At 40.1% G+C, this 115,777-nt stretch overlaps 3 protein-coding genes and 2 long non-coding RNA genes across 9 annotated transcripts; 2 read left to right on the top strand and 3 right to left on the bottom strand.

Annotated features, from left to right (window-relative positions):
- Positions 1 to 7,881: 7,881 nt before the first annotated feature.
- micall1b.2 (MICAL like 1b, duplicate 2) lies at positions 7,882 to 40,417 on the bottom strand. Its single transcript, XM_056448972.1, has 15 exons — positions 40,388 to 40,417; positions 39,902 to 40,212; positions 35,362 to 35,410; positions 35,023 to 35,161; positions 34,868 to 34,923; positions 33,391 to 33,512; positions 32,443 to 33,296; positions 29,599 to 29,750; positions 27,750 to 27,863; positions 19,113 to 19,239; positions 14,824 to 14,902; positions 14,474 to 14,547; positions 10,307 to 10,421; positions 10,182 to 10,228; positions 7,882 to 10,095 (listed from the first exon to the last, which is right to left on the bottom strand). The coding sequence occupies exons 1-15, from the start codon at positions 40,415 to 40,417 to the stop codon at positions 9,995 to 9,997; spliced, it is 2,370 nt and encodes a 789-aa protein (XP_056304947.1). The 3' UTR covers positions 7,882 to 9,994.
- Positions 20,249 to 21,632, bottom strand: LOC130220821 (uncharacterized). Its single transcript, XR_008836230.1, has 2 exons — positions 20,818 to 21,632; positions 20,249 to 20,586 (listed from the first exon to the last, which is right to left on the bottom strand). It is a non-coding gene; the product is annotated as an uncharacterized LOC130220821 (long non-coding RNA).
- LOC130220822 (uncharacterized) lies at positions 26,261 to 27,224 on the bottom strand. The gene is made up of 2 exons (XR_008836231.1): positions 26,830 to 27,224; positions 26,261 to 26,598 (listed from the first exon to the last, which is right to left on the bottom strand). It is a non-coding gene; the product is annotated as an uncharacterized LOC130220822 (long non-coding RNA).
- A 6,273-nt stretch (positions 40,418 to 46,690) lies between the features above and the next one.
- On the top strand, positions 46,691 to 54,850 carry LOC130220766 (GTPase IMAP family member 8-like). The gene is made up of 3 exons (XM_056453002.1): positions 46,691 to 46,768; positions 49,777 to 50,373; positions 51,082 to 54,850. The coding sequence occupies exons 2-3, from the start codon at positions 49,809 to 49,811 to the stop codon at positions 52,251 to 52,253; spliced, it is 1,737 nt and encodes a 578-aa protein (XP_056308977.1). The 5' UTR covers positions 46,691 to 46,768; positions 49,777 to 49,808; the 3' UTR covers positions 52,254 to 54,850.
- A 9,500-nt stretch (positions 54,851 to 64,350) lies between these two features.
- On the top strand, positions 64,351 to 81,677 carry LOC130220754 (GTPase IMAP family member 8). Of its 5 annotated transcripts, XR_008836225.1 has the most exons (9): positions 64,351 to 64,424; positions 64,860 to 65,012; positions 65,308 to 65,369; positions 65,803 to 66,378; positions 66,445 to 67,059; positions 70,241 to 72,202; positions 75,576 to 75,631; positions 76,826 to 76,863; positions 76,954 to 76,996. XR_008836225.1 is itself a non-coding variant. In XM_056452989.1 (8 exons), the coding sequence occupies exons 2-8, from the start codon at positions 64,864 to 64,866 to the stop codon at positions 77,908 to 77,910; spliced, it is 4,356 nt and encodes a 1,451-aa protein (XP_056308964.1). In that variant the 5' UTR covers positions 64,351 to 64,424; positions 64,860 to 64,863; the 3' UTR covers positions 77,911 to 81,677. The 5 variants fall into 5 exon arrangements, 4 of the variants coding, with proteins under 4 accessions (XP_056308964.1, XP_056308963.1, XP_056308966.1 ...); XM_056452989.1 differs by lacking the exon at positions 75,576 to 75,631 and having other exon boundaries at positions 76,829 to 76,863; positions 76,954 to 81,677; XM_056452988.1 differs by lacking the exon at positions 75,576 to 75,631 and having other exon boundaries at positions 76,954 to 81,677.
- The last annotated feature ends 34,100 nt before the right edge of the window (positions 81,678 to 115,777 follow it).

The following is a 115,777-nucleotide window of genomic DNA, read 5'->3' as shown; positions in this document are numbered from 1 at the left end:
TGACAATGTGAAAAAAAGAGTTTTTAAAGTTGCTGAAAATATATTAAAAATAAAAAGCTGATAAATCAGATGTACATCAGTATTGACAGCCTTTGCTCAATACTCTGTTGATGCACCTTTGGCAGAGATTACAGCCTCAAGTCTTTCTGACTATGATGCCACAAGCTTGGCACACCTGCCTTTGGGGATTTTTGCCCATTCCTCTTTGCAGTACCTCTCAAGCTCTATCAGGTTGGATGGGAAGCGGCGGTGTACAGCCATTTTCAGATCTACCCAGAGATGTTCAATAGGATTTAGATCTGGGCTTTGGCTGGGTCACTCAAAGACATTCATCGAGTTGTTGAAGCCACTCCATTGATATTTTGGGGGTGTGCGGGTCATTGTCCTGCTGGAAGATGAACCGTCGCCCCAGTCTGAGGTCATGAGCACTCTGAAGCAGGTTTTCATTCAGGATGTCTCTGTACATTGCTGCGTCCCTCTATCTTGACTAGTCTTCAAGTTCCTGCTGCTGAAAAACATCCCCACAGCATGATGCTGCCACCACAATGCTTCACTGTAGAGATGATATTCAGAATCAGAATCAGAAAAAGCTTTATTGCTTTATCGTTTGAGGCAGGAGGGCACTTCACACAGCTCCAGTGATCTGTTGAAGATCAGGGTGAAGATGGGGGCCAGTTGGTCAGCACAGGACTTTAAACAGGCTGGTGTTATAAAATCTGGGCCTGGTGCTTTTTTCCTCTTCTGTTTCCGGAAGACCTGGCACACCTCGTCTTCGTTAAACTGTAGGGCAGGTATGAGGGAGGCGGGGGGTGGTGGAGGTGTTAATGGTGGCGTGAAGAGCAGTTTAGAGTGGGTGTGGGGGGTTTTCTCAAACCGGCAGTAAAACTCATTCAGGTCGTTTGCAAGTCGTTCATTGTCTACAGTGCTGGGGGATGGTGTCTTGTAGTTTGTGATGTTTTTCAGACTTTTCCACACAGATGCTGAGTCGCTGGAGGAGAACTGACTCCTTAGTTTCTCAGAATAGTTCCTTTTTGCCACTCTGATCTCCTTTTCCAGTGTGTATTTGGCCTGCTTATACAAGGCCCTATCCCCATTCCTGTAAGCAACCTCCTTGGCCTGGCGTAGCTGTCTGAGTTTTACAGGGAACCATGGTTTGTCATTGTTGTATGTGAGTTGAGTCCTGGTAGGAATGCACACGTCTTCACAGAAACTGATATAAGATGTTACAGTCTCTGTGAGCTCATCCAGATCGTTTGCAGCAGCTTCAAAAACAGTCCAGTCAGTGAGGTGGAAACAGGCTTGTAGATCCCGCTCTGTTTCGTTAGTCCATCTTTTCACAGATCTTAATACAGGTTTGGCTGTTTTCAGTTTCTGCCTGTAGGTTGGAATGAGATGAATCAAACAATGGTCAGAGTGTCCCAAAGCTGCTCGTTGGACGGAGCGGTATGCATCCTTTATTGTAGTATAACAGTGATCCAGTATATTTCTGTCTCTTGTGGGACATGTAACATGCTGTCTATATTTTGGCAGTTCACGGGACAGTTTTGCTTTGTTAAAATCCCCGAGAATGATTAAAACAGAGTCCGGGTGTAGTTGCTCTAACACCGTGATCTGATCAGCTAGTTTCTGTATCGCCAGACTCGCGTGCGCGAGCGGAGGAATGTAAACACTGACGAGGATAAACGAGCAGAACTCGCGCGGGGAGTAAAAAGGCTTACAGTTAATAAACAGTGCTTCGAGATCTGGACAGCACATCTTCTTCAAAACTGTTACATCTGTACACCACCTTTCATTGATGTAAAAGCACGTCCCGCCACCGCGTGATTTCCGCGTTGATTCTTCATCGCGATCCGCTCTGAACAGCTGATAGCCCGGTAGGTGAAGCGCGTTGTCCGGTATGGTGTCGTTCAGCCAGGTTTCCGTGAAACACAGAGCAGCTGAATGCAGAAAATCCCTGTTTGTCTGAGAGAGCAGAATGAGTTCGTCTATTTTGTTGGGTAGAGAGCGGAGATTTGCTAGATGGATGCTAGGCAACGCGGTCCGAAATCCGCGCTGTCTGAGTTTCACCAGCGCGCCTGCACGCTTTCCTCGTCTGCGCGCTTGAAAGCGTTTGAGTAGCACCGCGGCTCCTCCGACTACAATGTCCAACATCAGATAAATCCAAGTATGGAAAAATATTTGGTGGTGTATGTGCCCGAATGTCCAACAATTCGTCTCTGGTGAAACTAATTGTAGGAATGTGACTCAAGACAGGACAAACTAACATAAACACAAACACTACTGCAGAGTACGACACGGAGGCGGCCATCGTCATTGGCGCCATCTTAGCCTGGGGATGAGCGCTGCCTGGTTTTCTCCAAACGTAACGCCTGGCGTTCACTCCAAAGAGTTCAGTTTGAGTCTCATCAGAGCAGAGAGTTTCTGATGGTCTGAGAGTCCTTCAGATGCCTTTTGGCAAACTCCAGGTGGGGAGTGTCTTCCGTCTGGCCACTCTACCATACAGGCCTGATTGGTGGATTGCTGCACAGATGGTTGTCCTTCTGTAAAGTTCTCCTCTCTCCACAGAAGACCGCTGGAGCTCAGACAGAGTGACCATCGGGTTATTGATCACCTCCCTGACTAAGGCCCTTCTCCCCCGATCACTCAGCTTAGATGGCCGGCCAGCTCTAGGAAAAGTCCTGGTGGTTCCAAACATCTTCCACTTACAGATGATGGAGGCCACCGTGCTCATTGGAGCTTTCTGAGCAGCAGAAATCTATCTGTAACCTTCCCCAGCCCTGTGCCTCCAGACAATCCTGTCTCGGAGGTCTACAGACAATTCCTTTGTCCTCGTGCTTGGTTTGTGCTTTGACATGCATTGTCAAACCTGGGACCTTCTATAGACAGGTGTATGCCTTTTCAGATCATGTCCAATCAGCTGAATTGACCACAGGTGAACTCCAGTGAAGCTGCTGAAACATCTCAAGAATGATCAGTGGAAACAGAACATACCTGAGCTCAATTAAAAATACGGATGTAGATCTGATTTTACAGCTTTTTTATTTGTAATAAATTTGCTACAATTTCAAAAACTCTTTTTTTCACATTGTCATTATGGGGGATTGTGTGGAGAATGTTGAGGAAATAAATCAATTTAATCCATTTTGGAATAAGCCTGTAACAAACAAATGTGTATAAAGTAAAGCGTTGAAGCGCTATGAATACTTTCTGGATGCACTATATATATATATTTCATTAGTATGGTCCTCTTTTTGCGGCTAACACACCATCAATTTATCTTGGGAATGACAGATACAAGTCCTGCACAGTGGCCAGAGGGATTCTGAGCTATTCCTCTAGCAGAATAGTGGCCAGATCACAATGTGATACTGCTAGAGGAAAAAAGGTCTCAATTATATTTAGATCTGGTGACTGTGCAGGCGATCTAGCACCAGCATTGGGCATAGGGACTGCCATGCAGCTCATCAGAGAACAATACATGATTCACATTGTCCTCAGCACAAGATTTTTTTTGCTGGCACCATTGAAATCAACATTTAGCATTGGCACTAGTGGGCAAACGTTTGGCTATAGCAGCCGGCCATATACATTGACCCTGTGGAGCTCCAGATGAACAGTTTTGGTGGAAACAGGAGAGTTGAGCTGCACATTTAATTCTGCAGTGAGTTGGGCAGCTGTGGTTTTGTTTTTTGGATCAATCTGGGTTAGCACCGGACATCCCTTTCAGGCAGCTTCCTCTTGCTCAGTTCCTCTTGTTAGATGTTGTTCAGCTTCTTGGTGGTTTGCTGACATTACTTTTGATACCGCAGCTCTTGATAATCACAAAAACTATTTGTCTTGGTCACAGATGTACCAGCGAGACAATCTCCAACAACTTATCCTCTTTTCAACATATGACACAATGTTGTGTGCATTGCAATATTTTAAGCAAAACTGTGCTGTTACTCTGCTAATGAAACCTTCACACTCTGCTCTTACTGCTGGAATGAAGATCAATGAAGAGTGGCCACCAGGCTGCCCATATTTAGCCATGAAACCTCCAACACTAAATTGGCCAGTGTTACAGTTTCATTGTCCAAACCCTGTAAATATATATAACACTAATGACAAATTTAACTTAACTATTTTATGTCCTAATATATCTGATCTTTTGCTCTCCACATGCACCAGACACTTTCTTATAATCACTCAGTGGGCTTGACAAACCACCTGTAGAAGACGCACTCGTTCCACTATGTGTATATATATAAATATATTTGTGTATTCAACCCCCCCCCCCCAACCCCCTCTACAACAAAACTAACTTTAGGGTATTTATATATCACTGCTGTCTGGTGATTTGAAGTGCTTTTTCATTTGTAAGTCTGCCTAATGTTTACATTTAAAAATGTAAAAATGTATTTTTCTCACTGAACTTCTAACTTCTCTGTATTATAATAATGGCATTTTAACTCAAATAAAAATTTTATGCATTTTCTTTTTTTTTGAGTAATCAGATTAAAATAAATGCATCATCATATTGTGCAAGTTTATTCTGTTGTTTATTATTGTTTATTCTATTGTTAATTTGTTATTCATCTCAGTGGTTTCTGAGAGCGTTTCTCACTGTTGTCTCTCAGATTTCAGATCTTGTTTAACTGGGCTTTGTTTTTATTTTTTCTTACAACACTCCACTTTTTATTTTTTATTTATTTATTTAATTTTGAAAATAAGCTAATTTTTGCAAGTCTTCTATACAGTTGACTTGCACCATTTTTGAGTCCATTCAAACAATTTTTATTCTGGCGGGGTCACTTCTAGCGTAGCTTGACAGAATTAATTGAACTAAACAAACTTTAGTTTGTTCAGGTGAAGATTGGCAGTCACACAGAAAAAAGATGGTGTTATATTCAAATGCCTCACAGCTCAAGCAGAGCATTTGGACTTGCTTACTCAACTGATTAAGATGTTTTCCTAATGGCTATGTTAATGAGTAGATACATGAGGCCCCAGGTCTGGATGGAGCACGTTTAGCTTAGCATAAATTCAATTCAATTCAATTGAATTTAAAATATTGCTTCTTACCTACAAAGCTTTAAATAATCTAGCTCCTGTTTATCTAACCAATCTTCTGTCTCGCCATCTAACGAGGACTAATCAAAATACTTTAGAATGAGCAAGCATAGGAGCGGCCATCTAAAGTATTAGTCAATTACCTCTGTTTAATAATCAAGACTGACGAGAGTGTGACTTTGAGGAACGCCATCGGCCGAGGCGTCTTGTCTGTCACTGTACTGTTTATCTACATGAGTGTAAGGTGTTTCTTGTTCTGTACTTTATTTTGTTCTGTTTTCCTGCCATGTGATCCCTAGTGTTTGTGTGTCATGTTCCTATTGGTCAATTCTGTCATGTGTTTAGTCAAATGCTTCCTAGTGTGTGTGTATGTGTCATGCTCTTGATGAAGGCTACATCCATCATAGAGATCCTTATGGCTCTGACAGGCACGTGGGAATGGTGGGCGGAGAGATCAGCTTATTTGCATTAAAGGCACAGGCAACAAAAACATCTACAATGTCCTAACAGCTCAAATATCCCAGATTCAGTTTGGTATAATAAATAATCAATAAATAATCTGAAACGTCACAGACACATTCTGGAGAAATAAAAGACTGATCTTAAATCTTGAAAAGGGTGTTAAATAGGGGCCATTTTCAAACTTGTTTTCAAACTTTTCTTTCTTAGTTTATCTAGATACTAATAGATTACAAATGTGCTCCTGATATAAACGTCTGCCCAGCTCAAGCTTCATCAGTCTGATGCTGTTGTGAATGGTTTTATATGACCTTTATCATGTTGTCTACATTCTACAGTTTTAATAAATAGATCAAATATTGTTGCATGAATTTTCTTGTGTTTTCTACCATCTGCATATAAAAGTAACTACTAACATTTAACTTTCTCCCATACTTTAGTATTTTAGTTTTGTTTATTGTGAAACGTAATCATCCACAGGTCTGTATGTAAGATGAATGAAATTTGTGGACCAGATACAGAACACTTTTGTGGCCCAGCACTTTCACTTTCAGCACTTCCCTTTCCATGAGGTGCTGGACTGTTCAATAGTATCTGGATGCAGCCGTTATGATGGAAGCTGAGATTGCATCACTCAGCGATGCAATGTCAAACACAATGCACTCAATGGAGCGAGTGACGTCACTGTGACGGGTAGGGTTAGGTGAGTGCATTAAAAAGCATTGGATGTAGCTCAGCAAGTTTGCTAGCAAGGCAAACATTGACAGCTCCATCCAGTGTTAGCTCCGTTTCTCTGAGCAGCCTTTCTCTCACTTTCTTATCAAAGATTTCAAACACAATTTGGTCCCTGATCATTGATTCAGTCAAAGTTCTGCAGTTAATTTCAAATCAGTCAAATGGGAGTCAAAACGTTCCCCCTGTGATTGAGTGCGTGAGCGAAACACATGCCTCTTATATGTTTTATTTTTCTTCAGTGAGCAGTGCTCATCAAATTTCCTTATTACCTCATCATATTTTGCTTGATCCGCAACATTCACATATGTGAAGGTATTGTATACTTCAATTGTTTGAGGACAAGCTACTTTTAGGAGCAATGCAATTTTCTGTGAATCCAATTCACTATCCAGGCCAACAGCTTGCATATACAGCATGAATTGTTGCTTAAATTCAATTCAATTCAATTCAATTCACCTTTATTTGTATAGCACTTATACAATGTAGATTGTGTCAAAGCAGCTTCACATAAAAGGTCACAGTAAATAGGAACAGTGTAGTTCAGTTTGTAGTGTTTAAGTTCAGTTCAGTTTAGCTCAGATCAGTGTGGTTTAATAATCACTACTGAGAGTCCAAATACTGAAGAGCAAATCCAACGATGCGCAGCTCTACAGATCCTGAACCATGCAAGCTAGAGGTGACAGTGGAGAGGGAAAAAAAACTTCACTAATGGCGGAAGTGAAGAAAAAAAACCTTGAGAGAAACCAGGCTCAGTTGGGCACGACCATCTACAATCCAACTCGCTCTTTAAGATCTCAAAACTCAGGGCTTCTGGTAGTACCTAGAATAGCAAAGTCAAGTAAAGGAGGTCGAGCCTTCTCATTTATAGCTCCTAAACTCTGGAATAGCCTTCCTGATAACGTCCGAGGCTCAGACACACTCTCCCAATTCAAAACTAGATTAAAGACCTATCTGTTCAGTAAAGCATACACTTAGTGCACAACTTAGGGGGCTTCCACACAGGTTATACATCTTGTTTATATACACTATGAACAGCAGCTACGCTAATTATTCTCTTTAATCTCCATTTCCACCTGGGGATACTCTTCCCGAGGCTCTCAGACTATGCAGAGTCACGGATTCGATCCAAGACCAACGACGAGATGATCCCAAGGTTTTTTATATCCTGGACCTGGCCGAATCCTGAACAACTACTGCGATGGTCATGGAAGAGTGGAGAACATGAGACTGTTTCCTATGACGCTCCAGAGACAGACGAGTCTTCGCTGAGGCCAGCTTCCAGCCTCCGCCACTGAGACTGCAGCTCTGCACAAGACGTTTGGCCAGCGGAGAATTTAAAATGGTCGTGCCCAACTGAGCCTGGTTTCTCTCAAGGTTTTTTTTCTTCACTTCCACCTTTAGTGAAGTTTTTTTTCCCTCTCCGCTGTCGCCACTGGCTTGCATGGTTCAGGATCTGTAGAGCTGCGCATCGTTGGATTTGCTCTTCAGTGTTTGGACTCTCAGTAGTGATTATTAAACCACACTGAACTGAGCTCAACTGAACTTCAACTCTGAAAACTGAACTGACACTGTTCCAATTTACTATAATATTCTATGTGAAGCTGCTTTGACACAATCTACATTGTATAAGCGCTATACAAATAAAGGTGAATTGAATTGAATGTTCCTGGAAGAACATCTATGTTGATCCTGGAACAACATTCCAATCAGCCAGTCAGAATTAAGGGATACATTTACCATTTATGTGAAGTTTAGGCTTACGGTTAGGTATATGCACTCCTTTGATTGTTATCCAGCGATTATTCTCCTCTGATTGGGAATAGTTTACAGTTCTGGTTGTGTTTAAAGGTAGGGAATAGGTATGGATTACATTTTCCAACAAAAATGACGTGCAGGACCAACACAGATGTTAATCCAGGATCACATCGTACTTGGCAAAATCAAATCAAATCCCTTTTATTGTCACATCAGCAGCAGCAGCAGCATGTGAACTGTGATGAGTGAAAAGCTCAGGTGCTGCTCCACACACTGCAAAACACAACAGCATACTCCAATCATGATGTGTGTGAGGCCAGCTAGTAAGTGCTGTGCAGGTAAACCTCACTCCTCTGATGTCTAAAGGTGCTCTAGTGACAGATGCTAGAGGCCATGGTCTTTAGCCTCCTTGGTAGAGCAACCGACTCCCATGCGGAAGGTCGCCGGTTCGATCTTAGCTCGGAGCGGGTTGGGTGGCGTAGGACTGGCGGGGTTACATGTACATTAAGCTATCATCAGCCTCAAGTGATCATCAAACACCAAAGGAGGCAAAGTTAAGGAGTTCATAGGGATAACCACTAATATTAAACTAAAGAGATAGTATTTCTATACAGTGTAGAACAGGACTGAACCTGAGAGAGGGATTGGTCTGCATAGAGATGGAAACATTCGCATTAAAGGCACAGTTCACACCAACATGAACATGTATTCAGTGTTTCAAACCTTCTGTTGATCACAAAAGAAGATAATTTGAAGAAAGCTGGAAATCAGTTTGACTTCTAGAGTAGGAAAAACACATGCTATAGGAGTTAATGGTTACAGGTATCCAGCATTTCTCAAAGTATCTTCTCTTGTATTCAACATAAAAAAGAAACTCTAACAGGTTAGTGAAGCACAACAAACAGTAAAGGAAGAGTAAATGATGACAGAGTTTTCAGTTTTAGGTGAACTAAGGGTGCACTCACACTAGGCTATCTGAACCATGCCTGGGCGCATTTCCCACTGGCTTTGACAGGAGTGAGTGATCTGAATTGGGCTCAGGCGTGGTTCAGTTGGCCGGCCCTGGCCTGGTTGGACAGCCTGATCTCACGAGAAAACATAAGTATTTTACGTTTTGTCAGTTTAGTGGCTAATTCGAGTTCAGTCGTACGAAATTGTACGATTTTAAAAAGGAGGCGTGGCACCTAACCCCACCCCTAAACCCAACCGTCATTGGGGGATGAGCAAATCGTACTAAATCGTACGAATTCATACGAATCAGCCACTAAATGAAAAAGTTCCGAATTGCCGTGAGATTGTGTTGGGTTGGAAGAGGTGTGCCAGAGAGCGGTTCACTTAGGCTTTAGTGCGGTACGCATGCAGCGTGAGCGCAGAGCCTGAAACTAAAGACCAGACGTTACCTTTAAGGGACTGTTTGATATGGATTTATTCATCATTCTTACTGTTCAATGAACTCAAACTGTCATATAAAGACGCAAACCCCTCACTGCACCACAGCAAACCTGCCAATTCCTGCAGCACCAGGACTTTATGATTGTTTATGAGCGTCAAAAGTTGCTGATCTGCTCGGCAGAAGATCTGACTGTGTGTCACTGCATCCCAAATTACTAAAATAATCCAAAACAACAATAGTAAAGCGAGGTACACTGTGCTGAGCGAGAGCGCTTCTCTACTGTTAAACTGAACAGAGCATCATTGATGACGGAAGAGTGCTCCAGCTCTGGAGAAATACAGTGTGAGTGCAGGCTGGAGAGGATGGAGGAGGGAGGACAAGCGTGTCTAGTGTGATCATCACAGTGCAGAAGTTCTACACACATTTATAAACAGTGATGGAGCTGATTAGTAGAATGAGAAAGCCCAGCAATGAAGACGTGTTGTGTCTCTGCTTTAATCTTCATCCACAGATAATAACAGTGAGATGTCAGTGATATTTTGAGCCTCATGTGAACCACCGTTTCCTCTGCTGCTGTCCTTCATCTGTGTCTGTCCTTCATCATCTGCTGCTCTTCTTTCTGCTGGACGTCTGGAAGATCTGCAGCTGTTTAAACCTCCGCCTGCTCTTATGCAGTTGTCTGTGTGTGTCTATCAGCAGCTCTAGATAGATACACATGCAGACAGACAGACAGTATTATAGGGAATGATCTGGGAACAGTGAGGATCTGTGTGTGTGTGTTTCTCACCGCTCCTCTGGATGACAGAACTCAGCATCTCGTCCTCCTCCTGCTCCCTGATGAAGAAAACACACACACACACCAGTCAGAATCACATCACACCATCATGTGACCTCCCTCCAGTGACCTCTGACCTCTGCCTGTCCAGCTCCAGGCTGCTGATGATGTCACTCCTCTGCTGGATGATTGACAGCAGGCGTGACATCAGCTGCTGCTCCTGACCTCTGTCCTCTTCACTCCACTCTAGCTCTGCACACATAAGAACGCTATGAACACAATGGACAGAGGCTCAAGACAGTTCTGGAGGGAATAACACTAGAGGAATAATACTACTGAAGCACTGTGATGACGGACTGACAGAGCGCTGAGGCCTTTTACAATCAGCACAACAACATTTCACATCTGACACAATGGAGAGCTGGAAACCAACATTACTGCATCCCATCACATTCAGGCCGGTCCCAATATTCAGTATCTGGACTGATCACACAACACATGGACATGAGCTCAATCATTTGTGGTGATGCAGTATATATCAGCCATATATAAACAATTACTCTAGCAGCATTTGAGCTGATTGTGCAACATCTCGATCTCTATTAGAGCTGTCAGTGTCAGTATGGTTAAAAATAATATAATATATAAACAAAAATACTATAGTATTTATGTAATGTATATTTATATAGCGCATTTATCGTGTATGGTCATCAGAGCTTTACATTAAGTCTTTACTTTCATCCGCGACGTCCCCCAGCCCATCAGTGTAGCCTGAGAGCTGACTGATTCCAGCCCAAAAACTATCCAAAACCCGCAGAAATGCACAAACAACCGGCCAGGGGGGGGAGGGGGGATGTGAGGGGGGTTAATTTGGTTGTGTAGAGGTGATCATAACCAGGTAAGTGTGGGTTGGGGTGGATAAATCTGGGTCTTGGGGGCGCATCGTCATTTTTTTTAACCCGCACAAATCCAAAACCGCCCAATCTGGCAACTCTACAGCCCAGCCATCCATCCCCTTTCACTATTGGGTTGAGGGTGGTGTGATTATCGTACACAAAAAGCACTTAAGGGGGGGGGGGGTGGTCCACCACCATCAGTGTGCAGCTCCACTTGGATGATGCAATGCTAGCCACAGGTCAACGGCACCAGTGCTTCACCACACACCAGCTATTGTGGGAGGGGAGAGACGGTGATAGAGTCAATTCAGTGGATGGGGATGATGGAGGGAATTTGGCCAGGACACCAGGGTTACACCCCTGATCTTCACTAAAAATACCATGGGATTATTAATGAGCACAGAGATTCAGGACCTCAGTTTAACGTCTTATTTGAAAGACGGCGCCCACTGACAGCGTAGTTATCCCTTCACTATACTGGGGCATTAGGACTCACGTAGATCACAGGTTGAGCCCCCCTTGCTGGCCTCACTAACACCACTTCCAACAGCAACCTAGCTTTCCCATGTGGTCTCCCATCCATGTACTGACCAGGCTCAGCCCTGGTTGGCTTCAGTGAGTAACCAGTCTTGAGCTGCAGGGTGATATGGCTGATTTACTATAATTGACTATAGTATATTCTCATGTGTGTGTCTGACAGCTGAAATAGATCTGGTAGCAGATACCACAGCCTCTGTTACGTTATACCTTGCACTTTTGCGTGAACATGTATTACACTGAAAAAAAATACTCAAAGATGATTCCTTGGATTTACTCAATTTTTTTATGTTAAGTGGTTGTAAACAATTGATTTGGGCTTAATTTAAACAAACAAATTAAGTTGAACATTATTAAGTTTAATTTGTTTGTTTAAATTCAACACAAATAAATAGTTTGCAACAGTTTTTCAGTGTATTATTTATTTAGGATCTGTGTCTTCACATTCTGACTCTAATGCCTGATTATTAAACTGTTCAAATGACTAATTCAATCTAATATTCTGAAGAACTCAATGTGTTTGTGCACTTGCATTGTGATGATAAAAATGCCTTATAATCACAATAATATCATTAATCGCAGTATATCATACAACAGGAAATAAACACTGAGAGCTTTTGTCTTGTTTTCAGTCTAAATACTAAAAAGAAAATTCTAGACAAGCAAAAATACCGTCTTGTTTTCAGAAATGAGTCCAAATGAAGTGAGTTTTTCATTAATTATCTTTCTAATTTGCTAACATTTGATATAAATAACTTTAAAGTGAAACTTTATGTGCTGCCTGCCATCTTGACCAGGACTCAGTGGAAGAAGAGACGGTACTGTCTATATGTGATCTCCTGGCTAAATAAAGATAATAACAATAACAACAACAACAATATTAATAATAATAATAATAATAATAATAAAATAATAATAACAAAAATAATAATAAAACAAGCAGAATAATCTGACAATGGGGTCAGAATAATAATCTTGTGATTATTTCACTTCCGGTTTTGAGGAAATACTTCATTTTGACTCATTTCTGAAAACAAGACAATATATTCAAGACTCTTTAGATATTTAGAAACAAAACAAAAAGAATCTAAGCAAGTAAAGCTATAGAGGATTATTTTGTCTCCTAATATAAATACAGAATCATTCATATAACAAGATGTGTTTACTCAGAAACCAGAGTGACATCATTAAACAAGTCTTGATGAATGAGGAACAGATCAGACTGAAGTGAGACTGGAGGTAAACTTCAAAATAAAGGCCTGATTTTGGCCTGTATATTGGATTGTTGTGCACATGTGTGTCCAGTAGAGGACGCTCTTGGTTAAATATTCACAGAATACAAGGTTACTTGAGCTTTCCTCAGGTTACAGATATGAAGGAGGGGTTTGGGAACAAATGAAGCGCTGAACGATTCATATGCGAGTAGCTGGGTTAATTAAATAAAAATAAATGCATATTATAAGACAATGATAGTGTGTTTTGACCATGCACAAATATCAGTCAGTTGTTGGAGACCCTTAAAACCAAAATATGACCGTTTAATGCAAAATAGGGGCTCTTTAAAAAGTCAGCATTGCGATATAAACTCAGGATTCAGAGATGTAAAGTACAGAGATTTGTGACTGTACACTATTAAAGTCACTGTAAAGGTGGACTGATGCGTTTATTAACTGTTTGTTTGGATTCTTGCCTTATTTATTCATCATATTAAGGTTTAACAGGAGAAGCAAGAGAATCAACAGTAGTATTAATCATTCAATCAGCAGATAAAAACAAGACCAGAAGGTCATTTAGATTATTAATATTAACAATGCACTGTAGTCTCACAGCAAGAAGGTCGCTTGTTCGAGTCCCGGCTGGGTCAGCTGGCGTTTCTGTGGGGAGTTTGCATGTTCTCCCCGTGTTGGTGTGCTCCGGTCTCCCCCACAGTCCAAACACATGCGCTATAGAGGAATTGAATAAGCTAAATTGTCCGTAGTGTATGAGAGTGTGAGAATGGCTGTGTATGGGTGTTTTCCGGTACTGGGTTGCAGCTGGAAGGGCATCCGCTGCAAAAAACATATGTTGGGATAGTTGTCGGTTCATTCCGCTGTGGCGATCCCAGATTAATAACGGACTATCCAATGGAAAATGAATAAATAAAGACAATATGTTTTGCGTGTCTAGAAAATGCTTCTTGATGTAAGAGTTTTTAGATATTTGGACTACAAACAAGACAAAAAAAATCTAATTAAGCCTTTATTTACAGTGTGAAAAGATGTGGCTATAGGGAAATTGTTTGTTTCCTAATATAAATACAGAATCATTCATATAATAAGATGTGTTTACTCAGAAACCAGAATGGCATCATTAAACAAGTCTAATTAAATGAGGAACAGATCAGACTGAAGTGAGACTGGAGGTATTGGATTGTTGTGCACATGTGTGTCCAGTAGAGGACGCTCTTGATTAGGTGTTCACAGAATGTAGCGTTACTTCAGTTTTCATCAGGTCACAGATATGAAACTGTATTTACACCACTGAATAAAACATTAATTATTGCATTTTATGTCAGAAGTCTAACTTTTCACTAGTAGTTACAACTTTTAATGTCAGAATTCTGACTGTATTTATTGTTTATAAGCCTTTCACTCATCATAGCACACGTGCTGCTGCTGATATGACAATACAAGTGATTTGATTTGATTAGAATTGTGTTTTTATTTCTTTAAAATGTCTGCATTGTGATATTAAGTTGGACAGATGCAGACTTGGACGCAGAAACATTTCATCATTTGAGAATGTCAAACTGTAAGGAGCATTTCTATATGGGTAACATTGCATCCCCTGTAATTATACGAGATTACTGAAACACACACACAGAATACACACCTGGTTTGTTGAAGAGGCGTCTGATCTCCAGCTCCACATCAGCCTGATCATCCTCCAGACGCTGCTGCTTCAACCTCAACAAACACACACACAAATAGACATATTACTCCCAGTACACACACACAGACGCACGCACAATCAATCAATATAAACAATATACAAGTTCTGAATCTTGCGATCCATTGTTCTGTGTGACGCTCTTCGTTTGTTAGTTGCTTTGGGGGGAAAAGCATAAGCTAAAGACTAAATGTGAATGAACGCGCACAAACACCATGAACTTTTTGGTGCTTTCATGCCTGTAAATGTACAAAAATAAAGTATAAAGGTATTGATCAGTGTGTGTTACTCACATGTACATCAGCTCAGCGTCTCTGCGCACCAACATGCTCTTCTGATGAACCAGAAAGAACCAGTCCACTAGAAGACTCTCTGAAACACACACACACACACACACACACACACACACACACACACACACACATACACACACACGCACACACACACACACACACTCTTTGCAGCACACTATTAAGACTGAATGTCCATCAGTAATGACTGGGTCGTGTGTGTGTGTGATATAATAGCTCATAGTAATGCATAGCTACCTCGTCTCATCTATTTCTGAGTGTATTTGCAAGTAGGTTGATCCCCCATACACTTATTTCACATGGGCGCCATTTTAAAGAACCAAAGCGAGGCTGCAGTGAAACCCGGAAGTATAGGACCAGCACTGTAAACATTGCAATGACATGCTGTGAACTACAAACCCACAGCTGTTGCTGCGATATCAAAGTGCAGATATGGTGTAAACATCACTTTAATATCATTCAGTTCAGTTTAATTTAAAATATTAACAGCAAATTAGGCATCAAACAACATCACAATCTCTTTCAGAGTAATACGCTTCAGTGTCCTCCTAGTCCTCAGCTCATGGCAGCATGTAAACACCATGGGGACGCTTCTCTGCTTCAGCCTATGTAACCCGGTGAGAGATAAAACACTGCAGTCCTCTGTAGCACACCCTCGTGTTGTCTGTAATAGTGTTGTCCCGCTACTGGAGTTTTAAAACTGTCCATTTCCTGCTAATATTGAAGCGCCGCTGAGCGCGTTCACAAACACCTCTGATTTGCTATTGGATTCATCAGTGCTCAACAGAAATGACTGTGATTGGCTGTGAAGCTCATCAGTTCACCACTCTTCATTGAGTGCAAACACAGATACACTGAAGCATTTTAAAGCCGTGAAGATCAGTCGATTCATTAGCGGATCGCTCGTCAACATCTATATTTACACTTGGTCAACATCTTGAAGTGCGGTGGGTGAAATGATGACCTTCACGGCCAATCACAGTCATTTCTGTTGAGCACTGTTGAACACTATGGCAAATCAGCGGTGTTTAAAAACGCACTCAACAGCGCTTAAATGTTAGCGGGAAATAGACGCTTTTTAAAGTTTCAATACTGAAATTTAATATGGTGATGGGTCTAATATAGTGAAGAATCAGTTCATTAACTTGAGTTTGATAAATGGCATCTAAATTGTGTGTTTAGGAAAGAAAACAGTGCCATTTCCCTTAACTTAGCTGAAAATGAGCTCTGATATCCCTTTATATTTTCACTAGTGATGTGACGTTGTGCACAGAGGAAAGAAAAACGATACATCTCGCAGTGAAGCGGAGCTTGAGTCGTTTTGCCATCATCACATGATCAGTGACGTCCGAAGCTTCACTTTCGCCTATACCCACGGGACGGCTTCACATCTTGATTTAAAGGTTTAAACACCCTCGCGGATTAGTAAAGTTTATAGCGAGAGATTTAGCGCCGATTACACACATTTCTACTGTTTCAGAGCACTGCACCGGTCCCACACACCAGTAATTCAACTAAAATACAATAGTAATTTATAGTAAAAAGGTTTTGAACCATACACAAGTGTATTAGCGCATTATTTATAACTATTTTTAACGAAGGCCACTGCATATTGTAGTATAGTGTGTAATGGAGGACAGCTGGCGCGTGCAGCCCTGAAAGCCACACTCCCATAGCCTCCTCCTTAGAGCATTCGCCTCACATGCAGGAATCTCTGGTTCGATCCCCGCTTGGAACGAGGCGGTGGGTGAAATACCAGTAGGAATACGATAATTGTATAGACTTTAGAATATCTTGGATTTCACTAGTCATCAGTTGTGTAATGTAACATACTTCACGTGTAATAAACTACAGTAATTGAGTAATTTGTTGTATTACTACATGAATGAGTTGGTCAGTTGTCAACATTTGACATCACAGCACAGTGCTTTCCCACACTTTAACCAGCAGGGGTCCTCATCGAGCTCTGATTTAGAAAGCTTCGAGTAACGAACCTTTTTCCAATACAATTGAGTCGAGCGCTTCACTGGTTCAGAAAGCTTCATTTCACCATCACCAATTTTCACCATTCATTCATAACGGACCTTCAGGTCACTCGGAGGGTGGTGAAATTATAAATGTGTGTCACTTTCTCTTCCCTGATGAGATATACAGCCAGGTACACAACAATACGCCATCATGGACACCGTTTCTGTGTGACTCCAAGCGATACTTCCGGGTTTCTTCCCACCGCAGCCTTGATTTCACTTTTGAAATGGCGGCCGTGTGATATCAGTCTATTGCTTCTCTTTGAAACAGACTGGACAAAAGCGGTGCTCATGCACTCACAGTCCTGCTACTTATAAGAGCTCCAGAGTTTTTGTAAGCAGCAGCGTTTGCCGCTTTCACTTTAACCATTATTTAAACAGATTATGGTACCACTTTATTTTGATGGTCCATTTGAGTATTAGTAGACTGTCTGCTTAATATCTGCTGATACTGCTGCTTTAACTGACTATAAGAAGCTTTGCAGGTACATGTCAACTTACACTAACCCTAACCCCAACAGTCTACTTATAATCTAATGAGATCTAGTTGGCATGTAGATGCAATGTAACTTAAATTCAACAAACAGACCATCAAAATAAAGTGTGACCCAGATTATTAATGAGCTTAATGTTAAAAGCGTGCACGTGATCATTATTTCAGTATCAAACAGGGTATGTTTCCCACCTGCTTTTGCTTACAGTTTGTTAATGTGGTTTACTCATCATCCTTTACAATAACTTTGCTTTAATAGGAGATTAACTGCCCATTTCTGTGTATTTACCTGAAGATCTGGGACCTTCAGCCTGGACAGATTACTGTGTATGGTTTTAGATGCAGATGCATATTTAGCCTGTTTTTACATTTAAAATTCTTTAAAATTTGTGTCAAGGAAATAATTAATTATTTATATAAGTGTTGAGCCCAAACAGGGATGTGAAATAAAACAAACTGCAGTGCGACACTATGAAACCACAACACACTTGCTCATGATCATTGTTCAAGGTCACAACACACACAAAGTGCAATGAACGAGGCGTGTGGACGTACACACAATGCCAAAGCCAAATTTATGCATATAAAAGATTTTTCCAACAACAAAAGTGTGGCTAGTGAACATGGCGAGAGGCTAGTAACGCTGGCAATCTACTAGCCACAGTGGCTGGTGATCAAACTAGTTAAGATCATGCGCTGGTTACTGCTAATGTTTGAGTGTGGCGCATTTATGAGGATCTGTGATCATTACTGACTGGAACTGACGATTTTATAGCAAAACTTCCAGCCAATCAGAATCAAGAACTTCAGCAGCCCATGAATAAATCACATTTCTAAACTTCACATACTTTTATTCACTAATATTGCTTTGTTGAGGTTCAGAAGCTCCTTCAGAGTAGTTGCTATTGAGCATTTGTCTGTTAATGTGTTTGTTAGCGTTAGCATCTTTGCTGTAGTTAGTGTGTTTGTTAACAGTAGTGTTACGGTTAAGGTGGAGTAGCTGTAATTGTATGTTTGTCAGTTGATGTGTTAGCATTAGCGTGTGTGTTGAGGATGAGGTGGAGTTCTGTTATTGTGTGTTTGTCTAAGTGTGTTAGCATTAGCGTGTGTGTTGAGGTTTAGGTGCAGTTCTGTTATTGTGTGTTTATCTGTTCGTTTGCTTGTTAGCCTTTGGCGCCATTCACACAGAACCTGTTTCTCCATTCATATGCACTGCTCTTACATTGTTTTCTATATTCACACACACTTGAGGACATGTGTGGCTGTTATGTTTGCATCTTCTGCAGCCGTTCACATTTTTAAAACATCATGTCAGGTTTGAAGACTTCTTAAATCCCTGAAGCGGGGCAAGAGCTGCATTGTAAGCTTCAGTTTACAGTATCCAGTTAGTATGACGACTGTTTTATTTGACCCAAACATTGTCAAAAGCATTCCTCAGAGCTGTGAGTCTCACTTTTAGACACAAAGAAGAGCTGCGTGATTGAGCCCTGAGGACTTTACCTCCAACTAGCTTCGACACACCTGCCTGGATGCTTCTAGTACACTAGTAAGAGCTTGATTAGCTGGTTCAGGTGTGTCTAGCTGGGGTTGGAGCTGAACTCTGAAGGAAACCGGCCCTCCAGGACAGAGTTTGGACACTTCTTCCTTAGTGTATTTGTTAAGCTTCAGGTGTTTTTCTAGAGTAGCTGGTACTGTGGTTATTGCTTAGGTGAGTGTGTGTGTGTGTGTGTGTGTGTGTGCCTGATATTTACGGTCTGAGCGTGTCCTCATGTCTCTCTCCAGCTGAACTCCTCTCCTCTCCAGATCCTGCAGACGCTCCTCCAGCTTCTGCTGCTCCACACACACCTGCTGCTCTGATACACGGGTGTCTAAATTAATCTTCACACACACACACACACACATGCGCACGCACACACACACGCACACACACACACACACATTAGATCCTAATGCAGGGTTTTTACAGGTTTCTTTAAGTCAAAATAAGTCATTTTAAGAGCATTATGAATGAGATTATACACAGCTTAACGCTGATGAGCTTTTCTAATGGCTGGGCTGGGACAAGGAAAAATATTTTACCTGCCCCGTAAAAAAAGTTTTAGTACTATAAATAATGTATAAATAATGTATAATGTATAAATAATAATAAACTATGAGCAATATATTATAGTATATACACTTTTGTGCAGCATAGCATTTCATAACAGTAAGAGTAGCAAAGCACAACAGCAACACAACAGTAAAATAATTCAATATACACCATTATTGGTGAAGAGAGTTCATAAATAAAGCTTTCGCTAACGGTTTTATTGAGATGTGTTGTTGGTGATTGGTGGGCTTTGGTCAGATTGAGCAGCTTTACATGGACAAAGAGAAATGAAGACCTGTTTAAAGTCATTCAAGACTTACAACACAATATTTCAGTGCATTTCAGACTTTTTAAGGACTAAAATGTACAATTTTGACACAAAAAAAACACTAGAACCCATTAAACACGAATAAAATCCAATGCAAACCATCATATTTTACTCATTAAACTACTACTAATAATAATTCCTTACATTTATACAGTGCTTTTCTGAACACTCAAAGCTCTTTACACTATGGGGGAATCTCCTCATCCACCACCAGTGTGCAGCATATTGCCATATTGTGCCAGACCGCACACCAGTGAGTGATGAAGCCAATTATGATATGGGGATGGTTAGGAGGTCATGATGGACAGAGGCCAGTGGGCAGATTTGGCCAGGACACCGGGGTTAAACCCCTACTCCTTTTGTTATGCAGAACGGGGTTGCGCTGGTAACTGTTACGGTGCCAATCGTCTCAGTATGTATATTAACACTATTAATGTCCAATAACCATGAAAGAAAAAACACAGACGTACTAAATTGTAGGTGTTTACTCAAATAGAATATATTAATCCTCAAATAACAATATTATTTAAATGAAACAAAAACATACATCAAAAAAGCGTAGGCCTGCGCAACTAATAATGAAATAAAGGTTCACAATAGGATGTACAGAATAATGCTGATTGCTTACTAATCAATAGTAAAGAAAACTATTATAAAAGGTCGAATGAAGCTAGTCTTTTAGCTACAGTCTCAGGGCCGTTGGTGCACAATGAATCCTCCCGCGATGAGAAGGGCAGGAATTTCAGCCAGTACTGGATGTTGCTGAATAGTTATGATGCTGCTTCATACAACTCTTGCACATGTGGTTCTATAATGAACAAATTAACGTGATCAGTAATAATTTGAGTCATCGTATGATGGACACCAGCAGCACTACTAATGTGCTGAGTCATAGCCATACAATATGCATGTAGATAATAGTAATGTGGACAATTAAATACTCAAACATTACATCAACAATGCAGCAGTTGTATATCAATTAAACACAAGTAACTGACAATCATATTAATAATATAATGTACTGTCGAGTGAAACTCACTTTCTTCATTGACGCACTTGCAAGGATCGTCACGAGCGAGACTTCGGCACCGTCTATAAGCGTTATTAAAACCCATCCGCTGTCAATCCAGATGATCATACACCCTTCTGCAGTTCACAAAGTGAAGGTGCTACAGAACGAGTAGATAATTTACTGTTTTACGCCGTTAAAGATGAGATTGTAGGACCTCTGCTTTTCACATCGCCTTTCTGAACGGATTCACTTTCGTTTTTATCATTCGGTTGATTTGAACTGAACTGAACTGATTCGCGAACGCTTGCTTGATTTGGTTGATTCCTAACTGAACTGATTCGCGGTGGCGCGACTCACTAAATATGCCACACCTTTCCTTCTAAATGAGAGATGAAATAATCGTCATACAAAACCTATTTTAAATGTACATAAACTGAGCAATGGCTTTTTTACAGCCGCCCCCAAATTTGGTAGTCAAATTTGCTAACAGCATATTTACTGTATGACATCTGTATCTTGTGGTAAAGCGGGTAGTCTGATTAATTTGGCAACTGGTCGAGTGTAGGTGTGTTCCTTCACCTTAATGACAGCTGTTCTAACTCTACCATCAGGACTAGGAATGATTGATGAAACAGTACCAACACGCCAAAGTGCTCTGGGTAATTGCTCGTCAGCTATGAGGACTACAGTTCCAACTGTGATGTTATCTCTTTCTTGTTTCCACTTTTGACGCGGTTGTAATGTAGGCAGGAAGTCATGCACAAAATGTTTCCAAAAGTGGTCACTGAGAATTTGGCTGTGCCTCCATCTCTTTCGACTGAGCAGATCCGACTCAGGATAGACTACCTGAGGTAGGGAGGAGTCAGGCCGCCCCATGAAGGGATTTCACTGTGTTGTCTAGTAACTCTTGATAATTACTGAATTGCTGAACATCTGGAATAACTGGTGTTTCATTAAGTGTCCCACAGAAGGTGAGTTTCCTAAGCTCAGAGTCTTCATCAGGGTTTTGACGTTCAGGAACTTTTGGCCAGTTACATTTTGGTTGTGTCAAAAAGGCTGGACCTTGCCTCCAGCGATTGTCTTGGGTCAATTGTGTCAACGTCAGACCACGAGTAATATCATCAGCAGGATTAGTCGATGAATCGACATAGTGCCAGGATCCTGGGTCAGACAACTCTTGTATTTCGCTAACTCTGACTCCCACAAACACCTTGTACCTGCAAGAATCAGACTGCAGCCAAGCTAGAACTGTGGTAGAGTCAGTCCAATATACAAAGTGGTGGATTTCTAGCGTCAGTTCTCTCTTCAAGACTGCACCTAGCTGTGCTCCTGTCAGGGCCCCACATAGCTCTAAGCGTGCAATGGAGATTTGTCTCTTCGGAGCCACTCTGGATCTTGCTGCTAGGAAAGCTATCTGTGTGTTGTGCTGATCATCTTCAGTACTCAAGTATGCTACTGAGCCATAGGCTCTCTCTGAAGCATCGCAGAAAATGTGAACACTGCGATGTTTGATTGGCTGCTGAACAATACCACTGTAGCACCGTGGTAAGGTGATCTGAGCTAAATGGGGAAGCTCATTTTCCCATTCTTCCCATGCAGCTAGCAGATCAGCTGGCAGGCAGGGGTCATCCCAGCCTCTTTTCTTGTTCCAGAGCAATTGTACAATGATCTTTGCCCTTGTTGTGAAGGGAATCAGATACCCTAAGGGGTCGTACTGCTTTGCAAGTGTGCGGTAAATCTTGCGCATGGTGATTTCTCCTTTATCCTCCTGGAATGGTTTGTATGCTAAGGTATCAGATCGGCAGTTCCATATCAGTCCAAGGGTTCGTTCCAGAGGGTTAGTTGTACCTTGGCTGAGCCAAATCTCGCTGCCCTTTGACTTCAGCTCAGATGGAAAATGGTCAATGACCGTAGGATCATTACTGGCCCATTGTCGCAACTCGAAACCACCCTCCGATAGGTGATTTTGTAATCTGTTTACTAGCTGCCTGGCCTGTTCCACATCTGAGATGCTTTTAAGACAGTTGTCTACGTAGAAATTACGTTCAACAGTTTGCCGCACATCATCTGTGGACTCAAGGATTCCTACATGTGTCTGAAGGGCGAAAACAGCACAGCAGGGACTGCAGGTGGTTCCGAAAGGTAAGACTGCCCATTGATAGATGGTTGGAGGTTCAGACGTATTGCCATAACGCCATAGGAATTTGAGAAAGGGTTTGTCTTCATCAAGGAGGCGAACTTGATGAAACATGCCTCTTACATCACTACAAACAGCAATTGGATGCTCCCGGAAGCGAAGTAGTACTCCCAACAAACTTGCCCCAAGAGTAGGCCCAGGTAGCAGGTTCTCATTCAGTGATTGACCTTGGTATTCAAAGGAGCAGTTAAATACTATGCGGTTCTTTCCATTGTGATGGACGATATGATGAGGTATATACCATGAAGGAGAGCTCGAACCACACTCCTTTGTTGTTGGTAAAGTGATGTATCCTGCTTGCTGTAACTTTTGGATTTCAGCATTATAGATATCAGTCAATTTGGGCTCTTTAGACAGTCGTTTTTCTGCACTACGTAGCAGAGGTAGAACAGCTTCTTTGGGTGCATTCAATGGTGGGAGTGACTCTTTCCAGAGTAGTGGGGTTGCGTATCTTTTGACTCCCTCCACATCAATTCTGACTGTTTTTTCTTCCAGAATCCGAATAGCCTCAGCATCTTGACGTGAGCGTGTCACAACCTTATCAGAGCGATATGGCAGAATATCCAGTTTCCACAAGTTCTCCACTTGGTTGAATAGTTCTGAGTCTGGTTTTGCACAAGAAACAAAGAAACATTCCTGTGGTTGGAGCTGAGAACAAAGGATCCTTGATGGACCTTGCAATGTCCATCCAAGTCTCGTATGTACTGCTGCCGGTCCTCCTTTAGACCCCAATATCACAGGTTCCACAGGTGTTATCAGATGTGGGTAGTCAGAACCAATAAGCACTAATGGCTGTGCCTGATTGATAGCATGTAGAGGCAGATCTCTGAGATAGCCATGTTTCTGCTGCAATTCAGTGATGGGATAAGTATGTTTGACTAACCCCAACCCTTTCGCAGTAAAGGCTCCAAAAACTTGAAATGATCTGTCAGGTTGTGAAGCAGGAGCGATTGTGAAGGACACTGAATTTGCACGAATGGTGTGTACCTCCTGTCTCACTGTACGAAGCGCTAAGTCCTCAATTGTTCCTTGAAGGCCTAAACGTTGAGCAGCCTCATGCAATAGAATCGTTCGCTCTGATCCATCATCCAGCACCGCATAGGTCTCTAGTGACCTGTCCCCATTACAAATCACAACCCGACTCAATTTAAGTAGCACTTGCTTTCCGCTTGTGGGTCGGTCCAGATACAAGGTCTGAGAAGTAGAACTTACTGGATCTGTGCTACTATCTGACTCTCTGCATGTCCTGCTTGGATCAGAGTTGGTATTAACATCATGCAGCACTTCAAGATGTCTCCTTTCGCATTGTTTACATTTCGCCTTTAGAGTACACTTTGAGGTTGGATGACTTCGGCCACATCTCCAGCATCGGTGACCCATTTTAATCCAATTCTCGACCTGTTGTTTAGTCAGGAGCTTAAAGTTTGAGCACTGATTCATATAATGATTTATGGTATCACAAAAGGGACAATACTTCTTGGGATTCTCCTGTGTTTTTCTTGAAGGTACTGACCCTGTACCTAAGTTTCCTGTTAAAACTTCCTTCTGGTCTCTCCCATGTAGGATAGTAGTTGGCTTTCGAGCAGGAAATCCTGGCCTCTTATCCTTGTGTAGACCAAACTTCTCTCGATCAAGGAAGGTAGTGTATCGTGTTCCCTCTACCTGCACACGTACCTCATATTCAAGCCAGTCAGCTAAATCTAGCAGTGTAGGGATGGGAGTCTGCAGTGGGTTGATAAATCTCTTAAAGTTGGCTCTCAGATCATAAGGCAACTTTGTTAAGAGGCGTGATACATGAGAACCGCATTTCAGCTCGGTCCATCCTGGACTACCCAACTGATTCAACATCCCTACTAAAGCACGAACACGAAGAGCAAATCCTTTGAAGGCTCTGACATCTCCACTTCTGATATTGGGCCCATCCATCAAACTAGATATTCGCTGCAGTGCCAGCTGGTGTGGTTGCCCATACATGTCTATAAGTGCTCGCATAGTGTCACTAAAGGGAGAAGGACCATGACTGTAAGAATCTGCAATGAGCAAGGCATCTTCTAATTTCAAATGATCCATGAGTATTTGAAACTTGAAGGATTCAGATGCGTCTTCAGGCAAAACGTTATCTAAAGCAAGTTTAAGTCGATTAAACTCTCGCGGATCATCATGTATAAAATCTGGGATGGTGGGTGTAGGCCCACGATACTGGACTGACATAGGCTGGTAAGGATGATTAGGCTCTTGGTGCAAGGTTGGATATGACATATCAGTTGAATAGAATCGTTCATTATCAGGATAGCGATCATTTCTCCGTTCTCGTTGAAAATAAGGACCAGAATGTTCAAGCATGACTGGTTTGTGGGAAGTTTGAGTTAAATGCCCATAACGTGGATCACAAAAATTTCTGGCAGGCTGGTACTCTGAATGCGAGTTATATTTATATGGGTCAGCAGGAGGATGACATGGATCTCGAGGGGGTTGACGAAAGTGATTGGGTAATGGGTTAGATTCATCATATAGCCGTTTAGATGGAGTAGACTGATTATGACGATCGATTGCATGTGACATAAGTTTCCTCTCTACCATGGGGGGCTCCGCGTATTGAGGGGTTTCCTGACCTGAATGTATTGGAGCAGCACTCAATCGTCCTGTTTCCTTTAGATGATGTATGAGATCTTCAATGAGGTCTTGTCGGCTATCGTTATACACATGCAGAGACTCCTCTCTTGGAGGCACTGGTGGGGGCAGTTCGGGTTGATCAGAACTTTGCTCATAATGAGGGGGAGACATCCTCCTAGCAGCTATTGGAATAGCAGATCTGTCAAACTCCGCATCAGGAGATCGCTGTAAGGATGGCGAAACCTGTGGTGTATCTAACACAGGTAAATTAGTGATTATTTCTGAAATTCGTTGCACATCTTGCCTCAGCTGCTTGCTCTCTTCTCTCATTTCGTGGATGAAAGAGATAACATCAGTATTTCTTACTGCACTAACATGCTCGTTTGCGAATGTATGCTGTGTCTGAGCTAAATCAAACTCATAATCTTGAAGATATGAAGGCGGTCTAGTAATTCTACGTGGGCGAACTACGTCACTATCTAACATTTTCTCTCCTGGTTTGGACATCGTTACTGAGACGGTTGTGCCTCCGGCTCGAAGGACCATAAATGTTATGCAGAACGGGGTTGCGCTGGTAACTGTTACGGTGCCAATCGTCTCAGTATGTATATTAACACTATTAATGTCCAATAACCATGAAAGAAAAAAACACAGACGTACTAAATTGTAGGTGTTTACTCAAATAGAATATATTAATCCTCAAATAACAATATTATTTAAATGAAACAAAAACATACATCAAAAAAGCGTAGGCCTGCGCAACTAATAATGAAATAAAGGTTCACAATAGGATGTACAGAATAATGCTGATTGCTTACTAATCAATAGTAAAGAAAACTATTATAAAAGGTCGAATGAAGCTAGTCTTTTAGCTACAGTCTCAGGGCCGTTGGTGCACAATGAATCCTCCCGCGATGAGAAGGGCAGGAATTTCAGCCAGTACTGGATGTTGCTGAATAGTTATGATGCTGCTTCATACAACTCTTGCACATGTGGTTCTATAATGAACAAATTAACGTGATCAGTAATAATTTGAGTCATCGTATGATGGACACCAGCAGCACTACTAATGTGCTGAGTCATAGCCATACAATATGCATGTAGATAATAGTAATGTGGACAATTAAATACTCAAACATTACATCAACAATGCAGCAGTTGTATATCAATTAAACACAAGTAACTGACAATCATATTAATAATATAATGTACTGTCGAGTGAAACTCACTTTCTTCATTGACGCACTTGCAAGGATCGTCACGAGCGAGACTTCGGCACCGTCTATAAGCGTTATTAAAACCCATCCGCTGTCAATCCAGATGATCATACACCCTTCTGCAGTTCACAAAGTGAAGGTGCTACAGAACGAGTAGATAATTTACTGTTTTACGCCGTTAAAGATGAGATTGTAGGACCTCTGCTTTTCACATCGCCTTTCTGAACGGATTCACTTTCGTTTTTATCATTCGGTTGATTTGAACTGAACTGAACTGATTCGCGAACGCTTGCTTGATTTGGTTGATTCCTAACTGAACTGATTCGCGGTGGCGCGACTCACTAAATATGCCACACCTTTCCTTCTAAATGAGAGATGAAATAATCGTCATACAAAACCTATTTTAAATGTACATAAACTGAGCAATGGCTTTTTTACACCTTTACAAAGGACATCCTGGGATATTGACAACCACAGAGAGTCAGGACCTCAGATTAACATCTCATCTGAAAGACGGCGCTCACTGAGCAGTATAGAGTCGTAATCACTATACTGGGGCATCAGGACCCACACAGACCGCAGGTTGAGCGCCCCCCGCTGGCCTCATTAACACCACTTCAGGCAGCAACCTAGCTTTCCCATGTGGTCTCCCATCCAGTTACTCTCCAGGCGCAGCCCTGCTTAGCTTCAGTGGGTGACCATGTGAGAGTTGCAGAGAACTAGCTGCCAGCTAGCTAGTTAAACTAGTACATATTTTAGTGGAAACCAATAAACCTGTAATGGTTACTATTTGTGTGTGTGTGTGTGTGTTTGTGTGTGTACAATAATTCAATGTTTGTATCTTTCAATATAATTCTGCAAACTGAAGAGAGACATCAGCATCATCAGTATCATAATCAGCAGCAGCAGAATGAAGCCAGTTTGTGTCTCACCTTCCTCTTGATGAGCGGGAAACCGTAAGCGGCAGCAGCCTGATGCATGCTGGGAGCTGAAGATGAGGTTTGGGGTTTGTGTGAGACTGAGGTTTCACCACTGACAGAGTTTCGCTTGACAAAGACAGAAAACAGGATATAGTTAGTGTGTGTGTTCATTTCACACCGCTTGTGTGAAACTGCAAACACAAAAACAACATTCAGTATTACTGGAGGACTGACTGATACAGGAGCAGCTGATAATAATGCTGACTCTCATCTTATTTCACTGACAGTAAACAGATAAACAACAGATGCTCTCAGATAGTCATGGTGTTCCTCAAGGGTCAGTGTTGGGTCCTCTGTTATTCATCATTTATGTTTGACCTCTAGGTTGTATATTTGGTTCTTATGCCATTCATTTCCATTTTTATGCAGGAGATACACAAACTTATCCATCTACAAAACCTACATCACCTCACCTCCCTTCTGACCTTACTAAACATCTACAGCAGGGGCTCCCAAACCTTTCACTTCGTGACCCCTAAAATGACAATTCCAGTGACTCGCGACCCCCACTACACTTGGAGGTGGTTATAAACATACAAACACTGCACACAACAGTGCACACACACCAATAGGAACTATATAAATGAGCTTACTGACAACACAAACAGTGCACCAGTCTAACAACTATACAGATTTTATGATCGTTATTCATTTGTTTAATTTAATATTAACCTGACTTAATGAGAATGGTGGGCACAGTGTTTACACCACAAGACTATTCTTGGTTTAATTATGGAGATGGTCCTCTATGTTCAGTCGTGGCCTTTATTTTAAATGTAATCGAGTGCTATAAAGGTGTCAAAGTGTAACATTGCACCGTAACATCAATCTGCTGCAACTAACACTACTGGTGTGTCATTAATCTAGCTTAATAACTCCAGGGGCTGCAATCCAATGAGAAATGAATTTAAGGGCTGATGGCTTTTTGCATGTTGTTTTTCATGTAACTATTAAATACTATTAATATCCTCTGTAGGATATGGATAAAACACGGTTATTCTAATAGTTTAATATCACCTCCCTTATTGTCTCTCGACCCCCCCAGGGCAGGGGTCACCAATCTCGGTCCTGGAGGTATGGTGGCCCTGCAGGGTTTAGCTCTGGCTTACCTCAACACACTGGCCTGGATGTTTCAAGTATGCCTAGTAAGACCTTGATTAGCTTGTTCAGGTGTGTTTGATTAGGGTCAGAGCTAAAATCTGCAGGACACCGGCCCTCCGGCAACAAGTTTGGTGACCCCTGCTCCAGGGGGTCCCGACCCCCATTTTGAGAACCACCGGTCTACAGGACATTAATATATGGACGATTAATAATCTCTTAAAGTTAAATGCCAGTAAATCTGAAGGCCTTCTGGTTGGCTCTAGGTCAGTTTTATCCAAAGCTCAATCTTTTACCCTGTTCATTGATAACTCCCCAGTCAATTTCTCAACCCATGTCCAAAGTCTTGGTGTTACACTGGATGGTATGCTCTCGTTTGGTTCTCATATTAGTAATATCTCACGTTCTGCCTTTTTCCATTTGCGTAACATTGCAAGATTTCACTCTTCGCGTTTCCCAGTACTGGGTTGCAGCTGGAAGGGCATCCGCTGCGTAAAACATATGCTGGAATAGTTCATTCCACTGTGGCTACCTCTGAAATAAAGACTAAGCTGAAGGCAAATGAATTTCCAGCAGCTGTGTGAACTTGAATACGTGCAGTATTGTCTTTTACAGAACTGAGTCTCCAGGTTAAAGAGGATCTGAAATGTCTCATCAAGATTGTTCCTGATTTCACCGTGTTATGAAGAGCTGCTCTCAGTACCTGTTTATCCTCCTTTTCCTCCTCCTGGAAGGGGTTAAAGGTCGTGGGTCGGTGGCGGGAATAAACTGGAACTGGAGGAAGACGATACCAGGGTCCCGGATTAACCAGCTTTAACCAGGGATGATCTTTCGGCACGGCTCTCGGAGGTGGAACTGACACCAGAAACACACAGCAGAAATAAAACATGCATTATAAGCGGAGTCAGAGGGAATATGGGGACAGTTTCTGCTATTTCTGTGCAGAATTTAGTTGATCTATAGAAGATAGTAACTTAAAACGCTTAATAAATTATATATATTTATATACAGTGGGCACGGAAAGTATTCAGACTCCCTTACATTTTTTACTCTTGTTTTATTGCAGCCATTTGCTAAAATCACTTAAGATCATATTTTTTCCTCATGAATGTACACACAACACTCTATATTGACAGAAAAGTCCATTTCTTATGATCATCCTTCAGATGGTTCTACACTTTCATTTGAGTCCAGATGTGTTTGATTATACTGAATGGACTTGATTAAGAAAGCCACGCACATGTCTATATTAGGGTTGGGCGATGTTGACCAATTGGGCATTGTACGATGTCTAATGTGAAACACTGCGATGGACAATGGCATCATCGTTGTAGGTGGTGGTGAATTACTTAATAATAAATTATTAATGAGATCATAGCGAATTAATTATTTGTAGTCTACCGTTTTCCCTAGCTGACCCGCATGGTCTTTGTTTTACCCATGACCAAATCATAAATAAATAAAGATAAGTTACACACAAATAACCACCAGTCATTCACTTTTCAGCAGGACTCTGGCATGAATAGGCAGAGTGATCTGTGTCATTATAATGGCGTCCAAAAACTTGGTTGGTAAAAAGGTAAAAACAACCAACAAGAATCAACCAACAGTGTCTGAGGTTTACACTAAAATTACCAAGTACTAGTGTGAAAGTAAAGGTTAAAGCAGTGTACTGACACTGTGACTCGTTACTTGATAGATTCAAATAACAGAAGAGACAAGATTAATTAAATATCACGTTTAACAACTATAGTGAGACGCCATCCAGCGCTTCATCCTTAATAAACTGTCTGATGTGCACTGCGCTCTGGGGTTTTGTGCTCAAAGCACCCGCTGACTGCCTGGAGCTTAGACGTGTGCATACGTTGCAGCGGATGACTGTGTGTGTGTGTGTGTGTGTGGTCACGTGATGTGCGTTTTCAGCTTTATAGTGTAGATGGAGGGCTGTTCAGAAATGCTATGTGAAACGCCAGTGTGAATGTGGATCGTTTTCGTTCTAAAATGTCATTTTAAAACTAAGACGTATTAGTGTAAACGGGGCCTGCGTGTCTATTTTTTTGCAAGCAGGTTTGAGACGAGGGCGGGGCAGAGGATCATGATGCTAGTTCAGCATTGTATAGAATCATGAATAGAATCAAGAGGTCAGTGGAACTGCCTGAAGAGCTCTGATATAGAATTGTGGCAAGGCACAGGTCTGGCCAAGGTTACAAATCATTTCTGCTGCACTTAAAACTCCTAAGAGTACAGTAGCCTCCTGGAAGACCTTTGGGATGACCCAAACTCTTCCTAGAGCTGGCCGTCTGGCCAAACTGAGCTATTGAGGAGAGAGCCTTTGTGAGAGAGGTAAAAAAAGAGCTCAAAGATCACTGTGGCTGAGCTCCAGAGATGCAGTCGGGAGAAAGTTGTAGAAAGCCAATCATCAGTGCAGCCCTCCACCAGACGGACTTATGGCAGAGTGGCCCGATGGAAGACACTTCTCAGTGCCTGAAGTTTACTAAAAAACACCTGAAGGACTCCAAGATGGTGAGAAATAAGATTCTCTGGTCTGATGAGACCAAGACAGAACTTAAAATGGTCGTGCCCAACTGAGTCTGGTTTCTCTCAAGGTTTTTTTTCTTCACTTCCGCCTTTAGTGAAGTTTTTTTTCCCTCTCCGCTGTCGCCACTGGCTTGCATGGTTCAGGATCTGTAGAGCTGCGCATCGATGGATTTGCTCTTCAGTATTTGGACTCTCAGTAGTGATTATTAAACCACACTGAACTGAGCTAAACTGAACTGAACTTAAACACTACAAACTGAACTACTCTGTTCCTATTTACTGTGACCTTTTATGTGAAGCTGCTTTGACACAATCTACATTGTATAAGCGCTATACAAATAAAGGGGAATTGAATTGAATTGAACTTGTTGGCCTTGATTCTAAACGGTATGTGTGGAGAAAAGCAGGCACAGCATGGTGGTGGCAACATCTTTTAGCTTTTTAGTTTTTTAGCTGCAGTGACAGGACGACAATTAAGTGAAAGGTGAACGTGGCCAAGTACAGGGATATCCTGGATGAAAACCTTCTCCAGAGTGCTCAGGACCTCAGACTAGGCTCAAGGTTTACCTTCCAACAAAAGAATAACCCTAAGCACACTTCTGAAACTTGAATGGCCCACTGTTATTTAATGGCCCAGCCAGAGCCCTGATTCAAAGCCAATTGAGCATCTCTGGAGAGACCTAAAATGGCTGTCCACCAACATTTATCATCCAACCTGACAGAACTGGAGAGGATCTGCGAGGAGGAATGGAAGTGGATCCCCAAATCCAGGAGTGAAAAACTTGTAGCATCTTCCCCAAAAAGACTCATGGCTGGATACGACCAAAAGGCTGCTTCTGCTAAATACTGAGCAAAGGCTCTGACTACTGAGATGAAGTTAAACATGAGCCTTAATGTTTTTAGCAAATGGCTGCAACATAACAAAGAGTGACAGAATTAAGTGGGTCTCAAGACTTTCCGTACCCACTGCATGCGCCGCATGAAGTCAAACAAGTCTGAAGTTACTAACCGTTTTCAGGGCAGTGGTCATGTGATCTGGGGGCAAGGCAGAGACGTTCCTGAGGCTCCACCCTTTTTCTAGGAGCAGGTCTGGGAGGTGTTTGTACATCAGACTCTGATGAGGAGGAGGAGAGACTGCCATCATTCACATCTTCATCTGTCTCCTCTCTGTTTCTGTCTGTCTCTCCTCTGTCTCCTTCGGTCTCTCCACCGATTCTGTCTGTCTCCTCTCTGTTTCTGTTTGTCTCTCCACCAATTCTGTCTGTCTCCTCTCTGTTTCTGTCTGTCTCTCCACCAATTCTGTCTGTCTCCTCTTGGTTTCTGTCTGTCTCTCCTCTGTCTCCTTCGGTCTCTCCACCGATTCTGTCTGTCTCCTCTCTGTTTCTGTCTGTCTCTCCACCAATTCTGTCTGTCTCCTCTCTGTTTCTGTCTGTCTCTCCACCAATTCTGTCTGTCTCCTCTTGGTTTCTGTCTGTCTCTCCACTGTTTCTGTCTGTCTCTCCTCTGTCTCCTTCTGTCTCTCCACCGCTTCTGTCTGTCTCTCCACCGTTTCTGTCTGTCTCTCCACCGCTTCTGTCTGTCTCTCCACCGTTTCTGTCTGTCTGATGTTGTGATTGTCGATCGTGGAGTAAAACAGCTTGTTGGTCAGTTCCGGGTGAATCTGAGAGACACACTTCACTCATCTTTTCCACAATCTCTCCATCCGCCTCTCCTCTTTCTCTCTCCATCTCACAGGTGTGTGTGTGTGAGTGTTGATCTGTGTGTTCACGAGCAGGTTTACACTGGTAACTACACCTTAGTGAACCCGTCTCACTGTGTTCTGTGAAAGACATCGGCAGCAGAGAGCGACGGCAGACACTGCATCTGAAACACACATCAGGACAGTCAGGAGCATGTGTGTGAGAGAAAGAGAGAGTGTGTGCAGGCAGATTTAGCTGTGTGTGTGTGTGTGTTTTACCTGAAGCAGGAGCGGTGATACAGGCGCCCCTTCACCAAAACCCTCTGAATGAGATGAACGTGTGAGTGACAAACTCTACACACACTTCTGTCTGAAGACCTGATCACATCTGAAGAGAACAACTGACAGACAGAAGAGAGGGAAGTATTAGACAGAGAGATGGAGGGAGGGACACATGAAAAGACACAGAGTTGGACAGACAGACAGACATACAAAAGAGAGATGAATGGACAGACAAAGCAGCAGATGGAAAGACAGAAAGAAAGATGGACGGACGGACAACTTGACAGATGGACAGATGGACAGATAGACAGACAGAGACATATAGGCAAACAAATGGATAGAAAGAAATGAACAACAAACAGTCGGCAAACTACCAGAAAGACAGACAGACAGACAGACAGATGGACAGACAACTGACAGAAAGAGGAGGGACAGACGAACAGCAGACAGACAGACAGACAGGCAAACAGATGGACAGAAAGACAGTTGACAAATGGACAAACATACTGACAGGTAGATGGAGACAGACGGACAAACTAATGGTCAAAAAGGCAAATGGACAGCAAACAGACAGACGGATAGACAGCAGACAGGCAAATGGACAGACAGACAGACACAAAGCAAATGAAGAGACAGAAAGACAGATGAACAGGCAGACAGACAGTAGAAAGACAGGTAGATGGACAGACAGACAGGCAGGCAGGCAGGCAGACAGATGGACAGACAGACAGACAGCATATGAACAGAGACAGGCAGTCAGGCAGACAGACAGACAGACAGACAGACTGGCAAATATACAGACAGATGAACAGACAAGCAGGCAGACAGACAGACAGATGGATGGACAGACGGACCGCAGACAGGCAGACGGACAGCAGACAAACATATAGACAGGCAGACATACAGATTAACAGCAGACACACAGGCAGACGGACGGACAGCAGACAGGCAGACAGAGAGTAGGCAGACAGCAGACAAACAGACAGATGGACAACAGATGAACAGACAGCAGACAGACAGACAGACAGCCAGACACACAGATGGACAGCAGACAGACAGACAGACAGCAGACAGACAGCCAGACACACAGCAGATGAACAGACAGCAGGCAGACGGACAGCAGAAAAACAGACAGGCAGACACATAGACTGACAACAGATGAAGAGACAGCAGACAGACAGAAGACAGACAGACAGACGCTCAGCAGACAGACAGACAGCAGATGAACAGACAGCAGACAAACAGACAGACAGACAGACGCACAACAGACAGGAAGACGGACAGCAGACAAAAAGACAGACAGACAGACAGATGCACAGCAGACAGGAAGACGGACAGCAGACAAACAGACAGCAGACAGACAGACAGATGCACAGCAGACAGGAAGACAGACAGCAGACAAACAGACAAACAAACAGACAGACAGACAGACAGACAGACAGACGGAGAGACAGTTTGACAGACAGACAGCTACCCAAGTGTTTGCTCTGGTTCTGTGAGGTTGATCCTCCAGGTGATTCTTCTGAGTGTCTGATCAGATCAGAGATTGATCAGTTAAAGTCAGACATTTCAGTGATGATGAAGAACATGTGAGATCTTCAGTGTTTAAGTGTCTCTCGAGATCTTTACCATCAGATCTTCCACTGAACACACAGTAGAGCTGAGAGACGTACGTGATGATGGACAGCAGATCCGGCTCCTCACACAGCAGCTCATCCGGATCCAGAAGAGCAGGAACACCCAGCTCACGCTCCGCAACACTGAACGCCTGAGAAACACACAAACACACGAACCAGACAGACCAGAGCTTTAATCACAGGTGCGGACATGACCCACACACAATGAAGATGACTCTCTGGAGCAAACGTCTGAGGTGTGTTTATAGTAGAATAAAACAAAGCTCTTTTGAGTCTGAACAGAGTCCTCCTGTTCACATGTGATGCTTCAACACCATCAACAGAGACTCACCAGACGCATGTTCTCACTGGCCTTGTGTTTGGACAGAGAGTGGAAATCTCTGCAGAGAGAAACAGATACTTCAGATACATTTAGATATGAGCAAATTCTGAAGCAGAAAACATGAGATGTTAAAAACCAACCAGAAACCCCTGCTAGTACTATAGATATGCAATTATTTGGACTTCACAAAGCCCTCATCCATCCTCAATTTAAAGTAGGCCTGCACGATACTGCAATATTTTATTTTTCTACAATATACAATTGAAAGCAGAAGTGTACATACGCTTTAAAAAAATTTACATAACCATTTTTTTAAATGTCTGATGGTAAATCATACAAACGTTTACTATTTTAGGTCTGTTAAGATTGCCTGAATGATTTACATTTGCTAAATGCCAGAATAAGAGAGAATTCTTTATTAATTTCTAGACAGTCAAAAGTTTACACACATTTCCTTGGTATTTCTTTAGCTTTGCTTTTAAACTCTATAACTTTGGTCAAATGTTTTGGGTCTCCATTCACAAGCTTCTCACAATAGTTTGCAGGAGTTTTGGCCCATTCCTCCTGACAGAATTGGTGTAACTGAGTCAGATTTGTTGGCTGTCTTGCTCACACAAGCTTTTTCAACTCTGCCCCCACATTCTCTATAGGATTGAGATCAGGGCTTTGTGATGGCCACTCCAAAACATTCACTCTGTTGTCCTTAAAGCACATTTGAACTCATTTGGCAGTATGCTCAGGGTCATGGTCTGTTTGGAAGACCCATTTGTGGAAAAGTGTTAATTTCCTGGATGATGTCTTGAGATGTTGCTTCAGTATTTCTACATGATGTTCTTTCCTCATGATGCCATCTATGCTGTGAAGTGGACCAGTCCCTCCTGCAGCAAAACAGCCCCACAACATGATGCTGCCGCCCCCATACTTCACAGTTAGAATGGTGTTTGTCCTCCAAATGTAACACTGGTCATTATGGCCAAAGAGTTCAATTTTACCTCCATCAGACCACAGATTTCTCCAAACATTTGTCTTTTTCCCAGTGTAATTTAGCAGATTGTAATCTGGCTTTTTTATTGGTTCTGGCTTGTTAATTTTCTCATGTTGTCACATAAGGAAGCAGTGTGTTTGAGCTTTTCCTTCAATACTATTCTACAGTTGTGCCTCACATTAACTCAAATGTTGTCAATTAGCCAATCAGAAACCTACAAAACCTTGACACCATCATCTGAGCTTTTTCAGAGGCAGAATAATCTTATTGTGTGTAAACTTGACTTTCAAGAAGTTATAACAATTTCTCAAAATATCTCTCTCATTATTCTGCCATTAAGCAGAACATAAACACGTGATAATCCTAACTTACCTATGAGAGAAGAAGTTTAATCACATTAACTCTGACTCTTTTTAAATGGTTATGAGCCGTTTATACAGCGTATGTAAACTTCTGGTCTTAACTGCATATTGCGATATTGAATAGATAATTTCACCAGATGAAATTTGGAAAGAATTCATAATTTACAATACATTGGGATGATTTTGTAAAGAAGTGCATGTACATAAACTATAATAAACCAACAAACCACACACAGTGAGAAATATAGCACAGCAACAACACTGAGCAAACTAAATATACAGTGCTATATGATTTTCCGGAGGTCTAGCAATATTTAGATGCACAAATGTAATAATCCAATGTAAATTAATACCATATAGTATATAAACACATAAACCACAACTGGAACCCAGCAACTTAGCTAATTATAGGCCTATTTCAAACCTTCCATTTATATCTAAAATACTAGAAAAAGTTGTTTCTGCTCAATTATGCTCCTTTCTGCAGACCAACAATGTTTTTGAAGTGTTTCAGTCAGGTTTCAGAGCTCATCACAGTACAGAAACTGCATTAGTGAAAATAACCAACGATTTACTCTTAGCTGCTGACCAAGGGTGCATCTCGCTATTAGTTCTACTCGATCTTAGTGCGGCATTTGACACCATTGACCATGATATCCTTATTAATCGCTTAAAGTCTACAGGTGTCCAGGGACATGCCCTACAATGGTTTAAGTCATACTTATCTGACCGTTACCAGTTTGTAAATATAAATGGACAGCCTTCACAAATCAGCCCAGTAAAATACGGGGTGCCTCAAGGATCAGTTTTAGGCCCTTTACTGTTTACAATATACATGCTACCCCTGGGAGACATTATTAGAAGACATGGGATCAGCTTTCACTGCTATGCAGATGATACTCAATTATATATTTCAACTAAACCTGACGAGACGTCTAATCTGTCCAAGCTAACTGAGTGTATTAAAGATGTTAAAGACTGGATGACCAACAATTATCTTCTCTTAAACTCAGACAAAACAGAATTATTACTTATTGGGCCTAAATACTGTACACAGCAGATCTCACAACTCGACCTACAATTAGAGGGATACAAAGTTAGCGTTAGCTCTACTATAAAAGATCTGGGTGTCATATTAGACAGCAATTTAACTTTTAAAAATCATATTTCCCATGTCACAAAAACTGCTTTCTTTCATCTGAGAAATATAGCTAAGTTACGAAGTATGCTATCCATCTCAGATGCAGAAAAGCTAGTCCATGCTTTTATGACTTCTAGGCTGGACTACTGTAATGCACTGTTTGCTGGCTGCCCAGCATCCTCTATTAACAAACTTCAATTAGTACAAAATGCAGCTGCCAGAGTTCTTACCAGGCCTAGAAAATATGATCACATCAGCCCAATTTTATCCTCCTTACACTGGCTGCCTGTTAAGTTTCGTATTGAATTTAAAATATTGCTTCTTACATATAAAGCTTTAAATAATCTAGCTCCTGTTTATCTAACCAATCTTCTGTCTCGCTACAATCCAACTCGCTCTTTAAGATCTCAAAACTCAGGGCTTCTGGTAGTACCTAGAATAGCAAAGTCGAGTAAAGGAGGTCGAGCCTTCTCATTTATAGCTCCTAAACTCTGGAATAGCCTTCCTGATAACGTCCGAGGCTCAGACACACTCTCCCAATTCAAAACTAGATTAAAGACCTATCTGTTCAGTAAAGCATACACTTAGTGCACCACTTAGGGGCTTCCACACAGGTTATGCATCTTGCTGATATACACTGTGAACATCAGCTACGCTAATTATTTTCTTTATTCTCCATTTCCACCTGGGGATACTCTTCCCGAGGCCCTCAGACTATGCAGAGTCACTGATTCGATCCAAGACCAACGACGAGATGATCCCAAGGTTTCCATATCCTGGACCTGGCCGAATCCTGAACAACTACTGCGATGGTCATGGAAGAGTGGAGAACATGAGACTGTTTCCTATGACGCTCCAGAGACAGACGAGTCTTCGCTGAGGCCAGCTTCCAGCCTCCGCCACTGAGACTGCAGCTCTGCACAAGACGTTTGGCCAGCGGAGAAATTAAAATGGTCGTGCCCAACTGAGCCTGGTTTCTCTCAAGGTTTTTTTTCTTCACTTCCGCCTTTAGTGAAGTTTTTTTTCCCTCTCCGCTGTCGCCACTGGCTTGCATGGTTCAGGATCTGTAGAGCTGCGCATCTATGGATTTGCTCTTCAATATTTGGACTCTCAGTAGTGATTATTAAACCACACTGAACTGAGCTAAACTGAACTGAACTTAAACACTACAAACTGAACTACACTGTTCCTATTTACTGTGACCTTTTATGTGAAGCTGCTTTGACACAATCTACATTGTATAAGCGCTATACAAATAAAGGTGAATTGAATTGAATTGAATAAATGCAATTAATTTTAATTAGTTATTAATTAGTTAAAAGTGTAATTTATTGGCCTGAAAAAAATTAAACTGAATTAAATGACAAAAACACAGTTAAATAATAAATAATTTGGTAACTTCATGATGAATTGTTGCAAAAAAACTCTACAAATCATGAGTGTTTTCCAAAATCTGGTCAATAATAATACAGATTCAACATTGCTGATCCTGCGATGTGACTATTGAGGAAGCACACATTGCGATATCGATACTGATATATTGTGCAGCCAATACTATAAAGTATAAAGTCATATAGATGGCTGTGAAATGTTAAATGTTTAAGATATTAATTGATTATATGATTTAGGGTTGGGCGATGCCGACCAATTTGGCTTTGTACAATGTCTAATGTGAAACATCAAGATGGACGATGGCATCAACCCAACCCTAATAGGATTATAAAACATGGTTATAAAACATAGACAAAGTAGATTTAATGCACTTTAATTTAATTGTTTAAAAAAACTGCAAAGTAATGATGTTATATATCACTGCTGTTGTTCCTAGCAGCTGTTATCCCTAAAATGGTATCCTGGTGATATCTCTTTAGTGAACTTTACCATGGTAAATACAAAATATTTAAAGTTCATAAAACCCTGATAGTCCAAAATAGTGTACTGATATTTGTTTAACTGTAATGTTTTCTCTGTCTAACTAGTTTTGTCTCTGGTCTTCTATAAAATGATCATACATAATCCATCACTGTATGAATAATCTGTAGACTGAGTGCTGGTTCTTACAGTAGGTCCGGTCTGTGTTTGTGGATGATCGCACAGAAGGCCAGTCCATCAGTGAAAGAGGAGCTCATGTCTGTGATCTGCACATCACTGTAACCTTCACAAACACCTCGACACCAGTCCTGAAGAGAAAACACTGAACACATGACCGCTTTATTACAGTCAGGTTCTGCTTTTAGAGCTCCAGTAACACGAGACGGCACTGCAAGCCGCTGTAAAACCGTATAACGGGACACCGATCCACCGGGTCGTCCATCGAGTTCAGGTGGTGGGTTCCCAGTTTCGCTGTTTACACACACTTGCAAATGTGTTTTCTGTCATGATTCTGCTCCATCAGAACTCAGATTTTAAATTAAAACGTCAGATGTTTAACGCTGAGTGTCAAATATCTCCGTTTGGAAAGTGGACTTGTTTAATCAGATCAAACCGATCGCGTTCACGAGTCGCGACCAAAGTAAACAAAAACAAACAAGGCAAAAATCCCAAAACCTGCGCTGTAAATCCAACAGATGAACTCATGTCCTCAGAAAAAGAAGAAATTATTCATCAGAAAACCCTTTAAAATAAAGCAATCTACAAACACAAGCATGCTGCAGCACGAGCATATAACGTTAAGCTGAATTTCCTTCTGCGAGGATTGAGTAGAGTGAACGACTGAACATAGTAGCTGTAGTTGTGCGCATGCGCGACACACACACACAAACGCACGCACACACAATTCATTCAGGATTCAGGAAATCAAGCCACGGTGATTTAGTAATCTAGCCTATTTTTTTGATAACTAAACACTGAATGTGAAAAAAGGTGAATGCTTTAAACTGTCTAATATTAATAATTTCATGGTCAATATTAAGATTGGGCGCTATCTTAATCATTTGAATCTGTCTCTGGGTCTGTCTCAAGGTGCCGCTGTTTTGCCGGTGTTTTAATGACATCACAGCGCCTCCTTCTGGCGAGCAACAGCAAGAGCGCTTGCTTTAAAAGTGAAAGTGAAAGTAAATATAGATCATAAAAATGCAGAGGATCCCCTTAAAAGCAGAGTGGATGTTTATTTTTAATCTCTGCAGGGAATAACAGATACTTTAGGAACACAACTGGAACAAAAACTGAAGCAGAAGACTCAAGAACAGTTTTTAACACTGCATCACTTGCAGCTATGAGCTGAAAAAGCAGCAAGTTACATTTTTTAGAAAGTCGCAAGCTAATGTGTTGTTAAGAGTTTGTAAAGATCATTTCACCGCATGATGTAGCAACAAATAAAAAATATATATAGACAGATGGACAAACTCAATTACTGGAGGGCCGCAGCTCTGCATAGTTTAACTCCAACCACCTCCAACTCTCAGCTGCTTAATAGTCTCTAGTAGTCTTGAACATCTTGATTAGTTGATTAGCTGTGTTTAATTAGGGTCGGAGCAAAACTGTGCAGAGCTGCGGCCCTCCAGGAATCCAGTTTGAGACCTATCATCTACATAATACAAGTGTTAAAGAAATAAACATGACTTGATATCTGGTAAGATTAAAATGATTGTTATGTTATCAATGCCACGGGACAACAACTTACTGCAAAATCTGCTTTTTTATTAAGCGTGCACACACATAGCAATTTCAGCTATGGACCAATTACCAACCTACATGACATAAGACGTCACACAGGTCCCCGGTAGCAAAAAAAGACAGGCTGCAATAGTAAAGATGTCGTGTTGTGCAGTAGGATGCCAAATTCGACTTATCTTTTACCGTACACCACATTGCTTTAAGGGTAACTGCAGACGTCTTTGGCTAAAAGGGAGCTGAATGAAGTGACGACCTAATTAGAAATGCTGGACTCTGCAGTTCTCATGTTATATCAGGTAAGCTCACGCTATGCTGAATCAGACACATTGCTCGCTTTTGATTGCAGAAATGATTTCAGCAAAAACATTTAAACATGGTGAATTAAACTGCGCACACTGAATGCTCAGAATGAGACGTGAAAATGTAAGTTATTAAGGTAAACTTGGTTTATATTCACACATTCATTCAGTGACAGCTTGTGACACACTCCCTATATTGTTTACCATGGTACTTTGAATATTCGGTCTGAAATAACCTGCAAGTGTGACCTGAAAACAACATTAACACTGTTTATTTGACCGTGAACAATGTTGTATTTGATAGTCATTGGCTGCTATTATGATTTCTCTATTTAGAGTTTGCAAATAATACTTTTATTAAATTATATTATTTAGGAGAAAGTCTGAATGTGCGAATATAAAACCAACTTTACCTCTATGTGTAAGTTCACATACCCTGCTGTACAGGTGCAGTTCTCTGTCAGAATGCAGTCGCGTTGATGATTACCCAGGCCTTGTATAACGTTAACTCCGTCTTCTTTCCTTGTCTTTGGCTAAGCAGAACCTCGGTTTTTAGCTCTACATAGTGTTGAATCTGGTCATCATGGAGCATTATTTCTTGCACATGACCACACAGAACAACATTGTTGACATCCAAACGTCTCTTTAGTAAAATCACTTGGAGCTTTAGTGAGATTGTATATTTGGGGATTGGTCATTTCATCCTATCCAATATCCATTGGGAACAATATATCTTATTTCTAATACAACAACAAACTCTGTACTGCATCGGATGTCATTACCTCGCTGTAAATGCTAGCGCTCCCGTTTTTTTCTGCCACCTCCCTGTTTCTGCCAGTCCGCATCTGCCAAACTATCAAATAATACCTGTCATAAGTATAACCGCATTCACCATCGGGAGGCGCTATAATCACTTTCATAGGAGAATTTTGCTTTCACAATCCAAAATAAATAGTTATCCAACATGTGCACCCCGATAGCTCCGCCCCTTCCGCTACGTGTGCAAAACTGCGGTCATTGAGTGCAAGAAGTGTCTATCATTACACACTTCATTTTACCGGCTGAATGAGTGCATCATCCGGGTAATGAGAGTGCACTTGTTATTTTTAGAGTTTTCAATGATGATGCACTCATTCAATGCACTACTTACACTCTTTATACTACAAAATGGTGTAGAATACATAAGTTTGCGATTTGGGAGCACCTACAGTTTGAGCTACTTATAGGAATTATGGGAGATGTCGGCCCGACAATATTTAATTGGATAAACATTTTTTAGTTTTATGCCTTACCCAGAATATAAAAATACATATAAACACATGTAGATCATTTACTTTAATCAGTACTATTGGACTGTGAAGAGACTTTCAACCAGCACAACAACATATGTTTCTGAAGACAATCACCTACTGCACCTTTAACACTTTCACTTTAGGGTCATGTGAGGTTGTTTGTCTCCAATTAAAGGTGCTGTGACTCTATCTGGCTGAGGGTTGACCAATAGGTCTTTTTACAGACGGTCGAACGCACATCCGGTAGAGCGATAGTTGTGTATGCATACTTCCGGCCGGAGCAACGGAGTCAGATACGCTATAGTTTTCACTACCTCTTTGAAAACTTTGCCAACATTTACCATTTACAGCGGATGTTCATTGTCTTGTTGACCGACATTCTATCATTAGAGAGATATAAGGGAGCTAGGGAGCATACGCAACTATCGCTTTACAGGATGTGCGTTCAACCGTCCGTGTAAAAGGCCTAAAGCAGGTCGCACACCGGAAGCGACGCTCGGCGGCACGCAGCGCCATACATTTCAGAATTCCAAACATAGGTTTCTATCAGAGTACACACACCGGCGCCGCAAGTCGGCGGCTGTCCATGGCGCCCAGCCACGACTCAGGACACTGTTCATTTCTCTGCCGCGCCACAGAGCGCCATCTAAATAGTTCCGTTTAAAATACCATGCAAATGTGCGCGTCTGGTGTGCGATACTTTCAACTGTCATGTGCGCGCCATGTCGCGGCGCTGAGCGACGCATCCGGTGTGTGACGGCCTTTAGGCTACGTGGCATGATCTGTCACGGACAGCCTATAAATTCAAGAAAAGGGGAGGGAGGTTTTCTGAACACATTTTTTTGTTCAATATTATCTATAAATTGTAGTATTGTATGGAGAGTGTACAATATCTTACACAAACTAAGATCCATATTTAGCATTAAATTGTGTCAAGGTTTTTGCTCAACAATGCTGAATTCTGAACTTGTTAAAGGAGAACCTGCTAAATCATCCTAAATGAATGTGCATCAGCCTGACTTATGTGGGACAATATGGGTCTAAACACAACCATAGTTTAATGATTCTGACCACATCTGTGCAGTACCTCTGAATATCAAACCTACCAGAGTGAATTCTGCCTAGCAACAGCTGATGTCACATGATCATGAAGCTTCTGATTATAATATAATGTCCAGATAAGAGGTTTAGATGAACATTCACCAGAAGAGTGTGGTGAACAAGGGAAATCTCTGATGTTAGAGGAATTTCAGAAATCTAACGAGATTTCAGTGTTATATTTTGATTATGGGTATTTGACAGAATATCGTCTTAAATATTTAAATTTATCTTAGATAAAGTTTAAATCAGCAATGATATTATGTCGTGAGAGGTATTTGTTTTTTCACCAAAAAGTTGATAAAAAAGTGTGCGATAATATAGGAATGTCTCTTTTGTTGTAAAGAAAAAAACAACAACAACAAAAAAAATGTGGATTTAATGGAGCCTTTTTTTTAACATTTGTGTGTTAGCAACAGAAGCGGTCATAGTTGGTAAACTCAGAGTGCAGTGAATGGGAGAGTACAGCAAATTAATGTTTTTAACAATCCTATTTGCTCAAACAATAAAAGTAAAATGATAGTGTTATCAAGATTTTCAGAAAAATTAAAACAAAAAAAAAAATTTGTGTGAGACTGAAAATGGTAGAAGATCAACATCAAATTTACTGTCCTGCCCCCACACACACACGACACAAGAGGTATATACCTTTTTGTAATTTGATACTAAAATGATATAATACATAAACACATATAAATGTTCATACGTTTCTTTAAAAAAAAAAATCAAAATATTAAAATCTAAGTGTTAAGAAGTGTGGTTGGGATTAGGCAATCAGGTAGATGATTCAGTGAGGTGATTATCTATGCTGAAAATTGTAGTCTGCATCTACTGGTGTTGTGTGATATATTAGGCGGTGCCACCTTTTGTGTGTGTGTGGTGTAATACATATATACATACAGTCGAAGTCAGAATTATTAGCCCCCCTGAGTTATTAGCCCCCATTTATTTTTTTCCCTAATTTCTGTTTAACAGAGAGCAGATTTCTTCAGCACATTTATAAACATAATAGTGTTAATAACTCATCTCTAATAACTGATTTATTTTCTCTTTATCATGATGACAGTAAATAATATTAGACTAGATATTCTTCAAGATAATAGTATTCAGCTTAAAGTCACATTTAAAGGCTTAACTAGGTTAATTAGGTTAACTAGGCAGGTTAGGGTAATTAGGCAAGTTATTGTATAACGATGGTTTGTTCTGTAGACTATTAAAAACAATATAGCTTAAAGGGGCTAATAATATTGACCTTAAAATGGTGTTTAAAAAATGAAAAACTGCTTTTATTCTAGCTGAAATAAAACAAATAAGACTTTCTCCAGAAGAACAAATATTATCAGACATACTGTGAACATTTCCTGAATCTGTTAAACATCATTTGGGAAATATAAATAAATAATAAGAAATTCAAAGGTGGGCTAATAATTCGTTCTTCAACTGTAAATTCTTGGCAAATGAAATTAGAGGCACTCCCAAATTGATTTATTCATTCATATTCATGTTCATAGCCTTCCATGTATGTTTTATCCGTTTGTTTAACTATAATTATGTTTTATTGCGGCTTTTAAATAAAATTAGAGGCACTGTTTACTGTTTACATTTGACTGTTTTTGTTTTTATTTATTTATTTTTGTTTAAAGCTGCAGTTTTTTTTTTGATAAATAAATTATAAATGTTGATCTTCAAATGTTTGCAGGGATATTACTAGTCTTTGAGGGTGAAGATCACTCAGAATGATCGGCAAAACGTTATGTGTGGATCATGATTAAAGTGCTTATAATCATGGTAAATTCGGCCTGTGATTAGCAAAATAACATTTTACTCACATTTTTGATTTCTAGTTAAAAAACAAAAACATAAAATATTTGATGCAGTGGCGCAGTAGGTAGTGCTGTCGCCTCACAGCAAGAAGGTCGCTGGTTCGAGCCTCGACTGGGTCAGTTGGCGTTTCTGTGTGGAGTTTGCATGTTCTCCTCGTGTTGCCGTGGGTTTCCTCCGGGTGCTCCGGTTTCCCCCACACTCCAAAGACATGCAGTACAGGTGAATTGGGTGAGCTAAATTGTTTGTAGTGTATGAGTGTGAATGAGTGTTTATGGATGTTTCCCAGAGAAGGGTTGCAGCTGGAAGGGCATCCCCTGCGTAAAACATGTGCAGGATAAGTTGGTGGATCATTCTGCTGTGGCGACCCCAGATTAATAAAGGGACTAAGCTGAAAAGAAGATGAATGAATGAAAATATAAAATAATACAGAATAAAAAAACAGCTGTTTTACTCTAATAAAAATTTAGGGAACAAATGCAAAGAAACTTTAGGCCTATATTTCCACAATAATACGACTAGAATGCATGCAATTTATTGTTGTAAATGTCCAAATGATCTGACTATAGAGACAGTTATGTCACAAATATTTTAGGTCGCTATATCAGAAATGGTTCCTGCGAAATGTCCCCCCCTCTCTTTCACTCGACGTATTTGTAACGTCAGCTGTTTAAACGGCTCCGGTTCCGCATTCTGAAAGTGACGTCTAGTCTGAAATCGAAAGCAGAAGTCTCACACTGTTGGAAGCTTTTCAAGAGCATCTGAACACAACCTGTATATCAAAGAAGCTCTTACTAATAAAGGTAAGGTTAATAACTGCATTATTTTTATAAAAAAGGTGTGAAATGATAGAATTTAGGGACCCACGAAAAATAAATGTTTCACATTCAACGTGGGCTTTCTATCGAAAGTAAAATTATCGTTTTCATCAATCACTGAAGTGTTTTTTCAAGACACTTGAAATATATAAATATATAAACCGTCAGTTTCGTACAACTGCCTTTTAAATTAGTCTGAAATAAATAAAGTTTGTTAGCTGCAGTTTCTTTTAAAAAAGTTAAATAAATAGTAAATAAATAGCTTTTAAAATTGCTTTTAACTCTGCATTCTATTTACATTAATTAAACTATTTACAATGTCAAATTTTGTACAGCTACAGAAATATCTAAACAATATTTATTCAGCTTTTTTTCTCATTTATTTAATATTTTAGCCTCAGCTACTATAAAAGGCATTAAACCCAATATATGATTGTTATGATGGGATCAACGCTCACTCATATAGCCTAAACGAACCTGTAAATGTCCACTCAACAAATGAAATGAAATGAAATCTTTTAGGAGAGAACGCTTTTCTGCCGTAAAGAACATTTTGCAGAATGAAAAGCTTCTTTTGATGTCAAATCTTCATGGAGTATTCACAGTGAATAAAGTGTACGGTGATGTTGTTTACTCTTCACTTCTGTTTCATAACTCCAAGAATCACAACATAGAAATGTGAATTCTGCCTGACAACAGCTGATTTCACATCCTCTGTTGTGATGCGTCTCGGTCAGTAATTGTGTCTTTATTTCAACATAACATATTAAAGTGACTACTTGAGGATTACACTTTTATTCTCCAAACAAGTCTTTAGAAAAGACCTGCATGCATTCTCATTCCCTTTGGGAATTTGTCATAGTTCCACTGCACATTTAAAATGCATCATTTGCTTACTCTCCATTTCTCTCCTCTCTAAATCAAAAAGGAATGATCTAGGAGCATACATATATTTCAATAAAGTGAAAGAAGCACTAATTAAAGCTGATTTCTGAGTTCTCAAGGCTTCCTGTCTTTGTTTCCAACATATTTAGATCAGTTATTATTAACTGCTTTAATTTCAAGGTACTTCATTTCTCTCTTAAAACAAATATTTTCAATCATACAAATGTTTTCAATCATTTCTTCTTTCCAATTCTTTCACATTAATTATATTTCTAGCAAAATTATACATATTGTAATAAGTTTATGTTAAAATGTCTATAAAACAACTATTAATAAAAATCCATTATAATCACTGATCGCATTTAACAGAGTGAAAGAGAGGAATCTCACTCTCCATTCTCAGCTTCCATTCTCACATCGCACCATGAGGTCAAAATAAATTTATTACACTAAATAACCAATTTAAAATAAGTAAGAAGAAGAACAAACAACAAAGCGAAAGAGAGAAAAAATAAACAAATGAATAAAGAACTTTTAAATAATAGAATAAAGAAACAATTTTACAATAAAAAGGAAAAAAAAAGAAAAAAAAGGACAATCTCAATGGGGTCGATCACACCAAACATGCTGTTCAGTTCTGAATGCGCTGCGCCTTTAATGTCGGCTACATAACTGCTGCTCAGCTTACACTCATCATCATCAGTTCTCTTCTCAGCGGATCACTCAGTAACTCAATAACACAGGATATTGGATTATTTCAATATCAGGGAGCACAGAGAGAGTATCGGGCATGTTTAAAAATTGTGGATTAATGCTTATTGGAGATGCAAACAATTAAAAGACAGAAGTATGGCATCAGTTTTGTTTATTACGCAATCAAAAATATTTAGTTCGAGAGCAAAACTAAGTATATTTTAATAAAAAAATAAAACATTGTTAAAACTTATTTTAATTTTAAATAAGCTTGAAAAATACCTTGGCTTTTTATGCATTTAACACTTTTTATTTTGCATTCGTGAAATGTGTTCTCAGTTCTGCTGTCACTTTGTGTGGATGTTAAAGTTTTGCCTGACTTTAAATGTACTGCAACTCAGTGGGTGGTCTCTACCTGCCGGGGTGAAAGACCTAACCCTATTGGTCACTTACAGATTGGTGACGTCCAATGTTTCCTATCTTCACACTTCTATAGAGACGACACACGTGGTTCATTCAGTGCTTAATGCAAATACATAAAGACCGTGATTCCAATAAAGTAGATTAATGCATTTAATCAGTTTCATTCATTTATTTACTTTCCTTTAGGTTAGTCCCTTTTTTACCAGGGGTCACCACAGTGGAATGAGCAAGGCACCCCGGCGTTAGAAGCAATAGCTGCAAACTGCTAGAGTGTATGCTCACTCTGTGTGTGTGTGTGTGTGTGCTCACTTGGATGGGGCAAATGCAAATGACCAATTTTGAGTATGGGCAACCACGCTTGACAACACTTCACATGCTTTTGTCTTTGTAACATTTGTACAACATTTTGTACTTCCCTACATTTTATTGTGTAATTTATGTATAACACTATAACTTAATGAAATGCACTTGATTACTGTAAAATATTTACATTCCGTTTACAGTTTAACCATATTTTAACTGTAAAGTTCAGGCAACCACAGCTGCCAGTTTTATACCCTAAATTTTACAGACCTTTTTTACAGTGTAAGAACAAACACCAACAACACACAAACATACACACACACACACACACACACACACACTTACACAAAAACATAAATAAAACCAAACACAAAAACAATTAATACAATAAAAACGACAACAATAATAGAGAAAAACAGCAGTACAGTCCAGGTTCATACATCCTGACAAATATGGCCTCACTCCACGACTATAAGCTGGAAATCAAACCCCGATAACATAATTATACTCTTTATAATTGGGGTCCAGGGCCTTTCTGACAATATTTTTATTCTGTATAAACTACATTATGCCCAAATACTTTGATTGTTGTTACATATCCTTTTCACAAAAATAAGTGATTTGATATGATTTTACTGTAACAACTGTCTCTTTCCTTCACACACCATATTAATACTGTTTGTTTCTAGGCTTTCAAGTTAAATTAGAAGAACCAGACAAGATGTCAGATCTGTGTTTAAGCCTGGTCTTGCTGGGAGGAACTGGCACTGGCAAAAGCTCAACAGGAAACACATTACTGGGACGACAAGCTTTCGTATTGAGCAAAAGTCCAGCTTCAGTCCCTCAAGATGTAGTTGCTGAGTTTGGTGAAATCTGTGGAATACCCATCGCTGTTTATGACACACCAGGGCTTTCTGGTACAGAGAGGAAAGAGGAGCTTCACAAACATCTGGAAGTTCTCCAGAAATGTGAATCAGGGCCCTGTGTTTATCTGCTGGTTCTCCAGCTTGACAGATTCACTGAAGACGAGAGAAAAAGTGTGGAGAAGATTGAAGAGCTGCTGGGAGAAAAACGCTTGCAGAATGCCTGGATTCTCTTTACTGGAGGAGACAAACTGGAGGAAGAAAACAAAAGCATAAATAAACTTATCAACGATACTGAAGCACTGAAGAAACTCATTCAGAAATATGAGGGCAGATACCACGTGTTCAATAACAAATGCACAGAAGAACATAACCAAATAATAGATCTTACATGTAGAGTTTATCAGAGGGAGAATGAGAATGGTAAGTTTCATACAACCGTATTGAAAGAGATTATTTTACCCATTGATCACAATCATTAGAATACAATTTCTCATTTCTCATGAATACTTTCTTGCATGTCATGATTTTGCCAAGTACGATGCGATCCTGGATTAATATTTGTGTTTGTCCTGGAACATCATGTTTGTTGGAAAATGTAATCTATACCTATTCCCTACTCCTACACCCAAACATACAACCGTACATTATTCCCAGACCCAGAGGGGAATAATAGTTTGATCACACTCATGTAGGAGTGCACAAACCTAACCATAAGCCTAAACTTCACATAAATGGTAAATAAATCCCTTAATTCTGATTGGCTGATTGGAATGTTGTTCCAGGATCAACATAGATGTTCATCCAGGAGTATGTCAACTTGGTGAAATCAGGTTGGCGATACTTTCTTTCAGTCATTTGGGCAAATTTGCACAGGCTTACCATGAAAAGAGTAAAAACTTTTATAAATAACTAATTGAATATGTGTTGTAACTTGACAAAATATGAATGTCATTTTGTAAACAAATCATTTATTTGTGTAAATATTCTCCTTTATAGCATTACTATTGCAGGTAACAATATCAGTGTATGTTAGAATAGGCTAAGTTTAAAGTGTGCATTTTGTAATATAACCAAAATATAACATGACAATTACATTTTTATATACGACTGTTTTGTTTTAATTTACAGTATTAAAAAAGAGACAACGAAGAATCCCTATCAACAGCCAGGTTTTTTCTACCTCCAGCTCTTCCTCCAGACGGATTGTTCTTCTGGGTAAATCTGGTGTTGGTAAAAGTGCAGCTGGAAACACAATCCTGGGACAGAAAGAGTTCACATCTGTAATGAGCACAAATTCAGTAACCAGTGAATGTTCAGCAGCTCAGGCCACAGTTTCAGGCAGATCTGTGTCTGTAGTCGACACTCCTGGATTCTTTGACACAAAGATGAATCCTGAAGCGTTAATGATGGCGATCGCTAGAAGTGTGTGGTTGTCCAAAGCTGGACCTCACGCTTTCCTCATTGTGTTTCCTGTGAACATGAGATTCACTGAACAGGAGCAGCAGATTCCTCAGATGATTGAGCAGATGTTTGGTGAAGAAGTGTTGAAATACTCCATCATTCTCTTTACTCATGGAGATCTGCTGGATGGAAAAAGTATAGAGGAGCTCATTAAAGAGAATAGGGCTTTAAGTCAGCTAGTAGATCAGTGTGGAGGCAGATATCAGCTGTTCAACAACAGAGATGTGAATAACAGACAGCAGGTGGAAGATCTACTGCAGAAGATTGACTCAATGATAGAGCAGAATGGAGGAGCACACTACAGTAATGAGATTTATGAAGACGCTCAGAGACTCAGACAAGAGGAAGAAGAGAGGAGATTGAGAGAGGAAGAGGAGAGAAAACGACAATTGGAGAAACAAAGACAAGATGAGATTGACAGAGTGAGGAAGGAGACTGAGGAGAGAGTCAGAGCAGATGAAGAGAAAAAAAAACAGGAGAAACAAAAACAAGATGAGATTGAAAGAGTCAAAGCAGATGAAGAGAAAAAGAAACAGGAGAAACAAAAACAAGATGAGATTGAAAGAGTCAAAGCTGAAAGACATAAATCAGCGAGTGAAAGTAAATTTAGGGAGTTTTTTTGGAAGCATCGATATTATTTTTTTTGGGCTGCAGTTGGGGCTGCTGTTGGAGGTGTTGTTGGAGGTGTTGTTGGAGGTGTTGTTGGAGGTGTTGTTGGAGGTGTTGTTGGAGGTGTTGTTGGAGGTGTTGTTGGAGGTGTTGTTGGATGGGCTGGTGTAAGGGCTTATTACAAGAAGAAAGAGGGTTCTGATGATGGGACACGCACTCAGACAGACTGATATTGAAGACACTCCAAATAAATCAGTCACTTATTCAGTTAGTTTATTGGACCACTTCAGTACTCAAGTACACAAGATGGCCGCTATGGTTTGAGTGTCTATGTGCCTACGGGCTTATGCCTTCACTCGGTATAAACGGGTCACTATTATTAATCACAGTTTTTTTGCTGTCCTGTATATATGTATTTTCCATTAATTGATCAGAGCTCATATTTGCCTACTTATCCTTTTTCTCACAATGGACAAATCTGAAATTTTGCTTCGATCAATTTGGGGTGCTATACAGCAAATAAAATCTAAAATTATCATGCATTTCTACACAAAAATTCAACAATCTACAAACTGGTTTGAGCATGATTCAAAATTCTTTCCCCTGTCTTTCTGAACTGAATCTGAAAGAGTGAGTTCAAATGAGGATGATCTGACAAAACATGTCAAAAGCAAAATAAAATGCCTAAAACAAAAAACAAAAGCAATCTGTAAAATCTTTGCTTACTTTTTATAATTTTTTTTCAGCATTTTATTTTCATTTTTAGCTGCTTATCTGTTTTAAAACTACATTCAAGCCCAAGTTTTTGAGTTTCTAGGGAAAAGTTGATATTCTTAGTCTACATTTTCCTGGATTACAGCAAATCTCATTTAAAGAAATGGCATCATGCTGCCACTTTTTTTCCCTATTGTAAATCAGCTGGTACAGTTTATTTAATTTAAATGCTTATGTTGCTAAGATAAACATATACGGCTCCTTGTAATATTTTGTTTTTTACTGAGCTTGTAGCCTCTTTAAAAACTTAATGGCATATTGCAGGTCTCAGTCATTTAATGGGATAAGCAAAATAATGTGTAATACTTAATAAATGATTCATAGTGTGTAGTTATAAAGCATTAGCAACTAGTTAATAATTTATTAAATTTAGCTCAAATTAGTGGAGCCTGTTCAGCAGTGTGGAGCCACAAAACAGATTAACAACAAGCTCATAATAGACAGTACGTCATATAATACACAATAAAAAGAGTACATTCAAACAAATTGATAATCTTAAAAAAGAAATTTGATGTTTTTTTAAACAGCGTAGTTTAAAAACAACTAGTGAAGAAGATTTTTATTAACTAAACCTACAGTATATGAAGACACATTTAATTGGGTGAGTGGAGGGCCCTACGTATCTGCCATTATATATCTTTGAAAACAGGTGATAGGTTAAGGCAAAGAGGTCATAAAAGAGCCTGAGAGAGGACTTGGGGATGCATTGAGAACCATCTGTGTGAGAAAGGCATGAAATGTATACAACACATGTTGAAACTGTCATGTATGTTTGAAAAGACATATACTGTATGGGAGAGAAGAGTCCAGTTTAGATGTTTGAAACATAGATACTAGTCATGATTACCAAATGTCAACTGTATGTGAAAAAACCGTGATGATTATATTAGATCTGTACATTATAAGGGCCAACAAGAAGAGGGGTCTTTAAATAGGGGTCGTAAAGGAGTAGGAGCTGGGAGAGGCCTGTTGAACCAGTAAACAGCTGTGAAAACACAAAGGTGGGAGGTTAAAGGGGATAGCAAATTTGAGGGACATTAGATATGTCCTGGGGAGAGACTGAGATGGGTCTGCTCCAGGCTGTCTCTGCTTTTTTGGGAAATATTCCAATAAAGTATATTCTTCTGATATTCATAACCCCAGTCTGAGTTTGATTCAGTAAGAGGAAAGCCAGAAACCACATCACTGGACATTAAACATTAAAAAATATTGTTTAAAAACAGTAAACTTAAAGTGCAATTTATGTGATTAAATTTTGTTTGACAGTTTAAGTATCCAGATCCTGGCAAATTTTTTTAGTTTTTAATGCATGAAAGGCATTATTTCACAGAATAATGCAGATTCATTGAAGCAGAGAGGACACAGTAGTTCCTGGGCATACTACCCTCTAATATCTTTCAGTGTTCATCAGACAGTCACTTGAAAAAACACCATTCTTTATCACAATTAAAATGCATAGGTCAAACCTAGGAGGACACAAGCTCTGGGAATGTAGTCGAGAGCCATGTTTCCACTCACGGGCCTAAAGCGAGTGTGCCAATTCGAGCCAGTGCCAATCGTGTTTCCACAGTTACTTTTGGGGCCTGATCGGATACCTTGGGCTAAAGCAGTCCAGCTGGGGCTTTAGGGCAAAGTGAAAGCAAAGGCAGAGTTTGCACGAGTCTGGTAAAGATAAGGTCTGCCAGTGACTTTAGGCAGTCACTTGTAGAAGGCCCCCGTTCTGGTCAACATTATTGCCATCACAAGCCGTTCAGTTCCTGTCGGTTCTTCATTGTCCAATACCATAGAACAGTAAGAATAAAAATGAATAAAAGAGAAACTATGTTAACAATCTGTTATTATGTTATGATGTATTTGTAGGGCAGTGTTTTGTTTTGTTCCCAAGATGTCACTATGACACAGTTTTACCAAGGTATCTTGAAGTTTCTTGTGTTGTATGAGTCTCTTGGCATACCGTAGTGTTGAAAAATGCGTAGTGCACCATATTTTCCTCAGAAGGGCACCTATCAGTGTTGATAACACAAACTGTCAAATAAATGGTTGTGTCACGATAGCGAACCTCTCTTTGCCTGCATCTTCTGTTTATCACCCCACAAACACATACAACACAACGCAGAGTAGCAGCGGTGGTGCTAGAGGCCAGCGAGCATGCAGAGAGCGAGTGGGTTACATATTCATTCATTTTTTAGGGGGAGGTCGGCTCCCCTGAAATGTTTTGTGAAATTTTGGGGAGTCTCAAAAATATTGACAACGTATTATTTTGAGGTGTAGTTTTAGTATTGTGTAATGTGGTCATGGATTATTATGTGTAAAAGTGCAAAAATATCAATCATCCATGGAGGACGGCGATTCATATGCTTTCATATGGACGTTGAGACACTGCTTATTCATTATCCGAAACAAATGATGTGACGTTGTGTTTAGTTTTATTTGCTTCATACAGTAGGCCAATACAAAGTTTTTTTTAAACACCGTGACATTGCTGTAGTAAACATGTTGGACAATTAAGCTGAAACAGGGTAAACTTGACAAAACAGAACCCCTTTCACAATGGTGTTTCTTTCATTTTCCAATTCGCGATTATGTTTTACCGGAGTGAAAAGTGAGATCTCATGACATTCTATAGGCCTATGTAAAATAAAAAAGCATATGCTGTTTTTAATGTTACCATCTTGATCCTAAAGAGCAAATAGAAAAATGATTGACAAATAAATAACATTATTTTAATGTTAAGTGAAACATATTCATGTTTATTGATTTGATATAAATGAAGTATTCCTCTCACAGAAGCACTGCAGGTTAAATTAGACACCGATGTTCTGTTGTTTAGGCTGCTGCTGTTCCTGCATGTAAAAAAAAATCCCTTAAAAGATATTTTCCAACGTCAAAGAGAGTTATTGATGGGAAAACTAGACAAAGAAAGTGGGCTTCCCCAAAGGGTTGTTGTTTGATTGGATATGGATGCGGACGGAAGTTAACGAGAATTATTTATATTATTTATTAAATTTCCCATTTATTGTATTTTATTAACGCCTACCCCCACCTCAAGCCTAAACCCGTCACAGTAACATTAAAACAGTAGTTGTACTGAGTATTATTTTTGTTATCTATTACAGTGTTTCCCAACCCTGTTCCTGTAGGCACACCAACAGTCCACATTTTCATTCTCTCCCTAATCAAACACACCGGAAACAACTTATCATAACATCAGAAGAGACTCCAAAACCTGAAGTTAATGGGTCAGATGAGGGAAACATCCAAAACATGAACTGTTGGTGTGCCTCCAGGAACAGGGTTGGGAAACACTGATCTATTAAATTACCCAATAAATTGTATTTAATCAATGTCTACCCCCACCCCAACCCTAAACCCAACCGTCACAGTACTGTAACAATATTAATTATTGTTATAGTGTTTTGTTAAAGTGTTGCTATATTAATGTGCATATCGCACTTCTAGCTGGCTGCATATCTGATCTAGACTTTACCCCCCCCCCCCATCCATTCCAGTCCAGTCATCCTTTAGTCCATTAATTTTCCTGATACACACTTGCTGGTTGATGTGTCTCCTCTGCCTCTGACACTGTCATGATCACCAGCAATCTACAACCAGGGATCACTGGTAAATACACTCACATTCACATATACTACAAATCCGGCATGTTATGGACTACAACACCCAGTCATGCAACACACACACACACAACCGGTTCCAGATTCTGACTGATTACCCTCTCACAGCCGAAGCTGCTCAAACACACACACACTGTTGCTGAGACGTGTCTACTGTTTGTGACACTACAACACATTTTCCTTTTTCTTGCTTTGTGGTGTTTTTTGATCCCTGCCTCGTTTATTTGTTTATTCCTGTCTGCTGCCTGCCTCTGACCATCTGCCTGCCTACTGACTACGATTCTGGATTGCCCCTGTGTTGACCATTGCTTGTCTGAACATTCTAATAATTCCGCATTTGGATCCACACCCCTGTTGTCAGCGTCACAGAAGACTCAGCCACACAATGGATCCAGCGGGTATTGCAATCATGCATCTTCGTCAGGAAGCCCAGTCTATAGAAGAATATGTGGAGGAATTCATTGGACTGACACATCTAACATCCATTAGTGAGTTGTGTTTAATGATTTTCTTTCGTGGAGGACTTTCTGAGACCCTTTATTCCACTATGCCTTTGCACGAACCCCATGGGACTTTAGAAAATTACATTGATCTTGCATGGCAACTGAGTGGGTCCCCTTTCACTTTGGGCAAAGTGGAGGAGACCAGGGCTCTGAATCAAGGAACGCAAACGAAAAACGGAAACGAATGACATTTGTTCTGAACAGAAACGTTTACTGTTAAACGGTTAATAACGTTATTTTATCGTTCTCTTTTTTATATGAATTTGGGAGACAAAAAGCATTCATTTAAAGCATGTGTACAAATGCTACGGTGACGCATACAACATGAAATGCCCGCGAAGCAGACGTCATAAGCAAGAGTCATTTCTGATGCGAAGAGCTTGTCTTAAAGGTTACCGAGAACCTGCTCTTTCATGTACAAAGGTATGTTTCGGTTTAAGGTTTTGCTATTAAAACTTGTATTTATACTAGATGAAGTATAGATTGTCGATTATTTTTAGATGGGTCTCCATGAAGAAAATCCTTTTGTTAACATTTTTATTATGACAAATCATCTGGTAAATCGATCTGTAATATTAAAGGATGAGGGGCAGATCATAAACATGATAGATAAAGTTTTGAATGACGATACATTATCAAACCACTCTCATTTTCCATTCGGAGAATTACAGTATTTAATAGCTTAGTCATTATAAACAATCTATTAATAAAATACATTATTTACAAGGCTACTGCAGAATTAACCGAATATTCAATATGATCCACATAATGATCACAGTGAAATGAGGCAAGCGGTCGCTTTATATAAACTATAAATGTCTGGCCGTGATGCGTGTTTAGGCCTATGCCAGTCTATAAAAAGATAATATAGCTTGAAACACTTTAATATTTTAGAGGAAGTGGGTAAAGTTTGCACAACCAATGTTTGGTCTTATTAACCTGCTGCCCATAATTAAACGTCATGTCGCTTACTTTTTGATTAATTGACCCGCGGATTAACGGCAGCACCAGCGGACATAAACCCTGTTATGCACAGATCTCGTTTATGTGTCCCCAATATGCAAAGTCAAGAGAGTGCAGGACTCCATAGGGTAACGTAAACTGCACACACTTGATTATGTAATGTGTGAAATCGGGGACGCGTCTCACAGTGCAAAGCATAACTTATTAAATGTCCATGCTTAATCGGTTATCAATAAAATCTATCGGTTTTAAAGCATTACCGACAATAAATCAATCGAGTAATCGTCAGTATCCCTAGTTTAATCAATCGGAAAAGTAGTGTCAGTGTTATTAAAATGCACACACAATCTATCAATTAATCTATCCAATACAGGGCTCTAGACTAACTTTTTGCCTCGGTGCACCTTTTTTCTCAGGTGCACCACGCATTTCAATGCAATTTTATATTTATATTAAAGATAAATAAGGCAAGACTATGAGAATGGTCCTTTTTATATTTTTTACACCATAAAAATATCTTGTGGTAGTGCACTTGTTTAATAAAAATATTTGTAATAGTAACATTCAACATGCAGTACAGTGCCATCAAAAAAACCTAAACCGCATAATCTATTGTATTTACAAGTAAAATAAAGTTTTATACTCGGCCTATGCCTAAATCCAAAAAGCATAAAATAATTTACACTAATTACACTAAATAACTGTATATTAGGCTAAATAACTAAAATAGGCTATAGAATCTTATTTTCTGATTAAAATAAAAGTGATTTAGCAATGCAGCACTACTGAAAAGCCAATGGCAGAGAAACAAAGCAACCACAGAAATCGCGGACACCACAGTGAGTACTTTTTCTGAAGTTATGTCTTTCTTTTTTACACTTAATTACTAAGCATTTAATGTTAAATAAATCAGTTATGAATAGGCCTATAAGTGTATCTTGTATGTGTGTGTGTGTGTGTGTGTGTGTGTGTGTTTATCAATTTAGATGAGCCTATAGTCAAAATTTGCAGAAACCGTGTAAAGAAACTGTGCAGCTGCACATTGAATCTGAGGTTTCATCTCATATCACTCTCGCTGTAATCCAGACATCGATACGTAGATGCCACAGAAACTAAGGTCGGTACCAGCTGAAGCCCTTGTGAAATGTCAAAATACAGCACTGAAATTAACAGGCAATGTCTTTCAGCCAAAAAGTCTATATCTGTAGCAGGGGCGCCAGCAAGATTTTAGTCCAAGGTATTATAATGATATAAAATATGTGTATTGATGTTAATATAACCATTTAAACAGTGGCTGTTATTTGTATCAGTATTCAAACATTAAATAACGAATGCAGCAAGTGAAATAAAAACGAATATGAAACAACACATAGCAGGATATAAAGCATCTAAGCACTATTATATTTAGCAAAATGTTGCTGTTTTTATCTTTGTATTTTTATCATTTTATTTTTGTTACATTTAATAATTTATTGACTTCATAATTAAAGCTATAGACAAATTCCTGCTTGACATTTTAGAAAATATTTTGCGTAGCTGCCCAGTATATGTTAAAGATCACCGAGAACAAAAAAAAAAACACAACAAAAACATGTTACATGGCCCCATAAATGTCCATGTTGCCCAACATATATTATTATTTTTTTGAGTAAAAACAATACTGACATTTAAGAATCCACATTTATTTTATTTATTCATTCATTCCTTTGACTTGTTTATTAGTGCATATATAGGCTATAATTTAAATCATACAACAGTACCTTGGACAGCTACAGCGCCACTAATGCTTTCAAATAAAAGTCTAAAAAATGAAAGAAAGATTTGACTTTCTCCGGTGACGGCCGACATCACAACACGCCGTAACTGTCCTTCAGGTGGTATAGCCGGCATTAAATTACAAAACAAGCTGTTTGGGCTTTAAATTAAGTTTGGGCTTTGAAAAAGTGCAACTATTTCTCTCCCAGATCAGAACGAGTTTTTGTGCTACCAGAATGCAGTGTTGCGTGCAATAAACACACACTCAGTCAGGCGAAGAAAAGGTCTCATTGTCTCAAGATGTCAATCAAATTAATCAAGCTCTAGCCATAAATAAAACAATAGGCTATTTTATTATTATAGATGGTTATTCAAGTCAATAAAATAAATAATAAATACATTATGTTTGTAAAGAATGTGATGGGCCAGTAAAAAGCAGCTGCAGTGTATACTGTTTAATAATCAATTTAAATGATGTCATAAATAAATAAAAAGCAGCATTAATTCCTGTCCTCTCACGGTAGGTATGCACAGTGCTGCAGGTGCCACTGATCTGTTGGATATCTGTAATAATCTGTAATAATAATAATAATAATATTTAATGGGTTAATTTGAATATGCACGTGTGTGTGTGGTTCCTACAATAAACACAAAGGATATAAATAATCAGTTTACAATGACATGATAAATGAACATCAAATTACAGATGAAATATGAGAACAGCATATGTTGCTAAATAAATGTTTACATAATTACTGCACCCAATAAAGCATGTGGCTTCAGCCCACAATAACTGCAAATTTCACTGACATTAAATAGCACTACACAATGCAGATACTGTATATATGGTATAACACTCAAACATATTTGATACTTAGTTAATACAATGTGCGTCGGCGCCTCGTGCACAAATGATAAACATTCCTTTGCTAGCATTAGCTCAATGCACATGCAATGTGACATATGACACGTCCGACCGGCGAGTGCAAACTCTAAACAACAATCATGTATGCATACAGTAGTATTTGACTTTCTGCATCAGATCTTATTGTTGTTTTATTCTACTTATAACAAATTAGGTCTTTACAGTCATCTAAAGTGTAATAATGCCTCATATCCCATATACTGAAAGAAGAATACCTTTTAAAATATTCTTTAAATGAAATAAACATATATTTGTAACTCAGACAATGTTTTGTTGGACTACTTTATGACTGTGAGGTTAGCCACGTTGTATAAAATTGAATTCAACCGTATTTGCAATGTACTTATTATTATTATTATTATTGTAATTTGTAATTGTTAGGGGGGCTAATAATTCTGACTTCAACTGTACATAAGCTTTTATTTATGTTGCACAGGTCTCTGTTCCTTCCTGTCCGTACAGCACTAGACAGTGCGTCTGCCGCAAACCTGTACTTTCCCAATGTGTAAATTAAATTTGCATCAAACATTTGCAACCTGATTAGCATCCTTTGTATCCCGAGGGAAAGATCATTCAATGTCTTGGCCATGATGGGAACCAATGGTTTATGGTCAGCCTCCACAGTGAATGCTTGTCCATAGACAAATTGATGCAATCTTTCATATGCGTACGTAATGGCCAGCAGGTCCTTCTCTATTTGTGCGTATCTTGTTTCTGCAGCAAATAGTACTCTGAATGCATAGGCCACTGGCTGCCATACGTCGTTATACTGCTGGAGTAACACAGCACCCACGCTATACTGTGATGCATTGGTTGAAATTTTATGTTTTCCTGGTACTAGGCATCCCAAGCCCTCAGATTATCAGGGACAACCATTTATGTGAGAGTAATTATCAGAGTTCAGTTGGAGCAATTATTAAAGCACACTAGACCAGCTACACATCTTCCCCTCTGCTGGTGTTAAACTTGTTTGAACTTTTAGGTAATACTATTCTATTTGTAGACTAGACTAAACTAATTTATTTGTAGACTACATCTCATATGCACATTGCACTCTGCAGACAGGAAAATAATTTTTGTTTTACTATTTTTGCGTGCATTAATTTTTTAATTTAATTAACTAATAATATAAATAAATAAATGCACACAATTAAAATAAATGCATGTATTTATTAAGTAATTATAAATAAAAAGCATTTACTAAAATGTAATACAGGCATACGTTCATAAAAAGTATTTATAAAAACTGCATGCAATTTTAATAAATATATGCATTATATATAAAATAACAAAAATAATAAAATTGCATGCATTTATTTTTATATTTAATTATTATATTCACTTATTTATTATAAATAAAAATGATAGAAAGCATGCATTTATATAAAAGGTTATAAACAAAATGCACTTATTTATAAATAAATAAAATAAAATTTTATTAAACAATGCATGCAATTAAAAATATATGCATTTATAATAAAAATACATGCATTTATATAAAACACTTAAGCATGCATTTATAAATTAATAAAAGCATGTATTTATAAAAAAGAATAGAAAGCAAGCGTTTTAAAAATGCATTTATGAAACTGTATGCAATATAAATACATGCAAGACAATAAATACATGCATTTATAAATAAATGCATGTATTTATGCATTTAAGAAGTGCCTGTATTTATAAAAGATTTGTTTAAAAAATGTAAGCAATTAAAATAAATGTATGCTTTTATTAATAAAATACATGCATTTATAATACAATTAAAAACTGCTTGTGGTCATAAATAAATTGCATGCATTTATAAATGAAAAAAATAATGTATTTATAAAACATGCAAGCACAATAAATAATTGCATGGAATAAAAATAAATTCACACATTTATTCATAAAATGCATGCATTTAAAAACAAACAAGATCGAAATGAATGCATTTATAACGAAAAAGTACGCATTTATAAAAAAGTTTATAAATAAAATGCATTCATTTGTATATAAAGAACAATATGCATTTATAAAAAAGCATAGACAACATGCAGTATAAACAAAATGGGTGCAATTAAAATAAATGTTAAATAATACATACTAAAATGTGCATTTATTAAATAAAAATGCATGTATGAATAAATAAAAAAGGCATGCATTTATTTATAAATTATAAATCAAAAAAGGTTATAAAAACATGCTATAAAATGCATAAAATTAAAATAAATGTGTACATTTATAAATAAACATGCATTTATAAAGTCCATGCAATATAAATAAATACATGCAAAATAAATGCATGCATTTATGAATAAAAAAGCATGCATTTGTGCATTTCATAAAATGCAGAAGTGCGTGAATTAAAAAAAATGTATTTAGGAAAAATCCATGCAATTCAAATAAATGCAAGTATATATAAATATAAATTGCATGCAACTAAAATAAGTACATACATTTAGAAAAACTACACGTCCTTATAAATAAATAAAAGCATGCATTTATAAAACATGCTGCATAAAAATTAATGAAATTAATACATGTATGCATTTATAAATAAAAATACATGGATTTAGAAAACTTGTGTGATTCCTAAATGAATTAAAACATTAAAAGAAATCCATTTGTAAAACTGCAATATAAATAAATACATGCAATAAAATAAATGCAGGCATGTATAAATATAAAAAAGCAAATCTTTATGCATTTTATGAAATGCACGAGTGCATGCATTTGTTAAAGATTTATATTAAAAAGATTTATGAAATTAAATGAAAGTATGCATTTTTAAATGAAATACATGCATTTATAAAAAAGAACAGAAAGCTTGCATTTATAAATAAAAAAAACATGTATTTATAAAACATGCATGCAAAATAAATTATTGCATGGGATAAAATTAAAAGAATACATTTATTATTAAAACACATGCATTTATAAAACAGCCATGGAATTAAAATAAATGTATGCGTTTATAAATAAAAAAATACAAGTGGTTATAAAAAATTAAATGCACACATTTACAAATTATTAAAAACATGCATTTTATGACTAAATGAAAGCATGCAAATAAGAAATGCATTTATAAAACTGTATGCAATATAAATAAATACGTGCAATATAATAAATGCATACATTTATTTATGCATTTTTATAAAACTTTATATTCACAATGTATTTTATCAAAGTGCATGTATTTATAAAAAGATTTATTTAAAAAAATGCATGCAATTAAAATAAAAGCATACATATATGGATGAATAATTACATGCAATTAAAATGAATGAATGCATTTATTAATAAACAATAAATGCATTTATAAAAATATAAATCAAAAATGCATGCATTTATGAATAAATGAAAGGCATAATTTTTAAGGTATTAATTTTTTTAAAAATGCGTGCAATTAAAACAAATACAGTTATCAACAAAAAAGCATCCAATTATAAAACTTGTATGCGCTATAAACAAATACATACAACTAGAATTAATTTATTTAGCATTTATAAAACAAATGCATTTAAAAATAAAAAACCGTGCATTAAAAAAAAATTAATAAGATGCATGCATTTATAAATGTATAAAAACATGTATTTATAAGAAAATTATTTATTTATTATTATTTGTTAAATAAGAACCAAATTCTCACTTTCTGCTAAACTTGCACAAATACTTGTCAGAGAAGCCATCTGACCTGCAGATGAACAGATGCTGCAGTGATTATTTCCACCAGCAGAGGGAGCTGTGAGAAACACTAAGAAATGTCATGGCGCTGACGTCACAAACTCTGCCCACACAAAGAATTCTTCCTGGTTTCACGAAGAAAAAGTAACTTCAACATGCAGGTATCACGTCTGCTTTAAAAACAAGGTTAGTGGGAAAACTTACGCAAATTAATGCAGAAAAATATAGTATATTATGAAGAATATTATTATGTTCGTTGTATTCAGCGTGTAGATGTGCGGAAACAGTTGGTTTCACTTTCATTTACGTCTGATAACCCGAAACGAAATGATTGATTTTATACATTTGAATGTTCAATTTCATTCTGTCTTAAAGGTAGAACTTTTGTAATTGTTGAAGCTGAGTTAAATAAAACAGTGTTTGATTAAATCACAATATTTTTTGTTAATAATAGCACATATTCAGGGTAAATCAGTCATCAGTGCTCAAACACACCAACATTGAAACATTGTCTCTACTTATTAAATACTGGAGGAAACCAACTTGTATTCAAAATCCATTTAATTTTAATATTTAAAATATATCAAATGAATGTAGTAAAATCGGTGTAATCTCTGACAGGAGGATGAAGAGACAAACATCAGGAGAAGCAGATCAACACGAGCAGCATAATAATATGGAGATCAGTAATGTCAGTTTAGAAATGAACAGAGAGGATGATCAGCTGAAGACTGAAGAAAGAGAAGATCAACATGACCAGCAGAGAGAGCAGAGGTCAAAGTTTATTCAGTCACATCTGATCCAACATCTTTCCTGGAGTTAAAAACAAACTACTACAGCGTTTGTTGATCAGTCCTACTGGTGTTTTAATAAAGATGCCTGAATTATACAATATACAACTTTAACTGATTTGAGTTACTACCTGTTATATTGTTCACATGTTTGCAATGTTGTAAGTGCGAATAAAAGTGTCTGCTTAATGCAGGAATATAAGTGTGATGTATTATGTCCTGTAGTAACACTCCCATGCTGATCTTTCCTGACATGTTCTCATATTAATGTTTTATAGCCATTGTTCCCAGTTCTGCTCACAAGAGAAGTCAGAGCAAAGAGAGAGAGAGCCACCAGACAGTAAGTCTTTATATAGGTGAAGATCACTGATAAACATAATGACATAGTCTTTTATTTATAGTTTTTTATTGATAAAAAAATGTATTGTGTTTCTGTTGGTGATGCTGATGCATTACATCTTGGTAAAGTGTTTCTTTTTAATTTACTCCAAAATATTGCAGTTACTCCTTTGAAAAAGTTACACCAGTTACTTTGTTCTCCCATTTATTTATTTGTTCCATTTATTGTGTAAGATCCTTACATTACACTTTTTTGTATTATTGCAAACAAGCAAGCTCAGGCAGCCCAGAGAGAAAAAAGTAACGTAACGGATTACTTTCCTTAGAAAGTAACTAAGTCATACATTTTGTTGGATGAATGTATCCATTTTAAAATAACTTTCCCCAACACTGGTGATGCTTGAATGATAAATTTGACTCTTGTTGTGTTTCAGTGAGCTCTACTTCTCCTCTGAGGATTCTTCTTCTGGGTAAAAGTGTGTCAGAAAACAGCCGTGTGGGAAACTTGATCTTGGGTCGATCAGCGTTTGACAGTGAAGCTCCTTCAGATGTTGTGGAGAGAGTCGGAGGAAGACTGAAGCACAGACAAGTGACGCTCATCAACAGTCCTCAGCTGCTCCACACAAACATCTCAGATGATCAGATCACACAGACGGTCAGAGAGTGTGTGAGTCTGTCTGATCCAGGACCTCATGTGGTGCTTCTGCTTCTCCAACATCAGCAGTGTTCAGCAGAAGATCAAGAGCGTGTGGAGAAGCTGCAGGACTCTTTCTCTGAGCGCCTTCTTCAACACACCCTGGTGCTCAGCACACAAGAGCCCACTGAACCCAATCAGATCCTGCAGAAGATCATCCAGACGTGCTCAAACAGACACTTCAGTCTTCAGAGAAGCAGCTCTGCTGATCATCTTCTGCAGGCCTTTGAGGACATCGAGCAGAGCAATGAGGGACGACACCTGATTTCTGGAGACTCACAGTGTTCCACAGTGGAGAAACGGGACACACAGACACGTGAGTGAGACCATATCTGATGTTTCTGCTGCTGTATGAAGGGTGTTTCATCTTCTTCTCTTTCAGACTCTGAGAAGCTGAATGTGTTGGTGTGTGGGAGCGACGGCTCACTGAAATCCTCCATCTCAGAGCTGATCCTGCAACACACTCACAGAAGATCAGAGAGTGTGAGGACAGACGTGGATCTTCATGGTCGTCTGATCAATGTGCTGGAGCTTCCAGCTCTGTTCAACACTGGGCTCTCAGAGGAGGAAGTGATGCGTCAGACTCTCCGCTGTGTGTCTCTCTGTCATCCTGGAGTTCATGCTTTCCTCTTCATTATTTCTGACGCTCCACTCAATAATGAAGGCAGAGCAGAAATGGAGGAGATCCAGAAGATCTTCAGCTCCAGAATCAACAAACACATCATGATCCTCATCATGCAGAATCCAGAGCATCAGACAGCAGAACTCAATGAAGAAACACAGGCTGTCATTCAGAGTTTTGGAGGAAGACATCATTACTTTAATCCCAGAACACAAGAGTCCACATTGATGGAGAACATTGAGAAGATGCTGGATGAAAACAGAGGAGGTGTTTACTCCACAGAGACATTTCTAGAGGTGCAGATGGAAAAACTGGTGAAATACGAAGAGATGAAGAAGAAAATGAACTCACTGGAGACACATGTCCTATCACAAGGTAATGAGCAGAAAATCACTCACAAAGTTTAAAACTAAAACATTTGAGTTTTGTTCATAGTTGTGTTTTATACATTTATATTTTTAAACAGAACAATGTCTTGGTTACAAATGTTACCCCCTTTTGTTACCTATTATGTTGATGACTGGCGAGATGGAGGATTCCGCTTATGAGACCCATTATTCTGACTTTGTTTCCAATGACAATTGTCGAATGAATTTTTTAAATGAAATCTCTCCCGTCCATTATTATTAGAGGCATGTGTGCAGACACTCATGAAATTGTCACTGAGGTGCCAGCTCATGCCTCGCATTCAGCTGGAAGTTCAGTGTTACAGTCATAGAGACAAACATCTCCATTCCCTCCCTAATCAGGGTTACATCCGTAATCGAGGAGGCAACCCTCATTGTAGTGTGTGCTCTTATTCCTGTGGGCCCAAGCTCACCTTGTGACTAGTATACCAAGGCAATGACATCCACTATCCATTGGGCCAACATTTTTTGGAGAAGACACTTGCTTTCTTCCAGCCTCCAAATCAGACAAAAAGCTTCTTGGAATTACAAAAATTCTGTATGCACTTCACACATATGTGCAGAGTGCAAACAAGACAAAGCAATGCAAGGGCTGGGTCTGCCTCCTCATGGGGCAGCATGTGCAGGTTCACCGCCTGGTCTCAAAACAGAGTGGTGGGAACCTTGGGCACAAACGCATATTTGTGCAGACCTCGGGGTTCGCCATGTGCTAGTCCATCCATGCCGAGCAGGGCCTCGGTCAGGGAATGAAACAATGGACAAAAGGGTGGTTTCTGCTGAAGTAAACAGGGGCCTCATGTACGAAGACTTACGTTGAATTCATACTAAAACATTGGGTATGGACAAAGCTGTAATGTGCGTACGCAGTAAAAATCAGATGTATGAAACACTGCGTAAGCTGAATCCCACACATATTCTCTTTGTACGTCCAACTTAATGTGAAACTGAGCGCACGTGCACAAGCGCAAAACCCCTCCCTGCCTCCTCCCCTGTATGAATATAGTAATGACTCCACTTTGGCAAAACCAAACGAAAAAGCAATGGCAAAAGCAAGCAAGAAGAGAAACTTCACAGAATTCGAGGTGCTCCTATCAGAGGTAGACCGGAGAAAAACTGTGTTATTTGCAAGTTTGTCCTCTATAATTAATAACAAAGGAAAAAAAAATAAAGTGGGAAAGTTTAGCTGACGTGAAAATGACAGGAGAAAACACAGCACACGGTTGGCTGAACTGTGGTGTTGTTGTGAAAATGAACTTTAACCCTTTATTCCCCGTAGCCAAATCTCCATCTGTCAGTGATCATCATCTTCATGTTATGATCAGTATAGTGATTCCCCCACGAATCAAACCTCAGCTGGATGTTTCCATTCACTCAGAGCTGTGTTACACACTGCATGGAAGGTCATTTTCAAAAACCCATAATAGGGGCTCTTTAACTACAGCGCTTCTAACTGTAGTTCTGCCAAATGACTAAAGAGGTTATTGGGTATGATAGTGAAAAACTGCAAATTTCAAGTAAAACTATCCTTCTACAATCTTATACCAAAAATAGTAATAAGCTCAGTTATAATAGCTAAATATTTGGGAGAACATTGCTATTATGTGGTTGTATTGTCTTGCAATATAGAGCCATTAAGTGTTAAGTTATATCAAAAGTAATTCACAGAATACTTAAAAATTAAATGATTTAATGACAATATTGTGATATGGGTACAATGGAATTAGTTACAAAATAGGTGTTTAAAATGATAAAACATGAAATGGTAAAAACATTTACACAGATTAAATGTAAAATAAAGTTGTCTGAGAGAAATGTATAGAGAGACAAAGACAGAGTAGAATATTTATCAGCAAGTCTGCCTTTAGAATCTGCATGTGCCTTTTTGTTGAAAAAAGAAATAATTTTGCAATAATATCAAATTAATATAGTTATTTTTGAAAACCTTTCAGCATAGATGACGTTCAAATTATAATGTCTCATTTTTATAATGTCTCAACGTTGCCAGCATTTTCAAAAGTTTTATGTTTATGCTAATGCAAAGAAATGTGTCTTTATCTAGTTTTAAACTGACAGAGCATGTCTGCTTCCCGAACTGTGCTAGAAAGGCTGTTCCAGAGTTTAGTTGCCAGATATGAGAAAGATCTACCGCCTACAGTTGATTTGGATATTCTGGGAACAATCAATTGTCCAGAATTAATTCAGCATAGAGGACGTGAGGGACTAGAAGAGGTCCCTCAAATACTGGGGAGCTCAGCCATTCAATACAATATTTAATAGGGAGCCGATTCAATGATGAAAGAACTGGGGTAATATGACAATATTTCCTAGTTCTTTAAAGCACTCTAGCAGCTGCATTTTAAACCAACTGAAGTTTGAATAATTAGGCCTACAGGGCAACCGCTTAGTAGCACAGGCACTGTGTCCATCTTGAGGTCAATCTTTGCTTGCACCTCCGAAGAGGAAAGTGTAAATAAGGTCTCACTAGTTCATGACAGCTTGCCCCCTGATGCAGTGATGGTCATTTGCTTTTTGTTGTCATTAAATGAAAGTGAGAAGCAAAAGGTCCACAGGAACTGACCTGGTGGATTAATTGCCATTGTCATGATCCCTCTTCTAAGATGGATAGTAACAGAGAGGGCTCGCACATTGAGCAGTGAGAGCCATGATTTCCACAATGCCGTAGATATGCCTTTGCAACGAGGCATGCATCAATATGCTGGATGCTTGTGACCATCCTCCTGGTGAAGGAATCATTGCAACCAAAAACACAGCCAAAATGCCATACAAATGGCTTTATCAAGTGATTTGCTCAATTAGAGACTGATCTTATTGTGAGAACCCTGTGAAGTGCCCAGTAATGATGGAGGTGAATTTGCAATAATGCCACTGGAAATTTGCTGCTCACCGCTCAAATTTGGCTCTGATGTGAGAATCTGATGAGTGTATGTGCACAATGTTCAAAAGGACAAAAAAAAAAATATACAAAAATGTAAAGATTTAAGTACATGAATTATTGATTATTAAATTAATGAATTATTAAATTATATATGATAACATGCAAACTAATAATTTTGGCCAATCGCAGAACTGCTACATTACAATTTTTTTTTAAACAATTCTAACAATATTTTAATCTTGTAAAATTCCAGGTTCAAGAGTAAACACAGATGACGAACTGAGGATTGTTCTTCTAGGGAAATCTGGAGTTGGGAAAAGTGAGACTGGAAACACAATCTTAGGAAGAAAGTCTTTTACAGCAGAAACATCTCACCAACCAGTGACTAAAGAGACTCAGAGAGAAACATGTGAAATCAATGGTCGACAGGTTACTGTGGTCGACACTCCAGGAGTGTTTGATACTGAACTCACTGAAGAGGAGATCCAGAGAGAAATCAGACACTGCATCTCCATGATTCTGCCTGGACCACATGTGTTTCTCCTGCTGGTTCCACTGGGGCGATTCACTAAAGAGGAGGAAACATCAGTGAAGATCATCCAGGAGACGTTAGGGGAAAACTCTCTAATGTTCACCATGGTGCTCTTCACCAGAGGAGACTCTCTGGGAAACAAATCTATTAGTCAGTGTTTGGGTAAACCTGGATCTCCTCTGATGAATCTGATTGAAGCTTGTGGACACAGATATCATGTGTTCAACAATAATCAGCCTGAAGAGCGAACACAAGTGTCTGATCTACTGGAGAAGATAGACAACATGGTGAAGGCAAACGGAGGAAGCTTCTACTCATGTAAGATGTTCAGAGAGATGGAGAGAGAGAAACAAGAACAGCAGATGAAGATCCTGATGGACAGAGTCAGAGAAACTGAAGAAGAGGTGAAGAAACTAGAAGAAGAGAAAGAGAGAATGAAGATTATGATGGAGGAGGAACAACAGAATCAGGAGAAAGAGAGAAAGAGGAGAGAAGAAGAACTGAAGAGAGAAATAAGAGACGGAGAGAAACATCAGAGAGAGATGAAAGAGATGAAGAGAGAACGAGAGACATTTAGACACGAAATGGAGGAAATTGGGAGAGAAAAAGAGAAACTGCAGATCCAATATGAGACAGAAACAGACAGACTGATGAAGAGAATAGAGACTGAGAGGAAGAAAAGAGAAAAGGAGTTTACAGAAAAGGAAGAAAAGTATAAAACACTGATAAAAGAGAAAGAGAGAGAGATGAAAGAGGAGATGAAGAGAGAACGAGAGGAAATGAGGAAAGAAAAGGAGAAACTTCAGGTCAAAAATGAGACAGAAACAGACAGACTGATGAACAGAGTAGAAGATGAGAGACAGAATCATGAAAAAGAGAGAAAGAAAAGAGAGGAAGAGTTTAATGAAAGAGAAGAACAACATAAAAGAGAAATGAAAGAGAAGGAGGAAAAGATGAAGAGAGAACGAGAGGAATGGGAGAAACAAAGACAAGAAGAAAAGATAAGAAGAGATGAAGAGGATGATAAAAGAAGAGAGAAAGAGCAGAGAGATCGAGATGAGTTTAATGAGAAACTGAAAGAAGAGAAAGACAGAATGAAGAGAGAGAAGGAAGATCTTCAGTCTAAACATGAAGAAAAAGAAAACAGCATGAAGATCCAGATTGAACAAATGAACGGAGAAAGAGAAGAACTGATGAAGAGACATGAAGAAGAGAAAGAGAGAATGAAGATGATGCAGGGAGAACGACAGAATCAGGAGAAAGACAGAAAGAGAAGAGAAGAAGAACTGATGAAGAAACATGAAGAAGAGAAAGAGAAAATGAAGATGATGATGGAGGAAGAACAAGATAATCAGAAGAAAGACAGAAAGAGAAGAGAAGAAGAACTGATGAGGAAACAAGAAGAAGAGAAAGAGAGAATGAAGATGATGATGGAGGAAGAACGACAGAATCAGGAGACAGAGATAAATAGGAGAGAAGAAGATTTCAGAGAGAGAGAAGAGCGATATAAAAGACTGATTAAAGAGAGAGAGCAGAAGGAGAAGGAACTGCTTGAACAGATGAAGCTGGAGCGAACGCACAAACCAGAGGAACGACTGAGGAGAGAAGAAGAGGAGAAAGAAGAAGAGAAACAGGAATCTGAACACAAGAGACACCAAAGTCCAGTTAGTGATCAGACAACAGGTAAGAAATGATTTTTTAATATGAGTGATTTCATATTCCTCTACATATGGTGCATGTACCAGTGATAAATGATCTTTAAACTACATTCGTTTCCTAGCCTTGTTCTTGTAGATAATTAAATGGTGCGTCCAAAATAAACACACATGACTGACCTGATCATCTGTGGAGTTAAAAAAGAGGAACATGTATATAAAAAAAAATAATGCTGAAGGATTGGGCTACAGGAACAAAATGCATGCGTTTTACATGTATTATAAGTTTTGAATATTCTCATCTAAAAATAAAACAGTGATATCACATCACAATACAATAAATTTTATCAACAGCATTCCAGTCAATAGGAGAAATTTAAAATACTCAAGTAAACCCAAATAACCATTGGAAAAAAAATGTAATTAAACTGACAATTTTAAAGACGAGGCAGCAGTAGGTTGTGCTGTTGCCTCACAACTAGAAGGTCGCTGGTTCGAGTCTCGGCTGGGTCAGTTGGTGTTTCTGTGTGGAGTTTGCATGTTCTCCCTGTGTTGGCGTGGGTTTCCTCCGGGTGCTCCGGTTTCCCCCACAGTCCAAACACATGTGGTACAGGTGAATTGGGTAAGCTAAATTGTCCGTAGTGCATGAGTGTGAATGAGTGTGTATGGATGTTTCCCAGAGATGGGTTGCAGTTGGAAGGGCATCCTCTGCGTAAAACATATAAGTTGGCGGTTCATTCCGCTGTGGTGACCTCAGATTAATAAAGGGACTAAGCCAAAAAGAAATTATTGAATTTAAAGTCAAGAGTAATTCAATTAATCAAAGAGCTGAACTGAAATAAGGGTTACAAAAAACTAACAAGATAAAGTAAACCTATTGCTCAGCGGGTGAAGCGAGCCTGTGCTGGAGGGCTGGTGTCCTGCTCAGTTTAGCTCCAACTTGCTTCAAAAACCTACAGGAAGTTTCTAGTACATCTAATAAAAGCTTGATTTGCTGGTGTGTCATGTGTGTTTGATTAGGGTTGGAACTAAACTCTCCAGGACAACAGCCCTCCAGGACCGAGTTTAGACGTCTCTGATCTACATAGTCTGTGAAAAGTAAATTTTCAACAAAATGTCCTTGTTGCATAAAATGACCTCTGTGCAATCATATGTGCTCTCTTTGTTTCCACTAGGGATGCTGTAGTTGTTGTTGTCAGCCATGACAGTGGTTTCAGAACTCATAAGAGCTGTGTTCATTTGACTCTGGTTAGAGATAGACTTGATTTTAGTCTCTCTAAACCTTTTAGTTAGAAAAGGTGCACCCCAAAAAGCCAGAGAGATTTGAGTCCAACAGTTTGAAGACTGTGGACTAACTAGGAAATGGTAACGTTTCCTTTTATACATTAAGGTGTCTAAAACCTCTGTGAAACCTGTGTCAAAAAGTACAGTACAGCATGACCTTCTAAAAACAAGTTAATAATTCTAGGAAATTAACATTCAGACACTTGGCAGACAGTTTTGGAACCATTTAGAAATATAGATTTCTCTCGCTCTCTCTCTCTCTCTCTCTCTCTCTCTCTCTCTCTCTCTCTCTCTCTCTCTCTCTCTCTCTCTCTCCCTCAAAGACTAATCATTTTATCATCCAATTAGGTTTGGGAAGTACCAGGTTGGTATTATTAGCTCTTTGTCTTTTCTGAAAACATTCAAAATACACATTGAGCCTTATACTGCGTTCACACCAGACACGGAAGAAGCGTCAAGCGCGAGTGATTTTTTTTTTTTTAAGTCAATGCAAAGATATGAATAGACATCCTGCGGCATGATACGCACAAATGAGGCGGTGCGAATGGCACGATTTGTGTGAATAAAGCAGAGCGAGTTTTGTGCAATTGACGCGCTTAACGCTCGTTTTGCGCAAGTCACTCAAGTTCGAAAATCTGAACTTCAGCAGACATTCACGCCGGGTTAAACAATCAGAAGCTTTCTCTTGCAACGCCTGTTGTTGGTGTCCCATGTGGAAATCCTCCTGCAAACAAAGTTCATCAAACTGGGCTCGGTTCAGTCAGAAGCACCGCTGAAAGCCTCCATCATCCAGGTTAAGTTTCTGGAGGAGTTTATAAGCTCAGAGCTGGGTGCACCTCTGAAAGGATCTAGTGGACTCAGACACTGATCCAATCAAATCAACGCTGTTTTTCAGCCTTCATAAAGCACATAAACACAGCTATTCTTTCTATGAAATCCATGTTAGCCATTTAACAATGAAGCTAGAGCCACCGGGCAGACAGAAGCCCTGCCCATGACGCGAATCCACATCTGTTGTGTAGTGAATTTTACACGCAAATTAAGTGGATTTGACACGCAAATGAAGCGAGTAAACTCAAAATGTTCATGCGTCTATTTATGTGCGAATAGCATCTGGTGTGAACACAGCATTATAAGTATATATATTATATATTATAAGTATATATACATTAGAAGTCATATAAGGCCACAGCTAGAAAAACAAAAGCAATTTTCCATGCATTCATCCAAATTGTGGAAGAATTCACCAAACACATGGATGGATGCACCAGGGTCAGCTAAACCCCTTGGTTGAGGCAAACATAAATACTGGTCAATACATTAAAGTCATAAGGCATGTAAATAACAGAAATATTGGAATATATAATAACACATAAATAATATTTTGATTTAATACATCATCAATATTTACATTTTTAAAAAATGAACAAACCAAATGCCCCACTATGTGGTTTCATGAGCCTCAACACCCAAACACTCAGAGAGATATAGAATAAATCATCACACAGATTGTAAGTACAGATGTAACAGAGGAATGCAACAAGGAAATACATCTGGTCCTTGGTGTCATCGAGTGAGAGGGTGCTCATCCTGGAGGATGGAGCGCTTCTCTCACTCGAAGCTTGGATGGAACACACTGAGGATAGGGAGGTCCACATGCCCAAGGGCGACGGATTGACCCCCACTGTGACCCTCAGATCTGCCCGAGTGCCAACCGCTACTTGCGGAGCGAGCCACGATCTAAGCTGCACAACAGACATGCCATCGCAGTGATGGGATGCGCTGCTCGCAAGCATGCTGAACCCCTAGACATGCAACACAGTACTCATGCCCATCATCCGTGGACAGTGAACCACCACATCCAGAAACGCACAGTCGGAACGACGTCTTTAACTGAACAAGTTTTCTAAACAACAAGTTTTCTTTTTACTCACCGCTCTAGCAGAACCGGACCAGAGAATACCCAGGCAAGAGAGAATAGACCCAGCTTGACCATCTGCCACTGCATGTCACACACTGCGCCTGGGAGAAAACAGCCTGTCAAACACCAGCAGCTTTCTTTTTCACTCTTTCTTGTTCACTATTTCTTGTTCACTCCTTCTCTTTCTTTCTCAAAGGAGGTTTGGAGGAACTGAAGACTCTCTCAGTAGCATGAGGCTCTGAAAGCGAAAAGGTGACTCTGCGATGCACAGCAGGCATCTTTATTCACGAGGGATTGTGATTGCTGCCAGCTGTGTACACTGACACCGCCAATTCATTAGGCATTTCATTGGCCCATTTTTATACTCTTTCAGATGATTGGCTTCTGACAAAATCCCCCATAGTGGAAGTTTCCACATAGCATTGAAGGTCCCCTCTTGCTAGGGAACTATAATAACATTAATTCCTATGCCACCACTGGGACATTTGCTGTTGGCTCTTGTATTCTGTAACTCAAATGTTTATTTTTTTCAGAAGAAACTTTAACCAGCTTACATCTTAAGCTCAATTAGTCAAGATCCAGCAAATGTCACACATGTTGGATAGATTCTCCAGCTCCTTGAGCTATTTCTCTTACATTTTAAATTCTACCACTTACATCAGTCATTACTTTTCTACTTGCATGTTCAGACCAAAGACAAGTCATTTTTGCATTTTTCTTTAGTTTTAAGAAGAAAAAGTCTTACACTTTCTTTAAAACGTTATAGGCCCATTAAAAATTCTCTAGCCAATCTATGATCCATTATTCTGTACCCTGACACCTACAACCAACCAATGTTATAAGAAAGTTTAAGCAGAATAGAAAAATGAGGTTTAATTTAATTTCCTGATTGTTTCTTAAACTATTCTAAACAAAATTGATTGACTATTCTTAAAAGTAAACTTTATAGTTTAATTTTAAGAATAGTCAATCAATTTTGTTTCTTAAAAATATCTCTTTACATTTTTTTTGTAACATTTAATTCTGTTTAATTTAGCTGCAAAAATAGCAATAATGGCATACAAATATAAAAAAACGGCATGTTATGCAGTTCAGAAAACAATGTTTAGAGCATCAAGGTCATTATTATTAAGGATTAGTAGAGAATTGTCTGCACCAATCGTCTAGTGGTTATAGTGCATCAACAAGTGTGACTAAGATGCTCACAAGGACCCAAATTTAATTCCCAGCTTGAGGTCCTTTGCCGATCTTTCCCCTCTCTCCGCTCACCTTTTATTCCTGTCTCAACTTTCCACTGTCAAATAAAGACTATATTTTAATTATAAAAAATAATAATTTGTTAAAATCAAATTTAATGTATGCATATAATGAATATTTTGGGTAGTACTTTTGTTTTATCATATATAACAACTTCTTAAACTTCGCATTCTTTACCAATTTTTCTAGCAGAAATAAGAAAACCTAACTCTTCAATGATGTATCAGGTAAATAAATTTTCCATCTGCATTATATTGTTACTACATCTGAAAATAAGATGAATTTTAACCTACAATGTGACGGTTTGTGTGTTTTAGACATTACAGAAAAGGAGAGATGATGATGATCAAGATTGTCTTAATCATGAACACCAGCTGTTGTTGATTGGCAAAAGTGGATGTGGGAAAAGCATCACAGGAAACATGATCTTCAATGCTTCAGTGTTTGAGTCCAGGAAAAGCTCTTCATCAGTGACGAGAGTCAGTCAAACACACACTGGATCTGTGAATAACCGCAGACTAACAGTGGTCGATACTCCAGACTTCAGATTCTCCACACACACTGACTTTGACTCAAACTCTGAGCTGAAGAGAGCTCTTCAGTTATGTGCACCAGGAGCTCATGTTATTCTGCTCTTTCTGCCTTTAAGCACCTTCACTGAGCAGGAGCAGGAGTTCATCCACTGGTTTGAGCAGAAGTTTGGTGCAGAAGCTCTCAGATTTACTCTGGTGCTCTTCACTCACGCAGATAAACCACACATGAGGACACTAGGAGAACTGATCAGGGGAAACACCCAATTATCTGATTTCATTAATCGGTATGGTCACAGATATCATGAGTTCAACATTAAAGCTCCAGCAAACAGTCGACAGGTGACTGAACTGATGGAGAAAGTAGAGAGACTGGTGTCTGAGAACTCACACTATTCCTATACACTGGAGATGATGGAGGAGGAGGAGAAGAGGAGAAAAGAGAAGGAGATGAAAGAGGAGGAGGAGAAGAGGAGAGAACATCAGATTACATTAGAGAGAGTCAGACAAGAGACTGAGATACAGGTCAGGAGAGAATATGAGGAGGAAAAACAGAGGAGAGAAGAGGAGATTAGAAAGAGAGAAGAGCAGATGGCATTAGAGAGAGACAGACAAGAGACAGATATACGAGTCAGGGGAGAATGTGAGGAGAAACAGAGCAGAGAGAATAGAGATAGTCAACATCAGAGAGCAACAGAGCTAAAACAAGAACATGGGCCAAAAAATGAATGTATTTTAAATTGATTAATTCAAGTTTATTTCTGTAGCGCTTTTCACATTAATTATCATTCCAAAGCAGCTTTACAAAATGAACATGCTATTATATTTGATAAAACCTTAACTTTTTCTGATTTTGATCATATACATAGCTACTAGGGTTGGGTGATGTCGACCAATTTGGTATCGTATGATGTCTAATATGAAACATTGCGATGGACGATGGCATCGTCGTCATAGGCGGGGGTGAATTAATTATTAATAAATAATTAATTCATAATAAATTGTGAAATCAAATGAAGTGTGTGTGGTCACGTGATGTGCGTTTTCAGCAGTAGTGTGCAAGGAAGGAGGGCTGCTCAGAAATGCTAGGTGAAACACCAGTGTGGATGTGGATCGTTTTCGTTCTAAAATGCTAATTTAAAACTAAGACGCATTAATGTAAACGGGGGAGTGTGTATTATTCGCGAGCGGATTTGCAACAGGGGCGGGGCAGAGGATCGCTATGCCGGCTCAGCATCGTGGTGTCTGTCAGCCATCGACGTATCGTCTATCGGCCCAACCCTAATAGTTACCTTCAGTTATACAATATATTGTACTTCTCGAAGAGGCCATATATAAATGTATAAAATACATTATAAATCTGATCGTAACAATAACTTAGAACAATTTGTGTATCAAAACTTTGTGTATTAAATCTTCATGTCCTTAAAGGGTTGGCATGATCTCTTCACAGATCTTTGATACACTCTAGAGGCCTCGGGATGGGCATATATAAACGGCAAAAAATTAGCTTAGCTGCTCTTCATAATTTCTTTTACATTGACATTAATATGTCTTGTTCAAATAATGCATTTGAAGAGATGTATTCAACTGTATCCTATCGTTATGCAATGCATTGAGTGTATGCTTTACTGAACAGATAGGTCTTTAATCTAGTTTTGAATTGGGAGAGTGTGTCTGAGCCTCGGACGTTATCAGGAAGGCTATTCCAGAGTTTAGGAGCTATAAATGAGAAGGCTCGACCTCCTTTACTCGACTTTGCTTTTCAAGGTACTACCAGAAGCCCTGAGTTTTGAGATTTTAAGTAACCGGGTTTCATGAAAGTGGTTTTGAAAAGTGTGGATTAAAGTCAAAAGCCTGACTTCAATGAGCTGAACTAAACGTCCACGCTGAAACTGGTTCCATAACAGCAAGTTGAAGATCATTTGATCTGACTAATCTGAGTTCAGTTGAAATAATCTAGATACCTGCTCGTGCACATTACTGTCGTAAACCCCTAATGCTCGAGCGTAGATGCATCGATTATGTTGTGTGCTACCATGGCAACGAGAACTGAAAGAGCTCTGAAATGAGACACAGCTGTTCACAGCGAGTGAGCCGCATTGGTTTTTAGAGGTCAAACATATAATAATTTAAACATAATAATCAAAAACTACAGTACGGCTTGCAACAAAGCAAGAGAGAAGGCTGACAGGAAATTGCAGATTTTAAAATATAGGCCAATATTTAGGTTAAATTAATTTTTGTCACAATACATTGCGCTGCGTGCATGAGAGAAGGAGAGAATGTGCGCTTAGCCTACTACCAATTGTTGCTTGCAATAAAGAAGTTAATGCATTACAGGCTCCCTGTAACATTCAAAATGTGCTTAACGTCACCACATTAACTTTAAAACGCTGGGTACAAAGAGCCGTACACGCAGAAGTGGCACGATTCTTCATTTGCTCCCGAATCTGCTGCAAATAGCTGCTTTCCCTTTAACACTTGTGTTTCCGCAGCCAATGGGAAAATACCTTTTTATTAAAGTGAGGCTACTGCTCGACCCTATATATATATATATATATATATATATATATATATATATATAGCTAAGTAAACCCATCACAGATCTCTTTTTTAAATTAATATTTTCTATAGGATGCTTTACAATAATATCTATGTGCAAAAAGCTACATTTTGAACTAGTCTAACAAAAAATAAACTGAAGATCAAAGTCCAAGATCAAAGTCACAGAAACATTAAAATATATAAAATTGAAATGTAGTTTGTATTTTTTTGTTTAATATGTATTAAAGATGTTTGATATATAATATACATACTATTAAGTGACTGTAAAGTTTAATCATTATTAAGAGGTTAAGTGAATTAAAATGGCATCAAATTACAGCAGGTGAATTTTAATAATAGCTTGATTAAGCTTGAACTTAAGACTTCAAGCCTGAGAGTTAGCCTGCCCCGGACCAGCGGTGCATTTCCCAAACAACAATGTAACTCGCGGCTGAACTATCATAGTACGATGCATTGTTTGGGAAAAGAATGATGTAGTGATGAGTGTTTCCCAAAACCCGTAGTTTCTCTGTCACAGATCTATCGCTTGAACCATGTTAGTTAATTTGTAAAATGTCCATGACGCTCTAAACAGGGCAGAGGAACTACTTCTTTATAGAGAATCCCATAATTTTTTGTGCAAATTATATTGTTTTACACAAACACACATAAAATAAAATCCATATCAGTTTTAGGCCTATGTTTTCTTTCTAATATTATTGAGAACATTACATATTCTATTCTAAAACATAAAAACAGTCACAAAAGCTAACACGTATTCAAATCTCATATAAATCAAATAAATAAATAAATGAATAATAAGGGTACTTATTATAAAATAGAATGTAATATTTATTATTTATTAGAAATGAAAATAATCATACTTTAATAATAATAATATTAATGATGATGATGATTATTAAGTAGGATATTGTTTATTTTATTTTATTTTTTGGAAAAGTCTACTTCTACAATTTGGCACTTGTAAACCACAGCAGAAAGTTCTAACCAGCAGGCCCATGTCATGTACAGTACAGATACTTCATAAATAACCTACTATAAATTAAAAGCTTTAAAGTATGTTTTTAGTTTTCACAAGCTTTGGAGACGTAACATAAATTCCGCTTTTAAATAATAGGTCACCTATAGCTTTCATCATGAGGCTGTGTTCAAAATGACATCAATGTTTTTAAAGTGCACTGCGAAGGGAGCGCAACTGTAAACATGAAGATCGCTAAAACTGACCTGTAAAAATAATCTGAAAGCAAATTACACCTAAGAGAGATGAGCTTAATGCTTTTTATTTTTAGTAATTCCAACTTTGAATGTTAGAATGTTAAATGAATAGGGCATAGGGGGGATAACTGGGAATAGAACACAGCCATGAACTATGTTTCTAACTACAGCTCCAGAGGTGTAGTTGCGAGTGCTCAAGTTTGCGAATGTTCGTTGGAGCGATGGATTTGGGAAACGGCAAATCAACAAACCATGTTTGTAACAACGGAACTTGCGACCTTAGTTGGCTAACGATGGTTTTGAACTATCATAAATTTGATTTATGAAACCGAATCCGCCATTAATAAACCTGACTTACCAACATAAGTCTAGCTTTTTCTGTAAGCTTGGTTTATGGAACATCTACAAACGTCCTGTCACAACCTATGGCTTTAGTGCCCATCTTGGCCACTATGGACTCTAAATTCGATGTTCCTTTGTTTTCTTGATTTGTCTTTTGATTTCAGCTGCAACTTGTTATCCTGTTTAGTTCTGTGTGTATTTTTATGTCTGTTTAATTTGTCTTTTTGTTGCTTTTGTATAACTTTTCTTCTGCTCTCCTGTTGGGAGTTATTTTGATTTTGTTTTAATTGTTTGTCTGTTCAAGTATTTTTCATGTTTTGCCTTGTGTTTTTCATGAATTATTCTTTGTTTGTAATCACCTGGATTACAACTTGGTTAAATAAAAGCTGCACTTAGATCATTTTGACTTATACTTGAATACTTGACTTATTTGAATACTCAGTCACATTTATTGAGAACCAAAAGTTTTAATTAATTTGTATGGAAATTTTTTTTTTGAAGTGGCCATTGTGGCTTTACATGGTCTCTTTGATACTTCATTTATCATGTTAACTTCTCTTTGTTTGCTTAAGCAACTGTGCTTTTAGTCTCGCCATAACACATTTTAAGTAATTATGTAGAGGTATTTTTAATTTTGTAATAAAAAGGGATTAGACATCCATTTTTTCCATATAAGCGAAAAGTGAAGTTTATTTATAAACTAAATTCAAGAGGATCATGTGCTTATGATGGAACACAGCTGGTCATGCATTAGCCGATTCATGGTTCACCAATCAGACGATTCCTAAGCCACTATAAATACCCTCAGTTCCAAATCACAGCCATCTTCATTTTGAACAATTCCCCCTACCACCCCTACTCCCCCTCCTTTACTAGATGGTTGGCACTCACAGCAGGAATGTGACTGGTTCAAGTCCTTACCAAGCCAGCCGACGTTTCTGTGTGGAGTTTAAACATTCTCCCTGTGCTCATGTGGGTTTTCATCGGGTCCCCCAGATTCCCCCAGATCTTATGAGCTCAGGGCTCTCTCCCAGGACAGCATGCCAAACACGCTTTATAATCTATGATCAGCTAAGTGTAAACTCTTGAAATATTTGTTGATTTTGTCAATTTGTACAAGATACCAGGTTGTGAAATTGTGTATCATCAGCATAACAGTGGAATCTAACAATGTTTTTTAATGGTATTGCCAGAGTTAGGTGTAAGGTATTCCACAGTAACACATTACTGTATTCTAATGACATTTTTAAGGAACGTAGTAATGTAGCAAATTAAATTTTAAAATTTGGTGATTTGATTTATAATTACTGATTGCGTTACTTACATTACAAATATAATTTAAAAAAAGAGAAAAATTTTTTCTTTTTAATCATATTTTCTGCTGCAATATCAGTTAATAAGCATGCACATTTAAATTGCTGGAGAATGCAAGCTGAAATAGCTGCTGACTAAAGCCATTGCTTCTTCAAGTGGAAATACAGACATTACTTTGATTTCACTGAACGGAAAAACTAAAATATTGGGTCACACTTTATTTTGATGGTCTATTTGTTGAATTTAAGTTACATTGCATCTATATGGCATCTAATTCTCATTAGACTATAAGTAGACTGTTAGGTTGGAGTTAGGCACACCAGGAAAACCGCGAGTCACATAACAACAGCTGACCAGTCAGCTTCATGCTTTTTATGGAATATACACATGTCGGTAGGCTTAATACCTCAGACAAACACAGAACACCCAAACACTGCAGTGCTTTTGCATACTATGGATGTCAGTGGTTAGAGGTATCCAATTTTCTTCATGTCTTCTTTTGTGTTAAAAAAAAAGACAAACAGGTTTGGAACAAGTGAATGATGAGAGAATTATAATTTTTGGGCAAATTTTTTAGTCTTTATATTTGTCAAGTGGGCGTCACGGTGGCACAGTGGGTAGCTCAATCGGCTTACAGCAAGAAGATTGCTGGTTCAAACCCCGGCTGGGTCAGTTGGCATTCTGTGTGGAGTTTGCATGTTCTCTTGTGGGTTTCCCCCACAAGTCCAAAGACATGCGGTATAGGTGAAGTGGGTAGTATAAATTGTTCATACTGTGTGTGTGAATGAGTGTGTATGGATGTTTCCCAGTAATGCGTTGCAGCTGGAAGGGCATCCTCTGTGTAGCGTCCTGGATAAAAGATGACTAAGTCTTTCACTGATGGTTCACGATTCATTTATTGGTCACACTCCATTGAATTAGTACACATTACTTCGTCATGAATTACCGTAAGAACTAGAAAGAAAAAAACAAACAACAAACACAAATGAATCCCAAAAGATAAAACACTAAGCCAACATCAACAATCAAACATTAATCTTAAACAAACAAACCAAAATTACCTTATTATTCCCTTAAACCAGGAGCTAAAACCCATGAAGGAGGAATCCGTAAAACAACTGCACATCTGTGCCCCTTTTACAGTGTTTCCCCTAGCGTTCCATGCTTTGTTTTCATTCATTACTAAACGCAATATATATATCCGATAGGCTCCACAATTGATGTCATAATTAAAGCCCCAAAACAACTTAATTCATTCAACAAAACAAACCATTTACCAAATACAACAAAATAACAAAAAAAAAAAATTCTAAATCATAAAGTAACACATTATTTAGTTTCTTTACACGTTGTGTAAAACATATGCTGGATAAGTTGGTGGTTCATTTCGCTGTGGCGACCCCAGATTAATAAAGGGACTAAGCCAAAAAGAAAATGAATGAATGAAACATTTGTCAAGTCAATATGTCAAGCTGCTGTTATCAACCCAATGTACTGTTTCTCAGTAAATATTTAATTAATTTGAAGAGCTGCAGTTTATTTTGTATTTTTATAGGTATATTTTGTATGTTTTAAAAGTAACTTAATGTAAAAAGTAATCATTTTACTAATTACTTTACTTTGAAGTAATTAGTAATGTAATCAGATTAAACATTTCCAGTAGTAGAACTGAGCCTTGTGGTACCCCACAGTGTACTTTTGATCTGTATGATGCCTCTTCATTAACTGATATAAATTGATAACTTTCAGATAGATAAGGACTGAACCAGGCCAATGCAGTTCCTGTAATACCAACATCGTTTTTTAGCCTCTTAAGGAGAATATTATGATTGATTGTATCAAATGCAGCACTGAGGTCCAATAACACTAAGAGAGAAATGCAACCACGACCGGACGATACATGCAAGTCATTCGTATCTGTAATGTGAAGTGCAATGCTGACAACCGAGGTGCGGATCCAAATGCAGAGTCTTTATTTAGACAGAGTGTGGTCAGGCAAGCAACGGTCAACACAGGAGCAAAAAGATGTATATGGGCAGTCCAGAGTTGTAGTCAATAAACAGGCAGAAAAACAGCAGGCCAAAAAAACAAACAAGGCGAAGGTCAAAAACACAGCAAGGCATGGAAATCATAATGTTCACAATGACAGTTTCAAGAGTTCACACTTAGATATTGTTTGACAACTGTTAGCAGGTTTGGCATGCTGTCCCGGGAGAGAACCCTGAGCTCGGAGATAGGTGAGCCCAGGGCTCCCGCCTGGTCCATAGAGCATATGAGGGGAGTACGAGATCAGGTGGTTCTCGAGAGCTCCCCGTGGTAAAAGAAAAAAGGAGGAGAAGGGGTGGATGGGGGGTTTCTTCGGAAAACGAAGATAAGAGAGTAGTTCTAGCTAGGCTACTTTTAGTGAGTTGGGGTTAATCTGATTGGCTAACTAGTGAATGTAGATGAGTGGCCAGCTGCAGTCAATCATATCACGTGCTCCTCTCGAAATTAGTTTGAAAACTTCACTTCAAGAGTTCACACTTAGATATTGTTTGACAACTGTTAGCAAGTTTGGCATGCTGTCCCGGGAGAGAACCCTGAGCTCGGAGATAGGTGAGCCCAGGGCTCCCACCTGGTCCATAGAGCATATGAGGGGAGTACGAGATCAGGTGGTTCTCGAGAGCTCCCCAAATGCAGGAGACTCGGGACAGCAGCCGTGTATTCGAAGAAACTCCCCAAAAGGCTTGGAAGGCTATATCCGGCTGCTGGATATAGTGGTTTTACAGAAAGAAAGGTAAAGGGGGCTCCTGTGGGAGCAAAGGGTGATACAGACTCCTGCGGGAGCCCGAGCAGGGTTGGCGTGGGCTATGAATACTCCTGCGGGAGTAGAGACTCGGGGAGACCCCTGCGGGGGTTAGAGCCATGGGATGGACAGGAATCCTGCTGGAGTAGTTAAAAATGGGGAAGGGGAAGTGAGGACTCCAGCTGGATAAGGGGGGGGTGAAGGGGCTGGGGTGGGGCATGGACTCCAAAGGAGTGGATTGCTCAAGGAACACTCCTTGCGGAGATAGAGCTGGGAGGTGGCAGCGCTATATATAAATATATATGTATATATGAAAATATATAGATATATAAATATATAATGGGGTAATCTAGTGCCTTGGGGGGGGGGGGGGGGGGGGGGATTTTTTTGGACTCCTGCGGGAGTCGAAGCTCCTGGACACTCCTGCGGGAAATAGAGCTGTATGTGCCATCTCCAGCTGGAGTCGGGAAGAGGAAGGGCAGGTGAAGGCCCCAGCTGAAGGGTGAATGGCAGTTGGGCGATGACCCCTGTGGGGGTCGATGCTCGGGACCACTCCTGCGGGAACAGAGCGTGATGGTGGCAGCGCTATATATAAATTAATATTTATATGCGTGGGTGCATATAGATATGAATTTATATAAATAAAATCAAACAGAGAGAAAAATAAAGCTATATTATATGTCATTGTTAAAATGACTTATAATATGTAAAAGCTAGGGCTGGGGGAGGGGCTGTGAGATGATTCCTGCGGGAACCGAAGCTCGGGGTAACACTTCTGCGGAAGTCAGATCCATGGGGGGGGGCAGGGTCCTACAGAAGTCAGGGAAAGGTGAAGGGGTGGTGAAGACTTCTGTGGCAGCGGCCAGGGGGGGGGGCGGGGGTGACAGGGGGGGCCTGGGCGGGAAAAAACTCCTGCTGGAGTAAGGTGAGTGAATAGGGAGAGAAAGCTGAGTACGACTCAGAGCCAGAAGGAAGAAAGAAGGGTTAGGTGGCTGGGTCGTGCCCGCGCCCTTGGGTGGCTGAGTAGCTCCTCCGCCCTCTGGAAGCCGGGATGGCTGTGTCTTGTCTTATCCCTGGATTGGGCTCGTGCTGTTGGCCGCTGGATTTAAGTGGTTTGCTGGTGAGGGTCCTTTGGGCTTCCTTTAGATAGCTGTGGCTGAGTCGAATTTAAGATTTGAAGGCGTCCGAAGACCACCTTCCTAGTGTTTGTATGTGTTGTTGAGATAGCCCTTTGTGTGCAGCTGTGGTGGCGGCTCCTATTCTGAATGAGTGACTGGAGTATGATCCTGGTGGAAAGCCTGAATGGTGGAGGACTGCTTTGAGGTGTTTTTTGGAACCAAAAAACGTGTCACTGAGTGGTGTGCGTCGTCTATGAAAAGGGGGGCTAGGGGACTTAAGCTTAGTGTTTTCCTATATTGTATGTAAGCTAGGAGTGTTTGGAATGGGCTTGTGGGGGAGGGGATATTAAATATGTAGATGCAGTGTCCCTTTCTGGATTGATCTGTTATACTTTGCTTGATGAGGAAGGAAATTGTTTCCTCGTCAATCAATGTCAGATCTGCGATGGTGGGGTGAATGAAGGGATCGAAGTTATAAGTTACTGTAAATTCGAAACGTCTGAAAAACCCGAAAAAGGCTAGAATAAACATAGCATCTAGAGTGTGGTCTGTATGCAAGGATAGGTATCCTTTCTGAGTGTGGAAATGCATTGGAGAGTATGTAGGGCGAGATGGGCAGTCTAATGTCTGGGAGGGTGGGATGCCTTTAATAAGGTCGGTTGTGAATTAGCAATAGAATCATAAACGGAGCCATACAAAGCTTGTGAATTTTTTTTTTTTAATTCCATTTAAATAACTCTTGATAGAGTTGGCTTAAATTGTTTGTGTGAATGCAAGTATATGATGAATAGACTGATTGTTTGCGGGGGCAAACGGGAATGAAGTGTTGTGTGGGGAATTAAATGTTTGGATGTGTTCTGTAGTGAGGAACTATTGAGATGTTCTGGGGTTACTTCCTAAAATATATTTATGGGTGTTAGAGCAAATCGTATATGCAGCATTTGTGGGAATGTCATCTTCAAAGGAGGGATGAGGTCAGGTGCGGCTCTGCTTCTGGTACCAGTTTCTAGAAACAAAAGGCAAGAAAGGGGATCAGCAATTTCCTTATAGGAACATGTACAACAGTTATAAATTATTATTATTTATTTATTTTTTATTTTTTTTAATTTCTCCGTGATATGGTCCGTTGGTAGCGCATCGGCAGTCCTGATAACGTCCCTCTAAACCTACTGAGGGGGCGGCGTCTGTACTGAGATATTAAGATATGTACTGAGGATGAAATTGGATCGTTTATAAATGAGTGGGCAGCAATTCCAGCGCTTATGAAGGAAAGCATAAGCCGGTCGCACGCCTTAAGCGCTGTTCGGTGACGTGCTGCGTTGCGCCATGCGTTTGGAATTCTAAACATATGTTCTATCAGTGTCTGCAGTGCCTAGTCACAATTCAGGACTCTTTGTATTCTGCCGCGCCACGGAGCGCTATGTGAATAGTTTAGTTTAATAACATATGAATTTGCATGTCTGGTGTGCATTAGCATAACCCCTGTATTTGTGCGCACCCCGTCGCTGTGCTGAGCGGTGCCTCCGGTGCGGGACGCCATTCAGGCCGAGTTGTTATGGCCGAGATCGGATAGATATATTCTCATCTAATCCGGGGACTGATGCTGCGAGTTGAAGTATGTGAGTGATGAAAAGGCGTCTCTGCAGGATAATGCGCGTGTGAGTTTTGATGTCCTAAGATGGACAGTTTGTGCTTAGTGCAATCTTTCTCTTCAAGAATATAGAAGGGAACTAAATTTCAGTCGATTTATTTAGGTATGCATGTATGCAATTCTGCGAATCCAAATTGATGCTTAGGAATTTTTATAGAAGTGCTTGAGCCGGAGGTTCTTCCACGATGGAAATGCCAATATTAGAAAGACTTGTCACTTTCTTATATCTTCAGATATATTATATCTTCAGAACTTATATCTCTGTCACTAAGAGATACATGTAAACGTCTAGTAGATGAACTACGTGCAAACGCCATAGTTATTGCGAGAATCCCGCAAATAGTTTCTTAAGTATAAATGTGGATACTTCTGCGTCCGAATGTTAGACAGACTGCGTAGTAGAATTGTGATGCCTGATTAATGCCAGAATCGGAGATACCAGAGATCAGGGTTTAATGGAATGACTTAAAAGCGGGGGTGATGTCGACTGCGAGCCAAGCTTTGCAGCAGACTAGATTAATTAAGAGATTTCTTGGTTTATGGCGTGGTAATTAAGGCATCTTCGTTCGGCGTGATAAATAATGCTGAAAAAGGCGGAATTATGAAAAGATGAAAGATCCGTTATTTAGACGTTTTTAGAAACGTTCTAAATCCCATTTCAGTAGGCTAATGTGAATGTGATTGACGAAGCAGCAAAAATGAGGGGATCGAACATGAATTTATTGTCGATCTCTTTTTCTATAATAGCTCTGTGATTTCTGGTTCAGCGTTGGTGGAGGGCTGGGAAGGGAGCGCCAAGATACCGGGCTTGGATCCGTTATACAGACCTGGAATGAGAAATTCAGAAAAATTAGACCAGGGTGCAAACGTAAATCAGTATAAAGATTAAAAATGTTGACAGAAGTTGACAAGTAATTTGTTTTCTTTAGACTTGGCTGACGGCGTGCGTGTCGCCGCAGTAGTAGCAGCAAGTGTGTAGACGTGAGAGGAGGGAGAGCTGGGATGGTGTCTAAAGGAGGGTAGATGGGCGGGTACGTAGCCGGTGGATCTTGGGATGGAAAATTCTTATGAGCTGGGTTAACGTAGGAGGTTTGGAAGAGAATATTGAAGAGGGTTTAGAGTGGTAAGGTTTGCTGGAAGAGGAGGGCTGGAGTTTGCACTGGATTGGGGAGCTGCAGGCTAGAAGAGTTGCGTTATTGTCCGGGAGATTCCGAGATTGCTTTAGGGCTTTCTTTGGTGGCCCGGGGTGGCGCAGTGTTTGTGGGCTGTAGCACGTAGTGTTTAGGGGGCGTAGCAGGAGCGTGTGGTTGTAATGTCCTAGGGGGGCGGAGTCAGTGAAGACGTGGATTCGTAAGGTCTTTTCGGGTTTATTGCAGCAGTATGGAATTTGTGGTTCCGGCGTCTAGGAGTTTGGAGGAGTTCTGTGACTGTCGTTGTTGGATACGAGAGACGTATGATGACGCTGGAGAAGGTACGTGGCGGTTTGAAGTAGCGGGAGATGAGGATTCATTGTGCTCTGGCTGGAGTAGCTAGGCCTTTGGCCTCTTACTGGAGCCTCAGTCTCAGGCAGACTTCCATGCTGGGCTGGGTGTTGTTGAGATGGGGCTGATGTTTCAGGGAGCGCGGAGCTTTCTTTCTTGTCCGTTGCTGTGATGTTGTGATCTCCGCCGCCTCCGTTGTTATTTTCGTTGTAGTTGACGACGATATGATGATTATGATGATGATGATGATGATGGTTGAAAATAGTTGGAGGTTGGTTTGTCCGTGAGTAGCTTTTGGAAGAGCTGGAGCGGACTTGTCATTAGTTTCTTCGGAAAACGAAGATAAGAGAGTAGTTCTAGCTAGGCTACTTATAGTGAGTTGGGGTTAATCTGATTGGCTAACTAGTGAATGTAGATGAGTGGCCAGCTGCAGTCAATCATATCACGTGCTCCTCTCGAAATTAGTTTGAAAACTTCACTTAACAAGACTCAGCAATGATAGTCTCAAAGCGAGTCGTATATATGTGTAATGTAATTAGTCAATAGGCAGCATCAGCTGTGTGAGTCTTATTAATGGAGACTTGGAGCAGGTGTGTGTGTGTGTGTGTGTTGCATGACAGGACTTGTAGTTCATGCTGAGACAGGAATATAGTTCAGGTAAATGTTCTCCAGAGATCTATGAAGGTTAGATTGCTGGTGATCGTGACAGTAACTCTTAGGATTGCTGTGTCTGTGCTTTGAAATTTTTTAAATATAGACAGGAATTTTCCACATAAATTGTGTCTCTTTAGGAAGGAACAGAGTAAATATACTTTTTTCTAGTACCTTTGAAAAATGGGCCCAATGATGCCCATCTACCTTAAGAAAAAACCTGTTTGAAATTAAGAATCACACAAGTTTGGTTGATTATACTGCAGGGACACTGTTAATAATTTAATAAATGAATAATACAAAGACCATTTGGCAGCAAATGTCGCTTTGCTCTTATAAAACATGGATTGTGTTGTACTGTCACCCACAATAATATAGCAAACTACTTGTTAAATTAATTTACTTTCACTAAGTTACCTCTTTTAAGATTGAGAGTACTTTTGACAATTAATACCTCACATAGCCATATGAACAAGGTACATTTAAGCACACACTTAGCAAATCTGTGGAGAAAGTAAAATCAACACAAACCACATCTTTCAACTGGCAAATCCAGATTCCACGATTCCCAGATTCAAAAATATTGTGAATAAACAAACACATTTTCCTTGCGTGTTATTAGGTGACAGCAAGTCAACATCTCACACCATGCACCAGCTCTGCTCTTGTTGTGGGCAAATGAAAATGTTTTTTGTGTTGGTAAGACAGAAGAGTCAGACGAAAGTTCTCATGAAAATTAATAGAGTTACAGTGGGTCCAGAAAGTATTCAGACCCCTTTAATTTTTTCCCTCTTTGTTATATTGCAGTCATGTTCTAAAATCATTTAGTCTCATTGTTTTCCTCATTTATGTGCACACAGCACCCCATACTGAAAAACACAGAACTTTGGGCATTTTTGCAGATTTATTAAACAAGAAAAACTGAAATATCACATGATACTAAGTATTCAGACCCAACTACATTCAATTCAATTCATGTTTATTTCTATAGCGCTTTTACAATATAGATTGTGTGAACGCAGCTTAACACTTAACACAGAAGTTCTAGTAAATTGAAATTGTGTTTTCAGAGTTGAAGTTCAGTTCAGTGTGATTTAATTTTCACTGCTGATTATGGGATTTGCCAGCAGTTTGTTATTAAAAGAAATATCAGTGAGAAGTGAGTTAGATGGTGGCCCTCCGTAATAAATTTTGTGCATACTCTGCCTATAATAATAGGAATTAACTCCAGTCTGTTTGATTCTGGTGACAGTATCTGTGTAGGAAGTAAATTATTTCTTGATTTATTCGTTCTGTTTAACCATCAGATTGTGGGTGGTATCCAGTGGTAAGACTGAGTTGAAGCAATCCTACTGGCCCGTTGGCATGGGTGTTTGTTGTGCTTGGCTTGTGCTTGAGAAATGTCCATTGTGATATCCCATAGGACATACAGACCCCTATAATTATCACTCTTTTTATGACCCCTTACTGTTCCGAATGTTAGCCAAAAGTGGTATGCATATGTTTTGAGGTAACTGGGCCACATTTGCCATATCTTCTCTGAGCCACTATAGGCTCAAATCCACATTAGCCATAGCTTACTGTGCCGAATATTCACTAAAAGTGGCCCACATATGTATTAAGATAACTGGCCACATTTTCTATATCTTCACTGGGCCACTATAGGCTCGCAGCTGCATTAGCCAGAGCTTACTTTGCCAAATATTTGCCAAAGTGGTCCACATATTTCTTAAGATAACTGGGCCACATTTTCCATATCTTCACTGCGCCACTATAGGCTTACAGCCGCATTAGCCAGAGTTTACTGTGCTGAATATTTGCCAAACTGGCCCGCATATGTCTTAAAATAACTGGGCCACATTTGCACTTACACATGTGAGCCACTTTAGGTTTAGACCCAGATTAAATGACTATGCCACATGGTTGCCAACTGTGGCTTACATTTCAGATTACATTTTGCCATAAGTGCCAAATCTTTGCCTTAAATGACCTAGATATGAATTTGAATCTTTGGCCCCCTTTTGCCCTTGTACAGGTGGGCCACTTCAGGCTCACATTCATTTTGTCTGGGCCGAAGGAAGACCACCAGTGCTGCATAACTGCCTAATGTGGCCCACATTCGTATGCTATCTGGGAGTGCTTAATAAGAAAGAGGAATCACAGATATGCTGTTCCGAAATAACGTCGAGACTCAGGAGCGCTATATTGTTCCCCCACTCCAAGCCGCATACTGGTTAGGAACCTGGACAGGTTGTCGACTACCACGTTGAGTCTTACAGGCAGGGCTTGGCCGTGGCATAGACTGCCTAGGCAAATGCTATGGGCGCCATACATCCAGGGGGCGCCAGAAATAGAAGCAGAAGAGATTGAGAGAGACTGAGCCCCGGTGGGCTTGATGGGAGAGACTGACCCCCGGCAGGCTTGCTGGAGAGACTGAGCCCTGGTGGGCTTGCTGTTGAGACTTAGCCCTGGCAGGCTTGCTGAAGAAACTGAGCCTCATCAGGCTTGCTGGCAAGACGGCACCTTGGCAGGCAGCTAGGCTACATTAAGGTTACATGTATGAAACCTATGAAATGGACAAATCGATGTAGCTGTTTAGAAAATTACCTTGGAGTAGAAATTGCATCCCCTAAATTAAGATTGAGAAAATTGAGCAGGTCATGCCTGAGAATGAAGGCAGGCAGTGTCTACCCACAAAATAAAATTAATACCCAACAGTTATTACAGAAACAGACTTTTCCTTGTTGGAATTTCTAATAGAGTCGCTTAAAATCTCTACTTTTAAATGAACCAAGTGCACTTGGAAAGAAACTTTTTTTTTTGTTTTGTAATCTGTATGAAACGAATAGGTAAAGTACGTCCCATCAAATGCACGTCAAATGACAACAACTACTCAAATGTCCACAAAGTTGTAAACAAAGAGTGAACTTTAATTTCTGGAGGAGATTCACCATCAAGACCAAGTTGTGGATTATTTCAGAAGACCAGAGCAGTCAGATGATAATTTTTCAGAGGATGATAATCTGTAACACGGCCAAAAATGAGGTTGGTGTCGTGATCTCATTACTTTTGAGTGCACATGCGCACTAGCTCAGGCAACCTGAAAATATACAGGTTTTGTTTGATTCGAATGTTTAGAAACAAAACTTATGAGACTGCAGACGTTGAATGCCCAAGCTGCGTTTTATATATGGAAGAAACTGATAAACCATAGAATTGGTAAGCCAAGATGTCATGTAACGCGAAGTGCTAAAAAATACAACTGAACCACCACCAGTAGCTGCAAAGACAACATAGGATGATTATTACATGAAATGCAAAGGAAACGTTTGAACATGTATCGGCTTAGGTGATTAAAATCAGCATATTTGCTAGAGGTGTGAACCTCACTGGTCTCACGGCTTGGCTATGATCATCATGCCACCAACTCGGCTCAATTCAACATCTCGGCGCAATGCATCACAGTGCATTGACGATGCCTCTCACAAACAATTTCATATTTTACTTCACAGCACAAGAAAAATGTATAAATATATTTATATATTATTTGTAATAAAATTTTGTCCTTTTTCACACATAGTCAGAACTGTACCTTTAAAAACTAAAGTATATGCATAGAACAACATGAGCATTTATAGCAAATAATCTAATGTAAATATCTCGCCTTATAAGCCCAGTCGAGTTCTTACACCCCTATGATTGGTCATAAACTCAACAGAAGGGGTCGCCATTGGCTCCAATCTGTTGACACTGATAAACGACAGCTGTGATCACGGCTGATCCATGACAGACGCAGCGGAGAAAACTTGCTCCGCAGACATGCTGGTGTCTGTATCCACAAGTTACAATAGCCGAGAGGAGAGGACACATCACACCAGCAAAGGCAACAGTGAGAGAGAGAAATGGAGTTACTTTCATTTTCTCAATCACTGTGAAAGAGGGGCTTTTGCTGTACCTTAGTGTCAGTGAAAGACCGCCCAGCAAACACCCACACAGTGAACCGTGCAGAGCTTCTGTGTTTTTAAGTAGTTGCAGTGTTTTAACTGCTTGCACTCGCCCATATTTATATACACTAGACAGGGCTTTACATGAACAAAAATCATTTTTAAATTGTAGTTTTCTTAAAAGCAGGGTTCGACTATAAACATGGCCCAATATTCATGCAAATGTGATCTTAGAACCGAGAAGCAGCACGAGTGACAAAAATTATTGTGTTTGCGTGAGCAAAAAAGAAGGTAAATACTGAACAAGAGGATGATCACTCGCGCACACAGGTGATGTGACTGTTAAAAAGCGCACACACTCCCGTTTACTTACGCGAAACCATAGATATATACACTAGATACCGCATACGGACCTTGAGCATTTGTCAATAGCATCGCCACATTTGTACAGTGCTCCCAGGACAAATGTCATTCAACCACACTAGTCAAGACTAGTATGAGAAGTGAAAGCAGTAGATGGGGTGTGTTTCGACACATGGATTAGACGAACTTATCAGGGAGGGTGGATTGAACATTTCCATACACACAAACACAAGCTTTTTGTCAGAAGTGCCTGTGCGATCACTGATCCATCAATGTAGAAAAGTGATGTAAAATTATAATTTTCCTTTTTTTTAATTTATAAAAAAACAGCATACTGACCTCCAGGGAAACCTCCCGATTATAGATATATGTATATATCTCTGGCTCCGGACGGCCACAGTCCTCCACTGCAGCTTGGTCCCGCATCCATTTCAAAGGAGGGCTACCCTGTACTAAAATGGCGGCTCTATCAACGCATTCCTTCCAATAGAAAACAACAGGGTAGGTGACATCTAATGTAGCATCTAACCGTGGCATCTAACCGTGCCTAGAAGAAGCGCAACTGGTGCGATCGGTTCCCCTTTGAAATAGACTGGACAAAGAGCGATGATCGTGCCCCCACAGTCCTGCTTCTTTCAAGAGCTCAAGATTTTTAAAAAATCCCCATATTCTTTTGTAAGCAGCAGCGATCACTGCAATCATTTTAATTATTCTTTGAACAGATTATTGCTGGATTCAATTCAATTCATGTTTCACCTGTTTTCTTTTGCTTACAGTTATTTTTGTTAATATGGTTTAATTATATTATTTTACAATAACATTGCTTTAATGGGAGATTACTCCACGTTTATGTGTAGTTAACTGGTTATCTGGGACTTTTAGCCAGGACAGATTACTGTGCATATTTTAAATACATGACAATAATTCTTTTTTTAAATTTAATGTTTTTTTAAAGAAAAGTTTTGTTGAATTAAAAAGTGCCCCTATACAACTATATTTTCCTTGTTTTGACACATTAAAAATTGTGGCTAAAAATACTTATTTGGTGTGGTCAGAGATAAATTTGGTAAATCTTTAAAGGGCACATAGTTTACCTCTTTTTTTATGATTTAAAATTAATATTCTGGTTCTTCTGAGTGTGCCAGTTTAGCTTCAGTTTAAAACACAATTCAGATTGTTTTATTATAATGTGTTAAAAAGTGTCATGTTGGGGGCGTGTCCACAGCTCGCTGATTTAGGGGTGTGTTGCTTCACATGTAAATTAGCTTCGGCTTCCCGCCCAACGTAACAAGGGGGCGGAGCCATGATCTCACCTACTCTGTGTTTGAGGAGCAGGAGTGAGAGGATCCGTGTGCTAGTTTCAAGTGCCGAGCTTGTACACAGAAACTAATAACCACACACACTGAACTAACTTTGACTGAGGCACCGGATGCGCCGCTCGAAGCCGCGACACGGCACACCAGACACTCTCTGTGGCGCGGCAGAAACATGAAGTGTCCCCAATCGTTGCGCCACGCATTTTTGAATTCTAAACATAGGTTTATCAGGGTACACACAACGGCGCTTCAAGTCTGCAGCGGTCCGCGGTGCACAGCCGTCGACTTGAGTGTACCCTGATAGAAACCGATGTTTAGAATTGTAAAACGCATGCTAGTTAAGATCACAGGGAGCTTCTGGGATCGCGAGAAATGCAAACGGCTGAAGTATAAGGTAGACTCAATGAGAAGTACACATGTTTGCAAACCTACCTAAAGATACAACCAATAATTCCGATTAGAGCGATAATGTGGAGAATATTGATCTTGTGTTGAGCCCAATGAGCCTTGCATCTAAAAATAGAGCTAGCGTGTTCCTTTAGTGATATCGCTTCGACTCACGGTGATAATGGCAGACGTGAATCAACAAACTGAGGATATGATGACGCGCCTGTCAATCAATATTGGTGGGTGGGGGGACCGCTCTCCTACGTAAAGTTGCGGTCGGTTTGAAAACCGCTCCAATTGGTCCACCGTTTTTATGTTGTTAAATTGAAAAAAAAAAGTTTATATCACCCCAATATGACGGTCTATACACCATACATGTACATATGGCTGTCCAAACAGCTTGAAAAGTAGATTTTTTTTCCATAGGTGCCCTTTAATATTGAGACCTGAAAATTCATGTGAGATTGCATTGCGACACAACCCATTTGGACATAACATAACATCTAAATCAAGAAATTTTAGCATGTCAAAGTCAAATTTATGCATGTAAAATATATTTTTCCCAACAAGAAAAGTGTGGCTAGTGAAAATGCTGAGTAGCTAGTAATGTTGGAAATCTACTAGCCACAGTGGCTGGTGATCAAAAAAGTTAATGTCAAGCCCTGACACTAGATATTACATATGAACCCTGAGCTCCCAGGACAAGTGTGATTCAACCACACTAGTCAAGACAGTGTGCTGGACTTTTGCGCTGCTTACAGGTGTAGTAATAACCAAACAAAGCATAAAGACAGAACATGTCATAGGTAACATTTAGTATTTTATGTTTTGCAAGTTACAAACTTTTGTGCTAAACAAGTAACTTTACCTTATGGTGAATGCAGTAAGTGACTGTATTATCATCAATAAAGTAGCACTATTCAGCTTATGCTAGTTTTGTTGAATAAAATAAGCAAACAATGCAAATAAAATATGACAACAAGACACTGCGGTGCCAGAAACTTTTTTTTATTATTGTCTGCTAGTGAAGGAGTCGTTCATTATGGAGATTCATTCACAAACGAATCACTTCCTCCATCAGTATGAGAAGTGAAAGCAGGAGAGGGGGTGTGTGTTCTAGGACACGGATTAGATCAAATCTAACAGGGAGGGAGGATAGTACATTTCCATACACACAAACACAAGCTCTTTGTCAGCAATGCTCCTGGGTCACTCATCCATCGATGTAGAACAGTGATGTAAAATTATAATTTTCATCATTTAAAAAACATTTTTGCATAATGACCTCCGGAAAAACTCCCGATCATAGATATATGTGTATATGTGTATATCTCTGGCTCTGAACGGTCACAGACCTCCACTGCAGCTTGGTCCTGCATTCATTTCAAAGGAGTGCCACCCAGTACTAAAATGGCGGCTCTAATGATGCATTCCTTCCAATAGAGAACAACAGGGTAGGCAACATCTAATGTAAATATCTATGTCACTCGCCTTCCCCACCATAGCAAGCTACCGTGACATATAGAGCATATGAGATAAATGACGTCAGTACATAATAACTGGTTGTGATCTATTACTGAACCGGTATTGAATTGTCCGTGTCTGCATCGCTGTACATAGAAGAAACAATTAATTTTGACACCCCTTTTGCTGTGATCATGAAAGTAGATGATTAGTAGACATACTAAATGTTTATGTACAGATAAAATGACAATCATAGTCTCTACTTCTGTATTTTGATAGAAAGCTGTAATATTTTGATGCACCTCCCAGCTAGAAATTTTTAGTTCCCCTTCGGATGGGGAACTCCAATGCTATGTGGAAACTTCCACTATGGGGATTTCGTCAGAATCCAATCATCTGAAAGAGTATAAAAACGGGCCAATGAAATGCCAATGAGTTGGCAGCGTCAGCGTGCACAGCTGGCGTCAATGACAATCAGTCATGCTATAAAGACGCAGCCAGTGCCATGCTCGACATCCTTTCGCTTTCAGAGCCTTTCACGAAGCTTCTGAGAGAGTCTTTGAGGGTATCTCCAACCTGTGTCTACAGAGAGAGATCGAGAAGCAGCTTCTCCCGGTCCAGAGCGCGTATACGCAGTGGCAGATGGTCGAGCTGGGTATTTCTCCCTTGCCTGGCGTCCTTTGGGTCCGGTCCTCCAAGAGCGGTTTGTATATAGGAAAAAAGCTTTCCTAAAAGAGCAACACGGTCGTGCAGCGCGTCTTTTTCAAGACGTCACTCCGACCGTGCGTTTCTGGATGCGGTGGTTTCCTATCCCCGGATGATGGGCACGAGCACAGCGTTTCATGTCTGGGGGTCCAGCATGTTAATGCGGTGCTCGCGGGCAGTGCATGCCATCACTGATGTCATGTCTGTTGCGCAGTTAAGATCGTGGCTCGCTCTTGCAAAAGAGCCACCCACCCCAGTTGTCCCCCGCACTGCGGTTGGCACTCGGGCAGATCTGAGGGTTTCAGTGGGAGTAAATCCGCCGCCCCCGGGCCGCGGACCTCTCGCTCCTCCACGCGCTCCATCCAAGCTTCAGGTGAAGAGAAGCGCTCCGTCCTTGGATGGTCGCTCTCTCACCTGATGACACCGGGGGTCAGATGTCCATCGCTGCATCGGAGGATGGGCTGTCATTGTCTGATGAGGATGCGAGATGGTTTATCCCCCAGCCCCGCGGCCGGACCGATTAGAGGGGTGTGATGTGGAGGATGAAGGCGAGACCTTCTAAGCCTCCCCATCCCCTTCTTCCTGGATGGGCACAGTAGGCTCACGCAGTGTGCTGCGTGCGCCTTCCCCCTCACCATGCACGCTATGGCCACCTACCAGCGCTACCAAGCTCAGGCGCTGGCCCGGCTGCGCGAGGATGGTTCTGACCCAGGACTGAGCATGCGCTCCGCACCGCAACCGACTATGCTCTTACAAAAAAAAAGAAAAAAAAGTCGGCTGTGTGTGCCCTGGGAAGGACGATGATCACATCCGTGATCCAGGAATGCCACCTCAGGCTAAACCTGGTGATGTGCGTGACGTTGACAAAGTTCGCTTTCTTAACTCACCCATTTCCCAGGCTGGCCTGTTCGGCGACACTGGCAGTGAATTCGCCCAGGAATTCACGCCGGTGATAGAGCAGTCGGAGGCGATGGGCGAGGTCTCTATCGGCGGGATTGTATGACCGCTCCCCCCCGCCGAGCCATCCACATCCGCTGCTTTTTCGCCGAGGACGCCCGCCCGCAGCTTTGCTTCGCCGCCCCGCCTGCGCCTCCGGCCACGCGGCTGCGCCGAGCATCGCACAGGCAACCAGCGTCCCCCGCCCAGGGCGCCGCTAAGTTCGGTAAAACGGACCGCGAAGCGTCCCTGAGGCGGGCCATCTGGGGAGGAGGGAAGTTGCTCTTTCCCCGCTGGAGGGCGGGGCACGTTATTTAAAGGCGTAAAAAAAAAAAAAAAAAAAAAACGCCATCAAAATCCTCAGTGAAAGAGCACTTTTCCCCTCCTCCGGATGTGACAGCCCGAACACTGCCAGTCTGGGACGCTATGCCTTCCAGCTCGCAGAATCGGTGCATTTCGCCAATGGCTCATGGAGCGCGAGAGAACGGTCTCCTTTCTCTCCACTCCCAGCCCCTCTCCTGGAGTTTGAGTGCGAGACGAGAACATCTCCTCTCCTGCTCTCCTGTGGGACCCCAGCGTTCCCCGGATGAGCCCACTCACTCCACGCTGCCCCGCCGCTGGCACGTCAGCGATCGTGCGGGTGGGACCATTTCCGGGGGCTCTGCCTGCCTGGTTAGCGCGGGCCAGCCCATCGCAATGGCTCATCCATACGACCAGACTCGGCTATGCAATTCAGTTCGCGAAACAGCCTCCCAGGTTCACGGGCGACCAGGGTCAGTCCTGCGTCCGCCCCTGTCTTGCGAGAGGAGATTGCTGTCCTCCTGGCGAAGGATGCAATCGAGCCGGCCCTCCAGCCGAGATGGAGCGCGGGTTTTACAGCCCGCACTTCATCGTGCCCAAAAAAAAAAAAAAAAAAAAAAAAAAAGCGGTGGGCTATGGCCAATCCTATATCTGCACATTTTGAACCGCTGCCTTCACTGGCTGCGCTCTGAAATGCTTACGCAGATGCGCATCACGCGATGCGTTCGTCCTCAGGATTGGTTTGCAGCAATAGAATAGTGTGCCCCTAGGTCAGGCGTCCAGGCAGGCTGTCGTTTCGGCAGATGCCTCCAGTATGGGGTGGGGGGGCCGTGTGTAGCGGGCATGCTGCTGCGGACCTGTGGAGGGGAACCCAGCTGCATTGGCATATCAACTGCCTAGAGCTGTTGGCAGTGTTTCTCGCTCTGCGCCGTTTTTTACCGGTGCTGAGAGAGCAACACGTGCTGGTCAGGACGGACAGCACGGCCGCGGTAGCGTATTCCATCCGGATGGGGGTATACGCTCCCGCTGCATGTCTCAGCTCGCTCGCCGTCTGCTCCTCTGGAGTCATACGCGGCTGAAGTCGCTGCTTGCTATTCACACCCCGGATGGGCTCAACCGTGCGGCCAACAGGCTCTCACGGCAGCTCCTTCCCCGGGAGAATGGCGACTCCACCCCGAGTCATGCGTAAGTATGCACTCCCCCCAGTGAGCCTACTCGCGCAGTTTCTGTGCAAGGTCAGGGAGGACGAGGGGCAGGTCTTGCTAGTTGCGCCCCTGGCCCAACCGGACCTGGATATCAGAACTCTCCCTCCTCGCGACGCCCCCCCTGGCGAGTCCCTTTGAGAGAGGACCTACTCTCTCAGGGACAGGGCACCATCTGGCACCCTCGCTTAGTTCTGTGGAACCTCCACGTGGGGTCCATAAGACGCGACGAGGAAGACTTAGGTAACCTACCGGTGGCGGTGGTTAATACCATCACTCAGGCTAGTGCACCCTCTACGAGGCATGCCTACGCCCTGGAGTGGAGTCTATTCACTGAGTGGTGCGCTTCTCGCCGAGAAGACCCCCGATCTTGCCAGATCAGTGTTGTGCTTTCTTTCCTTCAGGACAGGTGGAGCGAAGGCTGTCGCGCTCCACAATGAGGGTTTACGTGGCCACCATCTCCGCTCATCATGATACGTGGATGGCGGCACCGTGGGGAGGCATAACCTCATCATCCAGTTCCTCAGAGGTGCGAGGCGGATGTTTTCCCCCGCCCCCCTCTCATACCCTGTTGAGATCTCGCGGTAGTGCTACGAGCCTACGTGGGGATCCCTTCGAACCACTCGACTCAGTATCCTTGAGATTTCTGTCCTTGAAGACAGCTCTGCTGGTCGTGTTGGCATCGGTTAAGAGGGTTAGGTACCTGGAGGCATTTTCGGTCAGTGACTCGTGCCTAGAATTCGGGCCGGCCTACTCTCACGTTGTCCTGAGACCCCGGCCCGGCTATGTGCCCAAGGTTCCTACCACGCCGTTTAAGAATCAGGTAGTGAGCCTGCAAGCGCTGCCCGCGGAGGAGGCAGACCCAGCCCTTTCATTGTTGTGTCCTGTTCGCGCTTTGCGAATATATGTGGACCACACTCAGAGCCTTAGATCCTCTGACCAGCTCTTTGTCCATTACAGTGGTCGGCAGATGGGAAGTGCCGTATCTAAACAGAGGTTGGCCCACTGGATAGTCGCATCCTCCTGGGCGTTAGCACGCGGCGCCTCTCTGACAGACATTTGTAGAGCTACGGGTTGGGTGACACCCAATACATTTGCAAGGTTAGACCTGTGGCCTTAACATCTGTGGCCATGAAGTCATTCGAAAGACTGGTGCTAGCATATCTGAAGGACATCACTGGACCCCTGCTGGACCCCCTGCAGTTTGCCTATAGAGCAAACCGGTCTGTGGATGATGCAGTCAACATGGGACTGCATTATACCCTACAACATCTGGACAAACCAGGGAACTACGCAAGGATTCTGTTTGTGGACTTCAGTTCTGCCTTTAACACCATCGTCCCATCACTGCTTGAGTACAAACTGGCCCAGCTCTCTGTTCCTAGCTCTGTCTGTCAATGGATCACCAGCTTTCTGACAGATAGACAACAGCTAGTCAGAATGGGCAAAATCACATCCATCAGCACTGGTGCCCCCCAGGGATGTGTTCTTTCTCCACTGCTCTTCTCCCTGTACACCAACGACTGCACTGCAAAAGACCCCTCCATCAAACTCATTAAGTTTGCAGACGACACTACTGTTATCGGCCTCATCCAGAACGGTGACGAGTCTGCATACAGACAGGAGGTGGAGCGGCTGGCGTTATGGTGCAGATTCAACAACCTGGAGCTGAACACGCTCAAAACAGTGGAGATGATAGTGGACTTCAGGAGAACCCCCCCTGCACTCCCCCCACTCACCATCATGAACAGCACTGTGGCTGCAGTAGAGTCATTCAGGTTCCTGGGCACCACCATCTCTCAGGATCTGAAGTGGGACATTCATATAGACTCTATTGTGAAGAAAGCCCAGCAGAGACTGTACTTCCTTCGTCAGCTGAGGAAGTTCAACCTGCCACAGGAGCTGCTTGTACAGTTCTACTCAGCTGTCATCCAATCCATCCTCTGCACTTCAATCACCGTCTGGTTCGGCTCAGCTGCCAAAACCGACCTCCGTAGACTACAGCGAATAGTCCGGACTGCTGAACGAATCACTGGCACAACCCTTCCTACACTTCAAGAACTGTACTCTTCCAGAGTGAGTAAAAGGGCTCGCAAAATCACTCTGGACGCCTCACACCCAGCACACTACCTGTTCGAACTGTTACCGTCTGGTCGGCGCTTCAGAGCACCAAGCACAAAAACAGCCAGACACAGGAAAAGTTTCTTTCCTCAGGCTGTCTACCTCATGAACAGTTAAATATTCTCCTACTGTGCAATAAATATGTGCAATACTTTCTCATACGCACTTGTACACAGCACCTTATATCAATATACAATGCAATACTCTCTACATTCGCACTTGTACACAGCACCTTATAACCTGTATATTTAAAACAATCTGTACATACAACTCAACATCCAGGTTTCTTCACTAACCGCATCTGTTTAATGTTCATCATTTTTTATTATTATTTTATTTTATTTTTTTGTTTTGTTATTATTTTGTGTTGTCACTTGTCACTTTATGTACACTGGAAGCTTCTGTAACCAAAACAAATTCCTTGTGTGTGTGAAGCACACTTGGCAATAAAACTGATTCTGATTCTGATTCTGATTCTGATTACAATCTGCGAGTGGAGCCGGTTTCCTCAAGGGTATTAGGCAACCCTTGGTGATTGAGGAAACGATTCGGTTGAGGTGTCGAAACACGCTTGCTGCGCCACTCTCCCTAACCCGGAGATACGTGCGCTTTTTCAGCTTTGTCAGTTTAGTTCCCCATTTCTTTGGCGAACCCTGCAGAGTTCCTCCGAGGCCCCCAGCACCTGACTCAGCGGAGGAGTCAGGTGTTGGCCCATTACGTTGTCGGCATGCCCGCTGGTCAGCCCGCGTTCTGAGTATAGGTGCCTGCTATGTGTGATCCCCGCTGGCGATCCCATACGTTCACTCAGCCACGGTATAGTCCCCCCTTCTAGGGCAGGCTCGTGTCTTCCCTCCCCGCTAACCATCCTTATGCAAGGACTCCCCATCTCTGGGCTAGTCCATAGGTTGTCACCAGGTCTCCCTTCTGGGTAACAGGTGAGCTCCGCAGCGTCCTCCCTATCGGGACTGAACGCTTTCCCAACGTACTGTCGTATCAAAACCTATTTTACTGGGTTATTGCGACTCCCCGAAAAACATAACTGTTCTGAACAGGTAAGTGAGGGCCAGGGGACACGTTGGAAGACTGTGTCTCGGGGCGTTGTAGGTGCGCTCGCTCTACTGCGTGGCACACCCTTCGCCAGGGACGCAGTAAGGTTCTTTTGTTGTGGCGTTTTCCATAGATTTCCCCATAGTGGAAGTTTCCACATAGCATTGGAGTTCCCCATCCGAAGGGGAACGCTACGGTTACTAAAGTAACCCTTCGTTCCCCGAGGGGGGGAACGGAAATGCTATGTTCCTTCGCCACAACGATTGTCCCTTAGCTGTTGAGCGTGAAAGTCTCTTCAGCTAGAAAAGGATGTCGAGCATGGCACTGGCTGCGTCTTTATAGCATGACTGATTGTCATTGACGCCAGCTGTGCACGCTGACGCTGCCAACTCATTGGCATTTCATTGGCCCGTTTTTATACTCTTTCAGATGATTGGATTCTGACGAAATCCCCATAGTGGAAGTTTCCACATAGCATTTCCGTTCCCCCCCTCGGGGAACGAAGGGTTACTTTAGTAACCGTAGCGTTCTCTACATGTTCTAAGAATATTACCAAGCAATGTTGCAGTACTGTTTTCGGCTGGTATTCCTGGTTTTCCTTAAGTTCCCAGAATGTTCTCTTTAATAGTAGGAAAATATTCTCCAAACACATTCTAAATACGTTTCGAAGTAACAATGCTACAACATTATACTTTAACATTATTATAACGTTTCATCGTATTGTTTTATTTCACTTCCCAGAACATTCTCTTAAAAGATAGGAAAACATTCTCTAAAATATTGTAACCACATCTGGTGGTAACAATTTTAAAACAATGTTATAAGAATGTTAAAATATAATTAGTGGGTATAGTTTTCTTTAAGTTCCCAGAATGTTCTCTTTAGGAAAACATTCTCTAAATACATTCTAAATACGTTTCGAAGTAACATTGCTACATTATACTTTAACGTTTCAACGTATTGTTTTATTTCACTTCCCAGAACATTCTCTTAAAAAGATAGGAAAACATTCTCTAAAATATTGTAACCACATCTGGTGGTAACGTTGTTAGAACCTTATTAGGGCTAGTTTTAATTTATTCACAGAATGTTCTTTAAAAAGGTAAACATTCTCTAAATACATTCTAAACCTGTTTAGTGGTAACTGTAACCAGGGGATGCGACACTGACAACAGAGTTAGGATCCAAATGCAGGTTTATTGAGGAGGTTATCCAAGCAATGGTCAATACAGGGGCAAACAGATGTATGAACGTAATCCAGAGTCGTAGTAAATAGGCAGGCAGATGGTCACAAGGCTAGCGGCAGGCAGGGATAAACAGAATAACAAGGCAAGGGTAAACACAGCAAAACAAGACAAAGGAACCGCATTTTAATGTCACAGGATGTAAACAAGACTCTGCGACTGGAGTGAGTGTATGTGCTGCTTAAATAGTGTGTGCAATCAGTCCTTGACAATCCTCCGGTGGTGTGTGTGTAATCAGTCAGGAAGAGGAACATGTGTGTGTGAGCGGAGTGCATCTATGAAGATGAAGTCCAAAAAAAGGCGGATTTGTAGTCCGTAAGCTATTGTGTGAATTCCAGCAATCTATAAAGTTCTGATCGCTGGTGATTGTGACAGTAACATTGTTGAAATATTATACTTTAACATAATTATACCATTTCAAGGTATTATTTTATTTTACTTCCCAGAACATTCTCTTAAAAACAGGTAAACGTTCTCTAAACATTCTAAACATTTTCAGCAGGTATTTTGTTCTAGTTCCCAGAAAGCCTTCTATAAAGTCAGGACAATCCCAGCTAGAAATTTGACGTTCCCAGAACGTTCTCAGAACATCCCCGTCTGTATTAAGGCCGTTGTCTAGTAACATTCTCAGAACGATCTGAGAAGGTCATGCTGTGAATTCTTTAAAGGTGTGGGGGGACGTTATTTTGGGGACCTTCACAGAACATTCAGGATGTTCTCAGGACATTTAGGGGGCCACTATTATAGGATCCCTCTAGGCCTCTATACATTATATTCCCATAACAGTTTTAAAATCTTCAGGGAACCGACTTAGAATGTTATTTTTTTGTCTTGAATGTTAGAGACAGAGCAAGCTCAATTAATACAATATTAATAAAATTGCCTTTTTTGGCAGAAAACCTAAAGCATTTGTCAAACAATTTAATTTTTAATATGCTGTGTCTGTGTGTGTTTGTGTGCACGTCTTAGTCACATCATCCAGTTGTCTTTCTGCTGCCTGAAACAAAACATAAATAACAATATTTTCAAATAAGTTCACTTACTTTGTTTTTTTTTTTTTTTTTTTTTCAGGTGTATACAGTGGTGCTTGAGTCTAATAAAATATTTCACAATATATTTTGATTTGAAATCTATATCAATCTCCATATCTACATCCCACTTATCTTTTTTTAAAGAACTGGTACTCAAATATATTTTGCTCATCACTGTCTGGCAGTCAGTCAAAAATTGACTTACATATACAGATGTTCAGCGGCTCTAGAACATTTGGGCTCCTTTTAAGTTGCTGTTGAAAAAAAAAGAGAGAAAAGACCAAATATGACTGAATATGAGTTGTGTATCATGCCTGTACAAAATAAAATATTTAAATTTTAGGGCTTAAGAATGAAGTAGGGTGTAAGGTATCGGTTAACAGTCTAAATATAAATATTTTTTATGTGAATCTTAAAATGTAATTTATGGCTGTAATGTAAAGCTGAATTTTCAGCACCATTACTCAAATCTTCAGGGCTCTATTTTAATGATCTAGGCGCAAAGTCTAAAGCTCAAAAGCATTAAGGGTGTGTTCAAATCCACTTTTGCTATTTTAAAGATGAAAAAATAGCAACTGGATTTGCTACTTAAACAAAGTGATGCAAAACAGGAAAATTATGGTTGGGCTGATCTAAAAATAGCAACACATTGCGGCAAACACATCTTGCGCCAGGTGTATGTTAGGGCCCTCAGTGATCAGAAATCATTCTAAGATGATGATTTACAAATAAAACATAATGAAAATCAGAAACATTACTTGATTAACAGGAAATTATGAATAAAATATTGCATTTCTAAAAATTTATGTGAAAACTGATGCTGTAAATTAAGCTTTTGATAACAACAATGTAATATTTTTTTAAACCACTCACTTATGTTTGTATGTCAAAACCTTCTTGATAACTGCAACAGAGACATGTAATGATAATATAGGGATTTGTTATGAAACAATACACAATAATTGATTTAATAAGTTTTCTTGTCTTACCCTTGTTTCCTCCATCTCTGTGTGCAGCTAGCTCCCTTCAGGTATTTAGAAATCTCTTCTATTCTGTTGTGGGGGTAATTGTGTCAGTCCTGAAATCAAAAAACACTTTTTAAAATCAATATTTAACGTTACTGTGAAAGTATACTAACGTTCCTGCTGGAAAAAAGCCATATTATAACACTCTAAGCTAGTTAACTGGTTAAAGTTGTTTTTCACAAGGGGTTTTAAATTGTATTTGACAGTACAGCGGATATTTTAGGCTAAATATACTAGACTACCTCCAATTAAACATTGACAAAAAAACTTTTATCTACACATAAAGATGTAATTAAAAGCAAAAACTTTTATGAACACGAGCTCAGTGCGCTAGCCTAACGCTAGCGTTACCTATGCTAAGGCGCTAACCATCTGTATAAAATAAATATTTTACAGAAATATGTCAATTACCAGTAAGAAAAAAGTCGGGAACAGTTGTATGTAATATCTGAATGGTTTTAGGAACTAAACTTACCTGAAATAGACGAAAACAGCCACATGAGCAGTTTTGTTGACAGCCAGATTGAGTGCCGTTGCTTAGGGTTAGGAAGTCGAATCCAAAAGAATCGATTCCTCAATTCTCAATGGACCTAGTTCTGGAATCGACTCAAAGACAGGAATCGACTCCCAGAGACGAGTCTGTTTTTTCAAACCCTCCAGAATAAAGCAGTTACGCTACACTACAGCTATAATGCTCATTCTCGAGCACGATGATCATCGAAGACACATTTTACTCGTTTGCTTTTGAATTTTGAGACCACGAGCACTGGCTTTTAAATTAGTGCTGAAGTTAGGATGAAGTTTGCTTTTTACTTTCGAATGGCCATAAAAACACACCTTTTTGCATTTTAGTCTGCGATGTCAGAAAGGTTCTCTTTGTATCGTTATGATGGGACCATAGAATGACCAAAACAGAACGTCCCCCTAAAGTCATACTGGGAACGTTATTTTATGATTAAAAGAGAACGTTTTAAGACCATCCCTAATGTTTTGTAAAGGTTCTGGACTTTCATTACCTTTAGGGAACTTTTAGGGATTGTTGCGCAAGGTCGCAAGAACGTCGTCTCTTACCCGGGATATTCTCTAAATAATCTACATGTTTGTTAATAACATTTTTTGTTTTCTTTTTTGTTTCCAAAATGTACAGTAACAATATGACAGACACAAAACACTTTCTTTAACCATTTCAAATATTTAATTTTACTGTAGCAATGTAAAAAAGAAAGTTTAAAGCACTGCATCTTCTTACATACTTGTGCTCATTGTATAACATGTGTAACAAATAAAACAAAAAAGAAAACAATTTTAAAAATCAGGTATATTTAAAACAAGAATAATTTGCTGACACATAATACTAATTTTACTAATTGTATGAAATACTAATTAATTGTCACTTTAAATCTGTATGCTTTGCCACTATTTTTTAAACCACTAGGTTTTACTTATTTGTCTGCAATACGTTTTTGAACATGACATTTTATATGTACAGGTCTTTCTGTCTTGTTATTGTAAAGAAATCATGTTTTTATAACATTTCTCAAATGTGACTGTGAGAATGTTCTTACTTTGGATTTTTTAAAACATTGTGAAAACGTTTTCTAAGAGAACAATGTTTAATCTGGTGCAATAGACCTTTTTCACAGCGGAATTGAATACAGGAAGCACCCTCCAAAGCAATGTTTAACTTTTTCCGGTTTCGCTAGCAGTCGCAGAAACATGACAATCTCAGGACATTGGATGACATTTTCCATGTCAACTTTGCCTTAATTTGGACATGAACACGTTGTTCGCTTGGTTAATGTGTAAAACTGACATAGTCTAAATAAATCAGCATTTAAAAGGAATTTGTGCAGAAAATGTGTCTTACACGAAGCGTTTGCAACGTTAGGTTATAGTAAGGTGCGCAGCCAACAGCATAAGATCTGCTAACTAGAGCAATTCGTTAGCAAAAATAACTACTAAACATCCAGCAGGATTACTTTTATTTTAGTAGTTGTCCGTAAGCTGTGCTAACCCCCTCCTTCCTTTGTATTCAGGGTCAGATACGGGTGAGTTACTATCGGTCAATGCGAAAGAACGAGTAGCCCCATAATGACAGGTTGCTTAATGCTCGTAAGGTTTACTCAAGTCTGTGTGGCGGAGGGGAATATGCCACCACCTTGTGGGGCAGATAATAAACTTTAGTGTAAAAAAGCCATTGTTCAATTTATGCACATTTAAAATAGGTGTTGTATGACGATTATTTCATCTCTCATTTAGAAGAAAAGGTGTGGCATATTTAGTGAGTCGCGCCACCGCGAATCTGTTCAGTTAGGAATCAACCAAATCAAGCAAGCGTTCGCGAATCAGTTCAATTCAGTTCAAATCAACCGAATGATTAAAAACGAAAGTGAATCAGTTCAGAAAGGCAATGTGAAAGCAGAGGTCCTACAATCTCATCTTTAACGGCGTAAAACAGTAAATTATCGACTCGTTCTGTAGCACCTTCACTTTGTGAACTGCAGAAGGGTGTATTATAATCTGGATCGACAGCGGATGGGTTTTAATAACGCTTATAGACGGTGCCGAAGTCTCGCTCGTGACGATCCTTGCAAGTGCGTCAATGAGAAAAGTGAGTTTCACTCGACAGTACATTATAATATCAATATGATTGTCAGTTACTTGTGTTTAATTGATGTACAACTGCTGCATTGTTGATGTAATGTTTTATAGCATGTTAATGATATAATCTAATTGTCCACATTACTATTATCTACATGCATATTGTATGGCTATGACTCAGCACATTAGTAGTGCTGCTGGTGTCCATCATACGATGATTCAAACTATTACTGATCACGTTAATTTGTTCATTATAGAACCACATGTGCAAGAGTCGTATGAAGCAGCATCATAATTATTCAGCAACATCCAGTACTGGCTGAAATTCCTGCCCTTCTCATCGCGGGAGGATTCATTGTGCACCAACGGCCCTGAGACTGTAGCTAAAAGACCAGCTTCATTCAACCTCCTGGTATCTGAACGTGTAGAAAGGACCCTTTATAATAGTTTTCTTTACTATTGATCAGTAAGCAATCAGCATTATTTTTTACATCCTATTGTGAACCTTTATTTCATTATTATTTGCGCAGGCCTACGCTTTTTTGATGTATGTTTTGTTTCATTTAAATAATATTGTTATTTGAGGATTAATATATCCTATTTGAGTAAACACCTACAATTTAGTACGTCTGTGTTTTTTTCTTTCATGGTTATTGGACATTAATAGTGTTAATATACATACTGAGACGATTGGCACCGTAACAGTTACCAGTGCAACCCCGTTCTTCATAACATTTAGACTAAGGAAGACTGAGTGAGCAACAGGATCTTAGTCCCCCAACCCAATGCTTTAGGTCTCAGTACATTTACATTTAGTCATTTAGCAGACGCTTTTATCCAAAGCGACTTACAAATGAGGACAAGGAAGCAATTTACACAACTATAAGAGCAGCAGTGAACAAGTGCTATAGACAAGTTTCAGGTGTGTAAAGTCTAAGAAGCAAAGCATTAGTAATGTTTTTTTTTTTTGAGAGAGAGAGAGAGAGAGAGAGAGAGAGAGAGAGAGAGAGAGAGAGAGAGGGCACAGTTAGTGGTATAGCCAGAGAGGCAGTTGCAGATTAGGAAGGAAAGTGGAGACTAAATAGTTGAGTTTTTAGTGGTTTCTTGAAGACAGCAAGTGACTCTGCTGTTCTGATGTAGTTAGGGAGTTCATTCCACCAACTGGGCAGATTGAATGCGAGAGCTTGGGAAAGTGATTTCTTCCCTCTTAGGGATGGAACCACGAGGCGACGTTCATTCACAGAACGCAAGTTTCTGGAGGGCACATATATCTGCAGAAGTGAGAGCAGATACGAAGGAGCAAAGCCAGAGGTCGCTTTGTAAGCAAACATCAGAGCTTTGAATTTGATGCGAGCAGCAACTGGCAGCCAGTGCAAATGGGTGAGTAGCGGAGTGACATGTGCTCTTTTGGGTTCATCAAAGACCACTCGTGCTGCTGCGTTCTGAAGCAGCTGAAGAGGTTTGATAGAACTAGCTGGTAGCCCGGCTAGCAGAGAGTTGCAATAGTCCAGTTTGGAGAGGACAAGAGCTTGAACAATGAGTTGAGCTGCATGTTCAGATAGGAAGGGTCGGACCTTTCTGATGTTGTAGAGTGCGAATCTGCAAGATCGAGCAGTTCTAGAAATGTGCTCAGAGAAGTTCAGTTGGTCATCAATCGTTACTCCAAGGCTTTTTACCATTTTGGATGCAGTGATGGTTGCCCCATCCATCTGGATTGAAAAGTTATGGTGAAGAGTCGGGTTGGCAGAAACTTCAAGCATTTCCGTTTTCGTGAGGTTAAGCTGAAGATGATGATCTTTCATCCAGTGTGAAATGTCTGACAGGCAGGCTGAAATGCGAGCTGGAACCGAGGGATCATCAGGGTGAAAAGAGAGGTATAGCTGGGTGTCATCAGCATAGCAGTGGTAGGAAAATCCATGTTTCTGGATGACTGTTCCTAAAGATGTCATGTAGATAGAGAAGAGAAGTGGCCCAAGCACAGAGCCCTGAGGTACCCCAGTGTTTAGATGCTGTAGGTTGGACACCTCTCCCCTCCACGACACCCTGAATGACCTGTCCGAGAGGTAAGAACTGAACCATTGAATAACAGTGCCTGTGACGCCCAGTGACTCAAGCGTAGATAGCAGGATCTGGTGGTTTACAGTGTCAAAAGCAGCTGATAAATCCAGCAAGAAGAGGACAGATGATTTAGAGTCCGCTTTAGCCAGTCTGAGATCCTCCACGACCGAGAGCAGGGCAGTCTCAGTTGAGTGGCCTTTCTTAAAGCCAGATTGCTTGTTGTCCATGAGGTTGTTTTGAGTAAGAAAGTCCAGGACTTGATTGAACACTACTTTCTCCAAAATCTTGGCCATGAATGGAAGCAGGGATACCGGTCGGTAGTTTTCAAGTAGCGTTTGATCCAGGTTGGGTTTCTTTAGCAGTGGGGTTTGTAGGACTCAAATGGTCCATTGCATGTTCAAAAATTGACGGAGATCGGAGTTGAAAATTAAGAAGTTTTATTTTGAATGCAAGAAGTTAGAGAATGCAAGTTCTGCGCAGGAGAGATGTAATATCAATTCAGCTCTGCCCTATTGGGCTCTCCTTCATGCTTTTATCCTGTCTTTCACACACTATCTAATCCCAACCCTATTGACTTATATGGTGTCGTCTTGACAGTTTGACCATTCAGCAACCAGATGTTCCTCTTTCTGGTATCTGTGTATCTTCTCTTGACAGTTGACCTTGACAGTTGACTAGGCAAATGTTTCAGAGCACGTACACACAGCTCATACATCTCAGAGCTCTCTGCACTTTCCATACACCCATACCCGATAACAGAATGTGCTGTTTCTCAGCAGCCTGCAGCTCTTCTCTATGCTGTGCACATAATATGGCAGTTAACCCCTCAGAAGAAGAAACCCTTTATCTCTGTATTTATTAGTAAATGTTAACAAAGCCTAAAAATAAAAAATGCTATCCTTCAGGTTACCCTAGCCTGCTTAAGTGAAGTAGGGAATAAACCAGAGTCAAGAGATGTGTTAATTACATGAGTCAGTGTTGGTATGACTGCAGGAGAAATGGGCTGCAGGAAAAATAGCTTGCAAGAGATGATTGTCAGTATAACTAGTAGTTATATGTGAGTGTTTATCGTGTTGCTATTTGGAGCTACAGATAAAGTAAGGTGGGCTTCAGGATCTATCTTTTTCACAGTGGTAGCCTGAAGTGTGTATGTGAGTGTGTAAAAACTTAGAAAAACCCACCCTCCCAGATCTAACAGGATAGATGAGACGGCCCCACTCTTTAGTATAAAGGACTTCAGTTCACTCAATGTAACTAAAAAAAAAAAAAAAAAAAATTTAAACAAAAAGTATTAATCTTTTGAGACTAATTGAATGAGTTTTCTTTTGGTTCTTCACATGAAAAGTTAAAGTGTTTTAAATTCAATCAGCTTAGAATGAAATCAAATATAGACAATAATAAAGAATATTCCGTTACACCTTAAACAATGAAAAGTTTCACATTCACAATCAGTGTTGATCAAATAAGTTCACTTCAAATTAGAAAGAGTTCACTTTCAAAACTCTGAAAAAATATACTCAGTCCATTCACGAGTCAAAATGTCCATAGACTGGCAAACAAATAAGTCTCTTTGTGGAAAACGCACAATTCACAGTTTCTCAAACGAAAGTTTCCTTAAAGCACAGTTCTGTTTTTATACTTGTTGAAAGAGAAAGATGTCTTACCAACATTCAAGGAAAAGTGAACAAAATATTGTACATCACCACCCTGGAGTCCAGGACGGAGCGCTGAAAGGAGTCTGGAAAGGCAGGGTAATGTTCCTTTTACTCTTTGATCCCCAACGATTGCCCTCGTGATCCTGAAAGGCACAGCACGATCCAACAAGGCCACAATCCAGTCCAACGGCAATCAACCAACAAACACAACAAACACACAATGCTTTCCAACGCAAAAATAAGCCACACATCCACTATGTTTTGAGTTTGTTTGAACTAACAAAAATCTGAATGTAAAAATGAAAAATGAACGGGAGTATTCAACTTTAGCACTGAATAACCCGAATGACTTCAACAGCAGGCCTGTTATTCCGCTTCACTCACGCGCACTGTGAAAAACTTGCTGCGTCACTACTAATAGCTGGCTCGTTAAACAATACGGAGACTTGAGGGGGGTCAAGATGGCTGCATACGGTGTAGACGTGTGTTAGTGGGTGTCTTCAGGAACTTTGGAATAGGACAATAATGTAACTGGAATTCCGACTTTTTGTGACTAATGTGAACTTAACTTGCACTTTTAAATGCCTTGGTCTATTTATGGGCAAAAAGAAAACGAAACACATTCGTTGAAAAACCGCACATATTAACATGATGGCTTTAGATGACAAAGCTAACAACAATGCTATCAACACACAACTCCAGGACACGGAGACTACAGATAATTTGGAGGACAGCAACTGGTTTAATTCATATCCAGAAGTAAGTGATGTTCTCATGACACCCTTACCGGACACCCCGTTAAAACAGCCGGCTTCAAAAAAGTCGAAAAGAGAACTGATAGACCACCATGACAGCTCGTCTGAGATTCTGTCAGCGATCCACAAACTCTCCAATAAATATGACAAAATGCTCCAAAAAACATCTGCCATTGAATTATCTACCGGGGCAACAGCAAAACAGATGGAAACTTTATCTTCGACCGTGACGTAACTTGTAACGGACGTAGCTGTACATAAAGAATCCTTATCTGCTGTATCCACCGAGATTCAAGCCACCAAAAAGACGACCAAATCCATGAAGCTAGAACTCGGGGAATGCAAAAGATACAGCTGGAGATGGACCCTGAAATTACATGGTGTCAAGGAGAAAGAGGGAGAGAACACCCGAGGAGTGACAGTTGATATTCTCAGCAATGTTGTTCCAGGAATAAGTGATGACTTAGAAAGAGTTATCGACATCACACATCGAGTGGGTCCAAAAAGGATAGATGGGAAACCCAGATCTATCATCATTCTCTTTGCACTTCGTCGTTTCAGAGACATCATCTGGCAAGCAGCCAAAGGATGCAAGTTTTTAAACAGCAACCAACTTCGACTGATAGAAGCACTATCCCCAGAAGATCGTCTCGCCAGATAGAAACTTTGGCCTCTGGTCAAAAAAGCTAGAGACAACAGAAAGAATGCTTCTTACAGAAGCTCTTATGCGTTAATTGATGGCCAGAAATACAACTATTCTGAGGTAGAATAACTCTCGACTTGCACCAAGGACTGTTAATCTTCAGATGCTCGCAAATAACAGGTTTCTATTTTGTGAGGGGAAAATAAAAAATCCTGTTGCTGAATAGTTTATTAAGCCAAAATGTTCAAAGGGATCAATAATCTAACTATTCATAGCCCATCCTTATATATATGCATGTATACATATATTGATATATTAAGTTGTAAATTCTTGCTATAATGTTATAATGCATTGTTAGTTGCATATTGTTCCTATTCCTGTTTACTCTAATTACTGTTTAGTTGTTTTAGCAGTAGTGTTAGCTCCAGTTATGGAATACAAGTTTAATTCATTTTCTGTATCATCTTTAAATGTAAGGGGTTTAAGAGAAACTATAAAAAGGAAAGCAATTTTTTATTTTGTAAAAGTAGTGGAGCAGAATTAATCTTTTTGCAGGAAACACACTCTTGTGAAATTGATGTGAAGTTCTGGAAATATCAGTGGGGTAATTCTATTTTCCACGGCACCAATCATTCAGCAAGAGTTATGATATTATTACACTTATTATATTGGAATCTAAAATGGCAGAA

The sequence above is a fragment of the Danio aesculapii genome, chromosome 3, assembly GCF_903798145.1.
Source record: "Danio aesculapii chromosome 3, fDanAes4.1, whole genome shotgun sequence".
NCBI lineage: Eukaryota > Metazoa > Chordata > Actinopteri > Cypriniformes > Danionidae > Danio > Danio aesculapii.
The sequence above is the reverse complement of the archived record's forward strand: the minus strand, read 5'-3'. Positions and strand labels throughout refer to the sequence as shown.

Excerpts from the sequence above, each read along its gene's own strand:
- micall1b.2 (XM_056448972.1), bottom strand. The coding sequence starts at position 40,417 with ATGAGTTCATCTGTTGGATTTACAGCGCAG. Across the intron at positions 35,411-39,901 it reads AAACACAGACCGGACCTACT|AGATTTCCACTCTCTGTCCA; the intron begins GTAAGAACCAGC and ends TTCTCTCTGCAG. Across the intron at positions 19,240-27,749 it reads TCCCGCTCATCAAGAGGAAG|ATTAATTTAGACACCCGTGT; the intron begins GTGAGACACAAA and ends GTGTGTGTGAAG.
- LOC130220766 (XM_056453002.1), top strand. The coding sequence starts at position 49,809 with ATGTCAGATCTGTGTTTAAGCCTGGTCTTGCTGGGAGGAACTGGCACT. Across the intron at positions 50,374-51,081 it reads TCAGAGGGAGAATGAGAATG|TATTAAAAAAGAGACAACGA; the intron begins GTAAGTTTCATA and ends TTTAATTTACAG.
- LOC130220754 (XM_056452988.1), top strand. The coding sequence starts at position 64,864 with ATGAAGAGACAAACATCAGGAGAAGCAGATCAACACGAGCAGCATAAT. Across the intron at positions 65,370-65,802 it reads AGAGAGAGAGCCACCAGACA|TGAGCTCTACTTCTCCTCTG; the intron begins GTAAGTCTTTAT and ends GTTGTGTTTCAG. Across the intron at positions 66,379-66,444 it reads GAAACGGGACACACAGACAC|ACTCTGAGAAGCTGAATGTG; the intron begins GTGAGTGAGACC and ends CTTCTCTTTCAG.